Below are 144,179 nucleotides of genomic sequence, written 5' to 3' on the forward strand. Positions count from 1 at the left end.
AAAAGGGGAATTTTTTTTGAAATGTCGACTTAAGGCTCCGTTTCTACTCCAATATATTCATTTACCCATGAGATCTGTTGGGGAAAAATATCGAACGAGTTGAACACGAGGGTAATACATTTCGGAGAAATTAGTGAAATCTCCAATTCACCAAAGGGGTACCCCTTTCAGAAATCTTCGATTTCTCTAATATGGATTCGAGCAATGTTTTGATAGGGAATACTAAAGAATATGCGAGGGTCATGGGCACAAAAGTTGTAGCCCTATGTCTTAGGGTTCTATGTATAAAATTTCGAGCAAAGCCGACGTGTGTATAGGGTGATACTGTCAAAATACGGAGAGATGTACTAATATAAGGAAAAAACTTGCGAAAATAGACATCGAAAAGGGGAATTTTTTTTGAAATGTCGACTTAAGGCTCCGTTTCTACTCCAATATATTCATTTACCCATGAGATCTCTTGGGGAAAAATATCGAACGAGTTGAACACGAGGGTAATACATTTCGGAGAAATTAGTGAAATCTCCAATTCACCAAAGGGGTACCCCTTTCAGAAATCTTCGATTTCTCTAATATGGATTCGAGCAATGTTTTGATAGGGAATACTAAAGAATATGCGAGGGTCATGGGCACAAAAGTTGTAGCCCTATGTCTTAGGGTTCTATGTATAAAATTTCGTTCAAATCCGAGGTTTGTATAGGTCGATACAGCAAAATACTGAGAGATGTACTAATATAAGGAAAAAACTTGCGAAAATAGACATCGAAAAGGGGAATTTTTTTTGAAATGTCGACTTAAGGCTCCGTTTCTACTCCAATATATTCATTTACCCATGAGATCTGTTGGGGAAAAATATCGAACGAGTTGAACACGAGGGTAATACATTTCGGAGAAATTAGTGAAATCTCCAATTCACCAAAGGGGTACCCCTTTCAGAAATCTTCGATTTCTCTAATATGGATTCGAGCAATGTTTTGATAGGGAATACTAAAGAATATGCGAGGGTCATGGGCACAAAAGTTGTAGCCCTATGTCTTAGGGTTCTATGTATAAAATTTCGAGCAAAGTTGACGTGTGTATAGGGTGATACTGTCAAAATACGGAGAGATGTACTAATATAAGGAAAAAACTTGCGAAAATAGACATCGAAAAGGGGAATTTTTTTTGAAATGTCGACTTAAGGCTCCGTTTCTACTCCAATATATTCATTTACCCATGAGATCTCTTGGGGAAAAATATCGAACGAATTGAACACGAGGGTAAAACATTTCGGAGAAATTAGTGAAATCTCCCATTCACCAAAGGGGTACCCCTTTCAGAAATCTTCGATTTCTGTAATATTGATTCGAGCAATGTTTTGATAGCGAATACTAAAGAATATGCGAGGGTCATGGGCACAAAAGTTGTAGCCCTATGTCTTAGGGTTCTATGTATAAAATTTCGTGCAAGTCCGAGGTTTGTATAGGGTGATACAGCAAAATACTGAGAGATGTACTAATATAAGGAAAAAACTTGCGAAAATAGACATCGAAAAGGGGAATTTTTTTTGAAATGTCGACTTAAGGCTCCGTTTCTACTCCAATATATTCATTTACCCATGAGATCTCTTGGGGAAAAATATCGAACGAGTTGAACACGAGGGTAAAGCATTTCGGAGAAATTAGTGAAATCTCCAATTCACCGAAGGGGTACCCCTTTCAGAAATCTTCGATTTCTGTAATATGGATTTGAGCAATGTTTTGATAGCGAATACTAAAGAATATGCGAGGGTCATGGGCACAAAAGTTGTAGCCCTATGTCTTAGGGTTCTATGTATAAAATTTCGAGCAAAGCCGACGTGTGTATAGGGTGATACTGTCAAAATACGGAGAGATGTACTAATATAAGGAAAAAACTTGCGAAAATAGACATCGAAAAGGGGAATTTTTTTTGAAATGTCGACTTAAGGCTCCGTTTCTACTCCAATATATTCATTTACCCATGAGATCTCTTGGGGAAAAATATCGAACGAGTTGAACACGAGGGTAATACATTTCGGAGAAATTTGTGAAATCTCAAATTCACCAAAGGGGTACCCCTTTCAGAAATCTTCGATTTCTCTAATATGGATTCGAGCAATGTTTTGATAGGGAATACTAAAGAATATGCGAGGGTCATGGGCATAAAAGTTGTAGCCCTATGTCTTAGGGTTCTATGTATAAAATTTCGTTCAAATTCGAGGTTTGTATAGGGCGATACAGCAAAATACTGAGAGATGTACTAATATAAGGAAAAAACCTGCGAAAATAGACATCGAAAAGGGGAATTTTTTTTGAAATGTCGACTTAAGGCTCCGTTTCTACTCCAATATATTCATTTACCCATGAGATCTGTTGGGGAAAAATATCGAACGAGTTGAACACGAGGGTAATACATTTCGGAGAAATTAGTGAAATCTCCAATTCACCAAAGGGGTACCCCTTTCAGAAATCTTCGATTTCTCTAATATGGATTCGAGCAATGTTTTGATAGGGAATACTAAAGAATATGCGAGGGTCATGGGCACAAAAGTTGTAGCCCTATGTCTTAGGGTTCTATGTATAAAATTTCGAGCAAAGCCGACGTGTGTATAGGGTGATACTGTCAAAATACGGAGAGATGTACTAATATAAGGAAAAAACTTGCGAAAATAGACATCGAAAAGGGGAATTTTTTTTGAAATGTCGACTTAAGGCTCCGTTTCTACTCCAATATATTCATTTACCCATGAGATCTCTTGGGGAAAAATATCGAACGAGTTGAACACGAGGGTAATACATTTCGGAGAAATTAGTGAAATCTCCAATTCACCAAAGGGGTACCCCTTTCAGAAATCTTCGATTTCTCTAATATGGATTCGAGTAATGTTTTGATAGGGAATACTAAAGAATATGCGAGGGTCATGGGCACAAAAGTTGTAGCCCTATGTCTTAGGGTTCTATGTATAAAATTTCGTGCAAATCCGAGGTATGTATAGGGTGATACAGTCAAAATACTGAGAGATGTACTAATATAAGGAAAAAACTTGCGAAAATAGACATCGAAAAGGGGAATTTTTTTTGAAATGTCGACTTAAGGCTCCGTTTCTACTCCAATATATTCATTTACCCATGAGATCTCTTGGGGAAAAATATCGAACGAGTTGAACACGAGGGTAATACATTTCGGAGAAATTAGTGAAATCTCAAATTCACCAAAGGGGTACCCCTTTCAGAAATCTTCGATTTCTCTAATATGGATTCAAGCAATGTTTTGATAGGGAATACTAAAGAATATGCGAGGGTCATGGGCACAAAAGTTGTAGCCCTATGTCTTCGGGTTCTATGTATAAAATTTCGTACAAATCCGAGGTTTGTATAGGGTGATACAGTCAAAATAATGAGGGATGTACTAATATAAGGAAAAAACTTGCGAAAATAGACATCGAAAAGGGGAATTTTTTTTGAAATGTCGACTTAAGGCTCCGTTTCTACTCCAATATATTCATTTACCCATGAGATCTCTTGGGGAAAAATATCGAACGAGTTGAACACGAGGGTAATACATTTCGGAGAAATTTGTGAAATCTCAAATTCACCAAAGGGGTACCCCTTTCAGAAATCTTCGATTTCTCTAATATGGATTCGAGCAATGTTTTGATAGGGAATACTAAAGAATATGCGAGGGTCATGGGCATAAAAGTTGTAGCCCTATGTCTTAGGGTTCTATGTATAAAATTTCGTTCAAATTCGAGGTTTGTATAGGGCGATACAGCAAAATACTGAGAGATGTACTAATATAAGGAAAAAACCTGCGAAAATAGACATCGAAAAGGGGAATTTTTTTTGAAATGTCGACTTAAGGCTCCGTTTCTACTCCAATATATTCATTTACCCATGAGATCTGTTGGGGAAAAATATCGAACGAGTTGAACACGAGGGTAATACATTTCGGAGAAATTAGTGAAATCTCCAATTCACCAAAGGGGTACCCCTTTCAGAAATCTTCGATTTCTCTAATATGGATTCGAGCAATGTTTTGATAGGGAATACTAAAGAATATGCGAGGGTCATGGGCACAAAAGTTGTAGCCCTATGTCTTAGGGTTCTATGTATAAAATTTCGAGCAAAGCCGACGTGTGTATAGGGTGATACTGTCAAAATACGGAGAGATGTACTAATATAAGGAAAAAACTTGCGAAAATAGCCATCGAAAAGGGGAATTTTTTTTGAAATGTCGACTTAAGGCTCCGTTTCTACGCCAATATATTCATTTACCCATGAGATCTCTTGGGGAAAAATATCGAACGAGTTGAACACGAGGGTAATACATTTCGGAGAAATTAGTGAAATCTCCAATTCACCAAAGGGGTACCCCTTTCAGAAATCTTCGATTTCTCTAATATGGATTCGAGTAATGTTTTGATAGGGAATACTAAAGAATATGCGAGGGTCATGGGCACAAAAGTTGTAGCCCTATGTCTTAGGGTTCTATGTATAAAATTTCGTGCAAATCCGAGGTTTGTATAGGGTGATACAGTCAAAATACTGAGGGATGTACTAATATAAGGAAAAAAACTTGCGAAAATTGCCATCGAAAAGGGGAATTTTTTTTGAAATGTCGACTTAAGGCTCCGTTTCGACGCCAATATATTCATTTACCCATGAGATCTCTTGGGGAAAAATATCGAACGAGTTGAACACGAGGGTAATACATTTCGGAGAAATGAGTGAAATCTCCAATTCACCAAAGGGGTACCCCTTTAAGAAATCTTCGATTTCTCTAATATGGATTCGAGCAATGTTTTGATAGTGTATACTAAAGAATATGCGAGGGTCATGGGCAAAAAAGTTGTAGCCCTATGTCTTAGGGTTCTATGTATAAAATTTCGTGCAAATCCAAGGTTTGTATAATGTGATACAGCAAAATACTGAGACATGTACTAATATAAGGAAAAAACTTGCGAAAATAGACATCGAAAAGGGGAATTTTTTTTGAAATGTCGACTTAAGGCTCCGTTTCTACTCCAATATATTCATTTACCCATGAGATCTCTTGGGGAAAAATATCGAACGAGTTGAACACGAGGTTAAAACATTTCAGAGAAATTAGTGAAATCTCCAATTCACCAAAGGGGTACCCCTTTCAGAAATCTTCGATTTCTGTTATATGGATTCGAGCAATGTTTTGATAGCGAATACTAAATAATATGCGAGGGTCATGGGCATAAAAGTTGTAGCCCTATGTCTTAGGGTACTATGTATAAAATTTCGAGCAAAGCCGACGTGTGTATAGGGTGATACTGTCAAAATACGGAGAGATGTACTAATATAAGGAAAAAACTTGCGAAAATTGCCATCGAAAAGGGGAATTTTTTTTTAAATGTCGACTTAAGGCTCCGTTTCTACTCCAATATATTCATTTCCCCATGAGATCTCTTGGGGAAAAATATCGAACGAGTTGAACACGAGGGTAAAACATTTCGGAGAAATTAGTGAAATCTCCAATTCACCAAAGGGGTACCGCTTTCAGAAATCTTCGATTTCTGTAATATGGATTCGAGCAATGTTTTGATAGCGAATACTAAAGAATATGCGAGGGTCATGGGCACAAAAGTTGTAGCCCTATGTCTTAGGGTTCTATGTATAAAATTTCGAGCAAAGCCGACGTGTGTATACGGTGATACTGTCAAAATACGGAGAGTTGTACTAATATAAGGAAAAAACTTGCGAAAATTGCCATCGAAAAGGGGAATTTTTTTTGAAATGTCGACTTAAGGCTCCGTTTCTACTCCAATATATTCATTTACCCATGAGATCTGTTGGGGAAAAATATCGAACGAGTTGAACACGAGGGTAATACATTTCGGAGAAATGAGTGAAATCTCCAATTCACCAAAGGGGTACCCCTTTCAGAAATCTTCGATTTCTGTAATATGGATTCGAGCAATGTTTTGATAGCGAATACTAAAGAATATGCGAGGGTCATGGGCACAAAAGTTGTAGCCCTATGTCTTAGGGTTCTATGTATAAAATTTCGTGCCAATCCGAGGTATGTATAGGGTGATACAGTCAAAATACTTGGAGATGTACTAATATAAGGAAAAAACTTGCGAAAATAGACTTCGAAAAGGGGAATTTTTTTTGAAATGTCGACATAAGGCTCCGTTTCGACGCCAATATATTCATTTACCCATGAGATCTCTTGGGGAAAAATATCGAACGAGTTGAACACGACGGTAATACATTTCGGAGAAATGAGTGAAATCTCCAATTCACCAAAGGGGTACCCCTTTCAGAAATCTTCGATTTCTCTAATATGGATTCGAGCAATGTTTTGATAGCGAATACTAAAGAATATGCGAGGGTCATGGGCACAAAAGTTGTAGCCCTATGTCTTAGGGTTCTATGTATAAAATTTCGTGCAAATCCGAGGTTTGTATAGGGTGATACAGCAAAATACTGAGAGATGTACCAATATAAGGAAAAAACTTGCGAAAATAGACATCGAACTGGAGAATTTTTTTTGAAATGTCGACTTAAGGCTCCGTTTCTACTCCAATATATTCATTTACCAATGAGATCTGTTGGGGAAAAATATCGAACGAGTTGAACACGAGGGTAATACATTTCGGAGAAATTAGTGAAATCTCCAATTCACCAAAGGGGTACCACTTTCAGAAATCTTCGATTTCTGTAATATGGATTCGAGCAATGTTTTGATAGCGAATACTAAAGAATATGCGAGGGTCATGGGCACAAAAGTTGTAGCCCTATGTCTTAGGGTTCTATGTATAAAATTTCGAGCAAAGCCGACGTGTGTATAGGGTGATACTGTCAAAATACGGAGAGATGTACTAATATAAGGAAAAAACTTGCGAAAATTGCCATCGAAAAGGGGAATTTTTTTTGAAATGTCGACTTAAGGCTCCGTTTCTACTCCAATATATTCATTTACCCATGAGATCTCTTGGGGAAAAATATCGAACGAGTTGAACACGAGGTTAAAACATTTCAGAGAAATTAGTGAAATCTCCAATTCACCAAAGGGGTACCCCTTTCAGAAATCTTCGATTTCTGTTATATGGATTCGAGCAATGTTTTGATAGCGAATACTAAATAATATGCGAGGGTCATGGGCATAAAAGTTGTAGCCCTATGTCTTAGGGTACTATGTATAAAATTTCGAGCAAAGCCGACGTGTGTATAGGGTGATACTGTCAAAATACGGAGAGATGTACTAATATAAGGAAAAAACTTGCGAAAATTGCCATCGAAAAGGGGAATTTTTTTTTAAATGTCGACTTAAGGCTCCGTTTCTACTCCAATATATTCATTTCCCCATGAGATCTCTTGGGGAAAAATATCGAACGAGTTGAACACGAGGGTAAAACATTTCGGAGAAATTAGTGAAATCTCCAATTCACCAAAGGGGTACCGCTTTCAGAAATCTTCGATTTCTGTAATATGGATTCGAGCAATGTTTTGATAGCGAATACTAAAGAATATGCGAGGGTCATGGGCACAAAAGTTGTAGCCCTATGTCTTAGGGTTCTATGTATAAAATTTCGAGCAAAGCCGACGTGTGTATACGGTGATACTGTCAAAATACGGAGAGTTGTACTAATATAAGGAAAAAACTTGCGAAAATTGCCATCGAAAAGGGGAATTTTTTTTGAAATGTCGACTTAAGGCTCCGTTTCTACTCCAATATATTCATTTACCCATGAGATCTGTTGGGGAAAAATATCGAACGAGTTGAACACGAGGGTAATACATTTCGGAGAAATGAGTGAAATCTCCAATTCACCAAAGGGGTACCCCTTTCAGAAATCTTCGATTTCTGTAATATGGATTCGAGCAATGTTTTGATAGCGAATACTAAAGAATATGCGAGGGTCATGGGCACAAAAGTTGTAGCCCTATGTCTTAGGGTTCTATGTATAAAATTTCGTGCCAATCCGAGGTATGTATAGGGTGATACAGTCAAAATACTTGGAGATGTACTAATATAAGGAAAAAACTTGCGAAAATAGACTTCGAAAAGGGGAATTTTTTTTGAAATGTCGACTTAAGGCTCCGTTTCGACGCCAATATATTCATTTACCCATGAGATCTCTTGGGGAAAAATATCGAACGAGTTGAACACGACGGTAATACATTTCGGAGAAATGAGTGAAATCTCCAATTCACCAAAGGGGTACCCCTTTCAGAAATCTTCGATTTCTCTAATATGGATTCGAGCAATGTTTTGATAGCGAATACTAAAGAATATGCGAGGGTCATGGGCACAAAAGTTGTAGCCCTATGTCTTAGGGTTCTATGTATAAAATTTCGTGCAAATCCGAGGTTTGTATAGGGTGATACAGCAAAATACTGAGAGATGTACTAATATAAGGAAAAAACTTGCGAAAATAGACATCGAACTGGAGAATTTTTTTTGAAATGTCGACTTAAGGCTCCGTTTCTACTCCAATATATTCATTTACCAATGAGATCTGTTGGGGAAAAATATCGAACGAGTTGAACACGAGGGTAATACATTTCGGAGAAATTAGTGAAATCTCCAATTCACCAAAGGGGTACCACTTTCAGAAATCTTCGATTTCTGTAATATGGATTCGAGCAATGTTTTGATAGCGAATACTAAAGAATATGCGAGGGTCATGGGCACAAAAGTTGTAGCCCTATGTCTTAGGGTTCTATGTATAAAATTTCGAGCAAAGCCGACGTGTGTATAGGGTGATACTGTCAAAATACGGAGAGATGTACTAATATAAGGAAAAAACTTGCGAAAATTGCCATCGAAAAGGGGAATTTTTTTTGAAATGTCGACTTAAGGCTCCGTTTCTACTCCAATATATTCATTTACCCATGAGATCTCTTGGGGAAAAATATCGAACGAGTCGAACACGACGGTAATACATTTCGGAGAAATGAGTGAAATCTCCAATTCACCAAAGGGGTACCCCTTTCAGAAATCTTCGATTTCTCTAATATGGATTCGAGCAATGTTTTGATAGGGAATACTAAAGAATATGCGAGGGTCATGGGCACAAAAGTTGTAGCCCTATGTCTTAGGGTTCTATGTATAAAATTTCGTGCAAATCCGAGGTTTGTATAGGGTGATACAGTCAAAATACTGAGGGATGTACTAATATAAGGAAAAAAACTTGCGAAAATTGCCATCGAAAAGGGGAATTTTTTTTGAAATGTCGACTTAAGGCTCCGTTTCTACTCCAATATATTCATTTACCCATGAGATCTGTTGGGGAAAAATATCGAACGAGTTGAACACGACGGTAAAACATTTCGGAGAAATTAGAGAAATCTCCAATTCACCAAAGGGGTACCCCTTTCAGAAATCTTCGATTTCTGTAATATGGATTCGAGCAATGTTTTGATAGCGAATACTAAAGAATATGCGAGGGTCATGGGCACAAAAGTTGTAGCCCTATGTCTTAGGGTTCTATGTATAAAATTTCGTGCCAATCCGAGGTATGTATAGGGTGATACAGTCAAAATACTTGGAGATGTACTAATATAAGGAAAAAACTTGCGAAAATAGACTTCGAAAAGGGGAATTTTTTTTGAAATGTCGACTTAAGGCTCCGTTTCGACGCCAATATATTCATTTACCCATGAGATCTCTTGGGGAAAAATATCGAACGAGTTGAACACGACGGTAATACATTTCGGAGAAATGAGTGAAATCTCCAATTCACCAAAGGGGTACCCCTTTCAGAAATCTTCGATTTCTCTAATATGGATTCGAGCAATGTTTTGATAGCGAATACTAAAGAATATGCGAGGGTCATGGGCACAAAAGTTGTAGCCCTATGTCTTAGGGTTCTATGTATAAAATTTCGTGCAAATCCGAGGTTTGTATAGGGTGATACAGCAAAATACTGAGAGATGTACTAATATAAGGAAAAAACTTGCGAAAATAGACATCGAACTGGAGAATTTTTTTTGAAATGTCGACTTAAGGCTCCGTTTCTACTCCAATATATTCATTTACCAATGAGATCTGTTGGGGAAAAATATCGAACGAGTTGAACACGAGGGTAATACATTTCGGAGAAATTAGTGAAATCTCCAATTCACCAAAGGGGTACCACTTTCAGAAATCTTCGATTTCTGTAATATGGATTCGAGCAATGTTTTGATAGCGAATACTAAAGAATATGCGAGGGTCATGGGCACAAAAGTTGTAGCCCTATGTCTTAGGGTTCTATGTATAAAATTTCGAGCAAAGCCGACGTGTGTATAGGGTGATACTGTCAAAATACGGAGAGATGTACTAATATAAGGAAAAAACTTGCGAAAATTGCCATCGAAAAGGGGAATTTTTTTTGAAATGTCGACTTAAGGCTCCGTTTCTACTCCAATATATTCATTTACCCATGAGATCTCTTGGGGAAAAATATCGAACGAGTCGAACACGACGGTAATACATTTCGGAGAAATGAGTGAAATCTCCAATTCACCAAAGGGGTACCCCTTTCAGAAATCTTCGATTTCTCTAATATGGATTCGAGCAATGTTTTGATAGGGAATACTAAAGAATATGCGAGGGTCATGGGCACAAAAGTTGTAGCCCTATGTCTTAGGGTTCTATGTATAAAATTTCGTGCAAATCCGAGGTTTGTATAGGGTGATACAGTCAAAATACTGAGGGATGTACTAATATAAGGAAAAAAACTTGCGAAAATTGCCATCGAAAAGGGGAATTTTTTTTGAAATGTCGACTTAAGGCTCCGTTTCTACTCCAATATATTCATTTACCCATGAGATCTGTTGGGGAAAAATATCGAACGAGTTGAACACGACGGTAAAACATTTCGGAGAAATTAGAGAAATCTCCAATTCACCAAAGGGGTACCCCTTTCAGAAATCTTCGATTTCTGTAATATTGATTCGAGCAATGTTTTGATAGCGAATACTAAAGAATATACGAGGGTCATGGGCACAAAAGTTGTAGCCCTATGTCTTAGGGTTCTATGTATAAAATTTCGTGCAAATCCGAGGTTTGTATAGGGTGATACAGTCAAAATACTGAGGGATGTACTAATATAAGGAAAAAAACTTGCGAAAATTGCCATCGAAAAGGGGAATTTTTTTTGAAATGTCGACTTAAGGCTCCGTTTCGACGCCAATATATTCATTTACCCATGAGATCTCTTGGGGAAAAATATCGAACGAGTTGAACACGAGGGTAATACATTTCGGAGAAATGAGTGAAATCTCCAATTCACCAAAGGGGTACCCCTTTAAGAAATCTTCGATTTCTCTAATATGGATTCGAGCAATGTTTTGATAGTGAATACTAAAGAATATGCGAGGGTCATGGGCACAAAAATTGTAGCCCTATGTCTTAGGGTTCTATGTATAAAATTTCGTGCAAATCCGAGGTTTGTATAGGGTGATACAGCAAAATACTGAGAGATGTACTAATATAAGGAAAAAACTTGCGAAAATAGACATCGAAAAGGGGAATTTTTTTTGAAATGTCGACTTAAGGCTCCGTTTCTACTCCAATATATTCATTTACCCATGAGATCTCTTGGGGAAAAATATCGAACGAGTTGAACACGAGGGTAAAACATTTCAGAGAAATTAGTGAAATCTCCAATTCACCAAAGGGGTACCGCTTTCAGAAATCTTCGATTTCTCTAATATGGATTCGAGCAATGTTTTGATAGTGAATACTAAAGAATATGCGAGGGTCATGGGCACAAAAGTTGTAGCCCTATGTCTTAGGGTTCTATGTATAAAATTTCGAGCAAAGCCGACGTGTGTATACGGTGATACTGTCAAAATACGGAGAGTTGTACTAATATAAGGAAAAAACTTGCGAAAATTGCCATCGAAAAGGGGAATTTTTTTTGAAATGTCGACTTAAGGCTCCGTTTCTACTCCAATATATTCATTTACCCATGAGATCTGTTGGGGAAAAATATCGAACGAGTTGAACACGAGGGTAATACATTTCGGAGAAATGAGTGAAATCTCCAATTCACCAAAGGGGTACCCCTTTCAGAAATCTTCGATTTCTGTAATATGGATTCGAGCAATGTTTTGATAGCGAATACTAAAGAATATGCGAGGGTCATGGGCACAAAAGTTGTAGCCCTATGTCTTAGGGTTCTATGTATAAAATTTCGTGCCAATCCGAGGTATGTATAGGGTGATACAGTCAAAATACTTGGAGATGTACTAATATAAGGAAAAAACTTGCGAAAATAGACTTCGAAAAGGGGAATTTTTTTTGAAATGTCGACTTAAGGCTCCGTTTCGACGCCAATATATTCATTTACCCATGAGATCTCTTGGGGAAAAATATCGAACGAGTTGAACACGACGGTAATACATTTCGGAGAAATGAGTGAAATCTCCAATTCACCAAAGGGGTACCCCTTTCAGAAATCTTCGATTTCTCTAATATGGATTCGAGCAATGTTTTGATAGCGAATACTAAAGAATATGCGAGGGTCATGGGCACAAAAGTTGTAGCCCTATGTCTTAGGGTTCTATGTATAAAATTTCGTGCAAATCCGAGGTTTGTATAGGGTGATACAGCAAAATACTGAGAGATGTACTAATATAAGGAAAAAACTTGCGAAAATAGACATCGAACTGGAGAATTTTTTTTGAAATGTCGACTTAAGGCTCCGTTTCTACTCCAATATATTCATTTACCAATGAGATCTGTTGGGGAAAAATATCGAACGAGTTGAACACGAGGGTAATACATTTCGGAGAAATTAGTGAAATCTCCAATTCACCAAAGGGGTACCACTTTCAGAAATCTTCGATTTCTGTAATATGGATTCGAGCAATGTTTTGATAGCGAATACTAAAGAATATGCGAGGGTCATGGGCACAAAAGTTGTAGCCCTATGTCTTAGGGTTCTATGTATAAAATTTCGAGCAAAGCCGACGTGTGTATAGGGTGATACTGTCAAAATACGGAGAGATGTACTAATATAAGGAAAAAACTTGCGAAAATTGCCATCGAAAAGGGGAATTTTTTTTGAAATGTCGACTTAAGGCTCCGTTTCTACTCCAATATATTCATTTACCCATGAGATCTCTTGGGGAAAAATATCGAACGAGTCGAACACGACGGTAATACATTTCGGAGAAATGAGTGAAATCTCCAATTCACCAAAGGGGTACCCCTTTCAGAAATCTTCGATTTCTCTAATATGGATTCGAGCAATGTTTTGATAGGGAATACTAAAGAATATGCGAGGGTCATGGGCACAAAAGTTGTAGCCCTATGTCTTAGGGTTCTATGTATAAAATTTCGTGCAAATCCGAGGTTTGTATAGGGTGATACAGTCAAAATACTGAGGGATGTACTAATATAAGGAAAAAAACTTGCGAAAATTGCCATCGAAAAGGGGAATTTTTTTTGAAATGTCGACTTAAGGCTCCGTTTCTACTCCAATATATTCATTTACCCATGAGATCTGTTGGGGAAAAATATCGAACGAGTTGAACACGACGGTAAAACATTTCGGAGAAATTAGAGAAATCTCCAATTCACCAAAGGGGTACCCCTTTCAGAAATCTTCGATTTCTCTAATATTGATTCGAGCAATGTTTTGATAGCGAATACTAAAGAATATACGAGGGTCATGGGCACAAAAGTTGTAGCCCTATGTCTTAGGGTTCTATGTATAAAATTTCGTGCAAATCCGAGGTTTGTATAGGGTGATACAGTCAAAATACTGAGGGATGTACTAATATAAGGAAAAAAACTTGCGAAAATTGCCATCGAAAAGGGGAATTTTTTTTGAAATGTCGACTTAAGGCTCCGTTTCGACGCCAATATATTCATTTACCCATGAGATCTCTTGGGGAAAAATATCGAACGAGTTGAACACGAGGGTAATACATTTCGGAGAAATGAGTGAAATCTCCAATTCACCAAAGGGGTACCCCTTTAAGAAATCTTCGATTTCTCTAATATGGATTCGAGCAATGTTTTGATAGTGAATACTAAAGAATATGCGAGGGTCATGGGCACAAAAATTGTAGCCCTATGTCTTAGGGTTCTATGTATAAAATTTCGTGCAAATCCGAGGTTTGTATAGGGTGATACAGCAAAATACTGAGAGATGTACTAATATAAGGAAAAAACTTGCGAAAATAGACATCGAAAAGGGGAATTTTTTTTGAAATGTCGACTTAAGGCTCCGTTTCTACTCCAATATATTCATTTACCCATGAGATCTCTTGGGGAAAAATATCGAACGAGTTGAACACGAGGGTAAAACATTTCAGAGAAATTAGTGAAATCTCCAATTCACCAAAGGGGTACCGCTTTCAGAAATCTTCGATTTCTCTAATATGGATTCGAGCAATGTTTTGACAGTGAATCCTAAAGAATATGCGAGGATCATGGGCACAAAAGTTGTAGCCCTATGTCTTAGGGTTCTATGTATAAAATTTCGTGCAAATCCGAGGTTTGTATAGGGTGATACAGCAAAATACTGAGAGATGTACTAATATAAGGAAAAAACTTGCGAAAATAGACATCGAACTGGAGAATTTTTTTTGAAATGTCGACTTAAGGCTCCGTTTCTACTCCAATATATTCATTTACCAATGAGATCTGTTGGGGAAAAATATCGAACGAGTTGAACACGAGGGTAATACATTTCGGAGAAATTAGTGAAATCTCCAATTCACCAAAGGGGTACCACTTTCAGAAATCTTCGATTTCTGTAATATGGATTCGAGCAATGTTTTGATAGCGAATACTAAAGAATATGCGAGGGTCATGGGCACAAAAGTTGTAGCCCTATGTCTTAGGGTTCTATGTATAAAATTTCGAGCAAAGCCGACGTGTGTATAGGGTGATACTGTCAAAATACGGAGAGATGTACTAATATAAGGAAAAAACTTGCGAAAATTGCCATCGAAAAGGGGAATTTTTTTTGAAATGTCGACTTAAGGCTCCGTTTCTACTCCAATATATTCATTTACCCATGAGATCTCTTGGGGAAAAATATCGAACGAGTCGAACACGACGGTAATACATTTCGGAGAAATGAGTGAAATCTCCAATTCACCAAAGGGGTACCCCTTTCAGAAATCTTCGATTTCTCTAATATGGATTCGAGCAATGTTTTGATAGGGAATACTAAAGAATATGCGAGGGTCATGGGCACAAAAGTTGTAGCCCTATGTCTTAGGGTTCTATGTATAAAATTTCGTGCAAATCCGAGGTTTGTATAGGGTGATACAGTCAAAATACTGAGGGATGTACTAATATAAGGAAAAAAACTTGCGAAAATTGCCATCGAAAAGGGGAATTTTTTTTGAAATGTCGACTTAAGGCTCCGTTTCTACTCCAATATATTCATTTACCCATGAGATCTGTTGGGGAAAAATATCGAACGAGTTGAACACGACGGTAAAACATTTCGGAGAAATTAGAGAAATCTCCAATTCACCAAAGGGGTACCCCTTTCAGAAATCTTCGATTTCTGTAATATTGATTCGAGCAATGTTTTGATAGCGAATACTAAAGAATATACGAGGGTCATGGGCACAAAAGTTGTAGCCCTATGTCTTAGGGTTCTATGTATAAAATTTCGTGCAAATCCGAGGTTTGTATAGGGTGATACAGTCAAAATACTGAGGGATGTACTAATATAAGGAAAAAAACTTGCGAAAATTGCCATCGAAAAGGGGAATTTTTTTTGAAATGTCGACTTAAGGCTCCGTTTCGACGCCAATATATTCATTTACCCATGAGATCTCTTGGGGAAAAATATCGAACGAGTTGAACACGAGGGTAATACATTTCGGAGAAATGAGTGAAATCTCCAATTCACCAAAGGGGTACCCCTTTAAGAAATCTTCGATTTCTCTAATATGGATTCGAGCAATGTTTTGATAGTGAATACTAAAGAATATGCGAGGGTCATGGGCACAAAAATTGTAGCCCTATGTCTTAGGGTTCTATGTATAAAATTTCGTGCAAATCCGAGGTTTGTATAGGGTGATACAGCAAAATACTGAGAGATGTACTAATATAAGGAAAAAACTTGCGAAAATAGACATCGAAAAGGGGAATTTTTTTTGAAATGTCGACTTAAGGCTCCGTTTCTACTCCAATATATTCATTTACCCATGAGATCTCTTGGGGAAAAATATCGAACGAGTTGAACACGAGGGTAAAACATTTCAGAGAAATTAGTGAAATCTCCAATTCACCAAAGGGGTACCGCTTTCAGAAATCTTCGATTTCTCTAATATGGATTCGAGCAATGTTTTGATAGTGAATACTAAAGAATATGCGAGGGTCATGGGCACAAAAGTTGTAGCCCTATGTCTTAGGGTTCTATGTATAAAATTTCGAGCAAAGCCGACGTGTGTATACGGTGATACTGTCAAAATACGGAGAGTTGTACTAATATAAGGAAAAAACTTGCGAAAATTGCCATCGAAAAGGGGAATTTTTTTTGAAATGTCGACTTAAGGCTCCGTTTCTACTCCAATATATTCATTTACCCATGAGATCTGTTGGGGAAAAATATCGAACGAGTTGAACACGAGGGTAATACATTTCGGAGAAATGAGTGAAATCTCCAATTCACCAAAGGGGTACCCCTTTCAGAAATCTTCGATTTCTGTAATATGGATTCGAGCAATGTTTTGATAGCGAATACTAAAGAATATGCGAGGGTCATGGGCACAAAAGTTGTAGCCCTATGTCTTAGGGTTCTATGTATAAAATTTCGTGCCAATCCGAGGTATGTATAGGGTGATACAGTCAAAATACTTGGAGATGTACTAATATAAGGAAAAAACTTGCGAAAATAGACTTCGAAAAGGGGAATTTTTTTTGAAATGTCGACTTAAGGCTCCGTTTCGACGCCAATATATTCATTTACCCATGAGATCTCTTGGGGAAAAATATCGAACGAGTTGAACACGACGGTAATACATTTCGGAGAAATGAGTGAAATCTCCAATTCACCAAAGGGGTACCCCTTTCAGAAATCTTCGATTTCTCTAATATGGATTCGAGCAATGTTTTGATAGCGAATACTAAAGAATATGCGAGGGTCATGGGCACAAAAGTTGTAGCCCTATGTCTTAGGGTTCTATGTATAAAATTTCGTGCAAATCCGAGGTTTGTATAGGGTGATACAGCAAAATACTGAGAGATGTACTAATATAAGGAAAAAACTTGCGAAAATAGACATCGAACTGGAGAATTTTTTTTGAAATGTCGACTTAAGGCTCCGTTTCTACTCCAATATATTCATTTACCAATGAGATCTGTTGGGGAAAAATATCGAACGAGTTGAACACGAGGGTAATACATTTCGGAGAAATTAGTGAAATCTCCAATTCACCAAAGGGGTACCACTTTCAGAAATCTTCGATTTCTGTAATATGGATTCGAGCAATGTTTTGATAGCGAATACTAAAGAATATGCGAGGGTCATGGGCACAAAAGTTGTAGCCCTATGTCTTAGGGTTCTATGTATAAAATTTCGAGCAAAGCCGACGTGTGTATAGGGTGATACTGTCAAAATACGGAGAGATGTACTAATATAAGGAAAAAACTTGCGAAAATTGCCATCGAAAAGGGGAATTTTTTTTGAAATGTCGACTTAAGGCTCCGTTTCTACTCCAATATATTCATTTACCCATGAGATCTCTTGGGGAAAAATATCGAACGAGTCGAACACGACGGTAATACATTTCGGAGAAATGAGTGAAATCTCCAATTCACCAAAGGGGTACCCCTTTCAGAAATCTTCGATTTCTCTAATATGGATTCGAGCAATGTTTTGATAGGGAATACTAAAGAATATGCGAGGGTCATGGGCACAAAAGTTGTAGCCCTATGTCTTAGGGTTCTATGTATAAAATTTCGTGCAAATCCGAGGTTTGTATAGGGTGATACAGTCAAAATACTGAGGGATGTACTAATATAAGGAAAAAAACTTGCGAAAATTGCCATCGAAAAGGGGAATTTTTTTTGAAATGTCGACTTAAGGCTCCGTTTCTACTCCAATATATTCATTTACCCATGAGATCTGTTGGGGAAAAATATCGAACGAGTTGAACACGACGGTAAAACATTTCGGAGAAATTAGAGAAATCTCCAATTCACCAAAGGGGTACCCCTTTCAGAAATCTTCGATTTCTCTAATATTGATTCGAGCAATGTTTTGATAGCGAATACTAAAGAATATACGAGGGTCATGGGCACAAAAGTTGTAGCCCTATGTCTTAGGGTTCTATGTATAAAATTTCGTGCAAATCCGAGGTTTGTATAGGGTGATACAGTCAAAATACTGAGGGATGTACTAATATAAGGAAAAAAACTTGCGAAAATTGCCATCGAAAAGGGGAATTTTTTTTGAAATGTCGACTTAAGGCTCCGTTTCGACGCCAATATATTCATTTACCCATGAGATCTCTTGGGGAAAAATATCGAACGAGTTGAACACGAGGGTAATACATTTCGGAGAAATGAGTGAAATCTCCAATTCACCAAAGGGGTACCCCTTTAAGAAATCTTCGATTTCTCTAATATGGATTCGAGCAATGTTTTGATAGTGAATACTAAAGAATATGCGAGGGTCATGGGCACAAAAATTGTAGCCCTATGTCTTAGGGTTCTATGTATAAAATTTCGTGCAAATCCGAGGTTTGTATAGGGTGATACAGCAAAATACTGAGAGATGTACTAATATAAGGAAAAAACTTGCGAAAATAGACATCGAAAAGGGGAATTTTTTTTGAAATGTCGACTTAAGGCTCCGTTTCTACTCCAATATATTCATTTACCCATGAGATCTCTTGGGGAAAAATATCGAACGAGTTGAACACGAGGGTAAAACATTTCAGAGAAATTAGTGAAATCTCCAATTCACCAAAGGGGTACCGCTTTCAGAAATCTTCGATTTCTCTAATATGGATTCGAGCAATGTTTTGACAGTGAATCCTAAAGAATATGCGAGGATCATGGGCACAAAAGTTGTAGCCCTATGTCTTAGGGTTCTATGTATAAAATTTCGTGCAAATCCGAGGTTTGTATAGGGTGATACAGCAAAATACTGAGAGATGTACTAATATATGGAAAAAACTTGCGAAAATAGACATCGAAAAGGGGAATTTTTTTTGAAATGTCGACTTAAGGCTCCGTTTCTACTCCAATATATTCATTTACCCATGAGATCTCTTGGGGAAAAATATCGAACGAGTTGAACACGAGGGTAAAACATTTCAGAGAAATTAGTGAAATCTCCAATTCACCAAAGGGGTACCGCTTTCAGAAATCTTCGATTTCTCTAATATGGATTCGAGCAATGTTTTGACAGTGAATCCTAAAGAATATGCGAGGATCATGGGCACAAAAGTTGTAGCCCTATGTCTTAGGGTTCTATGTATAAAATTTCGTGCAAATCCGAGGTTTGTATAGGGTGATACAGTCAAAATACTGAGAGATGTACTAATATATGGAAAAAACTTGCGAAAATAGACATCGAAAAGGGGAATTTTTTTTGAAATGTCGACTTAAGGCTCCGTTTCTACTCCAATATATTCATTTACCCATGAGATCTCTTGGGGAAAAATATCGAACGAGTCGAACACGACGGTAATACATTTCGGAGAAATGAGTGAAATCTCCAATTCACCAAAGGGGTACCCCTTTCAGAAATCTTCGATTTCTCTAATATGGATTCGAGCAATGTTTTGATAGGGAATACTAAAGAATATGCGAGGGTCATGGGCACAAAAGTTGTAGCCCTATGTCTTAGGGTTCTATGTATAAAATTTCGTGCAAATCCGAGGTTTGTATAGGGTGATACAGTCAAAATACTGAGGGATGTACTAATATAAGGAAAAAAACTTGCGAAAATTGCCATCGAAAAGGGGAATTTTTTTTGAAATGTCGACTTAAGGCTCCGTTTCTACTCCAATATATTCATTTACCCATGAGATCTGTTGGGGAAAAATATCGAACGAGTTGAACACGACGGTAAAACATTTCGGAGAAATTAGAGAAATCTCCAATTCACCAAAGGGGTACCCCTTTCAGAAATCTTCGATTTCTGTAATATTGATTCGAGCAATGTTTTGATAGCGAATACTAAAGAATATACGAGGGTCATGGGCACAAAAGTTGTAGCCCTATGTCTTAGGGTTCTATGTATAAAATTTCGTGCAAATCCGAGGTTTGTATAGGGTGATACAGTCAAAATACTGAGGGATGTACTAATATAAGGAAAAAAACTTGCGAAAATTGCCATCGAAAAGGGGAATTTTTTTTGAAATGTCGACTTAAGGCTCCGTTTCGACGCCAATATATTCATTTACCCATGAGATCTCTTGGGGAAAAATATCGAACGAGTTGAACACGAGGGTAATACATTTCGGAGAAATGAGTGAAATCTCCAATTCACCAAAGGGGTACCCCTTTAAGAAATCTTCGATTTCTCTAATATGGATTCGAGCAATGTTTTGATAGTGAATACTAAAGAATATGCGAGGGTCATGGGCACAAAAATTGTAGCCCTATGTCTTAGGGTTCTATGTATAAAATTTCGTGCAAATCCGAGGTTTGTATAGGGTGATACAGCAAAATACTGAGAGATGTACTAATATAAGGAAAAAACTTGCGAAAATAGACATCGAAAAGGGGAATTTTTTTTGAAATGTCGACTTAAGGCTCCGTTTCTACTCCAATATATTCATTTACCCATGAGATCTCTTGGGGAAAAATATCGAACGAGTTGAACACGAGGGTAAAACATTTCAGAGAAATTAGTGAAATCTCCAATTCACCAAAGGGGTACCGCTTTCAGAAATCTTCGATTTCTCTAATATGGATTCGAGCAATGTTTTGACAGTGAATCCTAAAGAATATGCGAGGATCATGGGCACAAAAGTTGTAGCCCTATGTCTTAGGGTTCTATGTATAAAATTTCGTGCAAATCCGAGGTTTGTATAGGGTGATACAGCAAAATACTGAGAGATGTACTAATATATGGAAAAAACTTGCGAAAATAGACATCGAAAAGGGGAATTTTTTTTGAAATGTCGACTTAAGGCTCCGTTTCTACTCCAATATATTCATTTACCCATGAGATCTCTTGGGGAAAAATATCGAACGAGTTGAACACGAGGGTAAAACATTTCAGAGAAATTAGTGAAATCTCCAATTCACCAAAGGGGTACCGCTTTCAGAAATCTTCGATTTCTCTAATATGGATTCGAGCAATGTTTTGACAGTGAATCCTAAAGAATATGCGAGGATCATGGGCACAAAAGTTGTAGCCCTATGTCTTAGGGTTCTATGTATAAAATTTCGTGCAAATCCGAGGTTTGTATAGGGTGATACAGTCAAAATACTGAGAGATGTACTAATATATGGAAAAAACTTGCGAAAATAGACATCGAAAAGGGGAATTTTTTTTGAAATGTCGACTTAAGGCTCCGTTTCTACTCCAATATATTCATTTACCCATGAGATCTCTTGGGGAAAAATATCGAACGAGTTGAACACGAGGGTAAAACATTTCGGAGAAATTAGTGAAATCTCCAATTCACCAAAGGGGTACCGCTTTCAGAAATCTTCGATTTCTCTAATATGGATTCGAGCAATGTTTTGACAGTGAATCCTAAAGAATATGCGAGGATCATGGGCACAAAAGTTGTAGCCCTATGTATTAGGGTTCTATGTATAATATTTCGAGCAAAGCCGACGTGTGTATAGGGTGATACTGTCAAAATACGGAGAGATGTACTAATATAAGGAAAAAACTTGCGAAAATTGCCATCGAAAAGGGGAATTTTTTTTGAAATGTCGACTTAAGGCTCCGTTTCTACTCCAATATATTCATTTACCCATGAGATCTGTTGGGGAAAAATATCGAACGAGTTGAACACGAGGGTAATACATTTCGGAGAAATTAGTGAAATCTCCAATTCACCAAAGGGGTACCCCTTTCAGAAATCTTCGATTTCTGTAATATGGATTCGAGCAATGTTTTGATAGCGAATACTAAAGAATATGCGAGGGTCATGGGCACAAAAGTTGTAGCCCTATGTCTTAGTGTTCTATGTATAAAATTTCGAACAAAGCCGACGTGTGTATAGGGTGATACTGTCAAAATACGGAGAGATGTACTAATATAAGGAAAAAACTTGCGAAAATTGCCATCGAAAAGGGGAATTTTTTTTGAAATGTCGACTTAAGGCTCTGTTTCTACTCCAATATATTCATTTCCCCATGAGATCTCTTGGGGAAAAATATCGAACGAGTTGAACACGAGGGTAAAACATTTCGGAGAAATTAGTGAAATCTCCAATTCACCAAAGGGGTACCGCTTTCAGAAATCTTCGATTTCTCTAATATGGATTCGAGCAATGTTTTGACAGTGAATCCTAAAGAATATGCGAGGATCATGGGCACAAAAGTTGTAGCCCTATGTATTAGGGTTCTATGTATAATATTTCGAGCAAAGCCGACGTGTGTATAGGGTGATACTGTCAAAATACGGAGAGATGTACTAATATAAGGAAAAAACTTGCGAAAATTGCCATCGAAAAGGGGAATTTTTTTTGAAATGTCGACTTAAGGCTCCGTTTCTACTCCAATATATTCATTTACCCATGAGATCTGTTGGGGAAAAATATCGAACGAGTTGAACACGAGGGTAATACATTTCGGAGAAATTAGTGAAATCTCCAATTCACCAAAGGGGTACCCCTTTCAGAAATCTTCGATTTCTGTAATATGGATTCGAGCAATGTTTTGATAGCGAATACTAAAGAATATGCGAGGGTCATGGGCACAAAAGTTGTAGCCCTATGTATTAGGGTTCTATGTATAATATTTCGAGCAAAGCCGACGTGTGTATAGGGTGATACTGTCAAAATACGGAGAGATGTACTAATATAAGGAAAAAACTTGCGAAAATTGCCATCGAAAAGGGGAATTTTTTTTGAAATGTCGACTTAAGGCTCCGTTTCTACTCCAATATATTCATTTACCCATGAGATCTGTTGGGGAAAAATATCGAACGAGTTGAACACGAGGGTAATACATTTCGGAGAAATTAGTGAAATCTCCAATTCACCAAAGGGGTACCCCTTTCAGAAATCTTCGATTTCTGTAATATGGATTCGAGCAATGTTTTGATAGCGAATACTAAAGAATATGCGAGGGTCATGGGCACAAAAGTTGTAGCCCTATGTCTTAGGGTTCTATGTATAAAATTTCGAGCAAAACCGACGTGTGTATAGGGTGATACTGTCAAAATACGGAGAGATGTACTAATATAAGGAAAAAACTTGCGAAAATTGCCATCGAAAAGGGGAATTTTTTTTGAAATGTCGACTTAAGGCTCCGTTTCTACTCCAATATATTCATTTACCCATGAGATCTGTTGGGGAAAAATATCGAACGAGTTGAACACGAGGGTAATACATTTCGGAGAAATTAGTGAAATCTCCAATTCACCAAAGGGGTACCGCTTTCAGAAATCTTCGATTTCTCTAATATGGATTCGAGCAATGTTTTGACAGTGAATCCTAAAGAATATGCGAGGATCATGGGCACAAAAGTTGTAGCCCTATGTATTAGGGTTCTATGTATAATATTTCGAGCAAAGCCGACGTGTGTATAGGGTGATACTGTCAAAATACGGAGAGATGTACTAATATAAGGAAAAAACTTGCGAAAATTGCCATCGAAAAGGGGAATTTTTTTTGAAATGTCGACTTAAGGCTCCGTTTCTACTCCAATATATTCATTTACCCATGAGATCTGTTGGGGAAAAATATCGAACGAGTTGAACACGAGGGTAATACATTTCGGAGAAATTAGTGAAATCTCCAATTCACCAAAGGGGTACCCCTTTCAGAAATCTTCGATTTCTCTAATATGGATTCGAGCAATGTTTTGATAGCGAATACTAAAGAATATGCGAGGGTCATGGGCACAAAAGTTGTAGCCCTATGTCTTAGGGTTCTATGTATAAAATTTCGAGCAAAGCCGACGTGTGTATAGGGTGATACTGTCAAAATACGGAGAGTTGTACTAATATAAGGAAAAAACTTGCGAAAATTGCCATCGAAAAGGGGAATTTTTTTTGAAATGTCGACTTAAGGCTCCGCTTCTACTCCAATATATTCATTTACCCATGAGATCTGTTGGGGAAAAATATCGAACGAGTTGAACACGAGGGTAATACATTTCGGAGAAATTAGTGAAATCTCCAATTCACCAAAGGGGTACCCCTTTCAGAAATCTTCGATTTCTCTAATATGGATTCGAGCAATGTTTTGATAGCGAATACTAAAGAATATGCGAGGGTCATGGGCACAAAAGTTGTAGCCCTATGTCTTAGGGTTCTATGTATAAAATTTCGAGCAAAGCCGACGTGTGTATAGGGTGATACTGTCAAAATACGGAGAGTTGTACTAATATAAGGAAAAACCTTGCGAAAATTGCCATCGAAAAGGGGAATTTTTTTTGAAATGTCGACTTAAGGCTCCGTTTCTACTCCAATATATTCATTTACCCATGAGATCTGTTGGGGAAAAATATCGAACGAGTTGAACACGACGGTAATACATTTCGGAGAAATGAGTGAAATCTCCAATTCACCAAAGGGGTACCCCTTTCAGAAATCTTCGATTTCTCTAATATGGATTCGAGCAATGTTTTGATAGCGAATACTAAAGAATATGCGAGGGTCATGGGCACAAAAGTTGTAGCCCTATGTCTTAGGGTTCTATGTATAAAATTTCGAGCAAAGCCGACGTGTGTATAGGGTGATACTGTCAAAATACGGAGAGATGTACTAATATAAGGAAAAAACTTGCGAAAATTGCCATCGAAAAGGGGAATTTTTTTTGAAATGTCGACTTAAGGCTCCGTTTCTACTCCAATATATTCATTTACCCATGAGATCTCTTGGGGAAAAATATCGAACGAGTTGAACACGACGGTAATACATTTCGGAGAAATGAGTGAAATCTCCAATTCACCAAAGGGGTACCCCTTTCAGAAATCTTCGATTTCTCTAATATGGATTCGAGCAATGTTTTGATAGCGAATACTAAAGAATATGCGAGGGTCATGGGCACAAAAGTTGTAGCCCTGTGTCTTAGGGTTCTATGTATAAAATTTCGTGCAAATCCGAGGTTTGTATAGGGTGATACAGTCAAAATACTAAGAGATGTACTAATATAAGGAAAAAAACTTGCGAAAATTGCCATCGAAAAGGGGAATTTTTTTTGAAATGTCGACTTAAGGCTCCGTTTCGACGCCAATATATTCATTTACCCATGAGATGTCTTGGGGAAAAATATCGAACGAGTTGAACACGACGGTAATACATTTCGGAGAAATGAGTGAAATCTCCAATTCACCAAAGGGGTACCCCTTTCAGAAATCTTCGATTTCTCTAATATGGATTCGAGCAATGTTTTGATAGCGAATACTAAAGAATATGCGAGGGTCATGGGCACAAAAGTTGTAGCCCTATGTCTTAGGGTTCTATGTATAAAATTTCGTGCAAATCCGAGGTTTGTATAGGGTGATACAGCAAAATACTGAGAGATGTACTAATATAAGGAAAAAACTTGCGAAAATAGACATCGAACTGGAGAATTTTTTTTGAAATGTCGACTTAAGGCTCCGTTTCTACTCCAATATATTCATTTACCAATGAGATCTGTTTTGGAAAAATATCGAACGAGTTGAACACGAGGGTAATACATTTCGGAGAAATTAGTGAAATCTCCAATTCACCAAAGGGGTACCCCTTTCAGAAATCTTCGATTTCTGTAATATGGATTCGAGCAATGTTTTGATAGCGAATACTAAATAATATGCGAGGGTCATGGGCACAAAAGTTGTAGCCCTATGTCTTAGGGTACTATGTATAAAATTTCGAGCAAAGCCGACGTGTGTATAGGGTGATACTGTCAAAATACGGAGAGATGTACTAATATAAGGAAAAAACTTGCGAAAATTCCCATCGAAAAGGGGAATTTTTTTTTAAATGTCGACTTAAGGCTCCGTTTCTACTCCAATATATTCATTTACCCATGAGATCTCTTGGGGAAAAATATCGAACGAGTTGAACACGAGGGTAATACATTTCGGAGAAATTAGTGAAATCTCCAATTCACCAAAGGGGTACCCCTTTCAGAAATCTTCGATTTCTGTAATATGGATTCGAGCAATGTTTTGATAGCGAATACTAAATAATATGCGAGGGTCATGGGCACAAAAGTTGTAGCCCTATGTCTTAGGGTTCTATGTATAAAATTTCGAGCAAAGCCGACGTGTGTATAGGGTGATACTGTCAAAACACGGAGAGTTGTACTAATATAAGGAAAAAACTTGCGAAAATTGCCATCGAAAAGGGGAATTTTTTTTGAAATGTCGACTTAAGGCTCCGTTTCTACTCCAATATATTCATTTACCCATGAGATCTCTTGGGGAAAAATATCGAACGAGTTGAACACGACGGTAATACATTTCGGAGAAATGAGTGAAATCTCCAATTCACCAAAGGGGTACCCCTTTCAGAAATCTTCGATTTCTCTAATATGGATTCGAGCAATGTTTTGATAGCGAATACTAAAGAATATGCGAGGGTCATGGGCACAAAAGTTGTAGCCCTATGTCTTAGGGTTCTATGTATAAAATTTCGAGCAAAGCCGACGTGTGTATAGGGTGATACTGTCAAAATACGGAGAGATGTACTAATATAAGGAAAAAACTTGCGAAAATTGCCATCGAAAAGGGGAATTTTTTTTGAAATGTCGACTTAAGGCTCCGTTTCTACTCCAATATATTCATTTACCCATGAGATCTCTTGGGGAAAAATATCGAACGAGTTGAACACGACGGTAATACATTTCGGAGAAATGAGTGAAATCTCCAATTCACCAAAGGGATACCCCTTTCAGAAATCTTCGATTTCTCTAATATGGATTCGAGCAATGTTTTGATAGCGAATACTAAAGAATATGCGAGGGTCATGGGCACAAAAGTTGTAGCCCTGTGTCTTAGGGTTCTATGTATAAAATTTCGTGCAAATCCGAGGTTTGTATAGGGTGATACAGTCAAAATACTAAGAGATGTACTAATATAAGGAAAAAAACTTGCGAAAATTGCCATCGAAAAGGGGAATTTTTTTTGAAATGTCGACTTAAGGCTCCGTTTCTACTCCAATATATTCATTTACCCATGAGATCTGTTGGGGAAAAATATCGAACGAGTTGAACACGAGGGTAATACATTTCGGAGAAATTAGTGAAATCTCCAATTCACCAAAGGGGTACCGCTTTCAGAAATCTTCGATTTCTCTAATATGGATTCGAGCAATGTTTTGACAGTGAATCCTAAAGAATATGCGAGGATCATGGGCACAAAAGTTGTAGCCCTATGTATTAGGGTTCTATGTATAATATTTCGAGCAAAGCCGACGTGTGTATAGGGTGATACTGTCAAAATACGGAGAGATGTACTAATATAAGGAAAAAACTTGCGAAAATTGCCATCGAAAAGGGGAATTTTTTTTGAAATGTCGACTTAAGGCTCCGTTTCTACTCCAATATATTCATTTACCCATGAGATCTGTTGGGGAAAAATATCGAACGAGTTGAACACGAGGGTAATACATTTCGGAGAAATTAGTGAAATCTCCAATTCACCAAAGGGGTACCCCTTTCAGAAATCTTCGATTTCTCTAATATGGATTCGAGCAATGTTTTGATAGCGAATACTAAAGAATATGCGAGGGTCATGGGCACAAAAGTTGTAGCCCTATGTCTTAGGGTTCTATGTATAAAATTTCGAGCAAAGCCGACGTGTGTATAGGGTGATACTGTCAAAATACGGAGAGTTGTACTAATATAAGGAAAAAACTTGCGAAAATTGCCATCGAAAAGGGGAATTTTTTTTGAAATGTCGACTTAAGGCTCCGCTTCTACTCCAATATATTCATTTACCCATGAGATCTGTTGGGGAAAAATATCGAACGAGTTGAACACGAGGGTAATACATTTCGGAGAAATTAGTGAAATCTCCAATTCACCAAAGGGGTACCCCTTTCAGAAATCTTCGATTTCTCTGATATGGATTCGAGCAATGTTTTGATAGCGAATACTAAAGAATATGCGAGGGTCATGGGCACAAAAGTTGTAGCCCTATGTCTTAGGGTTCTATGTATAAAATTTCGAGCAAAGCCGACGTGTGTATAGGGTGATACTGTCAAAATACGGAGAGTTGTACTAATATAAGGAAAAACCTTGCGAAAATTGCCATCGAAAAGGGGAATTTTTTTTGAAATGTCGACTTAAGGCTCCGTTTCTACTCCAATATATTCATTTACCCATGAGATCTGTTGGGGAAAAATATCGAACGAGTTGAACACGACGGTAATACATTTCGGAGAAATGAGTGAAATCTCCAATTCACCAAAGGGGTACCCCTTTCAGAAATCTTCGATTTCTCTAATATGGATTCGAGCAATGTTTTGATAGCGAATACTAAAGAATATGCGAGGGTCATGGGCACAAAAGTTGTAGCCCTATGTCTTAGGGTTCTATGTATAAAATTTCGAGCAAAGCCGACGTGTGTATAGGGTGATACTGTCAAAATACGGAGAGATGTACTAATATAAGGAAAAAACTTGCGAAAATTGCCATCGAAAAGGGGAATTTTTTTTTAAATGTCGACTTAAGGCTCCGTTTCTACTCCAATATATTCATTTACCCATGAGATCTCTTGGGGAAAAATATCGAACGAGTTGAACACGACGGTAATACATTTCGGAGAAATGAGTGAAATCTCCAATTCACCAAAGGGGTACCCCTTTCAGAAATCTTCGATTTCTCTAATATGGATTCGAGCAATGTTTTGATAGCGAATACTAAAGAATATGCGAGGGTCATGGGCACAAAAGTTGTAGCCCTGTGTCTTAGGGTTCTATGTATAAAATTTCGTGCAAATCCGAGGTTTGTATAGGGTGATACAGTCAAAATACTAAGAGATGTACTAATATAAGGAAAAAAACTTGCGAAAATTGCCATCGAAAAGGGGAATTTTTTTTGAAATGTCGACTTAAGGCTCCGTTTCGACGCCAATATATTCATTTACCCATGAGATGTCTTGGGGAAAAATATCGAACGAGTTGAACACGACGGTAATACATTTCGGAGAAATGAGTGAAATCTCCAATTCACCAAAGGGGTACCCCTTTCAGAAATCTTCGATTTCTCTAATATGGATTCGAGCAATGTTTTGATAGCGAATACTAAAGAATATGCGAGGGTCATGGGCACAAAAGTTGTAGCCCTATGTCTTAGGGTTCTATGTATAAAATTTCGTGCAAATCCGAGGTTTGTATAGGGTGATACAGCAAAATACTGAGAGATGTACTAATATAAGGAAAAAACTTGCGAAAATAGACATCGAACTGGAGAATTTTTTTTGAAATGTCGACTTAAGGCTCCGTTTCTACTCCAATATATTCATTTACCAATGAGATCTGTTTTGGAAAAATATCGAACGAGTTGAACACGAGGGTAATACATTTCGGAGAAATTAGTGAAATCTCCAATTCACCAAAGGGGTACCCCTTTCAGAAATCTTCGATTTCTGTAATATGGATTCGAGCAATGTTTTGATAGCGAATACTAAATAATATGCGAGGGTCATGGGCACAAAAGTTGTAGCCCTATGTCTTAGGGTACTATGTATAAAATTTCGAGCAAAGCCGACGTGTGTATAGGGTGATACTGTCAAAATACGGAGAGATGTACTAATATAAGGAAAAAACTTGCGAAAATTCCCATCGAAAAGGGGAATTTTTTTTTAAATGTCGACTTAAGGCTCCGTTTCTACTCCAATATATTCATTTACCCATGAGATCTCTTGGGGAAAAATATCGAACGAGTTGAACACGAGGGTAATACATTTCGGAGAAATTAGTGAAATCTCCAATTCACCAAAGGGGTACCCCTTTCAGAAATCTTCGATTTCTGTAATATGGATTCGAGCAATGTTTTGATAGCGAATACTAAATAATATGCGAGGGTCATGGGCACAAAAGTTGTAGCCCTATGTCTTAGGGTTCTATGTATAAAATTTCGAGCAAAGCCGACGTGTGTATAGGGTGATACTGTCAAAACACGGAGAGTTGTACTAATATAAGGAAAAAACTTGCGAAAATTGCCATCGAAAAGGGGAATTTTTTTTGAAATGTCGACTTAAGGCTCCGTTTCTACTCCAATATATTCATTTACCCATGAGATCTCTTGGGGAAAAATATCGAACGAGTTGAACACGACGGTAATACATTTCGGAGAAATGAGTGAAATCTCCAATTCACCAAAGGGGTACCCCTTTCAGAAATCTTCGATTTCTCTAATATGGATTCGAGCAATGTTTTGATAGCGAATACTAAAGAATATGCGAGGGTCATGGGCACAAAAGTTGTAGCCCTATGTCTTAGGGTTCTATGTATAAAATTTCGAGCAAAGCCGACGTGTGTATAGGGTGATACTGTCAAAATACGGAGAGTTGTACTAATATAAGGAAAAAACTTGCGAAAATTGCCATCGAAAAGGGGTATTTTTTTTGAAATGTCGACTTAAGGCTCCGTTTCTACTCCAATATATTCATTTACCCATGAGATCTGTTGGGGAAAAATATCGAACGAGTTGAACACGAGGGTAATACATTTCGGAGAAATTAGTGAAATCTCCAATTCACCAAAGGGGTACCCCTTTCATAAATCTTCGATTTCTGTAATATGGATTCGAGCAATGTTTTGATAGCGAATACTAAATAATATGCGAGGGTCATGGGCACAAAAGTTGTAGCCCTATGTCTTAGGGTTCTATGTATAAAATTTCGAGCAAAGCCGACGTGTGTATAGGGTGATACTGTCAAAACACGGAGAGTTGTACTAATATAAGGAAAAAACTTGCGAAAATTGCCATCGAAAAGGGGAATTTTTTTTGAAATGTCGACTTAAGGCTCCGTTTCTACTCCAATATATTCATTTACCCATGAGATCTCTTGGGGAAAAATATCGAACGAGTTGAACACGACGGTAATACATTTCGGAGAAATGAGTGAAATTTCCAATTCACCAAAGGGGTACCCCTTTCAGAAATCTTCGATTTCTCTAATATGGATTCGAGCAATGTTTTGATAGCGAATACTAAAGAATATGCGAGGGTCATGGGCACAAAAGTTGTAGCCCTGTGTCTTAGGGTTCTATGTATAAAATTTCGTGCAAATGCGAGGTTTGTATAGGGTGATACAGTCAAAATACTGAGAGATGTACTAATATAAGGAAAAAAACTTGCGAAAATTGCCATCGAAAAGGGGAATTTTTTTTGAAATGTCGACTTAAGGCTCCGTTTCGACGCCAATATATTCATTTACCCATGAGATCTCTTGGGGAAAAATATCGAACGAGTTGAACACGACGGTAATACATTTCGGAGAAATGAGTGAAATCTCCAATTCACCAAAGGGGTACCCCTTTCAGAAATCTTCGATTTCTCTAATATGGATTCGAGCAATGTTTTGATAGCGAATACTAAAGAATATGCGAGGGTCATGGGCACAAAAGTTTTAGCCCTATGTCTTAGGGTTCTATGTATAAAATTTCGTGCAAATCCGAGGTTTGTATAGGGTGATACAGCAAAATACTGAGAGATGTACTAATATAAGGAAAAAACTTGCGAAAATAGACATCGAACTGGAGAATTTTTTTTGAAATGTCGACTTAAGGCTCCGTTTCTACTCCAATATATTCATTTACCAATGAGATCTGTTTTGGAAAAATATCGAACGAGTTGAACACGAGGGTAATACATTTCGGAGAAATTAGTGAAATCTCCAATTCACCAAAGGGGTACCCCTTTCAGAAATCTTCGATTTCTGTAATATGGATTCGAGCAATGTTTTGATAGCGAATACTAAATAATATGCGAGGGTCATGGGCACAAAAGTTGTAGCCCTATGTCTTAGGGTTCTATGTATAAAATTTCGAGCAAAGCCGACGTGTGTATAGGGTGATACTGTCAAAACACGGAGAGTTGTACTAATATAAGGAAAAAACTTGCGAAAATTGCCATCGAAAAGGGGAATTTTTTTTGAAATGTCGACTTAAGGCTCCGTTTCTACTCCAATATATTCATTTACCCATGAGATCTCTTGGGGAAAAATATCGAACGAGTTGAACACGACGGTAATACATTTCGGAGAAATGAGTGAAATCTCCAATTCACCAAAGGGGTACCCCTTTCAGAAATCTTCGATTTCTCTAATATGGATTCGAGCAATGTTTTGATAGCGAATACTAAAGAATATGCGAGGGTCATGGGCACAAAAGTTGTAGCCCTGTGTCTTAGGGTTCTATGTATAAAATTTCGTGCAAATGCGAGGTTTGTATAGGGTGATACAGTCAAAATACTGAGAGATGTACTAATATAAGGAAAAAAACTTGCGAAAATTGCCATCGAAAAGGGGAATTTTTTTTTAAATGTCGACTTAAGGCTCCGTTTCGACGCCAATATATTCATTTACCCATGAGATCTCTTGGGGAAAAATATCGAACGAGTTGAACACGACGGTAATACATTTCGGAGAAATGAGTGAAATCTCCAATTCACCAAAGGGGTACCCCTTTCAGAAATCTTCGATTTCTGTAATATGGATTCGAGCAATGTTTTGATAGCGAATACTAAATAATATGCGAGGGTCATGGGCACAAAAGTTGTAACCCTATGTCTTAGGGTTCTATGTATAAAATTTCGAGCAAAGCCGACGTGTGTATAGGGTGATACTGTCAAAACACGGAGAGTTGTACTAATATAAGGAAAAAACTTGCGAAAATTGCCATCGAAAAGGGGAATTTTTTTTGAAATGTCGACTTAAGGCTCCGTTTCTACTCCAATATATTCATTTACCCATGAGATCTCTTGGGGAAAAATATCGAACGAGTTGAACACGACGGTAATACATTTCGGAGAAATGAGTGAAATCTCCAATTCACCAAAGGGGTACCCCTTTCAGAAATCTTCGATTTCTCTAATATGGATTCGAGCAATGTTTTGATAGCGAATACTAAAGAATATGCGAGGGTCATGGGCACAAAAGTTGTAGCCCTGTGTCTTAGGGTTCTATGTATAAAATTTCGTGCAAATGCGAGGTTTGTATAGGGTGATACTGTCAAAATACTGAGAGTTGTACTAATATAAGGAAAAAAACTTGCGAAAATTGCCATCGAAAAGGGGAATTTTTTTTTAAATGTCGACTTAAGGCTCCGTTTCGACGCCAATATATTCATTTACCCATGAGATCTCTTGGGGAAAAATATCGAACGAGTTGAACACGACGGTAATACATTTCGGAGAAATGAGTGAAATCTCCAATTCACCAAAGGGGTACCCCTTTCAGAAATCTTCGATTTCTCTAATATGGATTCGAGCAATGTTTTGATAGCGAATACTAAAGAATATGCGAGGGTCATGGGCACAAAAGTTGTAGCCCTATGTCTTAGGGTTCTATGTATAAAATTTCGTGCAAATCCGAGGTTTGTATAGGGTGATACAGCAAAATACTGAGAGATGTACTAATATAAGGAAAAAACTTGCGAAAATAGACATCGAACTGGAGAATTTTTTTTGAAATGTCGACTTAAGGCTCCGTTTCTACTCCAATATATTCATTTACCAATGAGATCTGTTTTGGAAAAATATAGAACGAGTTGAACAAGAGGGTAATACATTTCGGAGAAATTAGTGAAATCTCCAATTCACCAAAGGGGTACCCCTTTCAGAAATCTTCGATTTCTGTAATATGGATTCGAGCAATGTTTTGATAGCGAATACTAAATAATATGCGAGGGTCGTGGGCACAAAAGTTGTAGCCCTATGTCTTAGGGTACTATGTATAAAATTTCGAGCAAAGCCGACGTGTGTATAGGGTGATACTGTCAAAATACGGAGAGATGTACTAATATAAGGAAAAAACTTGCGAAAATTGCCATCGAAAAGGGGAATTTTTTTTGAAATGTCGACTTAAGGCTCCGTTTCTACTCCAATATATTCATTTACCCATGAGATCTCTTGGGGAAAAATATCGAACGAGTTGAACACGACGGTAATACATTTCGGAGAAATTAGTGAAATTTCCAATTCACCAAAGGGGTACCCCTTTCAGAAATCTTCGATTTCTCTAATATGGATTCGAGCAATGTTTTGATAGCGAATACTAAAGAATATGCGAGGGTCATGGGCACAAAAGTTGTAGCCCTGTGTCTTAGGGTTCTATGTATAAAATTTCGTGCAAATGCGAGGTTTGTATAGGGTGATACAGTCAAAATACTGAGAGATGTACTAATATAAGGAAAAAAACTTGCGAAAATTGCCATCGAAAAGGGGAATTTTTTTTGAAATGTCGACTTAAGGCTCCGTTTCGACGCCAATATATTCATTTACCCATGAGATCTCTTGGGGAAAAATATCGAACGAGTTGAACACGACGGTAATACATTTCGGAGAAATGAGTGAAATCTCCAATTCACCAAAGGGGTACCCCTTTCAGAAATCTTCGATTTCTCTAATATGGATTCGAGCAATGTTTTGATAGCGAATACTAAAGAATATGCGAGGGTCATGGGCACAAAAGTTTTAGCCCTATGTCTTAGGGTTCTATGTATAAAATTTCGTGCAAATCCGAGGTTTGTATAGGGTGATACAGCAAAATACTGAGAGATGTACTAATATAAGGAAAAAACTTGCGAAAATAGACATCGAACTGGAGAATTTTTTTTGAAATGTCGACTTAAGGCTCCGTTTCTACTCCAATATATTCATTTACCAATGAGATCTGTTTTGGAAAAATATCGAACGAGTTGAACACGAGGGTAATACATTTCGGAGAAATTAGTGAAATCTCCAATTCACCAAAGGGGTACCCCTTTCAGAAATCTTCGATTTCTGTAATATGGATTCGAGCAATGTTTTGATAGCGAATACTAAATAATATGCGAGGGTCATGGGCACAAAAGTTGTAGCCCTATGTCTTAGGGTTCTATGTATAAAATTTCGAGCAAAGCCGACGTGTGTATAGGGTGATACTGTCAAAACACGGAGAGTTGTACTAATATAAGGAAAAAACTTGCGAAAATTGCCATCGAAAAGGGGAATTTTTTTTGAAATGTCGACTTAAGGCTCCGTTTCTACTCCAATATATTCATTTACCCATGAGATCTCTTGGGGAAAAATATCGAACGAGTTGAACACGACGGTAATACATTTCGGAGAAATGAGTGAAATCTCCAATTCACCAAAGGGGTACCCCTTTCAGAAATCTTCGATTTCTCTAATATGGATTCGAGCAATGTTTTGATAGCGAATACTAAAGAATATGCGAGGGTCATGGGCACAAAAGTTGTAGCCCTGTGTCTTAGGGTTCTATGTATAAAATTTCGTGCAAATGCGAGGTTTGTATAGGGTGATACAGTCAAAATACTGAGAGATGTACTAATATAAGGAAAAAAACTTGCGAAAATTGCCATCGAAAAGGGGAATTTTTTTTTAAATGTCGACTTAAGGCTCCGTTTCGACGCCAATATATTCATTTACCCATGAGATCTCTTGGGGAAAAATATCGAACGAGTTGAACACGACGGTAATACATTTCGGAGAAATGAGTGAAATCTCCAATTCACCAAAGGGGTACCCCTTTCAGAAATCTTCGATTTCTGTAATATGGATTCGAGCAATGTTTTGATAGCGAATACTAAATAATATGCGAGGGTCATGGGCACAAAAGTTGTAACCCTATGTCTTAGGGTTCTATGTATAAAATTTCGAGCAAAGCCGACGTGTGTATAGGGTGATACTGTCAAAACACGGAGAGTTGTACTAATATAAGGAAAAAACTTGCGAAAATTGCCATCGAAAAGGGGAATTTTTTTTGAAATGTCGACTTAAGGCTCCGTTTCTACTCCAATATATTCATTTACCCATGAGATCTCTTGGGGAAAAATATCGAACGAGTTGAACACGACGGTAATACATTTCGGAGAAATGAGTGAAATCTCCAATTCACCAAAGGGGTACCCCTTTCAGAAATCTTCGATTTCTCTAATATGGATTCGAGCAATGTTTTGATAGCGAATACTAAAGAATATGCGAGGGTCATGGGCACAAAAGTTGTAGCCCTGTGTCTTAGGGTTCTATGTATAAAATTTCGTGCAAATGCGAGGTTTGTATAGGGTGATACAGTCAAAATACTGAGAGATGTACTAATATAAGGAAAAAAACTTGCGAAAATTGCCATCGAAAAGGGGAATTTTTTTTGAAATGTCGACTTAAGGCTCCGTTTCGACGCCAATATATTCATTTACCCATGAGATCTCTTGGGGAAAAATATCGAACGAGTTGAACACGACGGTAATACATTTCGGAGAAATGAGTGAAATCTCCAATTCACCAAAGGGGTACCCCTTTCAGAAATCTTCGATTTCTCTAATATGGATTCGAGCAATGTTTTGATAGCGAATACTAAAGAATATGCGAGGGTCATGGGCACAAAAGTTGTAGCCCTATGTCTTAGGGTTCTATGTATAAAATTTCGTGCAAATCCGAGGTTTGTATAGGGTGATACAGCAAAATACTGAGAGATGTACTAATATAAGGAAAAAACTTGCGAAAATAGACATCGAACTGGAGAATTTTTTTTGAAATGTCGACTTAAGGCTCCGTTTCTACTCCAATATATTCATTTACCAATGAGATCTGTTTTGGAAAAATATAGAACGAGTTGAACAAGAGGGTAATACATTTCGGAGAAATTAGTGAAATCTCCAATTCACCAAAGGGGTACCCCTTTCAGAAATCTTCGATTTCTGTAATATGGATTCGAGCAATGTTTTGATAGCGAATACTAAATAATATGCGAGGGTCGTGGGCACAAAAGTTGTAGCCCTATGTCTTAGGGTACTATGTATAAAATTTCGAGCAAAGCCGACGTGTGTATAGGGTGATACTGTCAAAATACGGAGAGATGTACTAATATAAGGAAAAAACTTGCGAAAATTGCCATCGAAAAGGGGAATTTTTTTTGAAATGTCGACTTAAGGCTCCGTTTCTACTCCAATATATTCATTTACCCATGAGATCTCTTGGGGAAAAATATCGAACGAGTTGAACACGAGGGTAATACATTTCGGAGAAATTAGTGAAATCTCCAATTCACCAAAGGGGTACCCCTTTCAGAAATCTTCGATTTCTGTAATATGGATTCGAGCAATGTTTTGATAGTGAATACTAAAGAATATGCGAGAGTCATGGGCACAAAAGTTGTAGCCCTATGTCTTAGGGTTCTATGTATAAAATTTCGTGCAAATCCGAGGTTTGTATAGGGTGATACAGTCAAAATACTGAGAGATTTACTAATATAAGGAAAAAAACTTGCGAAAATTGCCATCGAAAAGGGGAATTTTTTTTGAAATGTCGACTTAAGGCTCCGTTTCTACTCCAATATATTCATTTCCCCATGAGATCTCTTGGGGAAAAATATCGAACGAGTTGAACACGAGGGTAAAACATTTCGGAGAAATTAGTGAAATCTCCAATTCACCAAAGGGGTACCGCTTTCAGAAATCTTCGATTTCTCTAATATGGATTCGAGCAATGTTTTGACAGTGAATCCTAAAGAATATGCGAGGATCATGGGCACAAAAGTTGTAGCCCTATGTATTAGGGTTCTATGTATAATATTTCGAGCAAAGCCGACGTGTGTATAGGGTGATATTGTCAAAATACGGAGAGATGTACTAATATAAGGAAAAAACATGCGAAAATTGCCATCGAAAAGGGGAATTTTTTTTGAAATGTCGACTTAAGGCTCCGTTTCTACTCCAATATATTCATTTACCCATGAGATCTGTTGGGGAAAAATATCGAACGAGTTGAACACGAGGGTAATACATTTCGGAGAAATTAGTGAAATCTCCAATTCACCAAAGGGGTACCCCTTTCAAAAATCTTTGATTTCTGTAATATGGATTCGAGCAATGTTTTGATAGCGAATACTAAAGAATATGCGAGGGTCATGGGCACAAAAGTTGTAGCCCTATGTCTTAGGGTTCTATGTATAAAATTTCGAGCAAAGCCGACGTGTGTATAGGGTGATACTGTCAAAATACTGAGAGATGTACTAATATAAGGAAAAAACTTGCGAAAATTGCCATCGAAAAGGGGAATTTTTTTTGAAATGTCGACTTAAGGCTCCGTTTCTACTCCAATATATTCATTTACCCATGAGATCTGTTGGGGAAAAATATCGAACGAGTTGAACACGAGGGTAATACATTTCGGAGAAATTAGTGAAATCTCCAATTCACCAAAGGGGTACCCCTTTCAGAAATCTTCGATTTCTGTAATATGGATTCGAGCAATGTTTTGATAGCGAATACTAAAGAATATGCGAGGGTCATGGGCACAAAAGTTGTAGCCCTATGTCTTAGGGTTCTATGTATAAAATTTCGAGCAAAGCCGACGTGTGTATAGGGTGATACTGTCAAAATACGGAGAGTTGTACTAATATAAGGAAAAAACTTGCGAAAATTGCCATCGAAAAGGGGAATTTTTTTTGAAATGTCGACTTAAGGCTCCGTTTCTACTCCAATATATTCATTTACCCATGAGATCTGTTGGGGAAAAATATCGAACGAGTTGAACACGACGGTAATACATTTCGGAGAAATGAGTGAAATCTCCAATTCACCAAAGGGGTACCCCTTTCAGAAATCTTCGATTTCTCTAATATGGATTCGAGCAATGTTTTGATAGCGAATACTAAAGAATATGCGAGGGTCATGGGCACAAAAGTTGTAGTCCTATGTCTTAGGGTTCTATGTATAAAATTTCGAGCAAAGCCGACGTGTGTATAGGGTGATACTGTCAAAATACGGAGAGATGTACTAATATAAGGAAAAAACTTGCGAAAATTGCCATCGAAAAGGGGAATTTTTTTTGAAATGTCGACTTAAGGCTCCGTTTCTACTCCAATATATTCATTTACCCATGAGATCTGTTGGGGAAAAATATCGAACGAGTGGAACACGACGGTAATACATTTCGGAGAAATGAGTGAAATCTCCAATTCACCAAAGGGGTACCCCTTTCAGAAATCTTCGATTTCTCTAATATGGATTCGAGCAATGTTTTGATAGCGAATACTAAAGAATATGCGAGGGTCATGGGCACAAAAGTAGTAGCCCTGTGTCTTAGGGTTCTATGTATAAAATTTCGTGCAAATCCGAGGTTTTTATAGGGTGATACAGTCAAAATACTGAGAGATGTACTAATATAAGGAAAAAAACTTGCGAAAATTGCCATCGAAAAGGGGAATTTTTTTTGAAATGTCGACTTAAGGCTCCGTTTCGACGCCAATATATTCATTTACCCATGAGATCTCTTGGGGAAAAATATCATACGAGTTGAACACGACGGTAATACATTTCGGAGAAATGAGTGAAATCTCCAATTCACCAAAGGGGTACCCCTTTCAGAAATCTTCGATTTCTCTAATATGGATTCGAGCAATGTTTTGATAGCGAATACTAAAGAATATGCGAGGGTCATGGGCACAAAAGTTGTAGCCCTATGTCTTAGGGTACTATGTATAAAATTTCGTGCAAATCCGAGGTTTGTATAGGGTGATACAGCAAAATACTGAGAGATGTACTAATATAAGGAAAAAACTTGCGAAAATTGCCATCGAAAAGGGGAATTTTTTTTTAAATGCCGACTTAAGGGTCCGTTTCGACGCCAATATATTCATTTACCCATGAGATCTGTTGGGGAAAAATATCGAACGAGTTGAACACGACGGTAATACATTTCGGAGAAATGAGTGAAATCTCCAATTCACCAAAGGGGTACCCCTTTCAGAAATCTTCGATTTCTCTAATATGGATTCGAGCAATGTTTTGATAGCGAATACTAAAGAATATGCGAGGGTCATGGGCACAAAAGTTGTAGCCCTGTGTCTTAGGGTTCTATGTATAAAATTTCGTGCAAATCCGGGGTTTGTATAGGGTGATACAGTCAAAATTCTGAGAGATGTACTAATATAAGGAAAAAAACTTGCGAAAATTGCCATCGAAAAGGGGAATTTTTTTTGAAATGTCGACTTAAGGCTCCGTTTCGACGCCAATATATTCATTTACCCATGAGATCTCTTGGGGAAAAATATCGAACGAGTTGAACACGACGGTAATACATTTCGGAGAAATGAGTGAAATCTCCAATTCACCAAAGGGGTACCCCTTTCAGAAATCTTCGATTTCTCTATTATGGATTCGAGCAATGTTTTGATAGCGAATACTAAAGAATATGCGAGGGTCATGGGCACAAAAGTTGTAGCCCTGTGTCTTAGGGTTCTATGTATAAAATTTCGTGCAAATCCGGGGTTTGTATAGGGTGATACAGTCAAAATTCTGAGAGATGTACTAATATAAGGAAAAAAACTTGCGAAAATTGCCATCGAAAAGGGGAATTTTTTTTGAAATGTCGACTTAAGGCTCCGTTTCGACGCCAATATATTCATTTACCCATGAGATCTCTTGGGGAAAAATATCGAACGAGTTGAACACGACGGTAATACATTTCGGAGAAATGAGTGAAATCTCCAATTCACCAAAGGGGTACCCCTTTCAGAAATCTTCGATTTCTCTAATATGGATTCGAGCAATGTTTTGATAGCGAATACTAAAGAATATGCGAGGGTCATGGGCACAAAAGTTGTAGCCCTATGTCTTAGGGTTCTATGTATAAAATTTCGTGCAAATCCGAGGTTTGTATAGGGTGATACAGCAAAATACTGAGAGATGTACTAATATAAGGAAAAAACTTGCGAAAATAGACATCGAACTGGAGAATTTTTTTTGAAATGTCGACTTAAGGCTCCGTTTCTACTCCAATATATTCATTTACCAATGAGATCTGTTTTGGAAAAATATCGAACGAGTTGAACACGAGGGTAATACATTTCGGAGAAATTAGTGAAATCTCCAATTCACCAAAGGGGTACCCCTTTCAGAAATCTTCGATTTCTGTAATATGGATTCGAGCAATGTTTTGATAGCGAATACTAAATAATATGCGAGGGTCATGGGCACAAAAGTTGTAGCCCTATGTCTTAGGGTACTATGTATAAAATTTCGAGCAAAGCCGACGTGTGTATAGGGTGATACTGTCAAAATACGGAGAGATGTACTAATATAAGGAAAAAACTTGCGAAAATTGCCATCGAAAAGAGGAATTTTTTTTTAAATGTCGACTTAAGGCACCGTTTCTACTCCAATATATTCATTTACCCATGAGATCTCTTGGGGAAAAATATCGAACGAGTTGAACACGAGGGTAATACATTTCGGAGAAATTAGTGAAATCTCCAATTCACCAAAGGGGTACCCCTTTCAGAAATCTTCGATTTCTGTAATATGGATTCGAGCAATGTTTTGATAGTGAATACTAAAGAATATGCGAGGGTCATGGGCACAAAAGTTGTAGCCCTATGTCTTAGGGTTCTATGTATAAAATTTCGTGCAAATCCGAGGTTTGTATAGGGTGATACAGTCAAAATACTGAGAGATGTACTAATATAAGGAAAAAACTTGCGAAAATAGACATCGAACTGGAGAATTTTTTTTGAAATGTCGACTTAAGGCTCCGTTTCTACTCCAATATATTCATTTACCCATGAGATCTGTTGGGGTAAAATATCGAACGAGTTGAACACGACGGTAATACATTTCGGAGAAATGAGTGAAATCTCCAATTCACCAAAGGGGTACCCCTTTCAGAAATCTTCGATTTCTCTAATATGGATTCGAGCAATGTTTTGATAGCGAATACTAAAGAATATGCAAGGGTCATGGGCACAAAAGTTGTAGCCCTATGTCTTAGGGTTCTATGTATAAAATGTCGAGCAAAGCCGACGTGTGTATAGTGTGATACTGTCAAAATACGGAGAGATGTACTAATATAAGGAAAAAACTTGCGAAAATAGACATCGAACTGGAGAATTTTTTTTGAAATGTCGACTTAAGGCTCCGTTTCTACTCCAATATATTCATTTACCCATGAGATCTGTTGGGGAAAAATATCGAACGAGTTGAACACGACGGTAATACATTTCGGAGAAATGAGTGAAATCTCCAATTCACCAAAGGGGTACCCCTTTCAGAAATCTTCGATTTCTCTAATATGGATTCGAGCAATGTTTTGATAGCGAATACTAAAGAATATGCAAGGGTCATGGGCACAAAAGTTGTAGCCCTATGTCTTAGGGTTCTATGTATAAAATGTCGAGCAAAGCCGACGTGTGTATAGTGTGATACTGTCAAAATACGGAGAGATGTACTAATATAAGGAAAAAACTTGCGAAAATTGCCATCGAAAAGGGGAATTTTTTTTGAAATGTCGACTTAAGGCTCCGTTTCTACTCCAATATATTCATTTACCCATGAGATCTCTTGGGGAAAAATATCGAACGAGTTGAACACGACGGTAATACATTTCGGAGAAATGAGTGAAATCTCCAATTCACCAAAGGGGTACCCCTTTCAGAAATCTTCGATTTCTCTAATATGGATTCGAGCAATGTTTTGATAGCGAATACTAAAGAATATGAGAGGGTCATGGGCACAAAAGTTGTAGCCCTGTGTCTTAGGGTTCTATGTATAAAATTTCGAGCAAAGCCGACGTGTGTATAGGGTGATACTGTCAAAATACGGAGAGTTGTACTAATATAAGGAAAAAACTTGCGAAAATTGCCATCGAAAAGGGGAATTTTTTTTGAAATGTCGACTTAAGGCTCCGTTTCTACTCCAATATATTCATTTACCCATGAGATCTGTTGGGGAAAAATATCGAACGAGTTGAACACGAGGGTAATACATTTCGGGGAAATTAGTGAAATCTCCAATTCACCAAAGGGGTACCCCTTTCAGAAATCTTCGATTTCTGTAATATGGATTCGAGCAATGTTTTGATAGCGAATACTAAAGAATATGCGAGGGTCATGGGCACAAAAGTTGTAGCCCTATGTCTTAGGGTTCTATGTATAAAATTTCGAGCAAAGCCGACGTGTGTATAGGGTGATACTGTCAAAATACGGAGAGATGTACTAATATAAGGAAAAAACTTGCGAAAATTGCCATCGAAAAGGGGAATTTTTTTTGAAATGTCGACTTAAGGCTCCGTTTCTACTCCAATATATTCATTTACCCATGAGATCTGTTGGGGAAAAATATCGAACGAGTTGAACACGAGGGTAATACATTTCGGGGAAATTAGTGAAATCTCCAATTCACCAAAGGGGTACCCCTTTCAGAAATCTTCGATTTCTGTAATATGGATTCGAGCAATGTTTTGATAGCGAATACTAAAGAATATGCGAGGGTCATGGGCACAAAAGTTGTAGCCCTATGTCTTAGGGTTCTATGTATAAAATTTCGAGCAAAGCCGACGTGTGTATAGGGTGATACTGTCAAAATACGGAGAGATGTACTAATATAAGGAAAAAACTTGCGAAAATTGCCATCGAAAAGGGGAATTTTTTTTGAAATGTCGACTTAAGGCTCCGTTTCTACTCCAATATATTCATTTACCCATGAGATCTGTTGGGGAAAAATATCGAACGAGTTGAACACGAGGGTAATACATTTCGGAGAAATTAGTGAAATCTCCAATTCACCAAAGGGGTACCCCTTTCAGAAATCTTCGATTTCTGTAATATGGATTCGAGCAATGTTTTGATAGCGAATACTAAATAATATGCGAGGGTCATGGGCACAAAAGTTGTAGCCCTATGTCTTAGGGTACTATGTATAAAATTTCGAGCAAAGCCGACGTGTGTATAGGGTGATACTGTCAAAATACGGAGAGATGTACTAATATAAGGAAAAAACTTGCGAAAATTGCCATCGAAAAGGGGAATTTTTTTTTAAATGTCGACTTAAGGCTCCGTTTCTACTCCAATATATTCATTTACCCATGAGATCTGTTGGGGAAAAATATCGAACGAGTTGAACACGAGGGTAATACATTTCGGAGAAATTAGTGAAATCTCCAATTCACCAAAGGGGTACCCCTTTTAGAAATCTTCGATTTCTGTAATATGGATTCGAGCAATGTTTTGATAGCGAATACTAAAGAATATGCGAGGGTCCTGGGCACAAAAGTTGTAGCCCTATGTCTTAGGGTACTATGTATAAAATTTCGAGCAAAGCCGACGTGTGTATAGGGTGATACTGTCAAAATACGGAGAGTTGTACTAATATAAGGAAAAAACTTGCGAAAATTGCCATCGAAAAGGGGAATTTTTTTTGAAATGTCGACTTAAGGCTCCGTTTCTACTCCAATATATTCATTTACCCATGAGATCTGTTGGGGAAAAATATCGAACGAGTTGAACACGAGGGTAATACATTTCGGGGAAATTAGTGAAATCTCCAATTCACCAAAGGGGTACCCCTTTCAGAAATCTTCGATTTCTGTAATATGGATTCGAGCAATGTTTTGATAGCGAATACTAAAGAATATGCGAGGGTCATGGGCACAAAAGTTGTAGCCCTATGTCTTAGGGTTCTATGTATAAAATTTCGAGCAAAGCCGACGTGTGTATAGGGTGATACTGTCAAAATACGGAGAGATGTACTAATATAAGGAAAAAACTTGCGAAAATTGCCATCGAAAAGGGGAATTTTTTTTGAAATGTCGACTTAAGGCTCCGTTTCTACTCCAATATATTCATTTACCCATGAGATCTGTTGGGGAAAAATATCGAACGAGTTGAACACGAGGGTAATACATTTCGGGGAAATTAGTGAAATCTCCAATTCACCAAAGGGGTACCCCTTTCAGAAATCTTCGATTTCTGTAATATGGATTCGAGCAATGTTTTGATAGCGAATACTAAAGAATATGCGAGGGTCATGGGCACAAAAGTTGTAGCCCTATGTCTTAGGGTTCTATGTATAAAATTTCGAGCAAAGCCGACGTGTGTATAGGGTGATACTGTCAAAATACGGAGAGATGTACTAATATAAGGAAAAAACTTGCGAAAATTGCCATCGAAAAGGGGAATTTTTTTTGAAATGTCGACTTAAGGCTCCGTTTCTACTCCAATATATTCATTTACCCATGAGATCTGTTGGGGAAAAATATCGAACGAGTTGAACACGAGGGTAATACATTTCGGAGAAATTAGTGAAATCTCCAATTCACCAAAGGGGTACCCCTTTCAGAAATCTTCGATTTCTGTAATATGGATTCGAGCAATGTTTTGATAGCGAATACTAAATAATATGCGAGGGTCATGGGCACAAAAGTTGTAGCCCTATGTCTTAGGGTACTATGTATAAAATTTCGAGCAAAGCCGACGTGTGTATAGGGTGATACTGTCAAAATACGGAGAGATGTACTAATATAAGGAAAAAACTTGCGAAAATTGCCATCGAAAAGGGGAATTTTTTTTTAAATGTCGACTTAAGGCTCCGTTTCTACTCCAATATATTCATTTACCCATGAGATCTCTTGGGGAAAAATATCGAACGAGTTGAACACGAGGGTAATACATTTCGGAGAAATTAGTGAAATCTCCAATTCACCAAAGGGGTACCCCTTTTAGAAATCTTCGATTTCTGTAATATGGATTCGAGCAATGTTTTGATAGCGAATACTAAAGAATATGCGAGGGTCCTGGGCACAAAAGTTGTAGCCCTATGTCTTAGGGTACTATGTATAAAATTTCGAGCAAAGCCGACGTGTGTATAGGGTGATACTGTCAAAATACGGAGAGTTGTACTAATATAAGGAAAAAACTTGCGAAAATTGCCATCGAAAAGGGGAATTTTTTTTGAAATGTCGACTTAAGGCTCCGTTTCTACTCCAATATATTCATTTACCCATGAGATCTCTTGGGGAAAAATATCGAACGAGTTGAACACGAGGGTAATACATTTCGGAGAAATTAGTGAAATCTCCAATTCACCAAAGGGGTACCCCTTTCAGAAATCTTCGATTTCTGTAATATGGATTCGAGCAATGTTTTGATAGCGAATACTAAAGAATATGCGAGGGTCCTGGGCACAAAAGTTGTAGCCCTATGTCTTAGGGTTCTATGTATAAAATTTCGAGCAAAGCCGACGTGTGTATAGGGTGATACTGTCAAAATACGGAGAGTTGTACTAATATAAGGAAAAAACTTGCGAAAATTGCCATCGAAAAGGGGAATTTTTTTTGAAATGTCGACTTAAGGCTCCGTTTCTACTCCAATATATTCATTTACCCATGAGATCTGTTGGGGAAAAATATCGAACGAGTTGAACACGAGGGTAATACATTTCGGGGAAATTAGTGAAATCTCCAATTCACCAAAGGGGTACCCCTTTCAGAAATCTTCGATTTCTGTAATATGGATTCGAGCAATGTTTTGATAGCGAATACTAAAGAATATGCGAGGGTCATGGGCACAAAAGTTGTAGCCCTATGTCTTAGGGTTCTATGTATAAAATTTCGAGCAAAGCCGACGTGTGTATAGGGTGATACTGTCAAAATACGGAGAGATGTACTAATATAAGGAAAAAACTTGCGAAAATTGCCATCGAAAAGGGGAATTTTTTTTGAAATGTCGACTTAAGGCTCCGTTTCTACTCCAATATATTCATTTACCCATGAGATCTGTTGGGGAAAAATATCGAACGAGTTGAACACGACGGTAATACATTTCGGAGAAATGAGTGAAATCTCCAATTCACCAAAGGGGTACCCCTTTCAGAAATCTTCGATTTCTGTAATATGGATTCGAGCAATGTTTTGATAGCGAATACTAAAGAATATGCGAGGGTCATGGGCACAAAAGTTGTAGCCCTATGTCTTAGGGTTCTATGTATAAAATTTCGTGCAAATCCGAGGTTTGTATAGGGTGATACAGCAAAATACTGAGAGATGTACTAATATAAGGAAAAAACTTGCGAAAATAGACATCGAACTGGAGAATTTTTTTTGAAATGTCGACTTAAGGCTCCGTTTCTACTCCAATATATTCATTTACCAATGAGATCTGTTTTGGAAAAATATCGAACGAGTTGAACACGAGGGTAATACATTTCGGAGAAATTAGTGAAATCTCCAATTCACCAAAGGGGTACCCCTTTCAGAAATCTTCGATTTCTGTAATATGGATTCGAGCAATGTTTTGATAGCGAATACTAAATAATATGCGAGGGTCAAGGGCACAAAAGTTGTAGCCCTATGTCTTAGGGTACTATGTATAAAATTTCGAGCAAAGCCGACGTGTGTATAGGGTGATACTGTCAAAATACGGAGAGATGTACTAATATAAGGAAAAAACTTGCGAAAATTGCCATCGAAAAGGGGAATTCTTTTTTAAATGTCGACTTAAGGCTCCGTTTCTACTCCAATATATTCATTTACCCATGAGATCTCTTGGGGAAAAATATCGAACGAGTTGAACACGAGGGTAATACATTTCGGAGAAATTAGTGAAATCTCCAATTCACCAAAGGGGTACCCCTTTCAGAAATCTTCGATTTCTGTAATATGGATTCGAGCAATGTTTTGATAGCGAATACTAAAGAATATGCGAGGGTCATGGGCACAAAAGTTGTAGCCCTATGTCTTAGGGTTCTATGTATAAAATTTCGAGCAAAGCCGACGTGTGTATAGGGTGATACTGTCAAAATACGGAGAGTTGTACTAATATAAGGAAAAAACTTGCGAAAATTGCCATCGAAAAGGGGAATTTTTTTTGAAATGTCGACTTAAGGCTCCGTTTCTACTCCAATATATTCATTTACCCATGAGATCTGTTGGGGAAAAATATCGAACGAGTTGAACACGAGGGTAATACATTTCGGAGAAATTAGTGAAATCTCCAATTCACCAAAGGGGTACCCCTTTCAGAAATCTTCGATTTCTGTAATATGGATTCGAGCAATGTTTTGATAGCGAATACTAAAGAATATGCAAGGGTCATGGGCACAAAAGTTGTAGCCCTATGTCTTAGGGTTCTATGTATAAAATTTCGAGCAAAGCCGACGTGTGTATAGGGTGATACTGTCAAAATACGGAGAGTTGTACTAATATAAGGAAAAAACTTGCGAAAATTGCCATCGAAAAGGGGAATTTTTATTGAAATGTCGACTTAAGGCTCCGTTTCTACTCCAATATATTCATTTACCCATGAGATCTGTTGGGGAAAAATATCAAACGAGTTGAACACGAGGGTAATACATTTCGGAGAAATTAGTGAAATCTCCAATTCACCAAAGGGGTACCCCTTTCAGAAATCTTCGATTTCTCTATTATGGATTCGAGCAATGTTTTGATAGTGAATACTAAAGAATATGCGAGGGTCATGGGCACAAAAGTTGTAGCCCTGTGTCTTAGGGTTCTATGTATAAAATTTCGTGCAAATCCGGGGTTTGTATAGGGTGATACAGTCAAAATTCTGAGAGATGTACTAATATAAGGAAAAAAACTTGCGAAAATTGCCATCGAAAAGGGGAATTTTTTTTGAAATGTCGACTTAAGGCTCCGTTTCGACGCCAATATATTCATTTACCCATGAGATCTCTTGGGGAAAAATATCGAACGAGTTGAACACGACGGTAATACATTTCGGAGAAATGAGTGAAATCTCCAATTCACCAAAGGGGTACCCCTTTCAGAAATCTTCGATTTCTCTAATATGGATTCGAGCAATGTTTTGATAGCGAATACTAAAGAATATGCGAGGGTCATGGGCACAAAAGTTGTAGCCCTATGTCTTAGGGTTCTATGTATAAAATTTCGTGCAAATCCGAGGTTTGTATAGGGTGATACAGCAAAATACTGAGAGATGTACTAATATAAGGAAAAAACTTGCGAAAATAGACATCGAACTGGAGAATTTTTTTTGAAATGTCGACTTAAGGCTCCGTTTCTACTCCAATATATTCATTTACCAATGAGATCTGTTTTGGAAAAATATCGAACGAGTTGAACACGAGGGTAATACATTTCGGAGAAATTAGTGAAATCTCCAATTCACCAAAGGGGTACCCCTTTCAGAAATCTTCGATTTCTGTAATATGGATTCGAGCAATGTTTTGATAGCGAATACTAAATAATATGCGAGGGTCATGGGCACAAAAGTTGTAGCCCTATGTCTTAGGGTACTATGTATAAAATTTCGAGCAAAGCCGACGTGTGTATAGGGTGATACTGTCAAAATACGGAGAGATGTACTAATATAAGGAAAAAACTTGCGAAAATTGCCATCGAAAAGGGGAATTTTTTTTTAAATGTCGACTTAAGGCACCGTTTCTACTCCAATATATTCATTTACCCATGAGATCTCTTGGGGAAAAATATCGAACGAGTTGAACACGAGGGTAATACATTTCGGAGAAATTAGTGAAATCTCCAATTCACCAAAGGGGTACCCCTTTCAGAAATCTTCGATTTCTGTATTATGGATTCGAGCAATGTTTTGATAGCGAATACTAAAGAATATGCGAGGGTCCTGGGCACAAAAGTTGTAGCCCTATGTCTTAGGGTTCTATGTATAAAATTTCGAGCAAAGCCGACGTGTGTATAGGGTGATACTGTCAAAATACGGAGAGTTGTACTAATATAAGGAAAAAACTTGCGAAAATTGCCATCGAAAAGGGGAATTTTTTTTGAAATGTCGACTTAAGGCTCCGTTTCTACTCCAATATATTCATTTACCCATGAGATCTGTTGGGGAAAAATATCGAACGAGTTGAACACGAGGGTAATACATTTCGGGGAAATTAGTGAAATCTCCAATTCACCAAAGGGGTACCCCTTTCAGAAATCTTCGATTTCTGTAATATGGATTCGAGCAATGTTTTGATAGCGAATACTAAAGAATATGCGAGGGTCATGGGCACAAAAGTTGTAGCCCTATGTCTTAGGGTTCTATGTATAAAATTTCGAGAAAAGCCGACGTGTGTATAGGGTGATACTGTCAAAATACGGAGAGATGTACTAATATAAGGAAAAAACTTGCGAAAATTGCCATCGAAAAGGGGAATTTTTTTTGAAATGTCGACTTAAGGCTCCGTTTCTACTCCAATATATTCATTTACCCATGAGATCTGTTGGGGAAAAATATCGAACGAGTTGAACACGACGGTAATACATTTCGGAGAAATGAGTGAAATCTCCAATTCATCAAAGGGGTACCCCTTTCAGAAATCTTCGATTTCTGTAATATGGATTCGAGCAATGTTTTGATAGCGAATACTAAAGAATATGCGAGGGTCATGGGCACAAAAGTTGTAGCCCTATGTCTTAGGGTTCTATGTATAAAATTTCGTGCAAATCCGAGGTTTGTATAGGGTGATACAGCAAAATACTGAGAGATGTACTAATATAAGGAAAAAACTTGCGAAAATAGACATCGAACTGGAGAATTTTTTTTGAAATGTCGACTTAAGGCTCCGTTTCTACTCCAATATATTCATTTACCAATGAGATCTGTTTTGGAAAAATATCGAACGAGTTGAACACGAGGGTAATACATTTCGGAGAAATTAGTGAAATCTCCAATTCACCAAAGGGGTACCCCTTTCAGAAATCTTCGATTTCTGTAATATGGATTCGAGCAATGTTTTGATAGCGAATACTAAATAATATGCGAGGGTCATGGGCACAAAAGTTGTAGCCCTATGTCTTAGGGTACTATGTATAAAATTTCGAGCAAAGCCGACGTGTGTATAGGGTGATACTGTCAAAATACGGAGAGTTGTACTAATATAAGGAAAAAACTTGCGAAAATTGCCATCGAAAAGGGGAATTTTTTTTTAAATGTCGACTTAAGGCACCGTTTCTACTCCAATATATTCATTTACCCATGAGATCTCTTGGGGAAAAATATCGAACGAGTTGAACACGAGGGTAATACATTTCGGAGAAATTAGTGAAATCTCCAATTCACCAAAGGGGTACCCCTTTCAGAAATCTTCGATTTCTGTAATATGGATTCGAGCAATGTTTTGATAGTGAATACTAAAGAATATGCGAGGGTCATGGGCACAAAAGTTGTAGCCCTATGTCTTAGGGTTCTATGTATAAAATTTCGTGCAAATCCGAGGTTTGTATAGGGTGATACAGTCAAAATACTGAGAGATGTACTAATATAAGGAAAAAACTTGCGAAAATAGACATCGAACTGGAGAATTTTTTTTGAAATGTCGACTTAAGGCTCCGTTTCTACTCCAATATATTCATTTACCCATGAGATCTGTTGGGGAAAAATATCGAACGAGTTGAACACGACGGTAATACATTTCGGAGAAATGAGTGAAATCTCCAATTCACCAAAGGGGTACCCCTTTCAGAAATCTTCGATTTCTCTAATATGGATTCGAGCAATGTTTTGATAGCGAATACTAAAGAATATGCAAGGTTCATGGGCACAAAAGTTGTAGCCCTATGTCTTAGGGTTCTATGTATAAAATTTCGAGCAAAGCCGACGTGTGTATAGTGTGATACTGTCAAAATACGGAGAGATGTACTAATATAAGGAAAAAACTTGCGAAAATTGCCATCGAAAAGGGGAATTTTTTTTTAAATGTCGACTTAAGGCACCGTTTCTACTCCAATATATTCATTTACCCATGAGATCTCTTGGGGAAAAATATCGAACGAGTTGAACACGAGGGTAATACATTTCGGAGAAATTAGTGAAATCTCCAATTCACCAAAGGGGTACCCCTTTCAGAAATCTTCGATTTCTGTAATATGGATTCGAGCAATGTTTTGATAGTGAATACTAAAGAATATGCGAGGGTCATGGGCACAAAAGTTGTAGCCCTATGTCTTAGGGTTCTATGTATAAAATTTCGTGCAAATCCGAGGTTTGTATAGGGTGATACAGTCAAAATACTGAGAGATGTACTAATATAAGGAAAAAAACTTGCGAAAATTGCCATCGAAAAGGGGAATTTTTTTTTAAATGTCGACTTAAGGCACCGTTTCTACTCCAATATATTCATTTACCCATGAGATCTCTTGGGGAAAAATATCGAACGAGTTGAACACGAGGGTAATACATTTCGGAGAAATTAGTGAAATCTCCAATTCACCAAAGGGGTACCCCTTTCAGAAATCTTCGATTTCTGTAATATGGATTCGAGCAATGTTTTGATAGTGAATACTAAAGAATATGCGAGGGTCATGGGCACAAAAGTTGTAGCCCTATGTCTTAGGGTTCTATGTATAAAATTTCGTGAAAATCCGAGGTTTGTATAGGGTGATACAGTCAAAATACTGAGAGATGTACTAATATAAGGAAAAAACTTGCGAAAATAGACATCGAACTGGAGAATTTTTTTTGAAATGTCGACTTAAGGCTCCGTTTCTACTCCAATATATTCATTTACCCATGAGATCTGTTGGGGAAAAATATCGAACGAGTTGAACACGACGGTAATACATTTCGGAGAAATGAGTGAAATCTCCAATTCACCAAAGGGGTACCCCTTTCAGAAATCTTCGATTTCTCTAATATGGATTCGAGCAATGTTTTGATAGCGAATACTAAAGAATATGCAAGGGTCATGGGCACAAAAGTTGTAGCCCTATGTCTTAGGGTTCTATGTATAAAATTTCGAGCAAAGCCGACGTGTGTATAGTGTGATACTGTCAAAATACGGAGAGATGTACTAATATAAGGAAAAAACTTGCGAAAATTGCCATCGAAAAGGGGAATTTTTTTTGAAATGTCGACTTAAGGCTCCGTTTCTACTCCAATATATTCATTTACCCATGAGATCTCTTGGGGAAAAATATCGAACGAGTTCAACACGACGGTAATACATTTCGGAGAAATGAGTGAAATCTCCAATTCACCAAAGGGGTACCCCTTTCAGAAATCTTCGATTTCTCTAATATGGATTCGAGCAATGTTTTGATAGCGAATACTAAAGAATATGCGAGGGTCATGGGCACAAAAGTTGTAGCCCTGTGTCTTAGGGTTCTATGTATAAAATTTCGTGCAAATCCGAGGTTTGTATAGGGTGATACAGCAAAATACTGAGAGATGTACTAATATAAGGAAAAAACTTGCGAAAATAGACATCGAACTGGAGAATTTTTTTTGAAATGTCGACTTAAGGCTCCGTTTCTACTCCAATATATTCATTTACCAATGAGATCTGTTTTGGAAAAATATCGAACGAGTTGAACACGAGGGTAATACATTTCGGAGAAATTAGTGAAATCTCCAATTCACCAAAGGGGTACCCCTTTCAGAAATCTTCGATTTCTGTAATATGGATTCGAGCAATGTTTTGATAGCGAATACTAAATAATATGCGAGGGTCATGGGCACAAAAGTTGTAGCCCTATGTCTTAGGGTACTATGTATAAAATTTCGAGCAAAGCCGACGTGTGTATAGGGTGATACTGTCAAAATACGGAGAGATGTACTAATATAAGGAAAAAACTTGCGAAAATTGCCATCGAAAAGGGGAATTTTTTTTTAAATGTCGACTTAAGGCACCGTTTCTACTCCAATATATTCATTTACCCATGAGATCTCTTGGGGAAAAATATCGAACGAGTTGAACACGAGGGTAATACATTTCGGAGAAATTAGTGAAATCTCCAATTCACCAAAGGGGTACCCCTTTCAGAAATCTTCGATTTCTGTAATATGGATTCGAGCAATGTTTTGATAGTGAATACTAAAGAATATGCGAGGGTCATGGGCACAAAAGTTGTAGCCCTATGTCTTAGGGTTCTATGTATAAAATTTCGTGCAAATCCGAGGTTTTTATAGGGTGATACAGTCAAAATACTGAGAGATGTACTAATATAAGGAAAAAAACTTGCGAAAATTGCCATCGAAAAGGGGAATTTTTTTTGAAATGTCGACTTAAGGCTCCGTTTCGACGCCAATATATTCATTTACCCATGAGATCTCTTGGGGAAAAATATCGAACGAGTTGAACACGAGGGTAATACATTTCGGAGAAATTAGTGAAATCTCCAATTCACCAAAGGGGTACCCCTTTCAGAAATCTTCGATTTCTGTAATATGGATTCGAGCAATGTTTTGATAGCGAATACTAAATAATATGCGAGGGTCATGGGCACAAAAGTTGTAGCCCTATGTCTTAGGGTACTATGTATAAAATTTCGAGCAAAGCCGACGTGTGTATAGGGTGATACTGTCAAAATACGGAGAGATGTACTAATATAAGGAAAAAACTTGCGAAAATTGCCATCGAAAAGGGGAATTTTTTTTTAAATGTCGACTTAAGGCTCCGTTTCTACTCCAATATATTCATTTACCCATGAGATCTCTTGGGGAAAAATATCGAACGAGTTGAACACGAGGGTAATACATTTCGGAGAAATTAGTGAAATCTCCAATTCACCAAAGGGGTACCCCTTTTAGAAATCTTCGATTTCTGTAATATGGATTCGAGCAATGTTTTGATAGCGAATACTAAAGAATATGCGAGGGTCCTGGGCACAAAAGTTGTAGCCCTATGTCTTAGGGTACTATGTATAAAATTTCGAGCAAAGCCGACGTGTGTATAGGGTGATACTGTCAAAATACGGAGAGTTGTACTAATATAAGGAAAAAACTTGCGAAAATTGCCATCGAAAAGGGGAATTTTTTTTTAAATGTCGACTTAAGGCACCGTTTCTACTCCAATATATTCATTTACCCATGAGATCTCTTGGGGAAAAATATCGAACGAGTTGAACACGAGGGTAATACATTTCGGAGAAATTAGTGAAATCTCCAATTCACCAAAGGGGTACCCCTTTCAGAAATCTTCGATTTCTGTAATATGGATTCGAGCAATGTTTTGATAGTGAATACTAAAGAATATGCGAGGGTCATGGGCACAAAAGTTGTAGCCCTATGTCTTAGGGTTCTATGTATAAAATTTCGTGCAAATCCGAGGTTTTTATAGGGTGATACAGTCAAAATACTGAGAGATGTACTAATATAAGGAAAAAAACTTGCGAAAATTGCCATCGAAAAGGGGAATTTTTTTTGAAATGTCGACTTAAGGCTCCGTTTCGACGCCAATATATTCATTTACCCATGAGATCTCTTGGGGAAAAATATCGAACGAGTTGAACACGAGGGTAATACATTTCGGAGAAATTAGTGAAATCTCCAATTCACCAAAGGGGTACCCCTTTCAGAAATCTTCGATTTCTGTAATATGGATTCGAGCAATGTTTTGATAGCGAATACTAAATAATATGCGAGGGTCATGGGCACAAAAGTTGTAGCCCTATGTCTTAGGGTACTATGTATAAAATTTCGAGCAAAGCCGACGTGTGTATAGGGTGATACTGTCAAAATACGGAGAGATGTACTAATATAAGGAAAAAACTTGCGAAAATTGCCATCGAAAAGGGGAATTTTTTTTTAAATGTCGACTTAAGGCACCGTTTCTACTCCAATATATTCATTTACCCATGAGATCTCTTGGGGAAAAATATCGAACGAGTTGAACACGAGGGTAATACATTTCGGAGAAATTAGTGAAATCTCCAATTCACCAAAGGGGTACCCCTTTCAGAAATCTTCGATTTCTGTAATATGGATTCGAGCAATGTTTTGATAGTGAATACTAAAGAATATGCGAGGGTCATGGGCACAAAAGTTGTAGCCCTATGTCTTAGGGTTCTATGTATAAAATTTCGTGCAAATCCGAGGTTTTTATAGGGTGATACAGTCAAAATACTGAGAGATGTACTAATATAAGGAAAAAAACTTGCGAAAATTGCCATCGAAAAGGGGAATTTTTTTTGAAATGTCGACTTAAGGCTCCGTTTCGACGCCAATATATTCATTTACCCATGAGATCTCTTGGGGAAAAATATCGAACGAGTTGAACACGAGGGTAATACATTTCGGAGAAATTAGTGAAATCTCCAATTCACCAAAGGGGTACCCCTTTCAGAAATCTTCGATTTCTGTAATATGGATTCGAGCAATGTTTTGATAGCGAATACTAAATAATATGCGAGGGTCATGGGCACAAAAGTTGTAGCCCTATGTCTTAGGGTACTATGTATAAAATTTCGAGCAAAGCCGACGTGTGTATAGGGTGATACTGTCAAAATACGGAGAGATGTACTAATATAAGGAAAAAACTTGCGAAAATTGCCATCGAAAAGGGGAATTTTTTTTTTAAATGTCGACTTAAGGCTCCGTTTCTACTCCAATATATTCATTTACCCATGAGATCTCTTGGGGAAAAATATCGAACGAGTTGAACACGAGGGTAATACATTTCGGAGAAATTAGTGAAATCTCCAATTCACCAAAGGGGTACCCCTTTTAGAAATCTTCGATTTCTGTAATATGGATTCGAGCAATGTTTTGATAGCGAATACTAAAGAATATGCGAGGGTCCTGGGCACAAAAGTTGTAGCCCTATGTCTTAGGGTACTATGTATAAAATTTCGAGCAAAGCCGACGTGTGTATAGGGTGATACTGTCAAAATACGGAGAGTTGTACTAATATAAGGAAAAAACTTGCGAAAATTGCCATCGAAAAGGGGAATTTTTTTTGAAATGTCGACTTAAGGCTCCGTTTCTACTCCAATATATTCATTTACCCATGAGATCTGTTGGGGAAAAATATCGAACGAGTTGAACACGAGGGTAATACATTTCGGAGAAATTAGTGAAATCTCCAATTCACCAAAGGGGTACCCCTTTCAGAAATCTTCGATTTCTGTAATATGGATTCGAGCAATGTTTTGATAGCGAATACTAAAGAATATGCGAGGGTCATGGGCACAAAAGTTGTAGCCCTATGTCTTAGGGTTCTATGTATAAAATTTCGAGCAAAGCCGACGTGTGTATAGGGTGATACTGTCAAAATACGGAGAGTTGTAATAATATAAGGAAAAAACTTGCGAAAATTGCCATCGAAAAGGGGAATTTTTATTGAAATGTCGACTTAAGGCTCCGTTTCTACTCCAATATATTCATTTACCCATGAGATCTGTTGGGGAAAAATATCGAACGAGTTGAACACGAGGGTAATACATTTCGGAGAAATTAGTGAAATCTCCAATTCACCAAAGGGGTACCCCTTTCAGAAATCTTCGATTTCTGTAATATGGATTCGAGCAATGTTTTGATAGCGAATACTAAAGAATATGCGAGGGTCATGGGCACAAAAGTTGTAGCCCTATGTCTTAGGGTTCTATGTATAAAATTTCGAGCAAAGCCGACGTGTGTATAGGGTGATACTGTCAAAATACGGAGAGTTGTACTAATATAAGGAAAAAACTTGCGAAAATTGCCATCGAAAAGGGGAATTTTTTTTGAAATGTCGACTTAAGGCTCCGTTTCTACTCCAATATATTCATTTACCCATGAGATCTCTTGGGGAAAAATATCGAACGAGTTGAACATGAGGGTAATACATTTCGGAGAAATTAGTGAAATCTCCAATTCACCAAAGGGGTACCCCTTTCAGAAATCTTCGATTTCTGTAATATGGATTCGAGCAATGTTTTGATAGCGAATACTAAAGAATATGCGAGGGTCCTGGGCACAAAAGTTGTAGCCCTATGTCTTAGGGTTCTATGTATAAAATTTCGAGCAAAGCCGACGTGTGTATAGGGTGATACTGTCAAAATACGGAGAGTTGTACTAATATAAGGAAAAAACTTGCGAAAATTGCCATCGAAAAGGGGAATTTTTTTTGAAATGTCGACTTAAGGCTCCGTTTCTACTCCAATATATTCATTTACCCATGAGATCTGTTGGGGAAAAATATCGAACGAGTTGAACACGAGGGTAATACATTTCGGGGAAATTAGTGAAATCTCCAATTCACCAAAGGGGTACCCCTTTCAGAAATCTTCGATTTCTGTAATATGGATTCGAGCAATGTTTTGATAGCGAATACTAAAGAATATGCGAGGGTCATGGGCACAAAAGTTGTACCCCTATGTCTTAGGGTTCTATGTATAAAATTTCGAGCAAAGCCGACGTGTGTATAGGGTGATACTGTCAAAATACGGAGAGATGTACTAATATAAGGAAAAAACTTGCGAAAATTGCCATCGAAAAGGGGAATTTTTTTTGAAATGTCGACTTAAGGCTCCGTTTCTACTCCAATATATTCATTTACCCATGAGATCTGTTGGGGAAAAATATCGAACGAGTTGAACACGACGGTAATACATTTCGGAGAAATGAGTGAAATCTCCAATTCACCAAAGGGGTACCCCTTTCAGAAATCTTCGATTTCTCTAATATGGATTCGAGCAATGTTTTGATAGCGAATACTAAAGAATATGCGAGGGTCATGGGCACAAAAGTTGTAGCCCTATGTCTTAGGGTTCTATGTATAAAATTTCGTGCAAATCCGAGGTTTGTATAGGGTGATACAGCAAAATACTGAGAGATGTACTAATATAAGGAAAAAACTTGCGAAAATAGACATCGAACTGGAGAATTTTTTTTGAAATGTCGACTTAAGGCTCCGTTTCTACTCCAATATATTCATTTACCAATGAGATCTGTTTTGGAAAAATATCGAACGAGTTGAACACGAGGGTAATACATTTCGGAGAAATTAGTGAAATCTCCAATTCACCAAAGGGGTACCCCTTTCAGAAATCTTCGATTTCTGTAATATGGATTGGAGCAATGTTTTGATAGCGAATACTAAATAATATGCGAGGGTCATGGGCACAAAAGTTGTAGCCCTATGTCTTAGGGTACTATGTATAAAATTTCGAGCAAAGCCGACGTGTGTATAGGGTGATACTGTCAAAATACGGAGAGATGTACTAATATAAGGAAAAAACTTGCGAAAATTGCCATCGAAAAGGGGAATTTTTTTTTAAATGTCGACTTAAGGCTCCGTTTCTACTCCAATATATTCATTTACCCATGAGATCTCTTGGGGAAAAATATCGAACGAGTTGAACACGAGGGTAATACATTTCGGAGAAATTAGTGAAATCTCCAATTCACCAAAGGGGTACCCCTTTCAGAAATCTTCGATTTCTGTAATATGGATTCGAGCAATGTTTTGATAGCGAATACTAAAGAATATGCGAGGGTCATGGGCACAAAAGTTGTAGCCCTATGCCTTAGGGTTCTATGTATAAAATTTCGAGCAAAGCCGACGTGTGTATAGGGTGATACTGTCAAAATACGGAGAGTTGTACTAATATAAGGAAAAAACTTGCGAAAATTGCCATCGAAAAGGGGAATTTTTTTTGAAATGTCGACTTAAGGCTCCGTTTCTACTCCAATATATTCATTTACCCATGAGATCTGTTGGGGAAAAATATCGAACGAGTTGAACACGAGGGTAATACATTTCGGAGAAATTAGTGAAATCTCCAATTCACCAAAGGGGTACCCCTTTCAGAAATCTTCGATTTCTGTAATATGGATTCGAGCAATGTTTTGATAGCGAATACTAAAGAATATGCGAGGGTCATGGGCACAAAAGTTGTAGCCCTATGTCTTAGGGTTCTATGTATAAAATTTCGAGCAAAGCCGACGTGTGTATAGGGTGATACTGTCAAAATACGGAGAGTTGTACTAATATAAGGAAAAAACTTGCGAAAATTGCCATCGAAAAGGGGAATTTTTATTGAAATGTCGACTTAAGGCTCCGTTTCTACTCCAATATATTCATTTACCCATGAGATCTGTTGGGGAAAAATATCGAACGAGTTGAACACGAGGGTAATACATTTAGGAGAAATTAGTGAAATCTCCAATTCACCAAAGGGGTACCCCTTTCAGAAATCTTCGATTTCTGTAATATGGATTCGAGCAATGTTTTGATAGCGAATACTAAATAATATGCGAGGGTCATGGGCACAAAAGTTGTAGCCCTATGTCTTAGGGTACTATGTATAAAATTTCGAGCAAAGCCGACGTGTGTATAGGGTGATACTGTCAAAATACGGAGAGATGTACTAATATAAGGAAAAAACTTGCGAAAATTGCCATCGAAAAGGGGAATTTTTTTTTAAATGTCGACTTAAGGCTCCGTTTCTACTCCAATATATTCATTTACCCATGAGATCTCTTGGGAAAAAATATCGAACGAGTTGAACACGAGGGTAATACATTTCGGAGAAATTAGTGAAATCTCCAATTCACCAAAGGGGTACCCCTTTCAGAAATCTTCGATTTCTGTAATATGGATTCGAGCAATGTTTTGATAGCGAATACTAAAGAATATGCGAGGGTCCTGGGCACAAAAGTTGTAGCCCTATGTCTTAGGGTTCTATGTATAAAATTTCGAGCAAAGCCGACGTGTGTATAGGGTGATACTGTCAAAATACGGAGAGTTGTACTAATATAAGGAAAAAACTTGCGAAAATTGCCATCGAAAAGGGGAATTTTTATTGAAATGTCGACTTAAGGCTCCGTTTCTACTCCAATATATTCATTTACCCATGAGATCTGTTGGGGAAAAATATCGAACGAGTTGAACACGAGGGAAATACATTTCGGAGAAATTAGTGAAATCTCCAATTCACCAAAGGGGTACCCCTTTCAGAAATCTTCGATTTCTGTAATATGGATTCGAGCAATGTTTTGATAGCGAATACTAAAGAATATGCGAGGGTCATGGGCACAAAAGTTGTAGCCCTATGTCTTAGGGTTCTATGTATAAAATTTCGAACAAAGCCGACGTGTGTATAGGGTGATACTGTCAAAATACGGAGAGATGTACTAATATAAGGAAAAAACTTGCGAAAATTGCCATCGAAAAGGGGAATTTTTTTTGAAATGTCGACTTAAGGCTCCGTTTCTACTCCAATATATTCATTTACCCATGAGATCTGTTGGGGAAAAATATCGAACGAGTTGAACACGAGGGTAATACATTTCGGAGAAATTAGTGAAATCTCCAATTCACCAAAGGGGTACCCCTTTCAGAAATCTTCGATTTCTGTAATATGGATTCGAGCAATGTTTTGATAGCGAATACTAAAGAATATGCGAGGGTCATGGGCACAAAAGTTGTAGCCCTATGTCTTAGGGTTCTATGTATAAAATTTCGTGCAAATCCGAGGTTTGTATAGGGTGATACAGCAAAATACTGAGAGATGTACTAATATAAGGAAAAAACATGCGAAAATAGACATCGAACTGGAGAATTTTTTTTGAAATGTCGACTTAAGGCTCCGTTTCTACTCCAATATATTCATTTACCAATGAGATCTGTTTTGGAAAAATATCGAACGAGTTGAACACGAGGGTAATACATTTCGGAGAAATTAGTGAAATCTCCAATTCACCAAAGGGGTACCCCTTTCAGAAATCTTCGATTTCTGTAATATGGATTCGAGCAATGTTTTGATAGCGAATACTAAATAATATGCGAGGGTCATGGGCACAAAAGTTGTAGCCCTATGCCTTAGGGTTCTATGTATAAAATTTCGAGCAAAGCCGACGTGTGTATAGGGTGATACTGTCAAAATACGGAGAGTTGTACTAATATAAGGAAAAAACTTGCGAAAATTGCCATCGAAAAGGGGAATTTTTTTTGAAATGTCGACTTAAGGCTCCGTTTCTACTCCAATATATTCATTTACCCATGAGATCTGTTGGGGAAAAATATCGAACGAGTTGAACACGAGGGTAATACATTTCGGAGAAATTAGTGAAATCTCCAATTCACCAAAGGGGTACCCCTTTCAGAAATCTTCGATTTCTGTAATATGGATTCGAGCAATGTTTTGATAGCGAATACTAAAGAATATGCGAGGGTCATGGGCACAAAAGTTGTAGCCCTATGTCTTAGGGTTCTATGTATAAAATTTCGAGCAAAGCCGACGTGTGTATAGGGTGATACTGTCAAAATACGGAGAGTTGTACTAATATAAGGAAAAAACTTGCGAAAATTGCCATCGAAAAGGGGAATTTTTATTGAAATGTCGACTTAAGGCTCCGTTTCTACTCCAATATATTCATTTACCCATGAGATCTGTTGGGGAAAAATATCGAACGAGTTGAACACGAGGGTAATACATTTAGGAGAAATTAGTGAAATCTCCAATTCACCAAAGGGGTACCCCTTTCAGAAATCTTCGATTTCTGTAATATGGATTCGAGCAATGTTTTGATAGCGAATACTAAATAATATGCGAGGGTCATGGGCACAAAAGTTGTAGCCCTATGTCTTAGGGTACTATGTATAAAATTTCGAGCAAAGCCGACGTGTGTATAGGGTGATACTGTCAAAATACGGAGAGATGTACTAATATAAGGAAAAAACTTGCGAAAATTGCCATCGAAAAGGGGAATTTTTTTTTAAATGTCGACTTAAGGCTCCGTTTCTACTCCAATATATTCATTTACCCATGAGATCTCTTGGGAAAAAATATCGAACGAGTTGAACACGAGGGTAATACATTTCGGAGAAATTAGTGAAATCTCCAATTCACCAAAGGGGTACCCCTTTCAGAAATCTTCGATTTCTGTAATATGGATTCGAGCAATGTTTTGATAGCGAATACTAAAGAATATGCGAGGGTCCTGGGCACAAAAGTTGTAGCCCTATGTCTTAGGGTTCTATGTATAAAATTTCGAGCAAAGCCGACGTGTGTATAGGGTGATACTGTCAAAATACGGAGAGTTGTACTAATATAAGGAAAAAACTTGCGAAAATTGCCATCGAAAAGGGGAATTTTTATTGAAATGTCGACTTAAGGCTCCGTTTCTACTCCAATATATTCATTTACCCATGAGATCTGTTGGGGAAAAATATCGAACGAGTTGAACACGAGGGTAATACATTTCGGAGAAATTAGTGAAATCTCCAATTCACCAAAGGGGTACCCCTTTCAGAAATCTTCGATTTCTGTAATATGGATTCGAGCAATGTTTTGATAGCGAATACTAAAGAATATGCGAGGGTCATGGGCACAAAAGTTGTAGCCCTATGTCTTAGGGTTCTATGTATAAAATTTCGAACAAAGCCGACGTGTGTATAGGGTGATACTGTCAAAATACGGAGAGATTTACTAATATAAGGAAAAAACTTGCGAAAATTGCCATCGAAAAGGGGAATTTTTTTTGAAATGTCGACTTAAGGCTCCGTTTCTACTCCAATATATTCATTTACCCATGAGATCTGTTGGGGAAAAATATCGAACGAGTTGAACACGACGGTAATACATTTCGGAGAAATGAGTGAAATCTCCAATTCACCAAAGGGGTACCCCTTTCAGAAATCTTCGATTTCTCTAATATGGATTCGAGCAATGTTTTGATAGCGAATACTAAAGAATATGCGAGGGTCATGGGCACAAAAGTTGTAGCCCTATGTCTTAGGGTTCTATGTATAAAATTTCGTGCAAATCCGAGGTTTGTATAGGGTGATACAGCAAAATACTGAGAGATGTACTAATATAAGGAAAAAACATGCGAAAATAGACATCGAACTGGAGAATTTTTTTTGAAATGTCGACTTAAGGCTCCGTTTCTACTCCAATATATTCATTTACCAATGAGATCTGTTTTGGAAAAATATCGAACGAGTTGAACACGAGGGTAATACATTTCGGAGAAATTAGTGAAATCTCCAATTCACCAAAGGGGTACCCCTTTCAGAAATCTTCGATTTCTGTAATATGGATTCGAGCAATGTTTTGATAGCGAATACTAAATAATATGCGAGGGTCATGGGCACAAAAGTTGTAGCCCTATGTCTTAGGGTACTATGTATAAAATTTCGAGCAAAGCCGACGTGTGTATAGGGTGATACTGTCAAAATACGGAGAGATGTACTAATATAAGGAAAAAACTTGCGAAAATTGCCATCGAAAAGGGGAATTTTTTTTTAAATGTCGACTTAAGGCTCCGTTTCTACTCCAATATATTCATTTACCCATGAGATCTCTTGGGGAAAAATATCGAACGAGTTGAACACGAGGGTAATACATTTCGGAGAAATTAGTGAAATCTCCAATTCACCAAAGGGGTACCCCTTTCAGAAATCTTCGATTTCTGTAATATGGATTCGAGCAATGTTTTGATAGCGAATACTAAAGAATATGCGAGGGTCATGGGCACAAAAGTTGTAGCCCTATGTCTTAGGGTTCTATGTATAAAATTTCGAGCAAAGCCGACGTGTGTATAGGGTGATACTGTCAAAATACGGAGAGTTGTACTAATATAAGGAAAAAACTTGCGAAAATTGCCATCGAAAAGGGGAATTTTTTTTGAAATGTCGACTTAAGGCTCCGTTTCTACTCCAATATATTCATTTACCCATGAGATCTGTTGGGGAAAAATATCGAACGAGTTGAACACGACGGTAATACATTTCGGAGAAATGAGTGAAATCTCCAATTCACCAAAGGGGTACCCCTTTCAGAAATCTTCGATTTCTCTAATATGGATTCGAGCAATGTTTTGATAGCGAATACTAAAGAATATGCGAGGGTCATGGGCACAAAAGTTGTAGCCTTATGTCTTAGGGTTCTATGTATAAAATTTCGAGCAAAGCCGACGTGTGTATAGGGTGATACTGTCAAAATACGGAGAGATGTACTAATATAAGGAAAAAACTTGCGAAAATTGCCATCGAAAAGGGGAATTTTTTTTGAAATGTCGACTTAAGGCTCCGTTTCTACTCCAATATATTCATTTACCCATGAGATCTCTTGGGGAAAAATATCGAACGAGTTGAACACGACGGTAATACATTTCGGAGAAATGAGTGAAATCTCCAATTCACCAAAGGGGTACCCCTTTCAGAAATCTTCGATTTCTCTAATATGGATTCGAGCAATGTTTTGATAGCGAATACTAAAGAATATGCGAGGGTCATGGGCACAAAAGTTGTAGCCCTGTGTCTTAGGGTTCTATGTATAAAATTTCGTGCAAATCCGAGGTTTGTATAGGGTGATACAGTCAAAATACTGAGAGATGTACTAATATAAGGAAAAAAACTTGCGAAAATTGCCATCGAAAAGGGGAATTTTTTTTGAAATGTCGACTTAAGGCTCCGTTTCGACGCCAATATATTCATTTACCCATGAGATCTCTTGGGGAAAAATATCGAACGAGTTGAACACGACGGTAATACATTTCGGAGAAATGAGTGAAATCTCCAATTCACCAAAGGGGTACCCCTTTCAGAAATCTTCGATTTCTGTAATATGGATTCGAGCAATGTTTTGATAGCGAATACTAAAGAATATGCGAGGGTCATGGGCACAAAAGTTGTAGCCCTATGTCTTAGGGTTCTATGTATAAAATTTCGAGCAAAGCCGACGTGTGTATAGGGTGATACTGTCAAAATACGGAGAGTTGTACTAATATAAGGAAAAAACTTGCGAAAATTGCCATCGAAAAGGGGAATTTTTATTGAAATGTCGACTTAAGGCTCCGTTTCTACTCCAATATATTCATTTACCCATGAGATCTGTTGGGGAAAAATATCGAACGAGTTGAACACGAGGGTAATACATTTCGGAGAAATTAGTGAAATCTCCAATTCACCAAAGGGGTACCCCTTTCAGAAATCTTCGATTTCTGTAATATGGATTCGAGCAATGTTTTGATAGCGAATACTAAAGAATATGCGAGGGTCATGGGCACAAAAGTTGTAGCCCTATGTCTTAGGGTTCTATGTATAAAATTTCGAACAAAGCCGACGTGTGTATAGGGTGATACTGTCAAAATACGGAGAGATGTACTAATATAAGGAAAAAACTTGCGAAAATTGCCATCGAAAAGGGGAATTTTTTTTGAAATGTCGACTTAAGGCTCCGTTTCTACTCCAATATATTCATTTACCCATGAGATCTCTTGGGGAAAAATATCGAACGAGTTGAACACGACGGTAATACATTTCGGAGAAATGAGTGAAATCTCCAATTCACCAAAGGGGTACCCCTTTCAGAAATCTTCGATTTCTCTAATATGGATTCGAGCAATGTTTTGATAGCGAATACTAAAGAATATGCGAGGGTCATGGGCACAAAAGTTGTAGCCCTATGTCTTAGGGTTCTATGTATAAAATTTCGTGCAAATCCGAGGTTTGTATAGGGTGATACAGCAAAATACTGAGAGATGTACTAATATAAGGAAAAAACATGCGAAAATAGACATCGAACTGGAGAATTTTTTTTGAAATGTCGACTTAAGGCTCCGTTTCTACTCCAATATATTCATTTACCAATGAGATCTGTTTTGGAAAAATATCGAACGAGTTGAACACGAGGGTAATACATTTCGGAGAAATTAGTGAAATCTCCAATTCACCAAAGGGGTACCCCTTTCAGAAATCTTCGATTTCTGTAATATGGATTCGAGCAATGTTTTGATAGCGAATACTAAATAATATGCGAGGGTCATGGGCACAAAAGTTGTAGCCCTATGTCTTAGGGTACTATGTATAAAATTTCGAGCAAAGCCGACGTGTGTATAGGGTGATACTGTCAAAATACGGAGAGATGTACTAATATAAGGAAAAAACTTGCGAAAATTGCCATCGAAAAGGGGAATTTTTTTTTAAATGTCGACTTAAGGCTCCGTTTCTACTCCAATATATTCATTTACCCATGAGATCTCTTGGGGAAAAATATCGAACGAGTTGAACACGAGGGTAATACATTTCGGAGAAATTAGTGAAATCTCCAATTCACCAAAGGGGTACCCCTTTCAGAAATCTTCGATTTCTGTAATATGGATTCGAGCAATGTTTTGATAGCGAATACTAAAGAATATGCGAGGGTCATGGGCACAAAAGTTGTAGCCCTATGTCTTAGGGTTCTATGTATAAAATTTCGAGCAAAGCCGACGTGTGTATAGGGTGATACTGTCAAAATACGGAGAGTTGTACTAATATAAGGAAAAAACTTGCGAAAATTGCCATCGAAAAGGGGAATTTTTTTTGAAATGTCGACTTAAGGCTCCGTTTCTACTCCAATATATTCATTTACCCATGAGATCTGTTGGGGAAAAATATCGAACGAGTTGAACACGACGGTAATACATTTCGGAGAAATGAGTGAAATCTCCAATTCACCAAAGGGGTACCCCTTTCAGAAATCTTCGATTTCTCTAATATGGATTCGAGCAATGTTTTGATAGCGAATACTAAAGAATATGCGAGGGTCATGGGCACAAAAGTTGTAGCCTTATGTCTTAGGGTTCTATGTATAAAATTTCGAGCAAAGCCGACGTGTGTATAGGGTGATACTGTCAAAATACGGAGAGATGTACTAATATAAGGAAAAAACTTGCGAAAATTGCCATCGAAAAGGGGAATTTTTTTTGAAATGTCGACTTAAGGCTCCGTTTCTACTCCAATATATTCATTTACCCATGAGATCTCTTGGGGAAAAATATCGAACGAGTTGAACACGACGGTAATACATTTCGGAGAAATGAGTGAAATCTCCAATTCACCAAAGGGGTACCCCTTTCAGAAATCTTCGATTTCTCTAATATGGATTCGAGCAATGTTTTGATAGCGAATACTAAAGAATATGCGAGGGTCATGGGCACAAAAGTTGTAGCCCTGTGTCTTAGGGTTCTATGTATAAAATTTCGTGCAAATCCGAGGTTTGTATAGGGTGATACAGTCAAAATACTGAGAGATGTACTAATATAAGGAAAAAAACTTGCGAAAATTGCCATCGAAAAGGGGAATTTTTTTTGAAATGTCGACTTAAGGCTCCGTTTCGACGCCAATATATTCATTTACCCATGAGATCTCTTGGGGAAAAATATCGAACGAGTTGAACACGACGGTAATACATTTCGGAGAAATGAGTGAAATCTCCAATTCACCAAAGGGGTACCCCTTTCAGAAATCTTCGATTTCTCTAATATGGATTCGAGCAATGTTTTGATAGCGAATACTAAAGAATATGCGAGGGTCATGGGCACAAAAGTTGTAGCCCTATGTCTTAGGGTTCTATGTATAAAATTTCGAGCAAAGCCGACGTGTGTATAGGGTGATACTGTCAAAATACGGAGAGATGTACTAATATAAGGAAAAAACTTGCGAAAATTGCCATCGAAAAGGGGAATTTTTATTGAAATGTCGACTTAAGGCTCCGTTTCTACTCCAATATATTCATTTACCCATGAGATCTGTTGGGGAAAAATATCGAACGAGTTGAACACGAGGGTAATACATTTCGGAGAAATTAGTGAAATCTCCAATTCACCAAAGGGGTACCCCTTTCAGAAATCTTCGATTTCTGTAATATGGATTCGAGCAATGTTTTGATAGCGAATACTAAAGAATATGCGAGGGTCATGGGCACAAAAGTTGTAGCCCTATGTCTTAGGGTTCTATGTATAAAATTTCGAACAAAGCCGACGTGTGTATAGGGTGATACTGTCAAAATACGGAGAGATGTACTAATATAAGGAAAAAACTTGCGAAAATTGCCATCGAAAAGGGGAATTTTTTTTGAAATGTCGACTTAAGGCTCCGTTTCTACTCCAATATATTCATTTACCCATGAGATCTGTTGGGGAAAAATATCGAACGAGTTGAACACGACGGTAATACATTTCGGAGAAATGAGTGAAATCTCCAATTCACCAAAGGGGTACCCCTTTCAGAAATCTTCGATTTCTCTAATATGGATTCGAGCAATGTTTTGATAGCGAATACTAAAGAATATGCGAGGGTCATGGGCACAAAAGTTGTAGCCCTATGTCTTAGGGTTCTATGTATAAAATTTCGTGCAAATCCGAGGTTTGTATAGGGTGATACAGCAAAATACTGAGAGATGTACTAATATAAGGAAAAAACATGCGAAAATAGACATCGAACTGGAGAATTTTTTTTGAAATGTCGACTTAAGGCTCCGTTTCTACTCCAATATATTCATTTACCAATGAGATCTGTTTTGGAAAAATATCGAACGAGTTGAACACGAGGGTAATACATTTCGGAGAAATTAGTGAAATCTCCAATTCACCAAAGGGGTACCCCTTTCAGAAATCTTCGATTTCTGTAATATGGATTCGAGCAATGTTTTGATAGCGAATACTAAATAATATGCGAGGGTCATGGGCACAAAAGTTGTAGCCCTATGTCTTAGGGTACTATGTATAAAATTTCGAGCAAAGCCGACGTGTGTATAGGGTGATACTGTCAAAATACGGAGAGATGTACTAATATAAGGAAAAAACTTGCGAAAATTGCCATCGAAAAGGGGAATTTTTTTTTAAATGTCGACTTAAGGCTCCGTTTCTACTCCAATATATTCATTTACCCATGAGATCTCTTGGGGAAAAATATCGAACGAGTTGAACACGAGGGTAATACATTTCGGAGAAATTAGTGAAATCTCCAATTCACCAAAGGGGTACCCCTTTCAGAAATCTTCGATTTCTGTAATATGGATTCGAGCAATGTTTTGATAGCGAATACTAAAGAATATGCGAGGGTCATGGGCACAAAAGTTGTAGCCCTATGTCTTAGGGTTCTATGTATAAAATTTCGAGCAAAGCCGACGTGTGTATAGGGTGATACTGTCAAAATACGGAGAGTTGTACTAATATAAGGAAAAAACTTGCGAAAATTGCCATCGAAAAGGGGAATTTTTTTTGAAATGTCGACTTAAGGCTCCGTTTCTACTCCAATATATTCATTTACCCATGAGATCTGTTGGGGAAAAATATCGAACGAGTTGAACACGACGGTAATACATTTCGGAGAAATGAGTGAAATCTCCAATTCACCAAAGGGGTACCCCTTTCAGAAATCTTCGATTTCTCTAATATGGATTCGAGCAATGTTTTGATAGCGAATACTAAAGAATATGCGAGGGTCATGGGCACAAAAGTTGTAGCCTTATGTCTTAGGGTTCTATGTATAAAATTTCGAGCAAAGCCGACGTGTGTATAGGGTGATACTGTCAAAATACGGAGAGATGTACTAATATAAGGAAAAAACTTGCGAAAATTGCCATCGAAAAGGGGAATTTTTTTTGAAATGTCGACTTAAGGCTCCGTTTCTACTCCAATATATTCATTTACCCATGAGATCTCTTGGGGAAAAATATCGAACGAGTTGAACACGACGGTAATACATTTCGGAGAAATGAGTGAAATCTCCAATTCACCAAAGGGGTACCCCTTTCAGAAATCTTCGATTTCTCTAATATGGATTCGAGCAATGTTTTGATAGCGAATACTAAAGAATATGCGAGGGTCATGGGCACAAAAGTTGTAGCCCTGTGTCTTAGGGTTCTATGTATAAAATTTCGTGCAAATCCGAGGTTTGTATAGGGTGATACAGTCAAAATACTGAGAGATGTACTAATATAAGGAAAAAAACTTGCGAAAATTGCCATCGAAAAGGGGAATTTTTTTTGAAATGTCGACTTAAGGCTCCGTTTCGACGCCAATATATTCATTTACCCATGAGATCTCTTGGGGAAAAATATCGAACGAGTTGAACACGACGGTAATACATTTCGGAGAAATGAGTGAAATCTCCAATTCACCAAAGGGGTACCCCTTTCAGAAATCTTCGATTTCTCTAATATGGATTCGAGCAATGTTTTGATAGCGAATACTAAAGAATATGCGAGGGTCATGGGCACAAAAGTTGTAGCCCTATGTCTTAGGGTTCTATGTATAAAATTTCGTGCAAATCCGAGGTTTGTATAGGGTGATACAGCAAAATACTGATAGATGTACTAATATAAGGAAAAAACTTGCGAAAATAGACATCGAACTGGAGAATTTTTTTTGAAATGTCGACTTAAGGCTCCGTTTCTACTCCAATATATTCATTTACCAATGAGATCTGTTTTGGAAAAATATCGAACGAGTTGAACACGAGGGTAATACATTTCGGAGAAATTAGTGAAATCTCCAATTCACCAAAGGGGTACCCCTTTCAGAAATCTTCGATTTCTGTAATATGGATTCGAGCAATGTTTTGATAGCGAATACTAAATAATATGCGAGGGTCATGGGCACAAAAGTTGTAGCCCTATGTCTTAGGGTACTATGTATAAAATTTCGAGCAAAGCCGACGTGTATATAGGGTGATACTGTCAAAATACGGAGAGATGTACTAATATAAGGAAAAAACTTGCGAAAATTGCCATCGAAAAGGGGAATTTTTTTTTAAATGTCGACTTAAGGCTCCGTTTCTACTCCAATATATTCATTTACCCATGAGATCTCTTGGGGAAAAATATCGAACGAGTTGAACACGAGGGTAATACATTTCGGAGAAATTAGTGAAATCTCCAATTCACCAAAGGGGTACCCCTTTCAGAAATCTTCGATTTCTGTAATATGGATTCGAGCAATGTTTTGATAGCGAATACTAAAGAATATGCGAGGGTCATGGGCACAAAAGTTGTAGCCCTATGTCTTAGGGTTCTATGTATAAAATTTCGAGCAAAGCCGACGTGTGTATAGGGTGATACTGTCAAAATACGGAGAGTTGTACTAATATAAGGAAAAAACTTGCGAAAATTGCCATCGAAAAGGGGAATTTTTTTTGAAATGTCGACTTAAGGCTCCGTTTCTACTCCAATATATTCATTTACCCATGAGATCTGTTGGGGAAAAATATCGAACGAGTTGAACACGACGGTAATACATTTCGGAGAAATGAGTGAAATCTCCAATTCACCAAAGGGGTACCCCTTTCAGAAATCTTCGATTTCTCTAATATGGATTCGAGCAATGTTTTGATAGCGAATACTAAAGAATATGCGAGGGTCATGGGCACAAAAGTTGTAGCCTTATGTCTTAGGGTTCTATGTATAAAATTTCGAGCAAAGCCGACGTGTGTATAGGGTGATACTGTCAAAATACGGAGAGATGTACTAATATAAGGAAAAAACTTGCGAAAATTGCCATCGAAAAGGGGAATTTTTTTTGAAATGTCGACTTAAGGCTCCGTTTCTACTCCAATATATTCATTTACCCATGAGATCTCTTGGGGAAAAATATCGAACGAGTTGAACACGACGGTAATACATTTCGGAGAAATGAGTGAAATCTCCAATTCACCAAAGGGGTACCCCTTTCAGAAATCTTCGATTTCTCTAATATGGATTCGAGCAATGTTTTGATAGCGAATACTAAAGAATATGCGAGGGTCATGGGCACAAAAGTTGTAGCCCTGTGTCTTAGGGTTCTATGTATAAAATTTCGTGCAAATCCGAGGTTTGTATAGGGTGATACAGTCAAAATACTGAGAGATGTACTAATATAAGGAAAAAAACTTGCGAAAATTGCCATCGAAAAGGGGAATTTTTTTTGAAATGTCGACTTAAGGCTCCGTTTCGACGCCAATATATTCATTTACCCATGAGATCTCTTGGGGAAAAATATCGAACGAGTTGAACACGACGGTAATACATTTCGGAGAAATGAGTGAAATCTCCAATTCACCAAAGGGGTACCCCTTTCAGAAATCTTCGATTTCTCTAATATGGATTCGAGCAATGTTTTGATAGCGAATACTAAAGAATATGCGAGGGTCATGGGCACAAAAGTTGTAGCCCTATGTCTTAGGGTTCTATGTATAAAATTTCGTGCAAATCCGAGGTTTGTATAGGGTGATACAGCAAAATACTGATAGATGTACTAATATAAGGAAAAAACTTGCGAAAATAGACATCGAACTGGAGAATTTTTTTTGAAATGTCGACTTAAGGCTCCGTTTCTACTCCAATATATTCATTTACCAATGAGATCTGTTTTGGAAAAATATCGAACGAGTTGAACACGAGGGTAATACATTTCGGAGAAATTAGTGAAATCTCCAATTCACCAAAGGGGTACCCCTTTCAGAAATCTTCGATTTCTGTAATATGGATTCGAGCAATGTTTTGATAGCGAATACTAAATAATATGCGAGGGTCATGGGCACAAAAGTTGTAGCCCTATGTCTTAGGGTACTATGTATAAAATTTCGAGCAAAGCCGACGTGTATATAGGGTGATACTGTCAAAATACGGAGAGATGTACTAATATAAGGAAAAAACTTGCGAAAATTGCCATCGAAAAGGGGAATTTTTTTTTAAATGTCGACTTAAGGCTCCGTTTCTACTCCAATATATTCATTTACCCATGAGATCTCTTGGGGAAAAATATCGAACGAGTTGAACACGAGGGTAATACATTTCGGAGAAATTAGTGAAATCTCCAATTCACCAAAGGGGTACCCCTTTCAGAAATCTTCGATTTCTGTAATATGGATTCGAGCAATGTTTTGATAGCGAATACTAAAGAATATGCGAGGGTCATGGGCACAAAAGTTGTAGCCCTATGTCTTAGGGTTCTATGTATAAAATTTCGAGCAAAGCCGACGTGTGTATAGGGTGATACTGTCAAAATACGGAGAGTTGTACTAATATAAGGAAAAAACTTGCGAAAATTGCCATCGAAAAGGGGAATTTTTTTTGAAATGTCGACTTAAGGCTCCGTTTCTACTCCAATATATTCATTTACCCATGAGATCTGTTGGGGAAAAATATCGAACGAGTTGAACACGACGGTAATACATTTCGGAGAAATGAGTGAAATCTCCAATTCACCAAAGGGGTACCCCTTTCAGAAATCTTCGATTTCTCTAATATGGATTCGAGCAATGTTTTGATAGCGAATACTAAAGAATATGCGAGGGTCATGGGCACAAAAGTTGTAGCCTTATGTCTTAGGGTTCTATGTATAAAATTTCGAGCAAAGCCGACGTGTGTATAGGGTGATACTGTCAAAATACGGAGAGATGTACTAATATAAGGAAAAAACTTGCGAAAATTGCCATCGAAAAGGGGAATTTTTTTTGAAATGTCGACTTAAGGCTCCGTTTCTACTCCAATATATTCATTTACCCATGAGATCTCTTGGGGAAAAATATCGAACGAGTTGAACACGACGGTAATACATTTCGGAGAAATGAGTGAAATCTCCAATTCACCAAAGGGGTACCCCTTTCAGAAATCTTCGATTTCTCTAATATGGATTTGAGCAATGTTTTGATAGCGAATACTAAAGAATATGCGAGGGTCATGGGCACAAAAGTTGTAGCCCTGTGTCTTAGGGTTCTATGTATAAAATTTCGTGCAAATCCGAGGTTTGTATAGGGTGATACAGTCAAAATACTGAGAGATGTACTAATATAAGGAAAAAAACATGCGAAAATTGCCATCGAAAAGGGGAATTTTTTTTGAAATGTCGACTTAAGGCTCCGTTTCGACGCCAATATATTCATTTACCCATGAGATCTCTTGGGGAAAAATATCGAACGAGTTGAACACGACGGTAATACATTTCGGAGAAATGAGTGAAATCTCCAATTCACCAAAGGGGTACCCCTTTCAGAAATCTTCGATTTCTCTAATATGGATTCGAGCAATGTTTTGATAGCGAATACTAAAGAATATGCGAGGGTCATGGGCACAAAAGTTGTAGCCCTATGTCTTAGGGTTCTATGTATAAAATTTCGTGCAAATCCGAGGTTTGTATAGGGTGATACAGCAAAATACTGATAGATGTACTAATATAAGGAAAAAACTTGCGAAAATAGACATCGAACTGGAGAATTTTTTTTGAAATGTCGACTTAAGGCTCCGTTTCTACTCCAATATATTCATTTACCAATGAGATCTGTTTTGGAAAAATATCGAACGAGTTGAACACGAGGGTAATACATTTCGGAGAAATTAGTGAAATCTCCAATTCACCAAAGGGGTACCCCTTTCAGAAATCTTCGATTTCTGTAATATGGATTCAAGCAATGTTTTGATAGCGAATACTAAATAATATGCGAGGGTCATGGGCACAAAAGTTGTAGCCCTATGTCTTAGGGTACTATGTATAAAATTTCGAGCAAAGCCGACGTGTGTATAGGGTGATACTGTCAAAATACGGAGAGATGTACTAATATAAGGAAAAAACTTGCGAAAATTGCCATCGAAAAGGGGAATTTTTTTTGAAATGTCGACTTAAGGCTCCGTTTCTACTCCAATATATTCATTTACCCATGAGATCTGTTGGGGAAAAATATCGAACGAGTTGAACACGAGGGTAATACATTTCGGAGAAATTAGTGAAATCTCCAATTCACCAAAGGGGTACCCCTTTCAGAAATCTTCGATTTCTGTATTATGGATTCGAGCAATGTTTTGATAGCGAATACTAAAGAATATGCGAGGGTCCTGGGCACAAAAGTTGTATCCCTATGTCTTAGGGTTCTATGTATAAAATTTCGAGCAAAGCCGACGTGTGTATAGGGTGATACTGTCAAAATACGGAGAGTTGTACTAATATAAGGAAAAAACTTGAGAAAATTGCCATCGAAAAGGGGAATTTTTTTTGAAATGTCGACTTAAGGCTCCGTTTCTACTCCAATATATTCATTTACCCATGAGATCTGTTGGGGAAAAATATCGAATGAGTTGAACACGAGGGTAATACATTTCGGAGAAATTAGTGAAATCTCCAATTCACCAAAGGGGTACCACTTTCAGAAATCTTCGATTTCTGTAATATGGATTCGAGCAATGTTTTGATAGCGAATACTAAAGAATATGCGAGGGTCATGGGCACAAAAGTTGTAGCCCTATGTCTTAGGGTTCTATGTATAAAATTTCGAGCAAAGCCGACGTGTGTATAGGGTGATACTGTCAAAATACGGAGAGTTGTACTAATATAAGGAAAAAACTTGCGAAAATTGCCATCGAAAAGGGGAATTTTTTTTGAAATGTCGACTTAAGGCTCCGTTTCTACTCCAATATATTCATTTACCCATGAGATCTGTTGGGGAAAAATATCGAACGAGTTGAACACGAGGGTAATACATTTCGGAGAAATTAGTGAAATCTCCAATTCACCAAAGGGGTACCCCTTTCAGAAATCTTCGATTTCTGTAATATGGATTCGGGCAATGTTTTGATAGCGAATACTAAAGAATATGCGAGGGTCATGGGCACAAAAGTTGTAGCCCTATGTCTTAGGGTTCTATGTATAAAATTTCGAGCAAAGCCGACGTGTGTATAGGGTGATACTGTCAAAATACGGAGAGTTGTACTAATATAAGGAAAAAACTTGCGAAAATTGCCATCGAAAAGGGGAATTTTTTTTGAAATGTCGACTTAAGGCTCCGTTTCTACTCCAATATATTCATTTACCCATGAGATCTGTTGGGGAAAAATATCGAACGAGTTGAACACGAGGGTAATACATTTCGGAGAAATTAGTGAAATCTCCAATTCACCAAAGGGGTACCCCTTTCAGAAATCTTCGATTTCTGTAATATGGATTCGAGCAATGTTTTGATAGCGAATACTAAAGAATATGCGAGGGTCATGGGCACAAAAGTTGTAGCCCTATGTCTTAGGGTTCTATGTATAAAATTTCGAGCAAAGCCGACGTGTGTATAGGGTGATACTGTCAAAATACGGAGAGTTGTACTAATATAAGGAAAAAACTTGCGAAAATTGCCATCGAAAAGGGGAATTTTTTTTGAAATGTCGACTTAAGGCTCCGTTTCTACTCCAATATATTCATTTACCCATGAGATCTGTTGGGGAAAAATATCGAACGAGTTGAACACGACGGTAATACATTTCGGAGAAATGAGTGAAATCTCCAATTCACCAAAGGGGTACCCCTTTCAGAAATCTTCGATTTCTCTAATATGGATTCGAGCAATGTTTTGATAGCGAATACTAAAGAATATGCGAGAGTCATGGGCACAAAAGTTGTAGCCCTATGGCTTAGGGTTCTATTTATAAAATTTCGAGCAAAGCCGACGTGTGTATAGGGTGATACTGTCAAAATACGGAGAGATGTACTAATATAAGGAAAAAACTTGCGAAAATTGCCATCGAAAAGGGGAATTTTTTTTGAAATGTCGACTTAAGGCTCCGTTTCTACTCCAATATATTCATTTACCCATGAGATCTCTTGGGGAAAAATATCGAACGAGTTGAACACGACGGTAATACATTTCGGAGAAATGAGTGAAATCTCCAATTCACCAAAGGGGTACCCCTTTCAGAAATCTTCGATTTCTCTAATATGGATTCGAGCCATGTTTTGATAGCGAATACTAAAGAATATGCGAGGGTCATGGGCACAAAAGTTGTAGCCCTGTGTCTTAGGGTTCTATGTATAAAATTTCGTGCAAATCCGAGGTTTGTATAGGGTGATACAGTCAAAATACTGAGAGATGTACTAATATAAGGAAAAAAACTTGCGAAAATTGCCATCGAAAAGGGGAATTTTTTTTGAAATGTCGACTTAAGGCTCCGTTTCGACGCCAATATATTCATTTACCCATGAGATCTCTTGGGGAAAAATATCGAACGAGTTGAACACGACGGTAATACATTTCGGAGAAATGAGTGAAATCTCCAATTCACCAAAGGGGTACCCCTTTCAGAAATCTTCGATTTCTCTAATATGGATTCGAGCCATGTTTTGATAGCGAATACTAAAGAATATGCGAGGGTCATGGGCACAAAAGTTGTAGCCCTATGTCTTAGGGTACTATTCATAAAATTTCGAGCAAAGCCGACGTGTGTATAGGGTGATACTGTCAAAATACGGAGAGATGTACTAATATAAGGAAAAAACTTGCGAAAATTGCCATCGAAAAGGGGAATTTTTTTTTAAATGTCGACTTAAGGCTCCGTTTCTACTCCAATATATTCATTTATCCATGAGATCTGTTGGGGAAAAATATCGAACGAGTTGAACACGAGGGTAATACATTTCGGAGAAATTAGTGAAATCTCCAATTCACCAAAGGGGTACCCCTTTCAGAAATCTTCGATTTCTCTAATATGGATTCGAGCCATGTTTTGATAGCGAATACTAAAGAATATGCGAGGGTCATGGGCACAAAAGTTGTAGCCCTGTGTCTTAGGGTTCTATGTATAAAATTTCGTGCAAATCCGAGGTTTGTATAGGGTGATACAGTCAAAATACTGAGAGATGTACTAATATAAGGAAAAAAACTTGCGAAAATTGCCATCGAAAAGGGGAATTTTTTTTGAAATGTCGACTTAAGGCTCCGTTTCGACGCCAATATATTCATTTACCCATGAGATCTCTTGGGGAAAAATATCGAACGAGTTGAACACGACGGTAATACATTTCGGAGAAATGAGTGAAATCTCCAATTCACCAAAGGGGTACCCCTTTCAGAAATCTTCGATTTCTGTAATATGGATTCGAGCAATGTTTTGATAGCGAATACTAAAGAATATGCGAGGGTCATGGGCACAAAAGTTGTAGCCCTATGTCTTAGGGTTCTATGTATAAAATTTCGAGCAAAGCCGACGTGTGTATAGGGTGATACTGTCAAAATACGGAGAGTTGTACTAATATAAGGAAAAAACTTGCGAAAATTGCCATCGAAAAGGGGAATTTTTTTTGAAATGTCGACTTAAGGCTCCGTTTCTACTCCAATATATTCATTTACCCATGAGATCTGTTGGGGAAAAATATCGAACGAGTTGAACACGACGGTAATACATTTCGGAGAAATGAGTGAAATCTCCAATTCACCAAAGGGGTACCCCTTTCAGAAATCTTCGATTTCTCTAATATGGATTCGAGCAATGTTTTGATAGCGAATACTAAAGAATATGCGAGAGTCATGGGCACAAAAGTTGTAGCCCTATGGCTTAGGGTTCTATTTATAAAATTTCGAGCAAAGCCGACGTGTGTATAGGGTGATACTGTCAAAATACGGAGAGATGTACTAATATAAGGAAAAAACTTGCGAAAATTGCCATCGAAAAGGGGAATTTTTTTTGAAATGTCGACTTAAGGCTCCGTTTCTACTCCAATATATTCATTTACCCATGAGATCTCTTGGGGAAAAATATCGAACGAGTTGAACACGACGGTAATACATTTCGGAGAAATGAGTGAAATCTCCAATTCACCAAAGGGGTACCCCTTTCAGAAATCTTCGATTTCTCTAATATGGATTCGAGCCATGTTTTGATAGCGAATACTAAAGAATATGCGAGGGTCATGGGCACAAAAGTTGTAGCCCTGTGTCTTAGGGTTCTATGTATAAAATTTCGTGCAAATCCGAGGTTTGTATAGGGTGATACAGTCAAAATACTGAGAGATGTACTAATATAAGGAAAAAAACTTGCGAAAATTGCCATCGAAAAGGGGAATTTTTTTTGAAATGTCGACTTAAGGCTCCATTTCGACGCCAATATATTCATTTACCCATGAGATCTCTTGGGGAAAAATATCGAACGAGTTGAACACGACGGTAATACATTTCGGAGAAATGAGTGAAATCTCCAATTCACCAAAGGGGTACCCCTTTCAGAAATCTTCGATTTCTCTAATATGGATTCGAGCAATGTTTTGATAGCGAATACTAAAGAATATGCGAGGGTCATGGGCACAAAAGTTGTAGCCCTATGTCTTAGGGTTCTATGTATAAAATTTCGTGCAAATCCGAGGTTTGTATAGGGTGATACAGCAAAATACTGAGAGATGTACTAATATAAGGAAAAAACTTGCGAAAATAGACATCGAACTGGAGAATTTTTTTTGAAATGTCGACTTAAGGCACCGTTTCTACTCCAATATATTCATTTACCAATGAGATCTGTTTTGGAAAAATATCGAACGAGTTGAACACGAGGGTAATACATTTCGGAGAAATTAGTGAAATCTCCAATTCACCAAAGGGGTACCCCTTTCAGAAATCTTCGATTTCTGTAATATGGATTCGAACAATGTTTTGATAGCGAATACTAAATAATATGCGAGGGTCATGGGCACAAAAGTTGTAGCCCTATGTCTTAGGGTACTATTCATAAAATTTCGAGCAAAGCCGACGTGTGTATAGGGTGATACTGTCAAAATACGGAGAGATGTACTAATATAAGGAAAAAACTTGCGAAAATTGCCATCGAAAAGGGGAATTTTTTTTTAAATGTCGACTTAAGGCTCCGTTTCTACTCCAATATATTCATTTATCCATGAGATCTGTTGGGGAAAAATATCGAACGAGTTGAACACGAGGGTAATACATTTCGGAGAAATTAGTGAAATCTCCAATTCACCAAAGGGGTACCCCTTTCAGAAATCTTCGATTTCTCTAATATGGATTCGAGCAATGTTTTGATAGCGAATACTAAAGAATATGCGAGGGTCATGGGCACAAAAGTTGTAGCCCTATGTCTTAGGGTTCTATGTATAAAATTTCGAGCAAAGCCGACGTGTGTATAGGGTGATACTGTCAAAATACTGAGAGATGTACTAATATAAGGAAAAAACTTGCGAAAATTGCCATCGAAAAGGGGAATTTTTTTTGAAATGTCGACTTAAGGCTCCGTTTCTACTCCAATATATTCATTTACCCATGAGATCTGTTGGGGAAAAATATCGAACGAGTTGAACACGAGGGTAATACATTTCGGAGAAATTAGTGAAATCTCCAATTCACCAAAGGGGTACCCCTTTCAGAAATCTTCGATTTCTGTAATATGGATTCGAGCAATGTTTTGATAGCGAATACTAAAGAATATGCGAGGGTCATGGGCACAAAAGTTGTAGCCCTATGTCTTAGGGTTCTATGTATAAAATTTCGAGCAAAGCCGACGTGTGTATAGGGTGATACTGTCAAAATACGGAGAGTTGTACTAATATAAGGAAAAAACTTGCGAAAATTGCCATCGAAAAGGGGAATTTTTTTTGAAATGTCGACTTAAGGCTCCGTTTCTACTCCAATATATTCATTTACCCATGAGATCTGTTGGGGAAAAATATCGAACAAGTTGAACACGAGGGTAATACATTTCGGAGAAATTAGTGAAATCGCCAATTCACCAAAGGGGTACCCCTTTCAGAAATCTTCGATTTCTGTAATATGGATTCGAGCAATGTTTTGATAGCGAATACTAAAGAATATGCGAGGGTCATGGGCACAAAAGTTGTAGCCCTATGTCTTAGGGTTCTATGTATAAAATTTCGAGCAAAGCCGACGTGTGTATAGGGTGATACTGTCAAAATACGGAGAGTTGTACTAATATAAGGAAAAAACTTGCGAAAATTGCCATCGAAAAGGGGAATTTTTTTTGAAATGTCGACTTAAGGCTCCGTTTCTACTCCAATATATTCATTTACCCATGAGATCTGTTGGGGAAAAATATCGAACGAGTTGAACACGACGGTAATACATTTCGGAGAAATGAGTGAAATCTCCAATTCACCAAAGGGGTACCCCTTTCAGAAATCTTCGATTTCTCTAATATGGATTCGAGCAATGTTTTGATAGCGAATACTAAAGAATATGCGAGAGTCATGGGCACAAAAGTTGTAGCCCTATGGCTTAGGGTTCTATTTATAAAATTTCGAGCAAAGCCGACGTGTGTATAGGGTGATACTGTCAAAATACGGAGAGATGTACTAATATAAGGAAAAAACTTGCGAAAATTGCCATCGAAAAGGGGAATTTTTTTTGAAATGTCGACTTAAGGCTCCGTTTCTACTCCAATATATTCATTTACCCATGAGATCTCTTGGGGAAAAATATCGAACGAGTTGAACACGACGGTAATACATTTCGGAGAAATGAGTGAAATCTCCAATTCACCAAAGGGGTACCCCTTTCAGAAATCTTCGATTTCTCTAATATGGATTCGAGCCATGTTTTGATAGCGAATACTAAAGAATATGCGAGGGTCATGGGCACAAAAGTTGTAGCCCTGTGTCTTAGGGTTCTATGTATAAAATTTCGTGCAAATCCAAGGTTTGTATAGGGTGATACAGTCAAAATACTGAGAGATGTACTAATATAAGGAAAAAAACTTGCGAAAATTGCCATCGAAAAGGGGAATTTTTTTTGAAATGTCGACTTAAGGCTCCGTTTCGACGCCAATATATTCATTTACCCATGAGATCTCTTGGGGAAAAATATCGAACGAGTTGAACACGACGGTAATACATTTCGGAGAAATGAGTGAAATCTCCAATTCACCAAAGGGGTACCCCTTTCAGAAATCTTCGATTTCTCTAATATGGATTCGAGCAATGTTTTGATAGCGAATACTAAAGAATATGCGAGGGTCATGGGCACAAAAGTTGTAGCCCTATGTCTTAGGGTTCTATGTATAAAATTTCGTGCAAATCCGAGGTTTGTATAGGGTGATACAGCAAAATACTGAGAGATGTACTAATATAAGGAAAAAACTTGCGAAAATAGACATCGAACTGGAGAATTTTTTTTGAAATGTCGACTTAAGGCACCGTTTCTACTCCAATATATTCATTTACCAATGAGATCTGTTTTGGAAAAATATCGAACGAGTTGAACACGAGGGTAATACATTTCGGAGAAATTAGTGAAATCTCCAATTCACCAAAGGGGTACCCCTTTCAGAAATCTTCGATTTCTGTAATATGGATTCGAACAATGTTTTGATAGCGAATACTAAATAATATGCGAGGGTCATGGGCACAAAAGTTGTAGCCCTATGTCTTAGGGTTCTATGTATAAAATTTCGAGCAAAGCCGACGTGTGTATAGGGTGATACTGTCAAAATACTGAGAGATGTACTAATATAAGGAAAAAACTTGCGAAAATTGCCATCGAAAAGGGGAATTTTTTTTGAAATGTCGACTTAAGGCTCCGTTTCTACTCCAATATATTCATTTACCCATGAGATCTGTTGGGGAAAAATATCGAACGAGTTGAACACGAGGGTAATACATTTCGGAGAAATTAGTGAAATCTCCAATTCACCAAAGGGGTACCCCTTTCAGAAATCTTCGATTTCTGTAATATGGATTCGAGCAATGTTTTGATAGCGAATACTAAAGAATATGCGAGGGTCATGGGCACAAAAGTTGTAGCCCTATGTCTTAGGGTTCTATGTATAAAATTTCGAGCAAAGCCGACGTGTGTATAGGGTGATACTGTCAAAATACGGAGAGTTGTACTAATATAAGGAAAAAACTTGCGAAAATTGCCATCGAAAAGGGGAATTTTTTTTGAAATGTCGACTTAAGGCTCCGTTTCTACTCCAATATATTCATTTACCCATGAGATCTGTTGGGGAAAAATATCGAACAAGTTGAACACGAGGGTAATACATTTCGGAGAAATTAGTGAAATCGCCAATTCACCAAAGGGGTACCCCTTTCAGAAATCTTCGATTTCTGTAATATGGATTCGAGCAATGTTTTGATAGCGAATACTAAAGAATATGCGAGGGTCATGGGCACAAAAGTTGTAGCCCTATGTCTTAGGGTTCTATGTATAAAATTTCGAGCAAAGCCGACGTGTGTATAGGGTGATACTGTCAAAATACGGAGAGTTGTACTAATATAAGGAAAAAACTTGCGAAAATTGCCATCGAAAAGGGGAATTTTTTTTGAAATGTCGACTTAAGGCTCCGTTTCTACTCCAATATATTCATTTACCCATGAGATCTGTTGGGGAAAAATATCGAACGAGTTGAACACGACGGTAATACATTTCGGAGAAATGAGTGAAATCTCCAATTCACCAAAGGGGTACCCCTTTCAGAAATCTTCGATTTCTCTAATATGGATTCGAGCAATGTTTTGATAGCGAATACTAAAGAATATGCGAGAGTCATGGGCACAAAAGTTGTAGCCCTATGGCTTAGGGTTCTATTTATAAAATTTCGAGCAAAGCCGACGTGTGTATAGGGTGATACTGTCAAAATACGGAGAGATGTACTAATATAAGGAAAAAACTTGCGAAAATTGCCATCGAAAAGGGGAATTTTTTTTGAAATGTCGACTTAAGGCTCCGTTTCTACTCCAATATATTCATTTACCCATGAGATCTCTTGGGGAAAAATATCGAACGAGTTGAACACGACGGTAATACATTTCGGAGAAATGAGTGAAATCTCCAATTCACCAAAGGGGTACCCCTTTCAGAAATCTTCGATTTCTCTAATATGGATTCGAGCCATGTTTTGATAGCGAATACTAAAGAATATGCGAGGGTCATGGGCACAAAAGTTGTAGCCCTGTGTCTTAGGGTTCTATGTATAAAATTTCGTGCAAATCCGAGGTTTGTATAGGGTGATACAGTCAAAATACTGAGAGATGTACTAATATAAGGAAAAAAACTTGCGAAAATTGCCATCGAAAAGGGGAATTTTTTTTGAAATGTCGACTTAAGGCTCCGTTTCGACGCCAATATATTCATTTACCCATGAGATCTCTTGGGGAAAAATATCGAACGAGTTGAACACGACGGTAATACATTTCGGAGAAATGAGTGAAATCTCCAATTCACCAAAGGGGTACCCCTTTCAGAAATCTTCGATTTCTCTAATATGGATTCGAGCAATGTTTTGATAGCGAATACTAAAGAATATGCGAGGGTCATGGGCACAAAAGTTGTAGCCCTATGTCTTAGGGTTCTATGTATAAAATTTTGTGCAAATCCGAGGTTTGTATAGGGTGATACAGCAAAATACTGAGAGATGTACTAATATAAGGAAAAAACTTGCGAAAATAGACATCGAACTGGAGAATTTTTTTTGAAATGTCGACTTAAGGCACCGTTTCTACTCCAATATATTCATTTACCAATGAGATCTGTTTTGGAAAAATATCGAACGAGTTGAACACGAGGGTAATACATTTCGGAGAAATTAGTGAAATCTCCAATTCACCAAAGGGGTACCCCTTTCAGAAATCTTCGATTTCTGTAATATGGATTCGAACAATGTTTTGATAGCGAATACTAAATAATATGCGAGGGTCATGGGCACAAAAGTTGTAGCCCTATGTCTTAGGGTACTATTCATAAAATTTCGAGCAAAGCCGACGTGTGTATAGGGTGATACTGTCAAAATACGGAGAGATGTACTAATATAAGGAAAAAACTTGCGAAAATTGCCATCGAAAAGGGGAATTTTTTTTGAAATGTCGACTTAAGGCTCCGTTTCTACTCCAATATATTCATTTACCCATGAGATCTGTTGGGGAAAAATATCGAACGAGTTGAACACGACGGTAATACATTTCGGAGAAATGAGTGAAATCTCCAATTCACCAAAGGGGTACCCCTTTCAGAAATCTTCGATTTCTCTAATATGGATTCGAGCAATGTTTTGATAGCGAATACTAAAGAATATGCGAGAGTCATGGGCACAAAAGTTGTAGCCCTATGGCTTAGGGTTCTATTTATAAAATTTCGAGCAAAGCCGACGTGTGTATAGGGTGATACTGTCAAAATACGGAGAGATGTACTAATATAAGGAAAAAACTTGCGAAAATTGCCATCGAAAAGGGGAATTTTTTTTGAAATGTCGACTTAAGGCTCCGTTTCTACTCCAATATATTCATTTACCCATGAGATCTCTTGGGGAAAAATATCGAACGAGTTGAACACGACGGTAATACATTTCGGAGAAATGAGTGAAATCTCCAATTCACCAAAGGGGTACCCCTTTCAGAAATCTTCGATTTCTCTAATATGGATTCGAGCCATGTTTTGATAGCGAATACTAAAGAATATGCGAGGGTCATGGGCACAAAAGTTGTAGCCCTGTGTCTTAGGGTTCTATGTATAAAATTTCGTGCAAATCCGAGGTTTGTATAGGGTGATACAGTCAAAATACTGAGAGATGTACTAATATAAGGAAAAAAACTTGCGAAAATTGCCATCGAAAAGGGGAATTTTTTTTGAAATGTCGACTTAAGGCTCCGTTTCGACGCCAATATATTCATTTACCCATGAGATCTCTTGGGGAAAAATATCGAACGAGTTGAACACGACGGTAATACATTTCGGAGAAATGAGTGAAATCTCCAATTCACCAAAGGGGTACCCCTTTCAGAAATCTTCGATTTCTCTAATATGGATTCGAGCAATGTTTTGATAGCGAATACTAAAGAATATGCGAGGGTCATGGGCACAAAAGTTGTAGCCCTATGTCTTAGGGTTCTATGTATAAAATTTTGTGCAAATCCGAGGTTTGTATAGGGTGATACAGCAAAATACTGAGAGATGTACTAATATAAGGAAAAAACTTGCGAAAATAGACATCGAACTGGAGAATTTTTTTTGAAATGTCGACTTAAGGCACCGTTTCTACTCCAATATATTCATTTACCAATGAGATCTGTTTTGGAAAAATATCGAACGAGTTGAACACGAGGGTAATACATTTCGGAGAAATTAGTGAAATCTCCAATTCACCAAAGGGGTACCCCTTTCAGAAATCTTCGATTTCTGTAATATGGATTCGAACAATGTTTTGATAGCGAATACTAAATAATATGCGAGGGTCATGGGCACAAAAGTTGTAGCCCTATGTCTTAGGGTACTATTCATAAAATTTCGAGCAAAGCCGACGTGTGTATAGGGTGATACTGTCAAAATACGGAGAGATGTACTAATATAAGGAAAAAACTTGCGAAAATTGCCATCGAAAAGGGGAATTTTTTTTTAAATGTCGACTTAAGGCTCCGTTTCTACTCCAATATATTCATTTATCCATGAGATCTGTTGGGGAAAAATATCGAACGAGTTGAACACGAGGGTAATACATTTCGGAGAAATTAGTGAAATCTCCAATTCACCAAAGGGGTACCCCTTTCAGAAATCTTCGATTTCTCTAATATGGATTCGAGCAATGTTTTGATAGCGAATACTAAAGAATATGCGAGGGTCATGGGCACAAAAGTTGTAGCCCTATGTCTTAGGGTTCTATGTATAAAATTTCGAGCAAAGCCGACGTGTGTATAGGGTGATACTGAGAGATGTACTAATATAAGGAAAAAACTTGCGAAAATTGCCATCGAAAAGGGGAATTTTTTTTGAAATGTCGACTTAAGGCTCCGTTTCTACTCCAATATATTCATTTACCCATGAGATCTGTTGGGGAAAAATATCGAACGAGTTGAACACGAGGGTAATACATTTCGGAGAAATTAGTGAAATCTCCAATTCACCAAAGGGGTACCCCTTTCAGAAATCTTCGATTTCTGTAATATGGATTCGAGCAATGTTTTGATAGCGAATACTAAAGAATATGCGAGGGTCATGGGCACAAAAGTTGTAGCCCTATGTCTTAGGGTTCTATGTATAAAATTTCGAGCAAAGCCGACGTGTGTATAGGGTGATACTGTCAAAATACGGAGAGTTGTACTAATATAAGGAAAAAACTTGCGAAAATTGCCATCGAAAAGGGGAATTTTTTTTGAAATGTCGACTTAAGGCTCCGTTTCTACTCCAATATATTCATTTACCCATGAGATCTGTTGGGGAAAAATATCGAACAAGTTGAACACGAGGGTAATACATTTCGGAGAAATTAGTGAAATCGCCAATTCACCAAAGGGGTACCCCTTTCAGAAATCTTCGATTTCTGTAATATGGATTCGAGCAATGTTTTGATAGCGAATACTAAAGAATATGCGAGGGTCATGGGCACAAAAGTTGTAGCCCTATGTCTTAGGGTTCTATGTATAAAATTTCGAGGAAAGCCGACGTGTGTATAGGGTGATACTGTCAAAATACGGAGAGTTGTACTAATATAAGGAAAAAACTTGCGAAAATTGCCATCGAAAAGGGGAATTTTTTTTGAAATGTCGACTTAAGGCTCCGTTTCTACTCCAATATATTCATTTACCCATGAGATCTGTTGGGGAAAAATATCGAACGAGTTGAACACGAGGGTAATACATTTCGGAGAAATTAGTGAAATCTCCAATTCACCAAAGGGGTACCCCTTTCAGAAATCTTCGATTTCTGTAATATGGATTCGAGCAATGTTTTGATAGCGAATACTAAAGAATATGCGAGGGTCATGGGCACAAAAGTTGTAGCCCTATGTCTTAGGGTTCTATGTATAAAATTTCGAGCAAAGCCGACGTGTGTATAGGGTGATACTGTCAAAATACGGAGAGTTGTACTAATATAAGGAAAAAACTTGCGAAAATTGCCATCGAAAAGGGGAATTTTTTTTGAAATGTCGACTTAAGGCTCCGTTTCTACTCCAATATATTCATTTACCCATGAGATCTGTTGGGGAAAAATATCGAACGAGTTGAACACGACGGTAATACATTTCGGAGAAATGAGTGAAATCTCCAATTCACCAAAGGGGTACCCCTTTCAGAAATCTTCGATTTCTCTAATATGGATTCGAGCAATGTTTTGATAGCGAATACTAAAGAATATGCAAGGGTCATGGGCACAAAAGTTGTAGCCCTATGTCTTAGGGTTCTATGTATAAAATTTCGAGCAAAGCCGACGTGTGTATAGGGTGATACTGTCAAAATACGGAGAGATGTACTAATATAAGGAAAAAACTTGCGAAAATTGCCATCGAAAAGGGGAATTTTTTTTGAAATGTCGACTTAAGGCTCCGTTTCTACTCCAATATATTCATTTACCCATGAGATCTCTTGGGGAAAAATATCGAAAGAGTTGAACACGACGGTAATACATTTCGGAGAAATGAGTGAAATCTCCAATTCACCAAAGGGGTACCCCTTTCAGAAATCTTCGATTTCTCTAATATGGATTCGAGCAATGTTTTGATAGCGAATACTAAAGAATATGCGAGGGTCATGGGCACAAAAGTTGTAGCCCTGTGTCTTAGGGTTCTATGTATAAAATTTCGTGCAAATCCGAGGTTTGTATAGGGTGATACAGTCAAAATTCTGAGAGATGTACTAATATTAGGAAAAAAACTTGCGAAAATTGCCATCGAAAAGGGGAATTTTTTTTGAAATGTCGACTTAAGGCTCCGTTTCTACTCCAATATATTCATTTACCCATGAGATCTCTTGGGGAAAAATATCGAAAGAGTTGAACACGACGGTAATACATTTCGGAGAAATGAGTGAAATCTCCAATTCACCAAAGGGGTACCCCTTTCAGAAATCTTCGATTTCTCTAATATGGATTCGAGCAATGTTTTGATAGCGAATACTAAAGAATATGCGAGGGTCATGGGCACAAAAGTTGTAGCCCTGTGTCTTAGGGTTCTATGTATAAAATTTCGTGCAAATCCGAGGTTTGTATAGGGTGATACAGTCAAAATTCTGAGAGATGTACTAATATAAGGAAAAAAACTTGCGAAAATTGCCATCGAAAAGGGGAATTTTTTTTGAAATGTCGACTTAAGGCTCCGTTTCGACGCCAATATATTCATTTACCCATGAGATCTCTTGGGGAAAAATATCGAACGAGTTGAACACGACGGTAATACATTTCGGAGAAATGAGTGAAATCTCCAATTCACCAAAGGGGTACCCCTTTCAGAAATCTTCGATTTCTCTAATATGGATTCGAGCAATGTTTTGATAGCGAATACTAAAGAATATGCGAGGGTCATGGGCACAAAAGTTGTAGCCCTGTGTCTTAGGGTTCTATGTATAAAATTTCGTGCAAATCCGAGGTTTGTATAGGGTGATACAGTCAAAATACTGAGAGATGTACTAATATAAGGAAAAAAACTTGCGAAAATTGCCATCGAAAAGGGGAATTTTTTTTGAAATGTCGACTTAAGGCTCCGTTTCGACGCCAATATATTCATTTACCCATGAGATCTCTTGGGGAAAAATATCGAACGAGTTGAACACGACGGTAATACATTTCGGAGAAATGAGTGAAATCTCCAATTCACCAAAGGGGTACCCCTTTCAGAAATCTTCGATTTCTCTAATATGGATTCGAGCAATGTTTTGATAGCGAATACTAAAGAATATGCGAGGGTCATGGGCACAAAAGTTGTAGCCCTATGTCTTAGGGTTCTATGTATAAAATTTCGAACAAAGCCGACGTGTGTATAGGGTGATACTGTCAAAATACTGAGAGATGTACTAATATAAGGAAAAAACTTGCGAAAATTGCCATCGAAAAGGGGAATTTTTTTTGAAATGTCGACTTAAGGCTCCGTTTCTACTCCAATATATTCATTTACCCATGATATCTGTTGGGGAAAAATATCGAACGAGTTGAACACGAGGGTAATACATTTCGGAGAAATTAGTGAAATCTCCAATTCACCAAAGGGGTACCCCTTTCAGAAATCTTCGATTTCTGTAATATGGATTCGAGCAATGTTTTGATAGCGAATACTAAATAATATGCGAGGGTCATGGGCACAAAAGTTGTAGCCCTATGTCTTAGGGTTCTATGTATAAAATTTCGAGCAAAGCCGACGTGTGTATAGGGTGATACTGTCAAAATACGGAGAGTTGTACTAATATAAGGAAAAAACTTGCGAAAATTGCCATCGAAAAGGGGAATTTTTTTTGAAATGTCGACTTAAGGCTCCGTTTCTACTCCAATATATTCATTTACCCATGAGATCTGTTGGGGAAAAATATCGAACAAGTTGAACACGAGGGTAATACATTTCGGAGAAATTAGTGAAATCGCCAATTCACCAAAGGGGTACCCCTTTCAGAAATCTTCGATTTCTGTAATATGGATTCGAGCAATGTTTTGATAGCGAATACTAAAGAATATGCGAGGGTCATGGGCACAAAAGTTGTAGCCCTATGTCTTAGGGTTCTATGTATAAAATTTCGAGGAAAGCCGACGTGTGTATAGGGTGATACTGTCAAAATACGGAGAGTTGTACTAATATAAGGAAAAAACTTGCGAAAATTGCCATCGAAAAGGGGAATTTTTTTTGAAATGTCGACTTAAGGCTCCGTTTCTACTCCAATATATTCATTTACCCATGAGATCTGTTGGGGAAAAATATCGAACGAGTTGAACACGAGGGTAATACATTTCGGAGAAATTAGTGAAATCTCCAATTCACCAAAGGGGTACCCCTTTCAGAAATCTTCGATTTCTGTAATATGGATTCGAGCAATGTTTTGATAGCGAATACTAAAGAATATGCGAGGGTCATGGGCACAAAAGTTGTAGCCCTATGTCTTAGGGTTCTATGTATAAAATTTCGAGCAAAGCCGACGTGTGTATAGGGTGATACTGTCAAAATACGGAGAGTTGTACTAATATAAGGAAAAAACTTGCGAAAATTGCCATCGAAAAGGGGAATTTTTTTTGAAATGTCGACTTAAGGCTCCGTTTCTACTCCAATATATTCATTTACCCATGAGATCTGTTGGGGAAAAATATCGAACGAGTTGAACACGACGGTAATACATTTCGGAGAAATGAGTGAAATCTCCAATTCACCAAAGGGGTACCCCTTTCAGAAATCTTCGATTTCTCTAATATGGATTCGAGCAATGTTTTGATAGCGAATACTAAAGAATATGCAAGGGTCATGGGCACAAAAGTTGTAGCCCTATGTCTTAGGGTTCTATGTATAAAATTTCGAGCAAAGCCGACGTGTGTATAGGGTGATACTGTCAAAATACGGAGAGATGTACTAATATAAGGAAAAAACTTGCGAAAATTGCCATCGAAAAGGGGAATTTTTTTTGAAATGTCGACTTAAGGCTCCGTTTCTACTCCAATATATTCATTTACCCATGAGATCTCTTGGGGAAAAATATCGAAAGAGTTGAACACGACGGTAATACATTTCGGAGAAATGAGTGAAATCTCCAATTCACCAAAGGGGTACCCCTTTCAGAAATCTTCGATTTCTCTAATATGGATTCGAGCAATGTTTTGATAGCGAATACTAAAGAATATGCGAGGGTCATGGGCACAAAAGTTGTAGCCCTGTGTCTTAGGGTTCTATGTATAAAATTTCGTGCAAATCCGAGGTTTGTATAGGGTGATACAGTCAAAATTCTGAGAGATGTACTAATATAAGGAAAAAAACTTGCGAAAATTGCCATCGAAAAGGGGAATTTTTTTTGAAATGTCGACTTAAGGCTCCGTTTCGACGCCAATATATTCATTTACCCATGAGATCTCTTGGGGAAAAATATCGAACGAGTTGAACACGACGGTAATACATTTCGGAGAAATGAGTGAAATCTCCAATTCACCAAAGGGGTACCCCTTTCAGAAATCTTCGATTTCTCTAATATGGATTCGAGCAATGTTTTGATAGCGAATACTAAAGAATATGCGAGGGTCATGGGCACAAAACTTGTAGCCCTGTGTCTTAGGGTTCTATGTATAAAATTTCGTGCAAATCCGAGGTTTGTATAGGGTGATACAGTCAAAATACTGAGAGATGTACTAATATAAGGAAAAAAACTTGCGAAAATTGCCATCGAAAAGGGGAATTTTTTTTGAAATGTCGACTTAAGGCTCCGTTTCGACGCCAATATATTCATTTACCCATGAGATCTCTTGGGGAAAAATATCGAACGAGTTGAACACGACGGTAATACATTTCGGAGAAATGAGTGAAATCTCCAATTCACCAAAGGGGTACCCCTTTCAGAAATCTTCGATTTCTCTAATATGGATTCGAGCAATGTTTTGATAGCGAATACTAAAGAATATGCGAGGGTCATGGGCACAAAAGTTGTAGCCCTATGTCTTAGGGTTCTATGTATAAAATTTCGTGCAAATCCGAGGTTTGTATAGGGTGTTACAGCAAAATACTGAGAGATGTACTAATATAAGGAAAAAACTTGCGAAAATAGACATCGAACTGGAGAATTTTTTTTGAAATGTCGACTTAAGGCTCCGTTTCTACTCCAATATATTCATTTACCAATGAGATCTGTTTTGGAAAAATATCGAACGAGTTGAACACGAGGGTAATACATTTCGGAGAAATTAGTGAAATCTCCAATTCACCAAAGGGGTACCCCTTTCAGAAATCTTCGATTTCTGTAATATGGATTCGAACAATGTTTTGATAGCGAATACTAAATAATATGCGAGGGTCATGGGCACAAAAGTTGTAGCCCTATGTCTTAGGGTACTATTCATAAAATTTCGAGCAAAGCCGACGTGTGTATAGGGTGATACTGTCAAAATACGGAGAGATGTACTAATATAAGGAAAAAACTTGCGAAAATTGCCATCGAAAAGGGGAATTTTTTTTTAAATGTCGACTTAAGGCTCCGTTTCTACTCCAATATATTCATTTATCCATGAGATCTGTTGGGGAAAAATATCGAACGAGTTGAACACGAGGGTAATACATTTCGGAGAAATTAGTGAAATCTCCAATTCACCAAAGGGGTACCCCTTTCAGAAATCTTCGATTTCTCTAATATGGATTCGAGCAATGTTTTGATAGCGAATACTAAAGAATATGCGAGGGTCATGGGCACAAAAGTTGTAGCCCTATGTCTTAGGGTTCTATGTATAAAATTTCGAGCAAAGCCGACGTGTGTATAGGGTGATACTGTCAAAATACGGAGAGATGTACTAATATAAGGAAAAAACTTGCGAAAATTGCCATCGAAAAGGGGAATTTTTTTTGAAATGTCGACTTAAGGCTCCGTTTCTACTCCAATATATTCATTTACCCATGAGATCTCTTGGGGAAAAATATCGAAAGAGTTGAACACGACGGTAATACATTTCGGAGAAATGAGTGAAATCTCCAATTCACCAAAGGGGTACCCCTTTCAGAAATCTTCGATTTCTCTAATATGGATTCGAGCAATGTTTTGATAGCGAATACTAAAGAATATGCGAGGGTCATGGGCACAAAAGTTGTAGCCCTGTGTCTTAGGGTTCTATGTATAAAATTTCGTGCAAATCCGAGGTTTGTATAGGGTGATACAGTCAAAATTCTGAGAGATGTACTAATATAAGGAAAAAAACTTGCGAAAATTGCCATCGAAAAGGGGAATTTTTTTTGAAATGTCGACTTAAGGCTCCGTTTCGACGCCAATATATTCATTTACCCATGAGATCTCTTGGGGAAAAATATCGAACGAGTTGAACACGACGGTAATACATTTCGGAGAAATGAGTGAAATCTCCAATTCACCAAAGGGGTACCCCTTTCAGAAATCTTCGATTTCTCTAATATGGATTCGAGCAATGTTTTGATAGCGAATACTAAAGAATATGCGAGGGTCATGGGCACAAAAGTTGTAGCCCTATGTCTTAGGGTTCTATTTATAAAATTTCGAGCAAAGCCGACGTGTGTATAGGGTGATACTGTCAAAATACTGAGAGATGTACTAATATAAGGAAAAAACTTGCGAAAATTGCCATCGAAAAGGGGAATTTTTTTTGAAATGTCGACTTAAGGCTCCGTTTCTACTCCAATATATTCATTTACCCATGAGATCTCTTGGGGAAAAATATCGAAAGAGTTGAACACGACGGTAATACATTTCGGAGAAATGAGTGAAATCTCCAATTCACCAAAGGGGTACCCCTTTCAGAAATCTTCGATTTCTCTAATATGGATTCGAGCAATGTTTTGATAGCGAATACTAAAGAATATGCGAGGGTCATGGGCACAAAAGTTGTAGCCCTGTGTCTTAGGGTTCTATGTATAAAATTTCGTGCAAATCCGAGGTTTGTATAGGGTGATACAGTCAAAATTCTGAGAGATGTACTAATATAAGGAAAAAAACTTGCGAAAATTGCCATCGAAAAGGGGAATTTTTTTTGAAATGTCGACTTAAGGCTCCGTTTCGACGCCAATATATTCATTTACCCATGAGATCTCTTGGGGAAAAATATCGAACGAGTTGAACACGACGGTAATACATTTCGGAGAAATGAGTGAAATCTCCAATTCACCAAAGGGGTACCCCTTTCAGAAATCTTCGATTTCTCTAATATGGATTCGAGCAATGTTTTGATAGCGAATACTAAAGAATATGCGAGGGTCATGGGCACAAAAGTTGTAGCCCTATGTCTTAGGGTTCTATGTATAAAATTTCGAGCAAAGCCGACGTGTGTATAGGGTGATACTGTCAAAATACTGAGAGATGTACTAATATAAGGAAAAAACTTGCGAAAATTGCCATCGAAAAGGGGAATTTTTTTTGAAATGTCGACTTAAGGCTCCGTTTCTACTCCAATATATTCATTTACCCATGAGATCTGTTGGGGAAAAATATCGAACGAGTTGAACACGAGGGTAATACATTTCGGAGAAATTAGTGAAATCTCCAATTCACCAAAGGGGTACCCCTTTCAGAAATCTTCGATTTCTGTAATATGGATTCGAGCAATGTTTTGATAGCGAATACTAAAGAATATGCGAGGGTCATGGGCACAAAAGTTGTAGCCCTGTGTCTTAGGGTTCTATGTATAAAATTTCGTGCAAATCCGAGGTTTGTATAGGGTGATACAGTCAAAATTCTGAGAGATGTACTAATATAAGGAAAAAAACTTGCGAAAATTGCCATCGAAAAGGGGAATTTTTTTTGAAATGTCGACTTAAGGCTCCGTTTCGACGCCAATATATTCATTTACCCATGAGATCTCTTGGGGAAAAATATCGAACGAGTTGAACACGACGGTAATACATTTCGGAGAAATGAGTGAAATCTCCAATTCACCAAAGGGGTACCCCTTTCAGAAATCTTCGATTTCTCTAATATGGATTCGAGCAATGTTTTGATAGCGAATACTAAAGAATATGCGAGGGTCATGGGCACAAAAGTTGTAGCCCTATGTCTTAGGGTTCTATGTATAAAATTTCGTGCAAATCCGAGGTTTGTATAGGGTGATACAGCAAAATACTGAGAGATGTACTAATATAAGGAAAAAACTTGCGAAAATAGACATCGAACTGGAGAATTTTTTTTGAAATGTCGACTTAAGGCTCCGTTTCTACTCCAATATATTCATTTACCAATGAGATCTGTTTTGGAAAAATATCGAACGAGTTGAACACGAGGGTAATACATTTCGGAGAAATTAGTGAAATCTCCAATTCACCAAAGGGGTACCCCTTTCAGAAATCTTCGATTTCTGTAATATGGATTCGAACAATGTTTTGATAGCGAATACTAAATAATATGCGAGGGTCATGGGCACAAAAGTTGTAGCCCTATGTCTTAGGGTACTATTCATAAAATTTCGAGCAAAGCCGACGTGTGTATAGGGTGATACTGTCAAAATACGGAGAGATGTACTAATATAAGGAAAAAACTTGCGAAAATTGCCATCGAAAAGGGGAATTTTTTTTGAAATGTCGACTTAAGGCTCCGTTTCTACTCCAATATATTCATTTATCCATGAGATCTGTTGGGGAAAAATATCGAACGAGTTGAACACGAGGGTAATACATTTCGGAGAAATTAGTGAAATCTCCAATTCACCAAAGGGGTACCCCTTTCAGAAATCTTCGATTTCTCTAATATGGATTCGAGCAATGTTTTGATAGCGAATACTAAAGAATATGCGAGGGTCATGGGCACAAAAGTTGTAGCCCTATGTCTTAGGGTTCTATGTATAAAATTTCGAGCAAAGCCGACGTGTGTATAGGGTGATACTGTCAAAATACGGAGAGATGTACTAATATAAGGAAAAAACTTGCGAAAATTGCCATCGAAAAGGGGAATTTTTTTTGAAATGTCGACTTAAGGCTCCGTTTCTACTCCAATATATTCATTTACCCATGAGATCTCTTGGGGAAAAATATCGAAAGAGTTGAACACGACGGTAATACATTTCGGAGAAATGAGTGAAATCTCCAATTCACCAAAGGGGTACCCCTTTCAGAAATCTTCGATTTCTCTAATATGGATTCGAGCAATGTTTTGATAGCGAATACTAAAGAATATGCGAGGGTCATGGGCACAAAAGTTGTAGCCCTGTGTCTTAGGGTTCTATGTATAAAATTTCGTGCAAATCCGAGGTTTGTATAGGGTGATACAGTCAAAATTCTGAGAGATGTACTAATAAAAGGAAAAAAACTTGCGAAAATTGCCATCGAAAAGGGGAATTTTTTTTGAAATGTCGACTTAAGGCTCCGTTTCGACGCCAATATATTCATTTACCCATGAGATCTCTTGGGGAAAAATATCGAACGAGTTGAACACGACGGTAATACATTTCGGAGAAATGAGTGAAATCTCCAATTCACCAAAGGGGTACCCCTTTCAGAAATCTTCGATTTCTCTAATATGGATTCGAGCAATGTTTTGATAGCGAATACTAAAGAATATGCGAGGGTCATGGGCACAAAAGTTGTAGCCCTATGTCTTAGGGTTCTATGTATAAAATTTCGAGCAAAGCCGACGTGTGTATAGGGTGATACTGTCAAAATACTGAGAGATGTACTAATATAAGGAAAAAACTTGCGAAAATTGCCATCGAAAAGGGGAATTTTTTTTGAAATGTCGACTTAAGGCTCCGTTTCTACTCCAATATATTCATTTACCCATGATATCTGTTGGGGAAAAATATCGAACGAGTTGAACACGAGGGTAATACATTTCGGAGAAATGAGTGAAATCTCCAATTCACCAAAGGGGTACCCCTTTCAGAAATCTTCGATTTCTCTAATATGGATTCGAGCAATGTTTTGATAGCGAATACTAAAGAATATGCGAGGGTCATGGGCACAAAAGTTGTAGCCCTATGTCTTAGGGTTCTATGTATAAAATTTCGAGCAAAGCCGACGTGTGTATAGGGTGATACTGTCAAAATACGGAGAGATGTACTAATATAAGGAAAAAACTTGCGAAAATTGCCATCGAAAAGGGGAATTTTTTTTGAAATGTCGACTTAAGGCTCCGTTTCTACTCCAATATATTCATTTACCCATGAGATCTCTTGGGGAAAAATATCGAAAGAGTTGAACACGACGGTAATACATTTCGGAGAAATGAGTGAAATCTCCAATTCACCAAAGGGGTACCCCTTTCAGAAATCTTCGATTTCTCTAATATGGATTCGAGCAATGTTTTGATAGCGAATACTAAAGAATATGCGAGGGTCATGGGCACAAAAGTTGTAGCCCTGTGTCTTAGGGTTCTATGTATAAAATTTCGTGCAAATCCGAGGTTTGTATAGGGTGATACAGTCAAAATTCTGAGAGATGTACTAATAAAAGGAAAAAAACTTGCGAAAATTGCCATCGAAAAGGGGAATTTTTTTTGAAATGTCGACTTAAGGCTCCGTTTCGACGCCAATATATTCATTTACCCATGAGATCTCTTGGGGAAAAATATCGAACGAGTTGAACACGACGGTAATACATTTCGGAGAAATGAGTGAAATCTCCAATTCACCAAAGGGGTACCCCTTTCAGAAATCTTCGATTTCTCTAATATGGATTCGAGCAATGTTTTGATAGCGAATACTAAAGAATATGCGAGGGTCATGGGCACAAAAGTTGTAGCCCTATGTCTTAGGGTTCTATGTATAAAATTTCGAGCAAAGCCGACGTGTGTATAGGGTGATACTGTCAAAATACTGAGAGATGTACTAATATAAGGAAAAAACTTGCGAAAATTGCCATCGAAAAGGGGAATTTTTTTTGAAATGTCGACTTAAGGCTCCGTTTCTACTCCAATATATTCATTTACCCATGAGATCTCTTGGGGAAAAATATCGAACGAGTTGAACACGACGGTAATACATTTCGGAGAAATGAGTGAAATCTCCAATTCACCAAAGGGGTACCCCTTTCAGAAATCTTCGATTTCTGTAATATGGATTCGAGCAATGTTTTGATAGCGAATACTAAATAATATGCGAGGGTCATGGGCACAAAAGTTGTAGCCCTATGTCTTAGGGTTCTATGTATAAAATTTCGAGCAAAGCCGACGTGTGTATAGGGTGATACTGTCAAAATACGGAGAGTTGTACTAATATAAGGAAAAAACTTGCGAAAATTGCCATCGAAAAGGGGAATTTTTTTTGAAATGTCGACTTAAGGCTCCGTTTCTACTCCAATATATTCATTTACCCATGAGATCTGTTGGGGAAAAATATCGAACGAGTTGAACACGACGGTAATACATTTCGGAGAAATGAGTGAAATCTCCAATTCACCAAAGGGGTACCCCTTTCAGAAATCTTCGATTTCTGTAATATGGATTCGAGCAATGTTTTGATAGCGAATACTAAAGAATATGCGAGAGTCATGGGCACAAAAGTTGTAGCCCTATGTCTTAGGGTTCTATGTATAAAATTTCGAGTAAAGCCGACGTGTGTATAGGGTGATACTGTTAAAATACGGAGAGTTGTACTAATATAAGGAAAAAACTTGCGAAAATTGCCATCGAAAAGGGGAATTTTTTTTGAAATGTCGACTTAAGGCTCCGTTTCTACTCCAATATATTCATTTACCCATGAGATCTGTTGGGGAAAAATATCGAACGAGTTGAACACGACGGTAATACATTTCGGAGAAATGAGTGAAATCTCCAATTCACCAAAGGGGTACCCCTTTCAGAAATCTTCGATTTCTCTAATATGGATTCGAGCAATGTTTTGATAGCGAATACTAAAGAATATGCAAGGGTCATGGGCACAAAAGTTTTAGCCCTATGTCTTAGGGTTCTATGTATAAAATTTCGAGCAAAGCCGACGTGTGTATAGGGTGATACTGTCAAAATACGGAGAGATGTACTAATATAAGGAAAAAACTTGCGAAAATTGCCATCGAAAAGGGGAATTTTTTTTGAAATGTCGACTTAAGGCTCCGTTTCTACTCCAATATATTCATTTACCCATGAGATCTCTTGGGGAAAAATATCGAACGAGTTGAACACGACGGTAATACATTTCGGAGAAATGAGTGAAATCTCCAATTCACCAAAGGGGTACCCCTTTCAGAAATCTTCGATTTCTCTAATATGGATTCGAGCAATGTTTTGATAGCGAATACTAAAGAATATGCGAGGGTCATGGGCACAAAAGTTGTAGCCCTGTGTCTTAGGGTTCTATGTATAAAATTTCGTGCAAATCCGAGGTTTGTATAGGGTGATACAGTCAAAATTCTGAGAGATGTACTAATATAAGGAAAAAAACTTGCGAAAATTGCCATCGAAAAGGGGAATTTTTTTTGAAATGTCGACTTAAGGCTCCGTTTCGACGCCAATATATTCATTTACCCATGAGATCTGTTGGGGAAAAATATCGAACGAGTGGAACACGACGGTAATACATTTCGGAGAAATGAGTGAAATCTCCAATTCACCAAAGGGGTACCCCTTTCAGAAATCTTCGATTTCTCTAATATGGATTCGAGCAATGTTTTGATAGCGAATACTAAAGAATATGCGAGAGTCATGGGCACAAAAGTTGTAGCCCTATGGCTTAGGGTTCTATTTATAAAATTTCGAGCAAAGCCGACGTGAGTATAGGGTGATACTGTCAAAATACGGAGAGATGTACTAATATAAGGAAAAAACTTGCGAAAATTGCCATCGAAAAGGGGAATTTTTTTTGAAATGTCGACTTAAGGCTCCGTTTCTACTCCAATATATTCATTTACCCATGAGATCTCTTGGGGAAAAATATCGAACGAGTTGAACACGACGGTAATACATTTCGGAGAAATGAGTAAAATCTCCAATTCACCAAAGGGGTACCCCTTTCAGAAATCTTCGATTTCTCTAATATGGATTCGAGCAATGTTTTGATAGCGAATACTAAAGAATATGCGAGGGTCATGGGCACAAAAGTTGTAGCCCTGTGTCTTAGGGTTCTATGTATAAAATTTCGTGCAAATCCGAGGTTTGTATAGGGTGATACAGTCAAAATACTGAGAGATGTACTAATATAAGGAAAAAAACTTGCGAAAATTGCCATCGAAAAGGGGAATTTTTTTTGAAATGTCGACTTAAGGCTCCGTTTCGACGCCAATATATTCATTTACCCATGAGATCTCTTGGGGAAAAATATCGAACGAGTTGAACACGACGGTAATACATTTCGGAGAAATGAGTGAAATCTCCAATTCACCAAAGGGGTACCCCTTTCAGAAATCTTCGATTTCTCTAATATGGATTCGAGCAATATTTTGATAGCGAATACTAAAGAATATGCGAGGGTCATGGGCACAAAAGTTGTAGCCCTATGTCTTAGGGTTCTATGTATAAAATTTCGTGCAAATCCGAGGTTTGTATAGGGTGATACAGCAAAATACTGAGAGATGTACTAATATAAGGAAAAAACTTGCGAAAATAGACATCGAACTGGAGAATTTTTTTTGAAATGTCGACTTAAGGCTCCGTTTCTACTCCAATATATTCATTTACCAATGAGATCTGTTTTGGAAAAATATCGAACGAGTTGAACACGAGGGTAATACATTTCGGAGAAATTAGTGAAATCTCCAATTCACCAAAGGGGTACCCCTTTCAGAAATCTTCGATTTCTGTAATATGGATTCGAGCAATGTATTGATAGCGAATACTAAATAATATGCGAGGGTCATGGGCACAAAAGTTGTAGCCCTATGTCTTAGGGTACTATGTATAAAGTTTCGAGCAAAGCCGACGTGTGTATAGGGTGATACTGTCAAAATACGGAGAGATGTACTAATATAAGGAAAAAACTTGCGAAAATTGCCATCGAAAAGGGGAATTTTTTTTTAAATGTCGACTTAAGGCTCCGTTTCTACTCCAATATATTCATTTACCCATGAGATCTGTTGGGGAAAAATATCGAACGAGTTGAACACGAGGGTAATACATTTCGGAGAAATTAGTGAAATCTCCAATTCACCAAAGGGGTACCCCTTTCAGAAATCTTCGATTTCTCTAATATGGATTCGAGCAATGTTTTGATAGCGAATACTAAAGAATATGCGAGGGTCATGGGCACAAAAGTTGTAGCCCTATGTCTTAGGGTTCTATGTATAAAATTTCGAGCAAAGCCGACGTGAGTATAGGGTGATACTGTCAAAATACGGAGAGATGTACTAATATAAGGAAAAAACTTGCGAAAATTGCCATCGAAAAGGGGAATTTTTTTTGAAATGTCGACTTAAGGCTCCGTTTCTACTCCAATATATTCATTTACCCATGAGATCTCTTGGGGAAAAATATCGAACGAGTTGAACACGACGGTAATACATTTCGGAGAAATGAGTGAAATCTCCAATTCACCAAAGGGGTACCCCTTTCAGAAATCTTCGATTTCTCTAATATGGATTCGAGCAATGTTTTGATAGCGAATACTAAAGAATATGCGAGGGTCATGGGCACAAAAGTTGTAGCCCTGTGTCTTAGGGTTCTATGTATAAAATTTCGTGCAAATCCGAGGTTTGTATAGGGTGATACAGTCAAAATACTGAGAGATGTACTAATATAAGGAAAAAAACTTGCGAAAATTGCCATCGAAAAGGGGAATTTTTTTTGAAATGTCGACTTAAGTCTCCGTTTCGACGCCAATATATTCATTTACCCATGAGATCTCTTGGGGAAAAATATCGAACGAGTTGAACACGACGGTAATACATTTCGGAGAAATGAGTGAAATCTCCAATTCACCAAAGGGGTACCCCTTTCAGAAATCTTCGATTTCTCTAATATGGATTCGAGCAATATTTTGATAGCGAATACTAAAGAATATGCGAGGGTCATGGGCACAAAAGTTGTAGCCCTATGTCTTAGGGTTCTATGTATAAAATTTCGTGCAAATCCGAGGTTTGTATAGGGTGATACAGCAAAATACTGAGAGATGTACTAATATAAGGAAAAAACTTGTGAAAATAGACATCGAACTGGAGAATTTTTTTTGAAATGTCGACTTAAGGCTCCGTTTCTACTCCAATATATTCATTTACCAATGAGATCTGTTTTGGAAAAATATCGAACGAGTTGAACACGAGGGTAATACATTTCGGAGAAATTAGTGAAATCTCCAATTCACCAAAGGGGTACCCCTTTCAGAAATCTTCGATTTCTGTAATATGGATTCGAGCAATGTATTGATAGCGAATACTAAATAATATGCGAGGGTCATGGGCACAAAAGTTGTAGCCCTATGTCTTAGGGTACTATGTATAAAGTTTCGAGCAAAGCCGACGTGTGTATAGGGTGATACTGTCAAAATACGGAGAGATGTACTAATATAAGGAAAAAACTTGCGAAAATTGCCATCGAAAAGGGGAATTTTTTTTTAAATGTCGACTTAAGGCTCCGTTTCTACTCCAATATATTCATTTACCCATGAGATCTGTTGGGGAAAAATATCGAACGAGTTGAACACGAGGGTAATACATTTCGGAGAAATTAGTGAAATCTCCAATTCACCAAAGGGGTACCCCTTTCAGAAATCTTCGATTTCTCTAATATGGATTCGAGCAATGTTTTGATAGCGAATACTAAAGAATATGCGAGGGTCATGGGCACAAAAGTTGTAGCCCTATGTCTTAGGGTTCTATGTATAAAATTTCGAGCAAAGCCGACGTGAGTATAGGGTGATACTGTCAAAATACGGAGAGATGTACTAATATAAGGAAAAAACTTGCGAAAATTGCCATCGAAAAGGGGAATTTTTTTTGAAATGTCGACTTAAGGCTCCGTTTCTACTCCAATATATTCATTTACCCATGAGATCTCTTGGGGAAAAATATCGAACGAGTTGAACACGACGGTAATACATTTCGGAGAAATGAGTGAAATCTCCAATTCACCAAAGGGGTACCCCTTTCAGAAATCTTCGATTTCTCTAATATGGATTCGAGCAATGTTTTGATAGCGAATACTAAAGAATATGCGAGGGTCATGGGCACAAAAGTTGTAGCCCTGTGTCTTAGGGTTCTATGTATAAAATTTCGTGCAAATCCGAGGTTTGTATAGGGTGATACAGTCAAAATACTGAGAGATGTACTAATATAAGGAAAAAAACTTGCGAAAATTGCCATCGAAAAGGGGAATTTTTTTTGAAATGTCGACTTAAGGCTCCGTTTCGACGCCAATATATTCATTTACCCATGAGATCTCTTGGGGAAAAATATCGAACGAGTTGAACACGACGGTAATACATTTCGGAGAAATGAGTGAAATCTCCAATTCACCAAAGGGGTACCCCTTTCAGAAATCTTCGATTTCTCTAATATGGATTCGAGCAATATTTTGATAGCGAATACTAAAGAATATGCGAGGGTCATGGGCACAAAAGTTGTAGCCCTATGTCTTAGGGTTCTATGTATAAAATTTCGTGCAAATCCGAGGTTTGTATAGGGTGATACAGCAAAATACTGAGAGATGTACTAATATAAGGAAAAAACTTGCGAAAATAGACATCGAACTGGAGAATTTTTTTTGAAATGTCGACTTAAGGCTCCGTTTCTACTCCAATATATTCATTTACCAATGAGATCTGTTTTGGAAAAATATCGAACGAGTTGAACACGAGGGTAATACATTTCGGAGAAATTAGTGAAATCTCCAATTCACCAAAGGGGTACCCCTTTCAGAAATCTTCGATTTCTGTAATATGGATTCGAGCAATGTATTGATAGCGAATACTAAATAATATGCGAGGGTCATGGGCACAAAAGTTGTAGCCCTATGTCTTAGGGTACTATGTATAAAGTTTCGAGCAAAGCCGACGTGTGTATAGGGTGATACTGTCAAAATACGGAGAGATGTACTAATATAAGGAAAAAACTTGCGAAAATTGCCATCGAAAAGGGGAATTTTTTTTTAAATGTCGACTTAAGGCTCCGTTTCTACTCCAATATATTCATTTACCCATGAGATCTGTTGGGGAAAAATATCGAACGAGTTGAACACGAGGGTAATACATTTCGGAGAAATTAGTGAAATCTCCAATTCACCAAAGGGGTACCCCTTTCAGAAATCTTCGATTTCTCTAATATGGATTCGAGCAATGTTTTGATAGCGAATACTAAAGAATATGCGAGGGTCATGGGCACAAAAGTTGTAGCCCTATGTCTTAGGGTTCTATGTATAAAATTTCGAGCAAAGCCGACGTGTGTATAGGGTGATACTGTCAAAATACTGAGAGATGTACTAATATAAGGAAAAAACTTGCGAAAATTGCCATCGAAAAGGGGAATTTTTTTTGAAATGTCGACTTAAGGCTCCGTTTCTACTCCAATATATTCATTTACCCATGATATCTGTTGGGGAAAAATATCGAACGAGTTGAACACGAGGGTAATACATTTCGGAGAAATTAGTGAAATCTCCAATTCACCAAAGGGGTACCCCTTTCAGAAATCTTCGATTTCTGTAATATGGATTCGAGCAATGTTTTGATAGCGAATACTAAATAATATGCGAGGGTCATGGGCACAAAAGTTGTAGCCCTATGTCTTAGGGTTCTATGTATAAAATTTCGAGCAAAGCCGACGTGTGTATAGGGTGATACTGTCAAAATACGGAGAGTTGTACTAATATAAGGAAAAAACTTGCGAAAATTGCCATCGAAAAGGGGAATTTTTTTTGAAATGTCGACTTAAGGCTCCGTTTCTACTCCAATATATTCATTTACCCATGAGATCTGTTGGGGAAAAATATCGAACGAGTGGAACACGACGGTAATACATTTCGGAGAAATGAGTGAAATCTCCAATTCACCAAAGGGGTACCCCTTTCAGAAATCTTCGATTTCTCTAATATGGATTCGAGCAATGTTTTGATAGCGAATACTAAAGAATATGCGAGAGTCATGGGCACAAAAGTTGTAGCCCTATGGCTTAGGGTTCTATTTATAAAATTTCGAGCAAAGCCGACGTGTGTATAGGGTGATACTGTCAAAATACGGAGAGATGTACTAATATAAGGAAAAAACTTGCGAAAATTGCCATCGAAAAGGGGAATTTTTTTTGAAATGTCGACTTAAGGCTCCGTTTCTACTCCAATATATTCATTTACCCATGAGATCTCTTGGGGAAAAATATCGAACGAGTTGAACACGACGGTAATACATTTCGGAGAAATGAGTGAAATCTCCATTTCACCAAAGGGGTACCCCTTTCAGAAATCTTCGATTTCTCTAATATGGATTCGAGCAATGTTTTGATAGCGAATACTAAAGAATATGCGAGGGTCATGGGCACAAAAGTTGTAGCCCTGTGTCTTAGGGTTCTATGTATAAAATTTCGTGCAAATCCGAGGTTTGTATAGGGTGATACAGTCAAAATACTGAGAGATGTACTAATATAAGGAAAAAAACTTGCGAAAATTGCCATCGAAAAGGGGAATTTTTTTTGAAATGTCGACTTAAGGCTCCGTTTCGACGCCAATATATTCATTTACCCATGAGATCTCTTGGGGAAAAATATCGAACGAGTTGAACACGACGGTAATACATTTCGGAGAAATGAGTGAAATCTCCAATTCACCAAAGGGGTACCCCTTTCAGAAATCTTCGATTTCTCTAATATGGATTCGAGCAATGTTTTGATAGCGAATACTAAAGAATATGCGAGGGTCATGGGCACAAAAGTTGTAGCCCTATGTCTTAGGGTTCTATGTATAAAATTTCGTGCAAATCCGAGGTTTGTATAGGGTGATACAGCAAAATACTGAGAGATGTACTAATATAAGGAAAAAACTTGCGAAAATAGACATCGAACTGGAGAATTTTTTTTGAAATGTCGACTTAAGGCTCCGTTTCTACTCCAATATATTCATTTACCAATGAGATCTGTTTTGGAAAAATATCGAACGAGTTGAACACGAGGGTAATACATTTCGGAGAAATTAGTGAAATCTCCAATTCACCAAAGGGGTACCCCTTTCAGAAATCTTCGATTTCTGTAATATGGATTCGAGCAATGTTTTGATAGCGAATACTAAATAATATGCGAGGGTCATGGGCACAAAAGTTGTAGCCCTATGTCTTAGGGTTCTATGTATAAAATTTCGAGCAAAGCCGACGTGTGTATAGGGTGATACTGTCAAAATACGGAGAGTTGTACTAATATAAGGAAAAAACTTGCGAAAATTGCCATCGAAAAGGGGAATTTTTTTTGAAATGTCGACTTAAGGCTCCGTTTCTACTCCAATATATTCATTTACCCATGAGATCTGTTGGGGAAAAATATCGAACGTGTGGAACACGACGGTAATACATTTCGGAGAAATGAGTGAAATCTCCAATTCACCAAAGGGGTACCCCTTTCAGAAATCTTCGATTTCTCTAATATGGATTCGAGCAATGTTTTGATAGCGAATACTAAAGAATATGCGAGAGTCATGGGCACAAAAGTTGTAGCCCTATGGCTTAGGGTTCTATTTATAAAATTTTGAGCAAAGCCGACGTGTGTATAGGGTGATACTGTCAAAATACGGAGAGATGTACTAATATAAGGAAAAAACTTGCGAAAATTGCCATCGAAAAGGGGAATTTTTTTTGAAATGTCGACTTAAGGCTCCGTTTCTACTCCAATATATTCATTTACCCATGAGATCTCTTGGGGAAAAATATCGAACGAGTTGAACACGACGGTAATACATTTCGGAGAAATGAGTGAAATCTCCAATTCACCAAAGGGGTACCCCTTTCAGAAATCTTCGATTTCTCTAATATGGATTCGAGCAATGTTTTGATAGCGAATACTAAAGAATATGCGAGGGTCATGGGCACAAAAGTTGTAGCCCTGTGTCTTAGGGTTCTATGTATAAAATTTCGTGCAAATCCGAGGTTTGTATAGGGTGATACAGTCAAAATACTGAGAGATGTACTAATATAAGGAAAAAAACTTGCGAAAATTGCCATCGAAAAGGGGAATTTTTTTTGAAATGTCGACTTAAGGCTCCGTTTCGACGCCAATATATTCATTTACCCATGAGATCTCTTGGGGAAAAATATCGAACGAGTTGAACACGACGGTAATACATTTCGGAGAAATGAGTGAAATCTCCAATTCACCAAAGGGGTACCCCTTTCAGAAATCTTCGATTTCTCTAATATGGATTCGAGCAATGTTTTGATAGCGAATACTAAAGAATATGCGAGGGTCATGGGCACAAAAGTTGTAGCCCTATGTCTTAGGGTTCTATGTATAAAATTTCGTGCAAATCCGAGGTTTGTATAGGGTGATACAGCAAAATACTGAGAGATGTACTAATATAAGGAAAAAACTTGCGAAAATAGACATCGAACTGGAGAATTTTTTTTGAAATGTCGACTTAAGGCTCCGTTTCTACTCCAATATATTCATTTACCAATGAGATCTGTTTTGGAAAAATATCGAACGAGTTGAACACGAGGGTAATACATTTCGGAGAAATTAGTGAAATCTCCAATTCACCAAAGGGGTACCCCTTTCAGAAATCTTCGATTTCTGTAATATGGATTCGAGCAATGTTTTGATAGCGAATACTAAATAATATGCGAGGGTCATGGGCACAAAAGTTGTAGCCCTATGTCTTAGGGTACTATGTATAAAATTTCGAGCAAAGCCGACGTGTGTATAGGGTGATACTGTCAAAATACGGAGAGATGTACTAATATAAGGAAAAAACTTGCGAAAATTGCCATCGAAAAGGGGAATTTTTTTTTAAATGTCGACTTAAGGCTCCGTTTCTACTCCAATATATTCATTTACCCATGAGATCTGTTGGGGAAAAATATCGAACGAGTTGAACACGAGGGTAATACATTTCGGAGAAATTAGTGAAATCTCCAATTCACCAAAGGGGTACCCCTTTCAGAAATCTTCGATTTCTCTAATATGGATTCGAGCAATGTTTTGATAGCGAATACTAAAGAATATGCGAGGGTCATGGGCACAAAAGTTGTAGCCCTATGTCTTAGGGTTCTATGTATAAAATTTCGAGCAAAGCCGACGTGTGTATAGGGTGATACTGTCAAAATACGGAGAGTTGTACTAATATAAGGAAAAAACTTGCGAAAATTGCCATCGAAAAGGGGAATTTTTTTTGAAATGTCGACTTAAGGCTCCGTTTCTACTCCAATATATTCATTTACCCATGAGATCTGTTTTGGAAAAATATCGAACAAGTTGAACACGAGGGTAATACATTTCGGAGAAATTAGTGAAATCGCCAATTCACCAAAGGGGTACCCCTTTCAGAAATCTTCGATTTCTGTAATATGGATTCGAGCAATGTTTTGATAGCGAATACTAAAGAATATGCGAGGGTCATGGGCACAAAAGTTGTAGCCCTATGTCTTAGGGTTCTATGTATAAAATTTCGAGCAAAGCCGACGTGTGTATAGGGTGATACTGTCAAAATACTGAGAGATGTACTAATATAAGGAAAAAACTTGCGAAAATTGCCATCGAAAAGGGGAATTTTTTTTGAAATGTCGACTTAAGGCTCCGTTTCTACTCCAATATATTAATTTACCCATGAGATCTGTTGGGGAAAAATATCGAACGAGTTGAACACGAGGGTAATACATTTCGGAGAAATTAGTGAAATCTCCAATTCACCAAAGGGGTACCTCTTTCAGAAATCTTCGATTTCTGTAATATGGATTCGAGCAATGTTTTGATAGCGAATACTAAAGAATATGCAAGGGTCATGGGCACAAAAGTTGTAGCCCTATGTCTTAGGGTTCTATGTATAAAATTTCGAGCAAAGCCGACGTGTGTATAGGGTGATACTGTCAAAATACGGAGAGTTGTACTAATATAAGGAAAAAACATGCGAAAATTGCCATCGAAAAGGGGAATTTTTTTTGAAATGTCGACTTAAGGCTCCGTTTCTACTCCAATATATTCATTTACCCATGAGATCTGTTGGGGAAAAATATCGAACAAGTTGAACACGAGGGTAATACATTTCGGAGAAATTAGTGAAATCGCCAATTCACCAAAGGGGTACCCCTTTCAGAAATCTTCGATTTCTGTAATATGGATTCGAGCAATGTTTTGATAGCGAATACTAAAGAATATGCGAGGGTCATGGGCACAAAAGTTGTAGCCCTATATCTTAGGGTTCTATGTATAAAATTTCGAGCAAAGCCGACGTGTGTATAGGGTGATACTGTCAAAATACGGAGAGTTGTACTAATATAAGGAAAAAACTTGCGAAAATTGCCATCGAAAAGGGGAATTTTTTTTGAAATGTCGACTTAAGGCTCCGTTTCTACTCCAATATATTCATTTACCCATGAGATCTGTTGGGGAAAAATATCGAACGAGTTGAACACGAGGGTAATACATTTCGGAGAAATTAGTGAAATCTCCAATTCACCAAAGGGGTACCCCTTTCAGAAATCTTCGATTTCTGTAATATGGATTCGAGCAATGTTTTGATAGCGAATACTAAAGAATATGCGAGGGTCATGGGCACAAAAGTTGTAGCCCTATGTCTTAGGGTTCTATGTATAAAATTTCGAGCAAAGCCGACGTGTGTATAGGGTGAAACTGTCAAAATACGGAGAGTTGTACTAATATAAGGAAAAAACTTGCGAAAATTGCCATCGAAAAGGGGAATTTTTTTTGAAATGTCGACTTAAGGCTCCGTTTCTACTCCAATATATTCATTTACCCATGAGATCTGTTGGGGAAAAATATCGAACGAGTTGAACACGACGGTAATACATTTCGGAGAAATGAGTGAAATCTCCAATTCACCAAAGGGGTACCCCTTTCAGAAATCTTCGATTTCTCTAATATGGATTCGAGCAATGTTTTGATAGCGAATACTAAAGAATATGCGAGGGTCATGGGCACAAAAGTTGTAGCCCTATGTCTTAGGGTTCTATGTATAAAATTTCGTGCAAATCCGAGTTTTGTATAGGGTGATACAGTCAAAATTCTGAGAGATGTACTAATATAAGGGAAAAACTTGCGAAAATTGCCATCGAAAAGGGGAATTTTTTTTTAAATGCCGACTTAAGGCTCCGTTTCTACTCCAATATATTCATTTACCGATGAGATCTGTTGGGGAAAAATATCGAACGAGTTGAACACGAGGGTAATACATTTCGGAGAAATGAGTGAAATCTCCAATTCACCAAAGGGGTACCCCTTTCAGAAATCTTCGATTTCTCTAATATGGATTCGAGCAATGTTTTGATAGCGAATACTAAAGAATATGCGAGGGTCATGGGCACAAAAGTTGTAGCCCTATGTCTTAGGGTTCTATGTATAAAATTTTGAGCAAATCCTAGGTTTGTATAGGGTGATACAGTTAAAATACTGAGAGATGTACTAATATAAGGGAAAAACTTGCGAAAATTGCCATCGAAAAGGGGAATTTTTTTTGAAATGCCGACTTAAGGCTCCGTTTCAACTCCAATATATTCATTTACCAATGAGATCTGTTGGGGAAAAATATCGAACGAGTTGAACACGAGGGTAATACATTTCGGAGAAATTAGTGAAATCTCCAATTCACCGAAGGGGTATCCCTTTCAGAAATCTTCGATTTCTCTAATATGGATTCGAGCAATGTTTTGATAGCGAATACTAAAGAATATGCGAGGGTCATGGGCACAAAAGTTGTAGCCCTATGTCTTAGGGTTCTATGTATAAAACTTCGTGCAAATCCGAGGTTTGTATAGGCTGATACAGTCAAAATACTGAGAGATGTACTAATATAAGGAAAAAACTTGCGAAAATTGCCATCGAAAAGGGGAATTTTATTTGAAATGTCGACTTAAGGCTCCGTTTCTACTCCAATATATTCATTTACCCATGAGATCTGTTGGGGAAAAATATCGAACGAGTTGAACACGAGGGTAATACATTTCGGAGAAATTAGTGAAATCTCCAATTCACCAAAGGGGTACCCCTTTCAGAAATCTTCGATTTCTCTAATATGGATTCGAGCAATGTTTTGATAGCGAATACTAAAGAATATGCGAGGGTCATGGGCACAAAAGTTGTAGCCCTATGGCTTAGGGTACTATGTGTAAAACTTCGTGCAAATCCGAGGTTTGTATAGGCTGATACAGTCAAAATACTGAGAGATGTACTAATATAAGGAAAAAACTTGCGAAAATTGCCATCGAAAAGGGGAATTTTATTTGAAATGTCGACTTAAGGCTCCGTTTCTACTCCAATATATTAATTTACCCATGAGATCTGTTGGGGAAAAATATCGAACGAGTTGAACACGAGGGTAATACATTTCGGAGAAATTAGTGAAATCTCCAATTCACCAAAGGGGTACCTCTTTCAGAAATCTTCGATTTCTGTAATATGGATTCGAGCAATGTTTTGATAGCGAATACTAAAGAATATGCAAGGGTCATGGGCACAAAAGTTGTAGCCCTATGTCTTAGGGTTCTATGTATAAAATTTCGAGCAAAGCCGACGTGTGTATAGGGTGATACTGTCAAAATACGGAGAGTTGTACTAATATAAGGAAAAAACTTGCGAAAATTGCCATCGAAAAGGGGAATTTTTTTTGAAATGTCGACTTAAGGCTCCGTTTCTACTCCAATATATTCATTTACCCATGAGATCTGTTGGGGAAAAATATCGAACAAGTTGAACACGAGGGTAATACATTTCGGAGAAATTAGTGAAATCGCCAATTCACCAAAGGGGTACCCCTTTCAGAAATCTTCGATTTCTGTAATATGGATTCGAGCAATGTTTTGATAGCGAATACTAAAGAATATGCGAGGGTCATGGGCACAAAAGTTGTAGCCCTATATCTTAGGGTTCTATGTATAAAATTTCGAGCAAAGCCGACGTGTGTATAGGGTGATACTGTCAAAATACGGAGAGTTGTACTAATATAAGGAAAAAACTTGCGAAAATTGCCATCGAAAAGGGGAATTTTTTTTGAAATGTCGACTTAAGGCTCCGTTTCTACTCCAATATATTCATTTACCCATGAGATCTGTTGGGGAAAAATATCGAACGAGTTGAACACGAGGGTAATACATTTCGGAGAAATTAGTGAAATCTCCAATTCACCAAAGGGGTACCCCTTTCAGAAATCTTCGATTTCTGTAATATGGATTCGAGCAATGTTTTGATAGCGAATACTAAAGAATATGCGAGGGTCATGGGCACAAAAGTTGTAGCCCTATGTCTTAGGGTTCTATGTATAAAATTTCGAGCAAAGCCGACGTGTGTATAGGGTGAAACTGTCAAAATACGGAGAGTTGTACTAATATAAGGAAAAAACTTGCGAAAATTGCCATCGAAAAGGGGAATTTTTTTTGAAATGTCGACTTAAGGCTCCGTTTCTACTCCAATATATTCATTTACCCATGAGATCTGTTGGGGAAAAATATCGAACGAGTTGAACACGACGGTAATACATTTCGGAGAAATGAGTGAAATCTCCAATTCACCAAAGGGGTACCCCTTTCAGAAATCTTCGATTTCTCTAATATGGATTCGAGCAATGTTTTGATAGCGAATACTAAAGAATATGCGAGGGTCACGGGCACAAAAGTTGTAGCCCTATGTCTTAGGGTTCTATGTATAAAATTTCGTGCAAATCCGAGGTTTGTATAGGGTGATACAGTCAAAATTCTGAGAGATGTACTAATATAAGGGAAAAACTTGCGAAAATTGCCATCGAAAAGGGGAATTTTTTTTTAAATGCCGACTTAAGGCTCCGTTTCTACTCCAATATATTCATTTACCGATGAGATCTGTTGGGGAAAAATATCGAACGAGTTGAACACGAGGGTAATACATTTCGGAGAAATGAGTGAAATCTCCAATTCACCAAAGGGGTACCCCTTTCAGAAATCTTCGATTTCTCTAATATGGATTCGAGCAATGTTTTGATAGCGAATACTAAAGAATATGCGAAGGTCATGGGCACAAAAGTTGTAGCCCTATGTCTTAGGGTTCTATGTATAAAATTTCGAGCGAATCCTAGGTTTGTATAGGGTGATACAGTTAAAATACTGAGAGATGTACTAATATAAGGGAAAAACTTGCGAAAATTGCCATCGAAAAGGGGAATTTTTTTTGAAATGCCGACTTAAGGCTCCGTTTCAACTCCAATATATTCATTTACCAATGAGATCTGTTGGGGAAAAATATCGAACGAGTTGAACACGAGGGTAATACATTTCGGAGAAATTAGTGAAATCTCCAATTCACCAAAGGGGTATCCCTTTCAGAAATCTTCGATTTCTCTAATATGGATTCGAGCAATGTTTTGATAGCGAATACTAAAGAATATGCGAGGGTCATGGGCACAAAAGTTGTAGCCCTATGTCTTAGGGTTCTATGTATAAAACTTCGTGCAAATCCGAGGTTTGTATAGGCTGATACAGTCAAAATACTGAGAGATGTACTAATATAAGGAAAAAACTTGCGAAAATTGCCATCGAAAAGGGGAATTTTATTTGAAATGTCGACTTAAGGGTCCGTTTCTACTCCAATATATTCATTTACCCATGAGATCTGTTGGGGAAAAATATCGAACGAGTTGAACACGAGGGTAATACATTTCGGAGAAATTAGTGAAATCTCCAATTCACCAAAGGGGTACCCCTTTCAGAAATCTTCGATTTCTCTAATATGGATTCGAGCAATGTTTTGATAGCGAATACTAAAGAATATGCGAGGGTCATGGGCACAAAAGTTGTAGCCCTATGGCTTAGGGTACTATGTGTAAAACTTCGTGCAAATCCGAGGTTTGTATAGGCTGATACAGTCAAAATACTGAGAGATGTACTAATATAAGGAAAAAACTTGCGAAAATTGCCATCGAAAAGGGGAATTTTATTTGAAATGTCGATTTAAGGCTCCGTTTCTACTCCAATATATTCATTTAACCATGAGATCTGTTGGGGAAAAATATCGAACGAGTTGAACACGAGGGTAATACATTTCGGAGAAATTAGTGAAATCTCCAATTCACCAAAGGGGTATCCCTTTCAGAAATCTTCGATTTCTCTAATATGGATTCGAGCAATGTTTTGATAGCGAATACTAAAGAATATGCGAGGGTCATGGGCACAAAAGTTGTAGCCCTATGTCTTAGGGTTCTATGTATAAAATTTCGAGCAAAGCCGACGTGTGTATAGGGTGATACTGTCAAAATACGGAGAGATGTACTAATATAAGGAAAAAACTTGCGAAAATTGCCATCGAAAAGGGGAATTTTTTTTGAAATGTCGACTTAAGGCTCCGTTTCTACTCCAATATATTCATTTACCCATGAGATCTCTTGGGGAAAAATATCGAACGAGTTGAACACGACGGTAATACATTTCGGAGAAATGAGTGAAATCTCCAATTCACCAAAGGGGTACCCCTTTCAGAAATCTTCGATTTCTCTAATATGGATTCGAGCAATGTTTTCATAGCGAATACTAAAGAATATGCGAGGGTCATGGGCACAAAAGTTGTAGCCCTGTGTCTTAGGGTTCTATGTATAAAATTTCGTGCAAATCCGAGGTTTGTATAGGGTGATACAGTCAAAATTCTGAGAGATGTACTAATATAAGGAAAAAAACTTGCGAAAATTGCCATCGAAAAGGGGAATTTTTTTTGAAATGTCGACTTAAGGCTCCGTTTCGACGCCAATATATTCATTTACCCATGAGATCTCTTGGGGAAAAATATCGAACGAGTTGAACACGACGGTAATACATTTCGGAGAAATGAGTGAAATCTCCAATTCACCAATGGGGTACCCCTTTCAGAAATCTTCGATTTCTCTAATATGGATTCGAGCAATGTTTTGATAGCGAATACTAAAGAATATGCGAGGGTCATGGGCACAAAAGTTGTAGCCCTATGTCTTAGGGTTCTATGTATAAAATTTCGTGCAAATCCGAGGTTTGTATAGGGTGATACAGCAAAATACTGAGAGATGTACTAATATAAGGAAAAAACTTGCGAAAATAGACATCGAACTGGAGAATTTTTTTTGAAATGTCGACTTAAGGCTCCGTTTCTACTCCAATATATTCATTTACCAATGAGATCTGTTTTGGAAAAATATCGAACGAGTTGAACACGAGGGTAATACATTTCGGAGAAATTAGTGAAATCTCCAATTCACCAAAGGGGTACCCCTTTCAGAAATCTTCGATTTCTGTAATATGGATTCGAGCAATGTTTTGATAGCGAATACTAAATAATATGCGAGGGTCATGGGCACAAAAGTTGTAGCCCTATGTCTTAGGGTACTATGTATAAAATTTCGAGCAAAGCCGACGTGTGTATAGGGTGATACTGTCAAAATACGGAGAGTTGTACTAATATAAGGAAAAAACTTGCGAAAATTGCCATCGAAAAGGGGAATTTTTTTTGAAATGTCGACTTAAGGCTCCGTTTCTACTCCAATATATTCATTTACCCATGAGATCTGTTGGGGAAAAATATCGAACAAGTTGAACACGAGGGTAATACATTTCGGAGAAATTAGTGAAATCGCCAATTCACCAAAGGGGTACCCCTTTCAGAAATCTTCGATTTCTGTAATATGGATTCGAGCAATGTTTTGATAGCGAATACTAAAGAATATGCGAGGGTCATGGGCACAAAAGTTGTAGCCCTATATCTTAGGGTTCTATGTATAAAATTTCGAGCAAAGCCGACGTGTGTATAGGGTGATACTGTCAAAATACGGAGAGTTGTACTAATATAAGGAAAAAACTTGCGAAAATTGCCATCGAAAAGGGGAATTTTTTTTGAAATGTCGACTTAAGGCTCCGTTTCTACTCCAATATATTCATTTACCCATGAGATCTGTTGGGGAAAAATATCGAACGAGTTGAACACGAGGGTAATACATTTCGGAGAAATTAGTGAAATCTCCAATTCACCAAAGGGGTACCCCTTTCAGAAATCTTCGATTTCTGTAATATGGATTCGAGCAATGTTTTGATAGCGAATACTAAAGAATATGCGAGGGTCATGGGCACAAAAGTTGTAGCCCTATGTCTTAGGGTTCTATGTATAAAATTTCGAGCAAAGCCGACGTGTGTATAGGGTGAAACTGTCAAAATACGGAGAGTTGTACTAATATAAGGAAAAAACTTGCGAAAATTGCCATCGAAAAGGGGAATTTTTTTTGAAATGTCGACTTAAGGCTCCGTTTCTACTCCAATATATTCATTTACCCATGAGATCTGTTGGGGAAAAATATCGAACGAGTTGAACACGACGGTAATACATTTCGGAGAAATGAGTGAAATCTCCAATTCACCAAAGGGGTACCCCTTTCAGAAATCTTCGATTTCTCTAATATGGATTCGAGCAATGTTTTGATAGCGAATACTAAAGAATATGCGAGGGTCATGGGCACAAAAGTTGTAGCCCTATGTCTTAGGGTTCTATGTATAAAATTTCGTGCAAATCCGAGGTTTGTATAGGGTGATACAGTTAAAATTCTGAGAGATGTACTAATATAAGGAAAAAACTTGCGAAAATTGCCATCGAAAAGGGGAATTTTTTTTGAAATGTCGACTTAAGGCTCCGTTTCTACTCCAATATATTCATTTACCCATGAGATCTGTTGGGGAAAAATATCGAACGAGTTGAACACGACGGTAATACATTTCGGAGAAATGAGTGAAATCTCCAATTCACCAAAGGGGTACCCCTTTCAGAAATCTTCGATTTCTCTAATATGGATTCGAGCAATGTTTTGATAGCGAATACTAAAGAATATGCGAGGGTCACGGGCACAAAAGTTGTAGCCCTATGTCTTAGGGTTCTATGTATAAAATTTCGTGCAAATCCGAGGTTTGTATAGGGTGATACAGTCAAAATTCTGAGAGATGTACTAATATAAGGGAAAAACTTGCGAAAATTGCCATCGAAAAGGGGAATTTTTTTTTAAATGCCGACTTAAGGCTCCGTTTCTACTCCAATATATTCATTTACCGATGAGATCTGTTGGGGAAAAATATCGAACGAGTTGAACACGAGGGTAATACATTTCGGAGAAATGAGTGAAATCTCCAATTCACCAAAGGGGTACCCCTTTCAGAAATCTTCGATTTCTCTAATATGGATTCGAGCAATGTTTTGATAGCGAATACTAAAGAATATGCGAAGGTCATGGGCACAAAAGTTGTAGCCCTATGTCTTAGGGTTCTATGTATAAAATTTCGAGCGAATCCTAGGTTTGTATAGGGTGATACAGTTAAAATACTGAGAGATGTACTAATATAAGGGAAAAACTTGCGAAAATTGCCATCGAAAAGGGGAATTTTTTTTGAAATGCCGACTTAAGGCTCCGTTTCAACTCCAATATATTCATTTACCAATGAGATCTGTTGGGGAAAAATATCGAACGAGTTGAACACGAGGGTAATACATTTCGGAGAAATTAGTGAAATCTCCAATTCACCAAAGGGGTATCCCTTTCAGAAATCTTCGATTTCTCTAATATGGATTCGAGCAATGTTTTGATAGCGAATACTAAAGAATATGCGAGGGTCATGGGCACAAAAGTTGTAGCCCTATGTCTTAGGGTTCTATGTATAAAACTTCGTGCAAATCCGAGGTTTGTATAGGCTGATACAGTCAAAATACTGAGAGATGTACTAATATAAGGAAAAAACTTGCGAAAATTGCCATCGAAAAGGGGAATTTTATTTGAAATGTCGACTTAAGGGTCCGTTTCTACTCCAATATATTCATTTACCCATGAGATCTGTTGGGGAAAAATATCGAACGAGTTGAACACGAGGGTAATACATTTCGGAGAAATTAGTGAAATCTCCAATTCACCAAAGGGGTACCCCTTTCAGAAATCTTCGATTTCTCTAATATGGATTCGAGCAATGTTTTGATAGCGAATACTAAAGAATATGCGAGGGTCATGGGCACAAAAGTTGTAGCCCTATGGCTTAGGGTACTATGTGTAAAACTTCGTGCAAATCCGAGGTTTGTATAGGCTGATACAGTCAAAATACTGAGAGATGTACTAATATAAGGAAAAAACTTGCGAAAATTGCCATCGAAAAGGGGAATTTTATTTGAAATGTCGATTTAAGGCTCCGTTTCTACTCCAATATATTCATTTAACCATGAGATCTGTTGGGGAAAAATATCGAACGAGTTGAACACGAGGGTAATACATTTCGGAGAAATTAGTGAAATCTCCAATTCACCAAAGGGGTATCCCTTTCAGAAATCTTCGATTTCTCTAATATGGATTCGAGCAATGTTTTGATAGCGAATACTAAAGAATATGCGAGGGTCATGGGCACAAAAGTTGTAGCCCTATGTCTTAGGGTTCTATGTATAAAATTTCGAGCAAAGCCGACGTGTGTATAGGGTGATACTGTCAAAATACGGAGAGATGTACTAATATAAGGAAAAAACTTGCGAAAATTGCCATCGAAAAGGGGAATTTTTTTTGAAATGTCGACTTAAGGCTCCGTTTCTACTCCAATATATTCATTTACCCATGAGATCTCTTGGGGAAAAATATCGAACGAGTTGAACACGACGGTAATACATTTCGGAGAAATGAGTGAAATCTCCAATTCACCAAAGGGGTACCCCTTTCAGAAATCTTCGATTTCTCTAATATGGATTCGAGCAATGTTTTCATAGCGAATACTAAAGAATATGCGAGGGTCATGGGCACAAAAGTTGTAGCCCTGTGTCTTAGGGTTCTATGTATAAAATTTCGTGCAAATCCGAGGTTTGTATAGGGTGATACAGTCAAAATTCTGAGAGATGTACTAATATAAGGAAAAAAACTTGCGAAAATTGCCATCGAAAAGGGGAATTTTTTTTGAAATGTCGACTTAAGGCTCCGTTTCGACGCCAATATATTCATTTACCCATGAGATCTCTTGGGGAAAAATATCGAACGAGTTGAACACGACGGTAATACATTTCGGAGAAATGAGTGAAATCTCCAATTCACCAATGGGGTACCCCTTTCAGAAATCTTCGATTTCTCTAATATGGATTCGAGCAATGTTTTGATAGCGAATACTAAAGAATATGCGAGGGTCATGGGCACAAAAGTTGTAGCCCTATGTCTTAGGGTTCTATGTATAAAATTTCGTGCAAATCCGAGGTTTGTATAGGGTGATACAGCAAAATACTGAGAGATGTACTAATATAAGGAAAAAACTTGCGAAAATAGACATCGAACTGGAGAATTTTTTTTGAAATGTCGACTTAAGGCTCCGTTTCTACTCCAATATATTCATTTACCAATGAGATCTGTTTTGGAAAAATATCGAACGAGTTGAACACGAGGGTAATACATTTCGGAGAAATTAGTGAAATCTCCAATTCACCAAAGGGGTACCCCTTTCAGAAATCTTCGATTTCTGTAATATGGATTCGAGCAATGTTTTGATAGCGAATACTAAATAATATGCGAGGGTCATGGGCACAAAAGTTGTAGCCCTATGTCTTAGGGTACTATGTATAAAATTTCGAGCAAAGCCGACGTGTGTATAGGGTGATACTGTCAAAATACGGAGAGTTGTACTAATATAAGGAAAAAACTTGCGAAAATTGCCATCGAAAAGGGGAATTTTTTTTGAAATGTCGACTTAAGGCTCCGTTTCTACTCCAATATATTCATTTACCCATGAGATCTGTTGGGGAAAAATATCGAACAAGTTGAACACGAGGGTAATACATTTCGGAGAAATTAGTGAAATCGCCAATTCACCAAAGGGGTACCCCTTTCAGAAATCTTCGATTTCTGTAATATGGATTCGAGCAATGTTTTGATAGCGAATACTAAAGAATATGCGAGGGTCATGGGCACAAAAGTTGTAGCCCTATATCTTAGGGTTCTATGTATAAAATTTCGAGCAAAGCCGACGTGTGTATAGGGTGATACTGTCAAAATACGGAGAGTTGTACTAATATAAGGAAAAAACTTGCGAAAATTGCCATCGAAAAGGGGAATTTTTTTTGAAATGTCGACTTAAGGCTCCGTTTCTACTCCAATATATTCATTTACCCATGAGATCTGTTGGGGAAAAATATCGAACGAGTTGAACACGAGGGTAATACATTTCGGAGAAATTAGTGAAATCTCCAATTCACCAAAGGGGTACCCCTTTCAGAAATCTTCGATTTCTGTAATATGGATTCGAGCAATGTTTTGATAGCGAATACTAAAGAATATGCGAGGGTCATGGGCACAAAAGTTGTAGCCCTATGTCTTAGGGTTCTATGTATAAAATTTCGAGCAAAGCCGACGTGTGTATAGGGTGAAACTGTCAAAATACGGAGAGTTGTACTAATATAAGGAAAAAACTTGCGAAAATTGCCATCGAAAAGGGGAATTTTTTTTGAAATGTCGACTTAAGGCTCCGTTTCTACTCCAATATATTCATTTACCCATGAGATCTGTTGGGGAAAAATATCGAACGAGTTGAACACGACGGTAATACATTTCGGAGAAATGAGTGAAATCTCCAATTCACCAAAGGGGTACCCCTTTCAGAAATCTTCGATTTCTCTAATATGGATTCGAGCAATGTTTTGATAGCGAATACTAAAGAATATGCGAGGGTCATGGGCACAAAAGTTGTAGCCCTATGTCTTAGGGTTCTATGTATAAAATTTCGTGCAAATCCGAGGTTTGTATAGGGTGATACAGTTAAAATTCTGAGAGATGTACTAATATAAGGGAAAAACTTGCGAAAATTGCCATCGAAAAGGGGAATTTTTTTTTAAATGCCGACTTAAGGCTCCGTTTCTACTCCAATATATTCATTTACCGATGAGATCTGTTGGGGAAAAATATCGAACGAGTTGAACACGAGGGTAATACATTTCGGAGAAATGAGTGAAATCTCCAATTCACCAAAGGGGTACCCCTTTCAGAAATCTTCGATTTCTCTAATATGGATTCGAGCAATGTTTTGATAGCGAATACTAAAGAATATGCGAGGGTCATGGGCACAAAAGTTGTAGCCCTATGTCTTAGGGTTCTATGTATAAAATTTCGAGCAAATCCTAGGTTTGTATAGGGTGATACAGTTAAAATACTGAGAGATGTACTAATATAAGGGAAAAACTTGCGAAAATTGCCATCGAAAAGGGGAATTTTTTTTGAAATGCCGACTTAAGGCTCCGTTTCAACTCCAATATATTCATTTACCAATGAGATCTGTTGGGGAAAAATATCGAACGAGTTGAACACGAGGGTAATACATTTCGGAGAAATTAGTGAAATCTCCAATTCACCAAAGGGGTATCCCTTTCAGAAATCTTCGATTTCTCTAATATGGATTCGAGCAATGTTTTGATAGCGAATACTAAAGAATATGCGAGGGTCATGGGCACAAAAGTTGTAGCCCTATGTCTTAGGGTTCTATGTATAAAACTTCGTGCAAATCCGAGGTTTGTATAGGCTGATACAGTCAAAATACTGAGAGATGTACTAATATAAGGAAAAAACTTGCGAAAATTGCCATCGAAAAGGGGAATTTTATTTGAAATGTCGACTTAAGGCTCCGTTTCTACTCCAATATATTCATTTACCCATGAGATCTGTTGGGGAAAAATATCGAACGAGTTGAACACGAGGGTAATACATTTCGGAGAAATTAGTGAAATCTCCAATTCACCAAAGGGGTACCCCTTTCAGAAATCTTCGATTTCTCTAATATGGATTCGAGCAATGTTTTGATAGCGAATACTAAAGAATATGCGAGGGTCATGGGCACAAAATTTGTAGCCCTATGGCTTAGGGTACTATGTGTAAAACTTCGTGCAAATCCGAGGTTTGTATAGGCTGATACAGTCAAAATACTGAGAGATGTACTAATATAAGGAAAAAACTTGCGAAAATTGCCATCGAAAAGGGGAATTTTATTTGAAATGTCGATTTAAGGCTCCGTTTCTACTCCAATATATTCATTTAACCATGAGATCTGTTGGGGAAAAATATCGAACGAGTTGAACACGAGGGTAATACATTTCGGAGAAATTAGTGAAATCTCCAATTCACCAAAGGGGTATCCCTTTCAGAAATCTTCGATTTCTCTAATATGGATTCGAGCAATGTTTTGATAGCGAATACTAAAGAATATGCGAGGGTCATGGGCACAAAAGTTGTAGCCCTATGTCTTAGGGTTCTATGTATAAAATTTCGAGCAAAGCCGACGTGTGTATAGGGTGATACTGTCAAAATACGGAGAGATGTACTAATATAAGGAAAAAACTTGCGAAAATTGCCATCGAAAAGGGGAATTTTTTTTGAAATGTCGACTTAAGGCTCCGTTTCTACTCCAATATATTCATTTACCCATGAGATCTCTTGGGGAAAAATATCGAACGAGTTGAACACGACGGTAATACATTTCGGAGAAATGAGTGAAATCTCCAATTCACCAAAGGGGTACCCCTTTCAGAAATCTTCGATTTCTCTAATATGGATTCGAGCAATGTTTTGATAGCGAATACTAAAGAATATGCGAGGGTCATGGGCACAAAAGTTGTAGCCCTGTGTCTTAGGGTTCTATGTATAAAATTTCGTGCAAATCCGAGGTTTGTATAGGGTGATACAGTCAAAATTCTGAGAGATGTACTAATATAAGGAAAAAAACTTGCGAAAATTGCCATCGAAAAGGGGAATTTTTTTTGAAATGTCGACTTAAGGCTCCGTTTCGACGCCAATATATTCATTTAACCATGAGATCTCTTGGGGAAAAATATCGAACGAGTTGAACACGACGGTAATACATTTCGGAGAAATGAGTGAAATCTCCAATTCACCAAAGGGGTACCCCTTTCAGAAATCTTCGATTTCTCTAATATGGATTCGAGCAATGTTTTGATAGCGAATACTAAAGAATATGCGAGGGTCATGGGCACAAAAGTTGTAGCCCTATGTCTTAGGGTTCTATGTATAAAATTTCGTGCAAATCCGAGGTTTGTATAGGGTGATACAGCAAAATACTGAGAGATGTACTAATATAAGGAAAAAACTTGCGAAAATAGACATCGAACTGGAGAATTTTTTTTGAAATGTCGACTTAAGGCTCCGTTTCTACTCCAATATATTCATTTACCAATGAGATCTGTTTTGGAAAAATATCGAACGAGTTGAACACGAGGGTAATACATTTCGGAGAAATTAGTGAAATCTCCAATTCACCAAAGGGGTACCCCATTCAGAAATCTTCGATTTCTGTAATATGGATTCGAGCAATGTTTTGATAGCGAATACTAAATAATATGCGAGGGTCATGGGCACAAAAGTTGTAGCCCTATGTCTTAGGGTTCTATGTATAAAATTTCGTGCAAATCCGAGGTTTGTATAGGGTGATACAGTCAAAATTCTGAGAGATGTACTAATATAAGGGAAAAACTTGCGAAAATTGCCATCGAAAAGGGGAATTTTTTTTTAAATGCCGACTTAAGGCTCCGTTTCTACTCCAATATATTCATTTACCGATGAGATCTGTTGGGGAAAAATATCGAACGAGTTGAACACGAGGGTAATACATTTCGGAGAAATTAGTGAAATCTCCAATTCACCAAAGGGGTACCCCTTTCAGAAATCTTCGATTTCTGTAATATGGATTCGAGCAATGTTTTGATAGCGAATACTAAAGAATATGCGAGGGTCATGGGCACAAAAGTTGTAGCCCTATGTCTTAGGGTTCTATGTATAAAATTTCGAGCAAAGCCGACGTGTGTATAGGGTGATACTGTCAAAATTCTGAGAGATGTACTAATATAAGGAAAAAACTTGCGAAAATTGCCATCGAAAAGGGGAATTTTTTTTGAAATGTCGACTTAAGGCTCCGTTTCTACTCCAATATATTCATTTACCCATGAGATCTGTTGGGGAAAAATATCGAACGAGTTGAACACGAGGGTAATACATTTCGGAGAAATTAGTGAAATCTCCAATTCACCAAAGGGGTACCCCTTTCAGAAATCTTCGATTTCTGTAATATGGATTCGAGCAATGTTTTGATAGCGAATACTAAAGAATATGCGAGGGTCATGGGCACAAAAGTTGTAGCCCTATGTCTTAGGGTTCTATGTATAAAATTTCGAGCAAAGCCGACGTGTGTATAGGGTGATACTGTCAAAATACGGAGAGTTGTACTAATATAAGGAAAAAACTTGCGAAAATTGCCATCGAAAAGGGGAATTTTTTTTGAAATGTCGACTTAAGGCTCCGTTTCTACTCCAATATATTCATTTACCCATGAGATCTGTTGGGGAAAAATATCGAACAAGTTGAACACGAGGGTAATACATTTCGGAGAAATTAGTGAAATCGCCAATTCACCAAAGGGGTACCCCTTTCAGAAATCTTCGATTTCTGTAATATGGATTCGAGCAATGTTTTGATAGCGAATACTAAAGAATATGCGAGGGTCATGGGCACAAAAGTTGTAGCCCTATGTCTTAGGGTTCTATGTATAAAATTTCGAGCAAAGCCGACGTGTGTATAGGGTGATACTGTCAAAATACGGAGAGTTGTACTAATATAAGGAAAAAACTTGCGAAAATTGCCATCGAAAAGGGGAATTTTTTTTGAAATGTCGACTTAAGGCTCCGTTTCTACTCCAATATATTCATTTACCCATGAGATCTGTTGGGGAAAAATATCGAACGAGTTGAACACGACGGTAATACATTTCGGAGAAATGAGTGAAATCTCCAATTCACCAAAGGGGTACCCCTTTCAGAAATCTTCGATTTCACTAATATGGATTCGAGCAATGTTTTGATAGCGAATACTAAAGAATATGCAAGGGTCATGGGCACAAAAGTTGTAGCCCTATGTCTTAGGGTTCTATGTATAAAATTTCGAGCAAAGCCGACGTGTGTATAGGGTGATACTGTCAAAATACGGAGAGATGTACTAATATAAGGAAAAAACTTGCGAAAATTGCCATCGAAAAGGGGAATTTTTTTTGAAATGTCGACTTAAGGCTCCGTTTCTACTCCAATATATTCATTTACCCATGAGATCTCTTGGGGAAAAATATCGAACGAGTTGAACACGACGGTAATACATTTCGGAGAAATGAGTGAAATCTCCAATTCACCAAAGGGGTACCCCTTTCAGAAATCTTCGATTTCTCTAATATGGATTCGAGCAATGTTTTGATAGCGAATACTAAAGAATATGCGAGGGTCATGGGCACAAAAGTTGTAGCCCTGTGTCTTAGGGTTCTATGTATAAAATTTCGAGCAAAGCCGACGTGTGTATAGGGTGATACTGTCAAAATACGGAGAGTTGTACTAATATAAGGAAAAAACATGCGAAAATTGCCATCGAAAAGGGGAATTTTTTTTGAAATGTCGACTTAAGGCTCCGTTTCTACTCCAATATATTCATTTACCCATGAGATCTGTTGGGGAAAAATATCGAACAAGTTGAACACGAGGGTAATACATTTCGGAGAAATTAGTGAAATCGCCAATTCACCAAAGGGGTACCCCTTTCAGAAATCTTCGATTTCTGTAATATGGATTCGAGCAATGTTTTGATAGCGAATACTAAAGAATATGCGAGGGTCATGGGCACAAAAGTTGTAGCCCTATGTCTTAGGGTTCTATGTATAAAATTTCGAGCAAAGCCGACGTGTGTATAGGGTGATACTGTCAAAATACGGAGAGTTGTACTAATATAAGGAAAAAACTTGCGAAAATTGCCATCGAAAAGGGGAATTTTTTTTGAAATGTCGACTTAAGGCTCCGTTTCTACTCCAATATATTCATTTACCCATGAGATCTGTTGGGGAAAAATATCGAACGAGTTGAACACGACGGTAATACATTTCGGAGAAATGAGTGAAATCTCCAATTCACCAAAGGGGTACCCCTTTCAGAAATCTTCGATTTCACTAATATGGATTCGAGCAATGTTTTGATAGCGAATACTAAAGAATATGCAAGGGTCATGGGCAGAAAAGTTGTAGCCCTATGTCTTAGGGTTCTATGTATAAAATTTCGAGCAAAGCCGACGTGTGTATAGGGTGATACTGTCAAAATACGGAGAGATGTACTAATATAAGGAAAAAACTTGCGAAAATTGCCATCGAAAAGGGGAATTTTTTTTGAAATGTCGACTTAAGGCTCCGTTTCTACTCCAATATATTCATTTACCCATGAGATCTCTTGGGGAAAAATATCGAACGAGTTGAACACGACGGTAATACATTTCGGAGAAATGAGTGAAATCTCCAATTCACCAAAGGGGTACCCCTTTCAGAAATCTTCGATTTCTCTAATATGGATTCGAGCAATGTTTTGATAGCGAATACTAAAGAATATGCGAGGGTCATGGGCACAAAAGTTGTAGCCCTGTGTCTTAGGGTTCTATGTATAAAATTTCGAGCAAAGCCGACGTGTGTATAGGGTGATACTGTCAAAATACGGAGAGTTGTACTAATATAAGGAAAAAACATGCGAAAATTGCCATCGAAAAGGGGAATTTTTTTTGAAATGTCGACTTAAGGCTCCGTTTCTACTCCAATATATTCATTTACCCATGAGATCTGTTGGGGAAAAATATCGAACGAGTTGAACACGAGGGTAATACATTTCGGAGAAATTAGTGAAATCTCCAATTCACCAAAGGGGTACCCCTTTCAGAAATCTTCGATTTCTCTAATATGGATTCGAGCAATGTTTTGATAGCGAATACTAAAGAATATGCGAGGGTCATGGGCACAAAAGTTGTAGCCCTATGTCTTAGGGTTCTATGTATAAAATTTCGTGCAAATCCGAGGTTTGTATAGGGTGATACAGCAAAATACTGAGAGATGTACTAATATAAGGAAAAAACTTGCGAAAATAGACATCGAACTGGAGAATTTTTTTTGAAATGTCGACTTAAGGCTCCGTTTCTACTCCAATATATTCATTTACCAATGAGATCTGTTTTGGAAAAATATCGAACGAGTTGAACACGAGGGTAATACATTTCGGAGAAATTAGTGAAATCTCCAATTCACCAAAGGGGTACCCCTTTCAGAAATCTTCGATTTCTGTAATATGGATTCGAGCAATGTTTTGATAGCGAATACTAAATAATATGCGAGGGTCATGGGCACAAAAGTTGTAGCCCTATGTCTTAGGGTACTATGTATAAAATTTCGAGCAAAGCCGACGTGTGTATAGGGTGATACTGTCAAAATACGGAGAGATGTACTAATATAAGGAAAAAACTTGCGAAAATTGCCATCGAAAAGGGGAATTTTTTTTTAAATGTCGACTTAAGGCTCCGTTTCTACTCCAATATATTCATTTACCCATGAGATCTGTTGGGGAAAAATATCGAACGAGTTGAACACGAGGGTAATACATTTCGGAGAAATTAGTGAAATCTCCAATTCACCAAAGGGGTACCCCTTTCAGAAATCTTCGATTTCTCTAATATGGATTCGAGCAATGTTTTGATAGCGAATACTAAAGAATATGCGAGGGTCATGGGCACAAAAGTTGTAGCCCTATGTCTTAGGGTTCTATGTATAAAATTTCGAGCAAAGCCGACGTGTGTATAGGGTGATACTGTCAAAATACTGAGAGATGTACTAATATAAGGAAAAAACTTGCGAAAATTGCCATCGAAAAGGGGAATTTTTTTTGAAATGTCGACTTAAGGCTCCGTTTCTACTCCAATATATTAATTTACCCATGAGATCTGTTGGGGAAAAATATCGAACGAGTTGAACACGAGGGTAATACATTTCGGAGAAATTAGTGAAATCTTCAATTCACCAAAGGGGTACCCCTTTCAGAAATCTTCGATTTCTGTAATATGGATTCGAGCAATGTTTTGATAGCGAATACTAAATAATATGCGAGGGTCATGGGCACAAAAGTTGTAGCCCTATGTCTTAGGGTACTATGTATAAAATTTCGAGCAAAGCCGACGTGTGTATAGGGTGATACTGTCAAAATACGGAGAGATGTACTAATATAAGGAAAAAACTTGCGAAAATTGCCATCGAAAAGGGGAATTTTTTTTTAAATGTCGACTTAAGGCTCCGTTTCTACTCCAATATATTCATTTACCCATGAGATCTGTTGGGGAAAAATATCGAACGAGTTGAACACGAGGGTAATACATTTCGGAGAAATTAGTGAAATCTCCAATTCACCAAAGGGGTACCCCTTTCAGAAATCTTCGATTTCTCTAATATGGATTCGAGCAATGTTTTGATAGCGAATACTAAAGAATATGCGAGGGTCATGGGCACAAAAGTTGTAGCCCTATGTCTTAGGGTTCTATGTATAAAATTTCGAGCAAAGCCGACGTGTGTATAGGGTGATACTGTCAAAATACTGAGAGATGTACTAATATAAGGAAAAAACTTGCGAAAATTGCCATCGAAAAGGGGAATTTTTTTTGAAATGTCGACTTAAGGCTCCGTTTCTACTCCAATATATTAATTTACCCATGAGATCTGTTGGGGAAAAATATCGAACGAGTTGAACACGAGGGTAATACATTTCGGAGAAATTAGTGAAATCTTCAATTCACCAAAGGGGTACCCCTTTCAGAAATCTTCGATTTCTGTAATATGGATTCGAGCAATGTTTTGATAGCGAATACTAAAGAATATGCAAGGGTCATGGGCACAAAAGTTGTAGCCCTATGTCTTAGGGTTCTATGTATAAAATTTCGAGCAAAGCCGACGTGTGTATAGGGTGATACTGTCAAAATACGGAGAGTTGTACTAATATAAGGAAAAAACTTGCGAAAATTGCCATCGAAAAGGGGAATTTTTTTTGAAATGTCGACTTAAGGCTCCGTTTCTACTCCAATATATTCATTTACCCATGAGATCTGTTGGGGAAAAATATCGAACAAGTTGAACACGAGGGTAATACATTTCGGAGAAATTAGTGAAATCGCCAATTCACCAAAGGGGTACCCCTTTCAGAAATCTTCGATTTCTGTAATATGGATTCGAGCAATGTTTTGATAGCGAATACTAAAGAATATGCGAGGGTCATGGGCACAAAAGTTGTAGCCCTATGTCTTAGGGTTCTATGTATAAAATTTCGAGCAAAGCCGACGTGTGTATAGGGTGATACTGTCAAAATACGGAGAGTTGTACTAATATAAGGAAAAAACTTGCGAAAATTGCCATCGAAAAGGGGAATTTTTTTTGAAATGTCGACTTAAGGCTCCGTTTCTACTCCAATATATTCATTTACCCATGAGATCTGTTGGGGAAAAATATCGAACGAGTTGAACACGACGGTAATACATTTCGGAGAAATGAGTGAAATCTCCAATTCACCAAAGGGGTACCCCTTTCAGAAATCTTCGATTTCTCTAATATGGATTCGAGCAATGTTTTGATAGCGAATACTAAATAATATGCAAGGGTCATGGGCACAAAAGTTGTAGCCCTATGTCTTAGGGTTCTATGTATAAAATTTCGAGCAAAGCCGACGTGTGTATAGGGTGATACTGTCAAAATACGGAGAGATGTACTAATATAAGGAAAAAACTTGCGAAAATTGCCATCGAAAAGGGGAATTTTTTTTGAAATGTCGACTTAAGGCTCCGTTTCTACTCCAATATATTCATTTACCCATGAGATCTGTTGGGGAAAAATATCGAACGAGTTGAACACGAGGGTAATACATTTCGGAGAAATTAGTGAAATCTCCAATTCACCAAAGGGGTACCCCTTTCAGAAATCTTCGATTTCTGTAATATGGATTCGAGCAATGTTTTGATAGCGAATACTAAAGAATATGCGAGGGTCATGGGCACAAAAGTTGTAGCCCTATGTCTTAGGGTTCTATGTATAAAATTTCGAGCAAAGCCGACGTGTGTATAGGGTGATACTGTCAAAATACGGAGAGTTGTACTAATATAAGGAAAAAACTTGCGAAAATTGCCATCGAAAAGGGGAATTTTTTTTGAAATGTCGACTTAAGGCTCCGTTTCTACTCCAATATATTCATTTACCCATGAGATCTGTTGGGGAAAAATATCGAACAAGTTGAACACGAGGGTAATACATTTCGGAGAAATTAGTGAAATCGCCAATTCACCAAAGGGGTACCCCTTTCAGAAATCTTCGATTTCTGTAATATGGATTCGAGCAATGTTTTGATAGCGAATACTAAAGAATATGCGAGGGTCATGGGCACAAAAGTTGTAGCCCTATGTCTTAGGGTTCTTTGTATAAAATTTCGAGCAAAGCCGACGTGTGTATAGGGTGATACTGTCAAAATACGGAGAGTTGTACTAATATAAGGAAAAAACTTGCGAAAATTGCCATCGAAAAGGGGAATTTTTTTTGAAATGTCGACTTAAGGCTCCGTTTCTACTCCAATATATTCATTTACCCATGAGATCTGTTGGGGAAAAATATCGAACGAGTTGAACACGACGGTAATACATTTCGGAGAAATGAGTGAAATCTCCAATTCACCAAAGGGGTACCCCTTTCAGAAATCTTCGATTTCTCTAATATGGATTCGAGCAATGTTTTGATAGCGAATACTAAAGAATATGCAAGGGTCATGGGCACAAAAGTTGTAGCCCTATGTCTTAGGGTTCTATGTATAAAATTTCGAGCAAAGCCGACGTGTGTATAGGGTGATACTGTCAAAATACGGAGAGATGTACTAATATAAGGAAAAAACTTGCGAAAATTGCCATCGAAAAGGGGAATTTTTTTTGAAATGTCGACTTAAGGCTCCGTTTCTACTCCAATATATTCATTTACCCATGAGATCTCTTGGGGAAAAATATCGAACGAGTTGAACACGACGGTAATACATTTCGGAGAAATGAGTGAAATCTCCAATTCACCAAAGGGGTACCCCTTTCAGAAATCTTCGATTTCTCTAATATGGATTCGAGCAATGTTTTGATAGCGAATACTAAAGAATATGCGAGGGTCATGGGCACAAAAGTTGTAGCCCTGTGTCTTAGGGTTCTATGTATAAAATTTCGTGCAAATCCGAGGTTTGTATAGGGTGATACAGTCAAAATACTGAGAGATGTACTAATATAAGGAAAAAAACTTGCGAAAATTGCCATCGAAAAATGGAATTTTTTTTGAAATTTCGACTTAAGGCTCCGTTTCGACGCCAATATATTCATTTACCCATGAGATCTCTTGGGGAAAAATATCGAACGAGTTGAACACGACGGTAATACATTTCGGAGAAATGAGTGAAATCTCCAATTCACCAAAGGGGTACCCCTTTCAGAAATCTTCGATTTCTCTAATATGGATTCGAGCAATGTTTTGATAGTGAATACTAAAGAATATGCGAGGGTCATGGGCACAAAAGTTGTAGCCCTATGTCTTAGGGTTCTATGTATAAAATTTCGTGCAAATCCGAGGTTTGTATAGGGTGATACAGCAAAATACTGAGAGATGTACTAATATAAGGAAAAAACTTGCGAAAATAGACATCGAACTGGAGAATTTTTTTTGAAATGTCGACTTAAGGCTCCGTTTCTACTCCAATATATTCATTTACCAATGAGATCTGTTTTGGAAAAATATCGAACGAGTTGAACACGAGGGTAATACATTTCGGAGAAATTAGTGAAATCTCCAATTCACCAAAGGGGTACCCCTTTCAGAAATCTTCGATTTCTCTAATATGGATTCGAGCAATGTTTTGATAGCGAATACTAAAGAATATGCGAGGGTCATGGGCACAAAAGTTGTAGCCCTGTGTCTTAGGGTTCTATGTATAAAATTTCGTGCAAATCCGAGGTTTGTATAGGGTGATACAGTCAAAATACTGAGAGATGTACTAATATAAGGAAAAAAACTTGCGAAAATTGCCATCGAAAAATGGAATTTTTTTTGAAATTTCGACTTAAGGCTCCGTTTCGACGCCAATATATTCATTTACCCATGAGATCTCTTGGGGAAAAATATCGAACGAGTTGAACACGACGGTAATACATTTCGGAGAAATGAGTGAAATCTCCAATTCACCAAAGGGGTACCCCTTTCAGAAATCTTCGATTTCTCTAATATGGATTCGAGCAATGTTTTGATAGTGAATACTAAAGAATATGCGAGGGTCATGGGCACAAAAGTTGTAGCCCTATGTCTTAGGGTTCTATGTATAAAATTTCGTGCAAATCCGAGGGTTGTATAGGGTGATACAGCAAAATACTGAGAGATGTACTAATATAAGGAAAAAACTTGCGAAAATAGACATCGAACTGGAGAATTTTTTTTGAAATGTCGACTTAAGGCTCCGTTTCTACTCCAATATATTCATTTACCAATGAGATCTGTTTTGGAAAAATATCGAACGAGTTGAACACGAGGGTAATACATTTCGGAGAAATTAGTGAAATCTCCAATTCACCAAAGGGGTACCCCTTTCAGAAATCTTCGATTTCTGTAATATGGATTCGAGCAATGTTTTGATAGCGAATACTAAATAATATGCGAGGGTCATGGGCACAAAAGTTGTAGCCCTATGTCTTAGGGTACTATGTATAAAATTTCGAGCAAAGCCGACGTTTGTATAGGGTGATACTGTCAAAATACGGAGAGATGTACTAATATAAGGAAAAAACTTGCGAAAATTGCCTTCGAAAAGGGGAATTTTTTTTTAAATGTCGACTTAAGGCTCCGTTTCTACTCCAATATATTCATTTACCCATGAGATCTCTTGGGGAAAAATATCGAACGAGTTGAACACGAGGGTAATACATTTCGGAGAAATTAGTGAAATCTCCAATTCACCAAAGGGGTACCCCTTTCAGAAATCTTCGATTTCTCTAATATGGATTCGAGCAATGTTTTGATAGTGAATACTAAAGAATATGCGAGGGTCATGGGCACAAAAGTTGTAGCCCTGTGTCTTAGGGTTCTATGTATAAAATTTCGTGCAAATCCGAGGTTTGTATAGGGTGATACAGTCAAAATACTGAGAGATGTACTAATATAAGGAAAAAAACTTGCGAAAATTGCCATCGAAAAATGGAATTTTTTTTGAAATTTCGACTTAAGGCTCCGTTTCGACGCCAATATATTCATTTACCCATGAGATCTCTTGGGGAAAAATATCGAACGAGTTGAACACGACGGTAATACATTTCGGAGAAATGAGTGAAATCTCCAATTCACCAAAGGGGTACCCCTTTCAGAAATCTTCGATTTCTCTAATATGGATTCGAGCAATGTTTTGATAGTGAATACTAAAGAATATGCGAGGGTCATGGGCACAAAAGTTGTAGCCCTATGTCTTAGGGTTCTATGTATAAAATTTCGTGCAAATCCGAGGGTTGTATAGGGTGATACAGCAAAATACTGAGAGATGTACTAATATAAGGAAAAAACTTGCGAAAATAGACATCGAACTGGAGAATTTTTTTTGAAATGTCGACTTAAGGCTCCGTTTCTACTCCAATATATTCATTTACCAATGAGATCTGTTTTGGAAAAATATCGAACGAGTTGAACACGAGGGTAATACATTTCGGAGAAATTAGTGAAATCTCCAATTCACCAAAGGGGTACCCCTTTCAGAAATCTTCGATTTCTGTAATATGGATTCGAGCAATGTTTTGATAGCGAATACTAAATAATATGCGAGGGTCATGGGCACAAAAGTTGTAGCCCTATGTCTTAGGGTACTATGTATAAAATTTCGAGCAAAGCCGACGTTTGTATAGGGTGATACTGTCAAAATACGGAGAGATGTACTAATATAAGGAAAAAACTTGCGAAAATTGCCTTCGAAAAGGGGAATTTTTTTTTAAATGTCGACTTAAGGCTCCGTTTCTACTCCAATATATTCATTTACCCATGAGATCTCTTGGGGAAAAATATCGAACGAGTTGAACACGAGGGTAATACATTTCGGAGAAATTAGTGAAATCTCCAATTCACCAAAGGGGTACCCCTTTCAGAAATCTTCGATTTCTGTAATATGGATTCGAGCAATGTTTTGATACTGAATACTAAAGAATATGTGAGGGTCATGGGCACAAAAGTTGTAGCCCTATGTCTTAGGGTTCTATGTATAAAATTTCGTGCAAATCCGAGGTTTGTATAGGGTGATACAGTCAAAATACTGAGAGATGTACTAATATAAGGAAAAAAACTTGCGAAAATTGCCATCGAAAAGGGGAATTTTTTTTGTAATGTCGACTTAAGGCTCCGTTTCTACTCCAATATATTCATTTACCCATGAGATCTCTTGGGGAAAAATATCGAACGAGTTGAACACGACGGTAATACATTTCGGAGAAATGAGTGAAATCTCCAATTCACCAAAGGGGTACCCCTTTCAGAAATCTTCGATTTCTCTAATATGGATTCGAGCAATGTTTTGATAGTGAATACTAAATAATATGCGAGGGTCATGGGCACAAAAGTTGTAGCCCTATTTCTTAGGGTTCTATGTATAAAATTTCGTGCAAATCCGAGGTTTGTATAGGGTGATACAGCAAAATACTGAGAGATGTACTAATATAAGAAAAAAACTTGCGAAAATAGACATCGAAAAGGAGAATTTTTTTTGAAATGTCGACTTAAGGCTCCGTTTCTACTCCAATATATTCATTTACCCATGAGATCTCTTGGGGAAAAATATCGAACGAGTTGAACACGAGGGTAAAACATTTCGGAGAAATTAGTGAAATCTCCAATTCACCAAAGGGGTACCCCTTTCAGAAATCTTCGATTTCTCTAATATGGATTCGAGCAATGTTTTGATAGTGAATCCTAAAGAATATGCGAGGATCATGGGCACAAAAGTTGTAGCCCTATGTCTTAGGGTTCTATGTATAAAATTTCGTACAAATCCGAGGTTTGTATAGGGTGATACAGCATAATACTGAGAGATGTACTAATATAAGGAAAAAGCTTGCGAAAATAGACATCGAACTGGAGAATTTTTTTTGAAATGTCGACTTAAGGCTCCGTTTCTACTCCAATATATTCATTTACCCATGAGATCTCTTGGGGAAAAATATCGAACGAGTTGAACACGACGGTAATACATTTCGGAGAAATGAGTGAAATCTCCAATTCACCAAAGGGGTACCCCTTTCAGAAATCTTCGATTTCTCTAATATGGATTCGAGCAATGTTTTGATAGTGAATACTAAAGAATATGCGAGGGTCATGGGCACAAAAGTTGTAGCCCTATTTCTTAGGGTTCTATGTATAAAATTTCGTGCAAATCCGAGGTTTGTATAGGGTGATACAGCAAAATACTGAGAGATGTACTAATATAAGAAAAAAACTTGCGAAAATAGACATCGAAAAGGAGAATTTTTTTTGAAATGTCGACTTAAGGCTCCGTTTCTACTCCAATATATTCATTTACCCATGAGATCTCTTGGGGAAAAATATCGAACGAGTTGAACACGAGGGTAAAACATTTCGGAGAAATTAGTGAAATCTCCAATTCACCAAAGGGGTACCCCTTTCAGAAATCTTCGATTTCTCTAATATGGATTCGAGCAATGTTTTGATAGTGAATCCTAAAGAATATGCGAGGATCATGGGCACAAAAGTTGTAGCCCTATGTCTTAGGGTTCTATGTATAAAATTTCGTACAAATCCGAGGTTTGTATAGGGTGATACAGCATAATACTGAGAGATGTACTAATATAAGGAAAAAACTTGCGAAAATAGACATCGAACTGGAGAATTTTTTTTGAAATGTCGACTTAAGGCTCCGTTTCTACTCCAATATATTCATTTACCAATGAGATCTGTTTTGGAAAAATATCGAACGAGTTGAACACGAGGGTAATACATTTCGGAGAAATTAGTGAAATCTCCAATTCACCAAAGGGGTACCCCTTTCAGAAATCTTCGATTTCTGTAATATGGATTCGAGCAATGTTTTGATAGCGAATACTAAAGAATATGCGAGGGTCATGGGCACAAAAGTTGTAGCCCTATGTCTTAGGGTTCTATGTATAAAATTTCGAGCAAAGCCGACGTGTGTATAGGGTGATACTGTCAAAATACGGAGAGTTGTACTAATATAAGGAAAAAACTTGCGAAAATAGACATCGAACTGGAGAATTTTTTTTGAAATGTCGACTTAAGGCTCCGTTTCTACTCCAATATATTCATTTACCAATGAGATCTGTTTTGGAAAAATATCGAACGAGTTGAACACGAGGGTAATACATTTCGGAGAAATTAGTGAAATCTCCAATTCACCAAAGGGGTACCCCTTTCAGAAATCTTCGATTTCTGTAATATGGATTCGAGCAATGTTTTGATAGTGAATCCTAAAGAATATGCGAGGATCATGGGCACAAAAGTTGTAGCCCTATGTCTTAGGGTTCTATGTATAAAATGTCGTACAAATCCGAGGTTTGTATAGGGTGATACAGCATAATACTGAGAGATGTACTAATATAAGGAAAAAGCTTGCGAAAATAGACATCGAACTGGAGAATTTTTTTTGAAATGTCGACTTAAGGCTCCGTTTCTACTCCAATATATTCATTTACCCATGAGATCTCTTGGGGAAAAATATCGAACGAGTTGAACACGACGGTAATACATTTCGGAGAAATGAGTGAAATCTCCAATTCACCAAAGGGGTACCCCTTTCAGAAATCTTCGATTTCTCTAATATGGATTCGAGCAATGTTTTGATAGTGAATACTAAAGAATATGCGAGGGTCATGGGCACAAAAGTTGTAGCCCTATTTCTTAGGGTTCTATGTATAAAATTTCGTGCAAATCCGAGGTTTGTATAGGGTGATACAGCAAAATACTGAGAGATGTACTAATATAAGAAAAAAACTTGCGAAAATAGACATCGAAAAGGAGAATTTTTTTTGAAATGTCGACTTAAGGCTCCGTTTCTACTCCAATATATTCATTTACCCATGAGATCTCTTGGGGAAAAATATCGAACGAGTTGAACACGAGGGTAAAACATTTCGGAGAAATTAGTGAAATCTCCAATTCACCAAAGGGGTACCCCTTTCAGAAATCTTCGATTTCTCTAATATGGATTCGAGCAATGTTTTGATAGTGAATCCTAAAGAATATGCGAGGATCATGGGCACAAAAGTTGTAGCCCTATGTCTTAGGGTTCTATGTATAAAATTTTGTACAAATCCGAGGTTTGTATAGGGTGATACAGCATAATACTGAGAGATGTACTAATATAAGGAAAAAACTTGCGAAAATAGACATCGAACTGGAGAATTTTTTTTGAAATGTCGACTTAAGGCTCCGTTTCTACTCCAATATATTCATTTACCAATGAGATCTGTTTTGGAAAAATATCGAACGAGTTGAACACGAGGGTAATACATTTCGGAGAAATTAGTGAAATCTCCAATTCACCAAAGGGGTACCCCTTTCAGAAATCTTCGATTTCTGTAATATGGATTCGAGCAATGTTTTGATAGCGAATACTAAAGAATATGCGAGGGTCATGGGCACAAAAGTTGTAGCCCTATGTCTTAGGGTTCTATGTATAAAATTTCGTACAAATCCGAGGTTTGTATAGGGTGATACAGCATAATACTGAGAGATGTACTAATATAAGGAAAAAGCTTGCGAAAATAGACATCGAACTGGAGAATTTTTTTTGAAATGTCGACTTAAGGCTCCGTTTCTACTCCAATATATTCATTTACCCATGAGATCTCTTGGGGAAAAATATCGAACGAGTTGAACACGACGGTAATACATTTCGGAGAAATGAGTGAAATCTCCAATTCACCAAAGGGGTACCCCTTTCAGAAATCTTCGATTTCTCTAATATGGATTCGAGCAATGTTTTGATAGTGAATACTAAAGAATATGCGAGGGTCATGGGCACAAAAGTTGTAGCCCTATTTCTTAGGGTTCTATGTATAAAATTTCGTGCAAATCCGAGGTTTGTATAGGGTGATACAGCAAAATACTGAGAGATGTACTAATATAAGAAAAAAACTTGCGAAAATAGACATCGAAAAGGAGAATTTTTTTTGAAATGTCGACTTAAGGCTCCGTTTCTACTCCAATATATTCATTTACCCATGAGATCTCTTGGGGAAAAATATCGAACGAGTTGAACACGAGGGTAAAACATTTCGGAGAAATTAGTGAAATCTCCAATTCACCAAAGGGGTACCCCTTTCAGAAATCTTCGATTTCTCTAATATGGATTCGAGCAATGTTTTGATAGTGAATCCTAAAGAATATGCGAGGATCATGGGCACAAAAGTTGTAGCCCTATGTCTTAGGGTTCTATGTATAAAATTTCGTACAAATCCGAGGTTTGTATAGGGTGATACAGCATAATACTGAGAGATGTACTAATATAAGGAAAAAACTTGCGAAAATAGACATCGAACTGGAGAATTTTTTTTGAAATGTCGACTTAAGGCTCCGTTTCTACTCCAATATATTCATTTACCAATGAGATCTGTTTTGGAAAAATATCGAACGAGTTGAACACGAGGGTAATACATTTCGGAGAAATTAGTGAAATCTCCAATTCACCAAAGGGGTACCCCTTTCAGAAATCTTCGATTTCTGTAATATGGATTCGAGCAATGTTTTGATAGCGAATACTAAAGAATATGCGAGGGTCATGGGCACAAAAGTTGTAGCCCTATGTCTTAGGGTTCTATGTATAAAATTTCGAGCAAAGCCGACGTGTGTATAGGGTGATACTGTCAAAATACGGAGAGTTGTACTAATATAAGGAAAAAACTTGCGAAAATTGCCATCGAAAAGGGGAATTTTTTTTGAAATGTCGACTTAAGGCTCCGTTTCTACTCCAATATATTCATTTACCCATGAGATCTGTTGGGGAAAAATATCGAACAAGTTGAACACGAGGGTAATACATTTCGGAGAAATTAGTGAAATCGCCAATTCACCAAAGGGGTACCCCTTTCAGAAATCTTCGATTTCTCTAATATGGATTCGAGCAATGTTTTGATAGCGAATACTAAAGAATATGCGAGGGTCATGGGCACAAAAGTTGTAGCCCTATGTCTTAGGGTTCTATGTATAAAATTTCGAGCAAAGCCGACGTGTGTATAGGGTGATACTGTCAAAATACGGAGAGTTGTACTAATATAAGGAAAAAACTTGCGAAAATTGCCATCGAAAAGGGGAATTTTTTTTGAAATGTCGACTTAAGGCTCCGTTTCTACTCCAATATATTCATTTACCCATGAGATCTGTTGGGGAAAAATATCGAACAAGTTGAACACGAGGGTAATACATTTCGGAGAAATTAGTGAAATCGCCAATTCACCAAAGGGGTACCCCTTTCAGAAATCTTCGATTTCTGTAATATGGATTCGAGCAATGTTTTGATAGCGAATACTAAAGAATATGCGAGGGTCATGGGCACAAAAGTTGTAGCCCTATGTCTTAGGGTTCTATGTATAAAATTTCGAGCAAAGCCGACGTGTGTATAGGGTGATACTGTCAAAATACGGAGAGTTGTACTAATATAAGGAAAAAACTTGCGAAAATTGCCATCGAAAAGGGGAATTTTTTTTGAAATGTCGACTTAAGGCTCCGTTTCTACTCCAATATATTCATTTACCCATGAGATCTGTTGGGGAAAAATATCGAACGAGTTGAACACGACGGTAATACATTTCGGAGAAATGAGTGAAATCTCCAATTCACCAAAGGGGTACCCCTTTCAGAAATCTTCGATTTCTCTAATATGGATTCGAGCAATGTTTTGATAGCGAATACTAAAGAATATGCAAGGGTCATGGGCACAAAAGTTGTAGCCCTATGTCTTAGGGTTCTATGTATAAAATTTCGAGCAAAGCCGACGTGTGTATAGGGTGATACTGTCAAAATACGGAGAGTTGTACTAATATAAGGAAAAAACTTGCGAAAATTGCCATCGAAAAGGGGAATTTTTTTTGAAATGTCGACTTAAGGCTCCGTTTCTACTCCAATATATTCATTTACCCATGAGATCTGTTGGGGAAAAATATCGAACAAGTTGAACACGAGGGTAATACATTTCGGAGAAATTAGTGAAATCGCCAATTCACCAAAGGGGTACCCCTTTCAGAAATCTTCGATTTCTCTAATATGGATTCGAGCAATGTTTTGATAGCGAATACTAAAGAATATGCGAGGGTCATGGGCACAAAAGTTGTAGCCCTATGTCTTAGGGTTCTATGTATAAAATTTCGAGCAAAGCCGACGTGTGTATAGGGTGATACTGTCAAAATACGGAGAGTTGTACTAATATAAGGAAAAAACTTGCGAAAATTGCCATCGAAAAGGGGAATTTTTTTTGAAATGTCGACTTAAGGCTCCGTTTCTACTCCAATATATTCATTTACCCATGAGATCTGTTGGGGAAAAATATCGAACAAGTTGAACACGAGGGTAATACATTTCGGAGAAATTAGTGAAATCGCCAATTCACCAAAGGGGTACCCCTTTCAGAAATCTTCGATTTCTGTAATATGGATTCGAGCAATGTTTTGATAGCGAATACTAAAGAATATGCGAGGGTCATGGGCACAAAAGTTGTAGCCCTATGTCTTAGGGTTCTATGTATAAAATTTCGAGCAAAGCCGACGTGTGTATAGGGTGATACTGTCAAAATACGGAGAGTTGTACTAATATAAGGAAAAAACTTGCGAAAATTGCCATCGAAAAGGGGAATTTTTTTTGAAATGTCGACTTAAGGCTCCGTTTCTACTCCAATATATTCATTTACCCATGAGATCTGTTGGGGAAAAATATCGAACGAGTTGAACACGACGGTAATACATTTCGGAGAAATGAGTGAAATCTCCAATTCACCAAAGGGGTACCCCTTTCAGAAATCTTCGATTTCTCTAATATGGATTCGAGCAATGTTTTGATAGCGAATACTAAAGAATATGCAAGGGTCATGGGCACAAAAGTTGTAGCCCTATGTCTTAGGGTTCTATGTATAAAATTTCGAGCAAAGCCGACGTGTGTATAGGGTGATACTGTCAAAATACGGAGAGATGTACTAATATAAGGAAAAAACTTGCGAAAATTGCCATCGAAAAGGGGAATTTTTTTTGAAATGTCGACTTAAGGCTCCGTTTCTACTCCAATATATTCATTTACCCATGAGATCTCTTGGGGAAAAATATCGAACGAGTTGAACACGACGGTAATACATTTCGGAGAAATGAGTGAAATCTCCAATTCACCAAAGGGGTACCCCTTTCAGAAATCTTCGATTTCTCTAATATGGATTCGAGCAATGTTTTGATAGCGAATACTAAAGAATATGCGAGGGTCATGGGCACAAAAGTTGTAGCCCTGTGTCTTAGGGTTCTATGTATAAAATTTCGTGCAAATCCGAGGTTTGTATAGGGTGATACAGTCAAAATACTGAGAGATGTACTAATATAAGGAAAAAAACTTGCGAAAATTGCCATCGAAAAATGGAATTTTTTTTGAAATTTCGACTTAAGGCTCCGTTTCGACGCCAATATATTCATTTACCCATGAGATCTCTTGGGGAAAAATATCGAACGAGTTGAACACGACGGTAATACATTTCGGAGAAATGAGTGAAATCTCCAATTCACCAAAGGGGTACCCCTTTCAGAAATCTTCGATTTCTCTAATATGGATTCGAGCAATGTTTTGATAGTGAATACTAAAGAATATGCGAGGGTCATGGGCACAAAAGTTGTAGCCCTATGTCTTAGGGTTCTATGTATAAAATTTCGTGCAAATCCGAGGTTTGTATAGGGTGATACAGCAAAATACTGAGAGATGTACTAATATAAGGAAAAAACTTGCGAAAATAGACATCGAACTGGAGAATTTTTTTTGAAATGTCGACTTAAGGCTCCGTTTCTACTCCAATATATTCATTTACCAATGAGATCTGTTTTGGAAAAATATCGAACGAGTTGAACACGAGGGTAATACATTTCGGAGAAATTAGTGAAATCTCCAATTCACCAAAGGGGTACCCCTTTCAGAAATCTTCGATTTCTCTAATATGGATTCGAGCAATGTTTTGATAGCGAATACTAAAGAATATGCGAGGGTCATGGGCACAAAAGTTGTAGCCCTGTGTCTTAGGGTTCTATGTATAAAATTTCGTGCAAATCCGAGGTTTGTATAGGGTGATACAGTCAAAATACTGAGAGATGTACTAATATAAGGAAAAAACTTGCGAAAATTGCCATCGAAAAGGGGAATTTTTTTTGAAATGTCGACTTAAGGCTCCGTTTCTACTCCAATATATTCATTTACCCATGAGATCTCTTGGGGAAAAATATCGAACGAGTTGAACACGACGGTAATACATTTCGGAGAAATGAGTGAAATCTCCAATTCACCAAAGGGGTACCCCTTTCAGAAATCTTCGATTTCTCTAATATGGATTCGAGCAATGTTTTGATAGCGAATACTAAAGAATATGCGAGGGTCATGGGCACAAAAGTTGTAGCCCTGTGTCTTAGGGTTCTATGTATAAAATTTCGTGCAAATCCGAGGTTTGTATAGGGTGATACAGTCAAAATACTGAGAGATGTACTAATATAAGGAAAAAAACTTGCGAAAATTGCCATCGAAAAATGGAATTTTTTTTGAAATTTCGACTTAAGGCTCCGTTTCGACGCCAATATATTCATTTACCCATGAGATCTCTTGGGGAAAAATATCGAACGAGTTGAACACGACGGTAATACATTTCGGAGAAATGAGTGAAATCTCCAATTCACCAAAGGGGTACCCCTTTCAGAAATCTTCGATTTCTCTAATATGGATTCGAGCAATGTTTTGATAGTGAATACTAAAGAATATGCGAGGGTCATGGGCACAAAAGTTGTAGCCCTATGTCTTAGGGTTCTATGTATAAAATTTCGTGCAAATCCGAGGTTTGTATAGGGTGATACAGCAAAATACTGAGAGATGTACTAATATAAGGAAAAAACTTGCGAAAATAGACATCGAACTGGAGAATTTTTTTTGAAATGTCGACTTAAGGCTCCGTTTCTACTCCAATATATTCATTTACCAATGAGATCTGTTTTGGAAAAATATCGAACGAGTTGAACACGAGGGTAATACATTTCGGAGAAATTAGTGAAATCTCCAATTCACCAAAGGGGTACCCCTTTCAGAAATCTTCGATTTCTGTAATATGGATTCGAGCAATGTTTTGATAGCGAATACTAAATAATATGCGAGGGTCATGGGCACAAAAGTTGTAGCCCTATGTCTTAGGGTACTATGTATAAAATTTCGAGCAAAGCCGACGTTTGTATAGGGTGATACTGTCAAAATACGGAGAGATGTACTAATATAAGGAAAAAACTTGCGAAAATTGCCTTCGAAAAGGGGAATTTTTTTTTAAATGTCGACTTAAGGCTCCGTTTCTACTCCAATATATTCATTTACCCATGAGATCTCTTGGGGAAAAATATCGAACGAGTTGAACACGAGGGTAATACATTTCGGAGAAATTAGTGAAATCTCCAATTCACCAAAGGGGTACCCCTTTCAGAAATCTTCGATT

This window comes from Humulus lupulus, chromosome 5 (genome assembly GCF_963169125.1).
Source record: "Humulus lupulus chromosome 5, drHumLupu1.1, whole genome shotgun sequence".
Lineage (NCBI taxonomy): Eukaryota > Viridiplantae > Streptophyta > Magnoliopsida > Rosales > Cannabaceae > Humulus > Humulus lupulus.